Source organism: Carettochelys insculpta, chromosome 30 (genome assembly GCF_033958435.1).
Source record: "Carettochelys insculpta isolate YL-2023 chromosome 30, ASM3395843v1, whole genome shotgun sequence".
Classification (NCBI taxonomy): domain Eukaryota; kingdom Metazoa; phylum Chordata; order Testudines; family Carettochelyidae; genus Carettochelys; species Carettochelys insculpta.
In genome coordinates this window covers 3,719,662-3,857,942 of record NC_134166.1, presented here as the reverse complement: position 1 = coordinate 3,857,942, position 138,281 = coordinate 3,719,662, and the positions used below count along the sequence as shown (strand labels likewise).

Genomic DNA, 138,281 nt, shown 5'->3' with positions numbered 1-138,281 from the left:
ATTGTGTGTGGCCTTTGGGAGGACGTTTAGGTTCTGACCACGGCATGAAAGCGGGACATTTTCATTTTTGTCCAGAAAACGTTTCCCGCTGCTGCAGGGCCTTCTGGGAGTTGTAGTTTGGTTGGTGCCTGTCCCAATTTCCCACTATGCCCATGGCTCCCCAGTCAGACTACACCTCCCATGAGGCTGTTAGACTTAAATTACAGCATGGTCTTCCTTGCTGGGTGGCTCAGAGACACTTAAAGGGACAGATCTTCAAAGGGTGAGCGTCTGCACAGGGGACTTGGGCCGTGCCAATTATGGCTCTGAGTCTGGACCATCATCCCATGGGAGGTGTTTACACCCAGTTCACGTCTCATTAACAAAGCCTGTTCTTTCCTTCCACAGTGATTTCGTGGTAGAGCTCAAAGTGCTTGACAATCTTTGGTACACTTTATCCTCCCAGCACCTCCATGAGAGGCGGAAACCCCCCTGCGCACATGGGAAACTGAGGCACGGGAAATCTAAATGACCAGCCCAAAGTCACATCAGTCCACGGCACTGCAGGGAATCAAAACCAGATCTTACCACATCTCAGGCCAAGTATCGGACCATCCCTTCTCTTCAATCTGCCCCTTCTCCATCCCCATCTCTCCAAGACAGCTGGTTAAAGCTTACAGCAGATATGGCTGCATTAGCAAACAAAACTCACAAGCACACACCACTCAGCCACCTGTGTGAGGGTAAAAGCGCAAAAATCATGCTCTGGAAGTTTTTTTACAGCTTCTAAAACAGTCCCAAGTTTCAGCCAGAACTAATACAGGCAAATTTTTCAGAGAAAGCCACCAACTGTAACTGCCAGCAGGCAGTCTCAAACCTGGGACATCAGGAGCCTAGTGCACCACCAAGGAGAGCGGGAAGAAGGCCAGTCAGAGGGGTCAGTTTCCTATGAGCTCAGGTGGGAGCTGCTGCTTATTCACTGCACGGTCTTGGGCAAGTCATGGGCCTGCTCTGTGTCTCAGTTTTCATATCTGTAAAATGGGCATCAGATCCAGCTCACACCCAAAGCAAGTTAGTTAAGGTTTGGATGGAAGGCTGCGTAGGTGCAGCACAATATGAGGGCATCATCTACACAGTAAATTAATGTTTCAGGTAACGCTTTCCTCGGGTAAATCAGTCTTTACCGGACAAATGCAGAAGCCAAACTCCAGTGGTGCAGAGCATAGTAAACATAGGCCAAGGTGCTTTGCAGGCACTATTTTGTGGTCTGGGGTCACCCTAGCTCTGCTCTCCCGTTAGAACCTGGGTGACTAACAAGTCATCAGAGCACCAAATGTCACGTTAACTCTCCGCTCCCACCCCGGGACTTAAAATGCCCCCGATGCCAAAGCTTTTCCAAAGCCAATAAGCGTGGGAGAGACCAGCACTCCTGGCAGCTGCTAGGAAGAGTTACAAATCAATCAATGTGGACTTCAGCCACCAGCGATCCAGAGTGCAGTGTGCTGTCATCGGGCAAAAAGCTCATGTCTGGGAAAACTCAAGGGCCAGATCAGGACAGTTCCCACTGTAGGAACAGCCACTCTGACAATGGATTGCACCAGGACTGCAGACGCCGGTCCAGTGGGCGGCACTCTGGACCAAGACCTGGAGATTCCACGCTTGGTGCTGCTGCGCAGCGAGGAGGCGGATTTACAAAGGCTCCACACCCAAAACAGAGGGTGAATTTTCAGCTCCACCTCTGCCTCGATGCACACAAAATTTATTCCACACCTGGATGGAAAAAGTGAGAGGAAATACTGAAACTCAACACCATCAACCTTGATTAACAGCTAGGGAAACTGAGGCACAGAGTAGGTGCAACCCAAGCACAAACCAGGAAGCGCTAGGGAGAGCCACCTGCTAATTTCCAGCTCCCAGACTTCTGTTTGGGCTGTTTTTATTATTATGCCAGCACCGCCAGAAGCTGTATGTACAGCCAACGAGACACAGATCCTGCTCTGAAGAGCTTGCAAGCTGTGCAGTAAAAGGACAGGAGAGGAAACTAAGGGAGAAATGACTTGCCCAAGGTTGCCCACTAGCTCCATGGCAGAACCAAGAAAAGAACCCAGGACTCCTGCGTCCCAGTGCAGGCCCTCTCTAGACCACTCAGTGGGGCAGGCACTAAGGTACAACGTGGGCCCCTGTCCATCACAGCTGGAGCTCAGCTCCCCGCTGCAGCAGGACCTCAGCTCCCTGGCTCACAAGCGATTTGCCACCAAACGAGGTACGCCCTGGAAGCAGGCGGGAAAGGAAGAACAGGTGACCTCTCATCTACCCCTTACCCGTCGCTGGGAGAAGAGGTGCCCAAGTTGCAGGCGGGAGGGTCGGGAAACATACCTGCCCAGCAACCGTAACCACAGCCCAGGAAGCTGTTAGCCCGCAACAGACAGGAAGCAACAGGGCTTTAAATTTCAGGCAGTTTGCTGCCTCCCTGACCCTTCCCCCCAGCTGCCTGGAGCCAAGTCACTTCCCATGGATCCTCCACCCCAAAGGGCTGGCTAAAGTGGGACCTGAACTGGGCCTTCTTGTCTTGAGCCATCCCCCAAGAGATCCCAGGGGTCAAGTGGCTTTAGATGGCATCTGGCCCAAAGCCAGCACTGCCAGGCCTGCACTGGGATCTCTCCCACCAGAGCGGCACCGGTGTACAACAGATCGAGGTGGGCTGCACAGCCAAGAGACGCAGAGCAATGGATGGACTGGGACGGGTGGAGGGACCCTGCTTGACCCCACATCAGTGGAATGGCCTGAGTCTCTGTTTCATACCCGTGTACACCAGTGGGCAGAGAGAGAGAGAGAGGCCAGTGATGTTGCTCCACTGGTGCAACGCTCGTGTCAAAAAGCAGCTGGCCCTTGTGCAACTTGCACCAGTCCAAGGTATTTACCCTGGCCATTTGCACTGATGCAGCGATGTGGGCACAAAAGTCCCACTGGTCTCTTGACTCAGCAGCAGCCCAGCCCAAGAGTCCTAATGTTGTTCCTAAATGAAGCCTCTGAGTCTCCAGGTACCAGCTAGCGAGGGCCAGAAGGAGGCCAGACACAAAGACTGGAGGATACCATGGGAGTCACGTGATGGGGAGGCGCTGACTACTTCTGGAACAGTTAGGAGCCAAGGAGCAGGGACCACAGGCTGAGGACCCATTCAGTGAAGTACCAGATACGCTATTAACGGTAGCCGATGTGGGTGCGGTGCAGCCTAGTGGGTAGAGCACTGGCTCAACCAGACCTAAGTTTTATTCCCAGTTCCAGAACAGATATGCTGGGTGAAAAGATGCAAGTCAACTCTCCTGGTGCCTCAGTTTCCCTAGGTACACAAGCTCATTTAGCAAAACACCAGTGACTGCCTTTGTAAAACCCTCCGAGATCCATGAAGGACAAGCACAGCAGGGGAGTAAAGTGTTACTCTGAAAAGAAAAACGCGGAGGTGCACATCGCAGAGAGCTGAAGGGACCTTGGGAGGTTGTTGACCCCAGTTCCCTGCCCTCTTGGCAGGGCCAAGCACCATCACAAACAGATGTTTTTTTTAAATCTACTTGCCTTGGACCCCTAATGGGCCTCCTCAAGGATTGAGCTCACAGCCCTGGGTTTAACAGGTCAATGCTCAAACCACTGAGCTTCCCCACCGCCCGTAGAATCCTCACGCTCCCTCCAAACCCTTGGCTGCTAATCTGGCCTTGGGCCCCTCATAGTTTTATTCCTTCCATCTTCCTTGGGAGGCAGGGAGAGACAGCCCCAATTTACACAGGGGGAAACTGAGGCACAGAGCAATCCAGGCCCCGATTTTCTCAGTGTTACAAACTTAACGCACCAAAGAGCTGAAGTCTCGACGGCCTAAAACCCTCTGAAATGAGACTCAGGTTCTTCAGTGAGTTCAGTCTGCAACGCTGAGTGCAGAGGCAAACTGACTGACCCACGGCCCCGCAGGGAAGCCACAGCACTAGCAGGACTCACACCCAGGACAGCCATCTACCCCCCGACTGCCAGGGGTACCTCTGCGACTCTTGCTAGCACCGCACCCAGGTCTCCGCCGCTTCACCGCACGTCTCCATCTCTCGCTAGCTGTGGTGCCCAGGAAGGGCGCAGGAGCAGGTCCTGCCCCAGGAGGCAAAGAGCCCGCCATAGGAGGTTCTTCCAAACTTTCACAAGGAAGAGGTGGCCAGGCCAAACCCTATAGGACCCCATATGCCCAGTTGTGACGCCCGGAGCAGGAAGCTGGGCCCAGCCCCATGGGATGAGAACCACAACTGCAGGTGCCTCGGTGCACATAAAATTTATTCCGCCCCTTGGAAGCTGAGTGGGGTGGTACTGAGCTGTACCTGTCCCCTACCCTGTCTCCTCCACGGCTTCCCACTCCTCCCCTGCTCTGAGTGAAGAGCCACAGCCGTGGGCGTGGGGCTCGAGCCCGCACTGGCTGCCCAGCGGGGCAGGGGGTGATTCTAGCCGCCCAGACAGGCTGAATGCAGAACGCTCTGTCGCACGGACACGCGTGGGCCAGGGAGACGTGACTCAAGGCTGGTGACTAATTGAGCTTGCCTCTGTGAGCGGCAACAGCAGATGACAGACAAGGTTCCCTGCCACAGCTTTGCCCAGGCCATTTGCTCCCACTCCCCGGCCTCCTACTGCCCCAGGCCCCACCTCCCCACAGGCAATCTCAACTTGCAACCCGCCCCCGGCTACCCTAGCTCTGTCAGCATCCCCTCAAAGCCTGATTTGCAGCCCCCCTGCAGTGGCCCCACTCATTTTTTCCAACCACAGGCAGAATAAATTTTACATGCACCAAGGCCTGTGCAGATGTGTACCACCAACAGAAAGGGGCTGCCCAGTATGGGTGGCTGCATGTGCTCTGCCAATCATCTGGGTGGCCGCCCAAGCAGGCAGCGTACAGAGAACAGTGGGCCTCTGCTATTCCCACTCCTGGGCCCCCACACCTGCAACTTTTACTGCACCTCCTGGGCTTCCCCTGGCTCACAACCTGTGCTGGGAGGCTTAAAGTCTGCAAGGGCTTTGGGATCCTTGGAGGAAAGGCCCAGCACTAGCTGCAAAGCAGCCAGTCTCTGCTTTTCGACACTAGAAGCCCCCGTTGCTTCTGCTGCCCAAGCAGGAAGGTGCCAGGTAGCAGCAAGCAATGGCCTGGCCCCAGCCAACCAGCAGCCCCAACATGGCGGAAACGGGTTGGACTTGGTTTCCTAGCCTGATCTGGTAGGACAAAGGTCAGGCCTGCCCTTCCACACAGTTGTCACGCCCTAGGTTGTGCTAGCAAACGACAAGATCACGGGGCTTAATCTTGAAGAGTTTGTGTTGCATGAGCCGCCTGCTTCCCCCCCCCCGCTCCCCCGACGCCTCCGCCAGGAAATCTGAACGGGAGTGGGAGCGTGCAAAGGTATTCCCACATCTGAGGCCCACTCCGGAACAGCAGTGACGCAGCAAGGAGAGAGCAACGATGAGTCAGAGGCAGGGCAGGCAATGTCCCAATTTCAAACACACCCGCCCACTGAGGACACTGCTAGCCCCAGGAGAACTGCTGGACGTGGCCACCTTGGGCCCCCTTCTTGTGCTTGCACCGTTCCAGCTGCGTAAAGGAGAATGAGTGAACGTGCCAAGCATCTGATGGGCCCCTCCACCGGAGTCCAACCTGCATAATTCATGCCACAGGGCACCCATGGGTAAAAGGGACTGCAGTTATTTTTGCAAGTGGGTAAATTGAGGCAGCAAGGGGTGGAGTTACTTTCCCACCCTGCCCTTTTCTCAAGTGGCCCTTCGAGGCATGGCACAGACACAGAGCCAGAGACCGTCCCTGCTCCAAAAAGCTCACTCTGAACAGAAGAGACAGACAGAGGGACAAGAGAGGTCCTTGAGGGCCATGGCAGAGCCAGGCACAGCACACAGGACTCTCACCACTAGCCCATCCAGCCTCTCCCAAAATAAGAGTCAGCAGCAGAGATGGGGCTGACTCTTGCCTTCCCTCTCCCCCAGCTCCAACCACTGGACAACACAACTTTCCTGTTCACCTTGAATCCCACTCGCCCAGTGCACAAGTCAAGAGGAATCTGACTCCATTGGGCTTAAGATCAGAGCCCTACTGCCTTCAGCTGGCGGGGTGGTGGTCTTTCATCCTCCACCCAGAAACATGAGAAGCCATGTGCTTCAATCCCCCACCCCACAGCCAGTAGTGTTTCCTGTAAGATGAGCACCTATGCAGACATCCAGGTGAGATTAAGGTGCCACGCAGCTGATTAGCAAAGCACCCACAGCTGGCACATGTTTTCCGATTGGTGGTGCACACCCGCACATGCCTTGGTGCACATAAAATTTATTCCACCCAAGAATGGAAAAAATTGAGAACGATGCCTCCAAATATTATCCCCCTTCTATAGCAGGGCCCAGTCCTTCAGGGCCTGGCCTCCTTTTTCAGCTATTTACTCCAGCACCACTCGAGTGTGAGTCATTGTTGTCCAGAACCAGGAGCTCCTGTGTGCATGAGATGTGATTCCTGGGGGGAACCAGGGCCTGCGAGATTAGAAGAGACACTTTCAAGAGGGTCTAAATGACTCCCAGCCCCGGGATCCCAGATGGGGAGTTGCCAAGTGCCCTCAGCTCCCTGCAGGATCAGCTGGAGATGCACCAGGCTTGGCTGCCGCTGACTGAATGCTCTGGGCATGTGGGACTGTAACTGACGCCCACTGAACGGCCCCACCATGGCTCAAAGGAGCCAAGGTGCAAAGGAGAGTCAGGCCCCTGGGGTTTCGTGTTTACAGTTTAATCAGCAGGAAGGTCAGGCAGTGACCCAGAAGCCAAGCGCAGGAACAGATCGGGAGAGCCAGCAATAGCCAGGGCTCCTTTATCTTTTCTGGGAGATTGCTCCCTCTGCGTTGGTCGCTTTCTCCCTGCCGGGCCAGGGACTTTCTCCGGCTCACTTTCGGCTCCCTGCTGCAGCTCCTTCGGGGTGGGGGAAGAGACCTAGAGCATTCTGCCAGACCTGGAAGAGGGGCCTGGGGCCCCAGAACACAGGAGCTGAACCATGGGCACCCTGGGGTGTCTCTTCCACGACTTCTCGTTGGAGCACAGGCACTGCTTCTCCCCACCCCTGCTCTGTGCATCAGTTTCCCCACCTGTAATATGGGGGCTCACTTCCCTCATAGGGCACACAGTGAAAACTCAGAGTGTTGCTTCAGCAGCATGACAGGCTTGCAGTGTTTGCCACCTGTTCAGCTAGAGCGTTGTGGACAGGCCATGCGACCTAATGGCTAGAGCACTGGGGGCCTCAGGAAACCTGGCCTCCCTGTGGGGCAACCCCGGGCAAGTCCCCTCTTGTCCTCAAGTTTCCCTTCCCATTCTTGGCCTGTCTTGGCTCTTTATACTGTAAACTGTTTAAGGCGGGGGCCATCTCTTACTGTATGTTCACACAGCACTGTGCGGTATAGGGTCTTGGTCTGTGACTTGGCCTCCCAGTGCTGCCACAACACGAATCATCCACCGCTGCCCTCTGCTGGATGGAATCTGAGCAGTGCACGGGTGCGTCATACACCCTAGACTGCCCCCTGCTAGTGGGGGATTCTCCTCGGAACAGGAAATGGAGAATTCCGTCTGGGTTCTCTCCAGGCAGCGCCAAGAGGCCACAGCATGTAATGTAACGCGAGACTCAGACGTGGTCCCGGCCTTGGTATCGTCACATTCTTAGTGCAGGCCAAAGCCCTGACTGCCGGCACCCTGGCTTTTGAGAGAGACTGGCTCCCCCAGCAGGGGATGCCAGGGGTGAGTCACAGCAGCAGCCCCTGCTCTGACACCACGGCCCCAGGCACTTCCCTGGACAACAGGGCCACACAGAAGGGACTGAGCCAAGGAGCAGGACAGGGGCTGATGCAGGGCCACAAAGCTCCTTCTCAGCTGCACAGCTGCCTATTACGTGCCACACAGGCGTTCAGGGCTGCAGCAGGGAGAGACGCCCCTCTACCGCCCAGCCCTGACCTGCCCCAGCCTTGGAGCTGCAGTTGTGGGGAGCACCTCCAGCCAGGTGCTGCTATAGGGAGAGAGAGCTGGGGGGAGGCCTCTCTCCCCACCATAGCCCTGGGGTAGCCTGCACCCCAAACCCCTATACCCCATCAACGTTGAGTCCCCAGCTGGAACCCTCACCTCCTCTGGCCCCCAATCTTCTGCCCCAGCCCTGACCCCCCAACTACAGCCCTCCACCCCGACCCCCAATCTTCCGCCCCAGCCCTGACACCCCCCCCCCAACTACAGCCCTCCACCCCGACCCCCAATCTTCCGCCCCAGCCCTGACCCCGCAACTACAGCCCTCCACCCCGACCCCCAACCTTCTGCCCTGGCCCTGACTCCCCCCAGCTACAGCCCTCAAACCCTGACCCCCAATCTTCTGCCCCAGCTCACCCCAGAGCCTGCGCCCCAGCTGGAACCCACACCCCTGCTCCGGAGCCCCGAGTCCCCTGCAGACTCCGACTCAGAACACAAGGCAGTCTGGAAGCCACAGGCGAGCGAGAGCCCCGGCCTGATGGACGTGAGGGATTGAGACAACCCACTTACGGCTGCCAGGCCCTGGGGGAGCCACAGCCGGCTGGGGCCTTTGGGAGGGTGCACTTGATGGGCCGGGTGCACAGCAAGGAGCTGCCCCCACTGCCTGTTCTCCCAGGGCCATCTCAGAGAGGCTGGGGCAGCTGACGCCACCTGGCTTCTTGACGGGGCATCCGGTGGCTGTCTGCGGGCCAGCGTGAGCCCTGCCGGGGACACCTCTGCCAGGCATGTGGCGCTGGAGGGAACCTCACAATCCCGCTGGACATGGTACTAATGATGCAGTAGGACCTCCGGGTCCCTGAGTCAGGGCTAACCTCCCCCTCAGACACAGTGCTAGGGGCCTGGTGCTGGAGCGAGCCATGCACGTGAGATCAGGGCAGCGTTCCCCGGCCGCCGAGTGCTTGGGCAGCCACCGAGTAGAGAGTCAGGTGCTGCCTGGCTAGTGAGCAGAGCGCCCACAGCTGGCAGCCTGTTTCTATGGCTGGTGCACATCCGCACACACCTCGATGCATGGAACAAAATTTATTCCACCCAAGCGCTCTGCTTCTGGGGAGCGCTGGTGGCAGAGTTCAGAGAGTTCCGCACCAGCCGGGGGGTTTCCCACTGCAGGGTGCAATGCTCAGTGGGGGGCATTTCAACTCCTGAGGCTGCCAGAACGGCCCTGACCTCACTGAGGATCAGGCCTCCCCTGAGACACATGGTACCAGACCAATTCCAGGTCGATCCAAACCTAAGCGAGCCCCATGAAACCTGGCTCGTAGGCTGCTAACTCAGAGCTTTGCAGCCAGCAGTGCCACAGCGAGTCTCGACTTTGTCCAGACAGGGCCCACGCCCCAGCAGCACACCCGCCTTGCTAGAAAACTCTCCCGCCTGTCTCAGAGGAAGGCGGCTCGGGCCGCCTTGCCCAGGACGGCAGGGCTGCGACAGGCCGCAAAGCCTCCCCCACGGTCCAAGCAGCAGTGAGCCGGTTCTTTAACTGACTGTTCTGGGGAGCCACATGAATAAAGGGGAGCAGCACCTGGAGCAGAGATGCAGAAACCCACCCACGCACCATCCACCACCACCCCCAGCCTTGGGGTGTCTATCTGGCATGAAACCTTGGGACTTGCCCCTCTAGCCCAGTCAGGGCTCCCTGCCTCCAGGCAGGCCAGGACAGAGGGAGAAAGGCTGGGCTGGCGCTACAGCCATTTGTCCTTGGGCAACTCACCTAATGCGAACAGATGGGGAAACTGAGGCTAGCAGGGGCAGCAAGAGGAGAATATCCAGGTGGCTGTAGAGGGGTGGGGGGAGCAGAGGTAGCCCGAACACACAGCTATGTGGGGTGAGCTGGGTGTCACAGAGGACCATAGGGTCTGTGTGAGTCCAGAAGCCACAATAATGAACCCTCTTTAAGGTCCTTTTGCTGCTCCTGAGGACGCAGCATCTCCCTCTCCAGGGCAGCGGCCTCAGGACAGCCCCTGGGATCCCAGCTGGCAGGCCGGGCTCCGCATTGCTCTGGAAAGATCGGAGCAGAAGAGAACCTGGCGGCCTCGCTGCCAGGAGACAGCAGGGGCCTGAATGCCAATCTGGAGGGTGTATCCCTTTAAGACACTCAGCACTGGTTGCCTGCCTCCCAGAACAAATGGCATGGGGCCCACAGAGAGTAGCTCCTTAAAGCGGCAGCAACGCTCGCTGGCTGCAGCCCCCAGACCCACCACGTCTGTCTCTCGTTTACAGAAGCAGGGAGCACCCAAACAGCTGAAGGGCCCAATCCTGCAAGGTGCCAAAGATCCACACCCCACATGCAGTCTGAGCACCGAGGTTGCCTGTTAGCTGTCTATGCATGCTGCATGGGGGTCAAGATTCTGCAAGGTGCTGAGCACCTTGAGCAGTACTGAGTCCTCTCCACCCCGCTTTGCTTCGGTTTCCCAGAGGATCGGGAGCGAACCTGCAGCACCTCCACAGCAGGGTTTGTAAATAAATGATGTGGCTGTAATTAAGAAGGGACTTGGATCCCCAGGCTGCCAAGGAGACGTCCCTAAGGTCGGAGCAACAGGAGCTGCTCTGCACAGATCCCTGTACCTGCGCCGAGAAGCCTCCACAGACATCAGGGCCCCATTGTACCAGGGGCTGCCCAGATGGTGGGAAACATAATCCCTGCTCCCAAGAGCTGCAATTCTGAACAGCCATGATCAAGGGCTTGGTATTGAGAGGAAAAGTGGCCATGGGCTTGATGGGCTGTGCTATGTAAACCCGGATTCTCTTCCCACCCTACCACCGGCCGCCTGGAAGAGCATCCCATTCTGTGTGTCTGTTTCCCTTCCGACTTCTTGTTTACATTTAAAAATATGAACTCTTTAAGACAGAAATGGTCTCTGATCACATGGACGTACAGCCCCTAGCACCATCTCGGTCTCATGTGGGCTCTCTAGGTCCTACTCTAAGAGGTGTGATTATTAGGACGGAGAATAGAAGCAGGGAGGGATGGAGCGACTGGGCCCAGCGGACCTGGGAACTGAGCTGCGATCGCCTGAGACCCAGCCTGGCCCCTCAGCCACAAGGCCAACCTTCCCCTCCAGCACCGAGGGCCCAAAGATTATTGCCTGGGTTAGGTTTGCCCAGATTCTTTTTCTCTTTGGCAGTGGTGGCGATGGTGGTCAAAGCCGCCTGAGTCTCATCATGGGACCTAGGAGTTTCTACCCACTGGGGATCCTCGTAAGTCTCAGCCTAAAACTATGGAGACAGTTAACGATGAAGGTTGGTTATTAGTGTTAATTACAGCAGACCTTGGGGAGCAGCAATCCTGCCACTCTCGGTGCTGTACAGTCTGCAAGACATCTCCTCTTCTGGAAGAGCTAACGACCTAAACGAGCTAGGATCTTAACAAGGCTGGCTTTCAAGCCATCCCCTCTGGTCACACCTCCCTCCTCGCTATGCCTATTTTTAATTTATCGATTGAGTCTCTCTTTAGATTCTGCTCCCACCTGATTTATTCCCAGGGTGTTTTGCATAAATGCACCGGAACACAACACATTAAGAAAAACCCCTGAAGTTCCAACAAATCGGCCCATTCTTTTGGAGCAAACCCTGACCTGTTTCCTCCCCTCAAGAAGGGGATTTTTGGTGGCAGGAAGGCCAGGAGTATCTGTCCTCTCAGGCTGAAATCTGCAAACATTTCCTGCCCTGACTAACGGTTGCTCACTGGCTGGGGAGTCACAGGATGAGGCCCTGAGCTGCAGGATTTTCGCTCCTGACAGCGGTACATAATACCATGAGTAAATCTACTGGGCCCAATTCCCCACTGCCCTGCACCTTGTGTTGTTGACACCGAGGCAGACAGAGAAGGATGCAGCTGTTCTGATCTAGGAGCATTAAAGGTCACTACATTCTGCACCGGCACAAACAACTGCACAAAACGCAGGGAACAGAGGAACCTGTCCTGGGTTCCCTGTAAACTGAGCACTTAGGCAGCTGACGAAGGGAGATTCAGGTGCTGCCCAGCTGGCTAGCAGAGAGCCCACAGCCGGCAGTGTGTTTCCATGGGTGGTGCACATCCGCACAACTCATTGTGCATAAAATTTACTCCACCCTTGGATGGAAAAACAACATCAGCAGGGACACAGATCCAGCCCCTCACCTTCATGTGGCTGTGAAGAGGCAAACATGCCTCCAGCCTCAGAAAAACAACAGGCCAGGAGCTCTTCGGGGCAGGCAACGTCTTGCGCCGTGTGGCTGTGCAGCACCCAACACAATGGGGCCATGACCGGGGCTCTCGCAGCTCCTGACCTACAAACAATTAGTAATAATAATAAAGTGGTTCTTTGTGTGCGCTGAGCTGATCACATGCCCACTAAGAAATCTGTCTCTGTTCCTCTCCGCCCCCACCCCCCACACACACTTTTTATAATTCGATCTCCAGGGAGCTCTGCTCCCTGCAGAATTCCCATTGGAAACCTGCATGGGGTAAGCGAAGAGGAGACCCAGGGCAGGGGTGATCTGCACCCTCTCCCTTCCCCCAATGCCAGACAGCCAAAACTCCATCTGGGAATTAACACACCGTCCCTTCGGGAATTCCCCGAGAAATGCAGGAGCAACTCTGTCTGGCAACCCCTTTAGCCAGGCTCGGAAAAATGTCACAGTCAAGCGGCAAAATCTCCACGTTCCCCTGCAGCCGGAGATGAAAAGCACCCAAATAAGCCTGGCCCACGCAGCCCCCTTCCAATAACCCCCACCCCCACGCGGGAAACAGGGCCCTGAAAACGATCAGCCTCGCAGGCTAACTTGTTGGCTCCTCCTCAGAAAGCTGCTTTCAAACCCATTTGCCAGGCGGGAGCCAATTTCTAATCCCCCTGCCCCTCCCCCCACCGCCTGTGAAACCCAACAGGAGTAATTCCACAAAAGCCAGGAGGAAGGAAGAGAGATGGGGAGGGGAAGGGGGGCAGGGAGGTGCCAGACTCCAGAGGTTCTGAACCACCTGGACAGCTTTCCACCCCACAGCTCTTCTTGGGAGTGATTTTATTCCATTTGGAACCGCTTTCGGTTTCAGCCTGTCCCGCCTGCACCGAGGAGGAAGAGGGCAGGAGGGGGAGGGAAATCCTCCAAGGAAATTTTAAACTGCATCATCAACCGCTTAAAAATAACCAGCAACGTATTCTGGAACAAGAGTCTGGCTTCCCCACCCTCCCTTGAGCCGCCAGATTCCAGGCAAACTCGGTTCCCGAAAGACCTGGAGCTGGCTGCTGGTGGAAGGGCATGGGATAGGCTCTTGCAGTCACACAGAATCAGGCCCCAAGCAGCACAAATAAAAGCAGCCAGGGAAACCACACACCCAGGTCAATATCAGTGTGATGGTGGCAGCCCGGGTGCAGGCCCCGATTCTGCCGAGTGCTCACAGGCACCTCAGCCTGCACACAGGCACAATCTTACTCCTGGTTTTACTATCCAATGACGATATTATGGCAGGGCCTAAACACCCAGATCAGGACTTTGACGGCCCCAGCCTCGGCAGAACTCTCCCCCGTAACGCTCTGAACACTTACACCGATTTTTAAATGGCAGCTGTTCACACACATGCCAATCACCCCATCTGGTTCTAGATCAAACAAGAGCAGCACTTCTACCAACTGCAACAGAATCAAGTTCTCCATACGGACACGGGCAGGCCCCAATCCTGAAACAGCAGGTATGCCAGGAGTCCAGAGGCCCAGTTCTGCCTGCTGTGACCAGGGCAATCACTTACAAACCCTGCTTTACGATATCCAGCTGCTTGGACATGGCCAGTAATCTCCAATCAGGCACATTATGAAATGAAGCACATTTAAGTTAAGCAGCACAAACTGAGAGCAAAAATAAAGTATAACCAGTGTGTGCCACTTCTCTGGCTAGGCTCTGCTGGGATTTGCATACTACCATGGTTACGTGCAAGTACCAACACACACACACACACACGCACACACACTCTGCACTAGAGGGCCTGCACTGATTCATTGCTTAGTTCACTGGTGTAATTCCAAACTGTACCAGCACATCGTGACTGCATTACAGGGGTTTGTGCAGTTCTACTGGACTACCATCCCCCAGCCCAGCAGAGCACTGGACCCCAGACATGCTTGGAAATTACACCCAGGACTTGTGCTACCCTCGAGCAACACTCAGTCCTACGCACACCTAGAATAGGGGCCCCCATCCTGAGAAGTTCAAACTCCTGAGCTTGTGGGCCTAGGATCCAGGTGAGTGAACAGAGTTTCACTGTAACAGAAGCACAAAACTAAACCAGGTCAAAGTAAGGAGGACACATCCGATCTGAAGTTCATGTTTGGTTCCAGTTTGAGTTTTTTTACACCATTAGTTTGAACCAATGAGGAAAACACACGTCCACGTTTGTGTTAGAACCTGTGTCGTCTGCAGGCCTGGTCTGACAAGCAGGCAATGTACCAACACACATGCTCCCAGAATTACACCCGCATTTCCTAGGCTGAGCCAACAGCTTTGCAGAGAAACTTTCTGCAAGTTAGCCAGGCATTTGCTGTTCGCTAACGTGCAAAATTAAAATTTCAATCAATCACCCAACCAAGGAACCTCAAAAGGGCCAGATCTTAAGCTGGTGTTACACAATGGGGCTACTTTACGCCAGCTGAGGATTTGGCCCACAGGCATCAGGGGTGCTAAATGAAACTACTGCACCTTCAAATGAAACTTACAAGACAAACAAGCAACACCCTTAAAGCTCTGACAAAGATTACAAAACCATTGTACCAATCTACAGCACAATATTTTAAGAAACAGCTCTATCTGTTGCACTGAAGACCAAACAGAACAATAACATTGGTATCCCCTCCTCCACCACAACAGGGACAGTCCTGTAGCACTTCAACAAAATAATTTATTAGGTGATGAGCTTTCGCGGGACAGACCCAATTTTCCAGATCTGAAGAAGTGGGTTTTGCCCACAAAAGCTCATCACCTAATAAATATTTTGTTAGTGTTTAAAATGCTACAAGACTGCCCCCCACCTTTTTTTTTTTTGTGAAAATACAAACTAACAGGGCTTTTCTCTGTTACTGTCTCCAAGGAGATTAGGAAAAAAGAAAAGGCAAGAGACCCTCCTAGCACAAAACTTTGAATACAGTTTTACTTTTCAAACAATTTTCACCAATTTCATTAGCCAGCAGCAGATCAAATTGTATTTATTTTAAAATTGCAGCAGCTTCCAGCACTTCTGGAATAGAAAAGCATTACAACAGGAACTACTGATAAAGATAAAGTCATATAAAACAATCAAAACCACGCTGCATATATTTATGATCTATTTTAACTCACGCACATACATACACACACGTGGGAGAGCTAATTTCTGTTCTCAGAGATGTGCCTTCCCATTATGAAAACAGGCAGGACCATGAAAACACGTGGGACACGTATCAGATTTTTGTTTAAACTTTATTTTTAAATATTTCCCTGTTTTCTTTATATGTCTGAGTTGGAATTTTGTTTCAGAGCAATATATTGTCTAGCGTGAAAAGGCACAGAACAACATACATTAAAATAAACAGATTAATACAGTTAGTAATCAACTTTGCTTCCTACATAGTTATTATACGACCTAATTTCAATTTCTGTGTTCACATAGATAACCGAGTGCCCACTGAATTTCTTTTTTCCCTCTCAATATAATGTAGCTGACCTGATTTCACACAGGCCACACAAACACACCTCTCACGTGGAAGCTGAAATTAGACCATCTGAAATATGGCTGAAAGGAGAGATTAAGAAACTGCCCAGCCCGAAAGGCGATATCACACTCTGTCGTGCACAGCCAGAAACTGAGGGTGAAACAGATAATCCTGGGGGTTATAATCCCTGTGCAGCAGCATCCATTTCTAATCTGTAGGCGCCCAGGCCACGTTCTGGCCCAGACCTAGAGGGTTCCAGGTAATCTCTGTTCTCCAGGGCAGGCCTCTGAAAGACTCGTGACTCCATTTCATTTCAGACCTGGGGAGGTTTCTCATTTAATCTCCCGCCTCCCCGCTCTAGACTCCCAGTGTATAATCCCACGCACGGACTGCCGCGCTGAGCCCCACTCCAGATCTGGGGGCTTTATCCCAACCCTCATGTGGCTGGCTGGGTGGGGGGAGCTCCGCACCACACACATCGGCCCAATGTGCGCCGTGCCAGCCGGGGGGGGCCTTGCGCGCGCGCACACCCCCCTTCCCCGTGCAACGTGCAAAAGCCCGCGTTATGCAACTGAGAATCCCACTGGAGGGGGGGGCAGTGTGGCTCGCCCCCCACACCCCTGATCCCCCCCCCCGCCGGCTCCTTACCCTGGCAGGCCAGTGGGGGTAACCCTTCATCTTGGCGAACACCAGGTCCCCGCATTTGTACTCCTTCTGCCGGTTGGACCGGGACATCTTGGCCTTGAGCGCCAGGGCTGCTGGCGGGTGGGGGCTCCGGCGAGGGGGGGGCGGGTGAAGTTTGGAGGCAAAGCCCAGCGATGCAGCCAGCCGCTCTCCCCCACCCCTCGGGAGAGCAGGCGGCCTGGGGGCGGGGGGGAGCCCGCAACGGCGCAGCGCCCCGGGCTAGCAGCAGGATGGCTCCCGGCAGACGGCTCGGTGCCCCATGCAGTTGTTTGTGTTTGAAATTCAATTGCTCCCTCCCTTCCCCAACACGCCCCCCCCGCCGGGTGGATGCGATCGGAGCTCGTTTGCTGATGCCTTGGCCCAGGTTCCCCCCTCCCACCCCACCCCTACCGTGGGGGGCGGGGAGGGAGGAGGGTTGGGAAGCGGGGAGGGGCGGGGGGTGCAAGGTGCAGGCCAGCCTGGGAGCGCGGAGCGAACCGATGCCAGGCTGGGGTGGAGGGCGCCGCGTGCAAACGCCGCCCGGGCGGCGACCCCGGCTGCCCTCGTGCCGTGGGGTGGCAAAGGCAGAAGTGCTACAATGTGTCCGGCGGCTCCCGGGGCGGACGCAGCTGGCGACAGTTGTTGCAAGTCACCAGCTAACAGGTTGCAAAGGGGACGAGGGAGCCCTGGAAAGACCAGCCAAATCACGCGCTAGGTGATGGGCCTGCGTGGGACAGACCCACCCCCCCAATACGTGATTTGCTTAGTCTTTAAAGTGCCCCAGAACTGCCGTTGTGTTTTGCGAGAATACAGGCGGCCACGGCGATTTCTCTGGCTCTGTTCGGGTTGCGAAGGGAACCAGCAGGCCGGGGGGGGCACCCGAGCGCCTCGCGCAGGTATCAGGGCAGGAGCTGTCCTGGGAAAACCCCACTCACTGCGTCTAATGGAAGTGGCGTGGGAAGAAAACAGGATCCGGGATTTATACAGCAAGGGGCATGGGCGGGGGGTGTCTCTCTTTGCTGTATAAACCCTGCACTCTACTTCTTCTGCTCCATTCGTCCTGTGCAGAGGGTTTTGCCCACGAAAGGTCCTGACCCAATATATCTGTGGGTCTCTGAGGTGCCACAGGACTGCTTGTTATCTATGAAGCTACAGGCTAACGGGCCCCCTGCGCAGTGGCCGCATTGGTGTGTTTCAGCAAAAACAACCAGGAGGCCAGTGGCACCTGCAAGTAGGGGTGTGCAAACTTTTTACATCCAGACCCACTTTTCATCCCTGCAATTAGCAGGGCCTCCATCCTCAACCTGTCTAATGTCATCCAAAGCAACAGGAATAGCGGTTATGTGCATGTGGAAAAATACCCTTTTGGTGCATGTACAGAGATAAGTCTGTAGAATACAAAAGTGCAGAATGGGCATGGGAATGGGCCTACATAAAAACAGTAACCGCTTTGCATGTTTGTAATTGACTGGATGAGCCTGCGACCAACTAACATCATGCTGTGCCCCCATTGCAAAAATTCACACACACACCCAGGGGTTTGTCCCCCCCCCTTAGAATCATAGAATTACAGAGCTGGAAGAGACCTCAAGAGGTCATCGAATCCACCCCCTGCCCCAAGCAGGATCAACCCCAACTAAGTCATCCCAGCCAGGACTTTGTCAAGCTGGGACTAAAGACCTCGAGGGAAGGAGATTCCACCACCTCTCGGTAACTCATTCCAGTGCTTCACCACCCTCCTGGGGAAGTAGTTTTTCCTAATATCCAACCTACACCTCCCGCACTGTAACTTGAGACCATTGCTCCTTGTCCTGCCATCTGCCACCACTGAGAACAGTTTCTCTCCATCCTCTTTAGAGCCCCCCTTCAGGAAGTCGAGGCTGCTATTAAATCACCCTTCAGTCTTCTCTTCTGCAAACTAAATAAGACCAAATCCCTCAGCCCCTCCTCATAGGTCATGTGCTCCAGCCCCTTTTGATTGCCCTCTGCTGAACCTGCACCACCTGCACCCCCGCAAATGTGGTGTTTAGAATCTTGTGATTGTTCAGCACAGTTGGGTCCAAATCTAATGTGGGGGGTGGGTTATATACAGGGGCTACTCACAAGCATGTGAGGTCACATTTGTGAGCAAACTTTAGCAGTGCGGCCACCACAGTTGGGAAGGAGCCAAGAAGGTTTTAGTTAGTGTCCCCCAGGCTTGGGACCTTATAGAGCTGTTAATGTGTGATTCATATGCTCCCGCTCCCACACTTTCCCCCAACACTAGAATTAAAAGTAGTCAACTTAAATCAGGACTGAACCTGATGAAGGTCTGAATAGCGGGGATTTCCACTCCTGTACTCCCCCAGCCATTTAATAACCGTCCAGACAAAAGAGCAGGGCCTGGGTTGAACGGGGAGAGCTTCTGGCAGCTAAGGGCTCATTCTTGCAGGGAACTGAGGCCCAGACTCTCAAAGATAATGGCACAGCTAAATGCCCATTCATTTCAACAGGAGACCTTTGGTATGGCCGTTCTTACAAGATAGGCACCTACCTGCTTCTGAAGATCATGTCCTGCTGGCTTTTACCCTGATCCAGCAAAGTATTTAAGCACATAAACAACCCCATAGACTGCAGCAAGACTCTCAGGGGCTTAATTTTATGTAGGTGCTGAAGTGCATTTGCTTGGTCAGGACTAAAGAAGCGTTCCCCATAAGCTGAGCGCTTGGGCAGCCACCCAGGAGTGATTTAGGTGCCGCCCTGCTGATTAGCAGAGTGCCCACAGCTGCCCAACAGGGGCCAACATGTGTTTGTATTGGTGGTGGGCACCTGCACATGCCTCAGTGCACAAAACAAAATTTAGTTCCCCAATGGATGGAAAAAAAATTGGAGGGAACTCTGGACTAGAGAGCCAGGCCCTTGTGCAGGAAATCCTGTGTGTTGTGTGCGTGTTTGTAAATACGGACTGCAATTATTTTAAATGTGAAGGAGTTTGAATTACTCACACAATGAGTGTGCAGAACAGAGGTTAATGAAATATCTGAGTGGAAACAGTGATGGGTAAAATAATTTTTATACTAAAAATTTATATGGAAATAAAAGTTTTCTGGAAATTACCTTCTGGGATCTTGTTGTAATGTTGTAAGTGAAAACCAGTATTCCAAAATATTCACACCCTCCCCTTCCTGTTGCTAGTGGCCAAAGGCATGTTGGGAAATGTAGTCCCTTAACTGCTCCAGGGTCCGCTGTCTTGGCATGGAGCTGGTTAAGGAACTATAGCTCCCAGAATGCCTTGGTTTCCCCCATCATGCTGTGCAAGCTCCCACCTGCACCACACAGCACAGAGGAAGGGAGAGAAACTGAACATGGTGGTGTGGGGTGGTGTTTGCACCTTTTGCATTCCCCCACCTACGGGCCTAAGAGTGTTCAGTATCTTGCCAGATCAGGGTCTTAATCAGCTGGGAATTATGATTATTGTTATTATTATTATTATTTATACTGACGACTAAGTAGTAGTGGCTAGAGGCCTATACTGCCAGCAGGTCCCCATCATTCTACAGAGTATTCCACAGCACGTCTTTGTCACTGATTATGACACAGAGACAGTCCCAGCTCCAGAAAGCTTCCAGTCTCAAGAGACAAGACAAAGGGTGAGGAGAAGGAAATCCTATTCTCCCCATTAGCGGGTGTAAAATACAGACTGAATTAGAAAACAAGGTTTCTATATTATTAGCCTACATGCACCATCGTTACTTTTAGCCCTTGTGGAGGCAACGACAACCTCTGAAGCAAGAGCCAGATGCAAACCAAATCAGGGACATCTACCTGAAACACTAACTCAGTGAGGTCTCAACAGTCCCATTCATGTAAATGGGCTGATCGTGCTGAAGCTTCACCAGGACAATTGTAATGCTAACACCGCCAGGGTGACGTGTGAGGGTTCACAGGGGGTCATATGTATCCTCCAGTGTCTTCCCACGCTCACCATCAGCACCACACCACTTCTGGTGAGTGTGGGGGTGGTCCTCTCCCAGCCCCACAGTGGTGCAGCATAGGCATAGGCGGAGCATGGGGGAGGGGCAGGATGGGGTGGAGCAGAGGCCCATGGCTGGTGCCCCCCTCAAACTCCCTTCACCAGACACGACTGAACATTGCTAACGCTCTTAGTGCCGGAAGCGAGGGATGAGGGCAACCCTTTTGTCTCACTGGAGAATACCCATTCTCCGCTCCTTCAGAGTTTCCCATATCATCCATGTTTAGAACCACCTGCTTCCTGAGTCACCAGCTCAGCCCCAAAGCCTGGCTGCCTCTTCCTGTCTGGTGACTGTAACTGGCAGCCCAGCGCTCCTCTTTCAAGTTCATGCTGCATTTCTTTCACCTCCTGATTGGACAGAAAACAGAAGGGACTGTCTTTTGCCCTGGGCGCCATCAGGCTTCTATTGCTGATTTGCCTGGCATTGCTCAGGCCCCTAACTCAATTAGGGCTTTTTGGTTTTTGGAAAATAAAAGGAAAACGTACACGCTTTAACGAAATGATTGTGTTTTCAAAAATGTAGTGTTATTTTATGAAGATCTCTTTTATGTTGGCTTCTTTCAAAAGGGGATTGTTAAAATTTTTCTGTTTAATTTTTTTTAGTAGTTTTTTTAAATGGAAATCCATCAAGTGGATTTTATTTCTTCATCTGCGCAAACTCTTCTCATCTGCTAGGTTTTAACCAAAACATTGCTGGAGTTAATTTAGTTTTAGAATAACATTGTCTTCTAGTTTTCAGACCTTGAGCATCGATTGAGCAGGGCAAACACAGAGCACTACTCTGAAGTGTTCCGGTTTCTCTCTTTTCTGTAAGGTTTATTGAGAAGCAATCCTATTTGGGGGTCACCCTCTTTCTGGCTCATCTGGGCCCAGAGGCTTTCTCTAAGAGCTGTGGTGCCAGGCCCTCTCTCTTCCACTCCCTCCTGAGAAGCAATACTACTCACTGTGAGTGAGACTGTGCTCATTAGCCTTCTGGCTATGTACAATGTCTAAATCAATAGGGCCAGAATCCTGCCTGAGCCCAACCCTTAGGAGTCCCAGCTAAGTTCAGGATTGCATCATGCTAAACCAAGTGTGAGCACACAGGGAGAGACAGCGTTTACCCCGAAGCCCTTTGCAGCAAAGGCAGGCAAAGGAAAAGAGGGAAAACAGGCACGGAGTGGGAACGGCTTTGCTCAAGGTCGAACAGCAGATCTGCAGCTGTGACGGGAATGCCACCCAGGTCTCTGACTTTGTCTAGACCCCTAACCACATCATATACCATAATGAATTATAATGCTCTAATCAGCCAAATGTGCAGAGAGCAAAATCACGCCACTCCACTATTCAAAGTTAACACGCATATAAAAGCAGCCACATCACACACCTAGTAACCAAAGTCCCTTCCGTCAGATTACCGCTCAGTCAGTGGAAAGCATTACTGCTCTGCATTGCCTCATAGGGATGTGGCCTTGTGAACATCCCAGAGAAACTTCCACAGTAATAACCAGGCCACGAAGATTTTTGTTTTCATTGCTGTGCATGGATGATGATGGCCTCCGGCACTGAAACAGCTCTTGCCCGGAAATGATTTGGATTCAGTGTTATAATGACAGTGCAAATGTGCTGCGCTAGAAACATTTTTGCAGGAAAGGGTGTTTAAGGAACTACCCCTGGTGATAACACAGCAGAGAAGAAGGAAACCTACAGCGCATGGTATCCAATGGGTATGTGAAAGGGAGTTGTGGAGCAGTGTCCACTGTAAGCTGAGAGCTTGGCGGCCAGCTAGGGGAGATTCAAAAGCCCCCAGATGATTAGCAGGGCCGTGATGGTGCCTACAGCTGAGAGTGAGAGTGAGAGTGAGAGTGAGAGTGAGAGTGAGAGTGAGAGTGAGAGTGAGTCCATTGGTAGTGCACATGCTATAGAGCACATAACAACATTTATTCTGCACATGGATATCAAAAAATAGAGTGAACACTACTCTGGAGATCTCTTCTAAAAGGTACCACCCGTTAGAGTCTTTGGAAGCTTAGGATATATTTTTGAGATGGGTGTCAAAGGAGATGGGAGCGAAGTCCTACCTCCAACTTCTTTCATCACACAAAACTTCCATTGAGTGCAGTGGAAGGTTTGCCTGAGAAGTGTCTGGAGGATGGACCCTGACCTGAGCTTCTATGGTTGTATGTTTCAGTAGAAGTGGTTCTCATTAGCTTGTGAAAAGAGAGAGCAAGCACAGGATTTAAACATTTTTCTGATGTGATAGAAAATCACTTTTATATGTACCACAGTGTACAAAAGCTTCCAGGATCAATACCCTATTGTGCCAGGAGATGTACAGACATGTAGTGAGAGAGAGAGAGAGAGAGAATCCTACTCTGATGACTTTTCTATTGAAATAGACTGGGCAGAGGATGAGTTAATATTCTTGTTCTACAATCAGGGAACTGAGAAGCACTTACAAGAGAAATGACTCTGTGAGGCCACACCATGAGTCTGCAACAGTAGCAAGAACTGAATCCTGTTCTCCCAAGTACCAAACCGCTACTTTAACCACAAGGTCAGTCCTCCTTGAGCGTGCTCCAACCTGACCAAGAAAGTGAAACTGACTGAAAACAAGAGTGAAACCAACCAGTGTCATTTCACTGTGCCTGTTTATCAAAAATGGTGAGGACTTCTTAATAAAGATCATAACCAGTGGGACATACATTTGCAGTTTAATCTTCTGGAGCTTCTGTAACCTGAGGTCTTCGTGACACTGGAGAGAAAAAATCTATTAGTCTATAAGGTGTCACAGGACTTCTCATTGTTTTTTGTGGGGGAACATTGTTTTTTAACACAGCAAGGAATAGCCAATTCTTCAGGCTAATGACTAGGAGTTGGGGACAGATTATTCAATGCTCAACCCTTCCAAAGTAGTAAAATTAAGACACCGGCATCACAAAATGTCCGTTGCTCATTTCACTTGGTTTGGCTTTAAATGTTTATGTTAATAGTTCACAGCAATTGGGCTTCAAGAGGCTTTGGATCGGGCCCCACATTTTCAAAGAACGAGTCTTCATTTTGCTGTCCTGTGTCACAAGAAGCAACTTGCCCAAGCAGCGAATCAGTGGAAAAAAATGGAACTGGAACCAAGTCCTTTCCAATCAGAATACACATACAGCTCTTCGCTAAGCATGACGAGAAGTGGGGCTTTTGGTGCTAGTCATTTTGCAGCTAACCCAAATTCTACTTTTTCTGCTCCTAAGCCCAGGCACAGATGGATTTGGCTAGGTGATTTGCCCTTGGCAGTGTTTTCCTATAAATGCAGTGCAATAATACAGCAAAACAGCATGTGCAATAAAAAGGAACTGCAGGGAATGTGGAATCTAGTACGCGGTGCAAATCTAGTATGCAGTGTGTAAGGTAAATAAGTATTTCAGTTAGGAAGCCTGTACAGAGACAGGCCTATTTACAGTGTGACTGTTTTATGTGCGGCTGGGATTCTGCTGCATTCCGTTTAACAGCTGTCAAAAGTCAAAAACTGTCAAACCAATCAAATGGCTAAGTGCGAATAGCTTAACATGTATCATGGGAAACAGGGCACAACACAGAAATTGGTGGCTTTTACAACCAAGGGAATGACAGAACAGTTCCAGAGAGCACTAAGGTGGACCGTGAGACTGGGAGGCAGCCTAAGAGCCATGACAACTTTCACCTCTCTGGGGTCAGCAAGTGATGCTGAGTGGAAAGTACCCTGTGCTCTCTCCACCCCAGAATCCAGAGCATTACACTGGGGCAAGCAGCGATCCTGCGAGCAGAACACGCTGCTATGGAACCTCTCCCCCTTGGTGACCTACAGCTCTACTACCGTATTGGGACACGGGAGTCAGCTCTAAATAAAAGGCGAGGCCACGCTTTCCTGAGCACATGGCAATTAACTACGACTCCCAGCATGCACTACAGCGCCCCCTGCTGTTAGGGACAGAGCAACATCTCTTTTGGTATTGTGGGAATTGTAGTCCCTCTGCCCTAAGGCACTCTGGGTCCTGAGTTGGCGATCAACTAACACTCCTGGCACGCAGTGCGTTCCGTCCCTCTCTCGTAGCCAATGAAGATTTCGCTCTGGTGCATTGTGGGCATCGTAGTCCACCGACCACTGTGCACTACGGGAATTGTAGTCCTCTCTCTGGGAATGCCGCCTCCCTAGCTGGCCTTTGGGCAATGATAGCAAACGGTGCGGGAGCAGGAATATGATTTGCCATACATCATGGGAGCTACAGTCCTTTAAGAAAGCTGCTAATCTCTTCGGTTCAGATGTACTCTGGGAGCGCCTGTGTGAGATGCCGGGCAGAGTGGCCAAATCCCAGAATGCCTCGCTTCCTCGCTCTGCGCACATCAAGGGCCGTTTGCCGCGGTGCGCTCTGGGATCGGTAGTTTTCCTAGTCTGAAGGACCCGTTTACAGCCGGTAGCCCGCCCTGCCTTCTGGGAAATGTAGTCTTCATTGTAAGGCGGGGCTGGGAGGGAGGCGGAGGGTTATCATAACTACCGGCTGACGCGGTGCACGCTGGGAATCGTCCTCCCGCCCTTGGGACTCCACTTCCCGAGGTGCAGCGCGGCGGGACCCAAGGCGGCGAGCCCGTGGGGCTTCGGCCGCGGTGCCTTGTGGGAGTTGTAGTTTTGTTGGGCTGAGGGGGGGTTCTCGCGGCGGCCATTAGCTGAGCGCGCGCTGGGCTGAGCGGCCGGGTAGGAGCTTTCGCCTGCCCTTTCCCCTCGGGGGTGGAGCCGCCATGGTGGCTTAGCCCCGCTTCCCTCCCGCGCAGCGACGGTAACCGCGGGCGCGGCCTAGCCGAGCGGGTGCATCCCCGGGCTTGCGTAGCGGCTGCCGCCGCCGCCCAGGGCCGCCCTCCGGCCGGGCGGGGCCATGTCCCTGGTGGCCTACGGCAGCAGCGAGGAGGAGAGCGATGCGGAGGAGGCCGCTGGCGAGGAAGAGGAGGCCCCCTTGGCCCAGCCCCCCCCGGCGCGGGGGCTCTTCGCCGCCTTGCCCCCTCCCAAGCCCCCGCTGCTGCCCCCCCACCAGCTCCTGGGCCCCGGCTTCCCCCTGCTGCCCCCGCCCCCCGGGGGGCCGCCCCCGCCCTTCTTGCTGGGGCCCCCGCCCGGCGTCCGGGCCTTCGGCGCTCCCCCTCCGGGCATGAGCTCTGCCCTGGCCATGGGCCTGCCCGAGCCAGCCGCCGCGGGGAGCCTGGGCGGGGAGCAGCCCAGGCTGGGGGGGCTTCCCCTGCCCCCGCCCAGGGAGCCCTCGGGGCTGAATCTTCCCCCTCCTGCCGTGGCCTCCGCCGCTCCCCCCGGGGCTGGGGCGGGCTCCAGCCTCCCCAAGGCAAAGAAGAGGATGGAGCCGGTGAGGATCGCCGCCCCCGAGCTGCACCAGGGGGATGTGAGTATGAGACACAGCCCTGGGCGGTGTTCCTGCTCCTTATTTCCACCTACGTGCAGAATAAATTTTGTTATGTGCACCACCCCGTAGACATGCACAACCTAGGGGTGGGTGCCCTGCCAGTCAGCTGGGTGACGGTTGCATTTCCCTCAGCAGTCGCACAAGCCTCAGTTTACAGGGAACACTAGTTTTGGGGATCCCCTGGCACTCCACCCTCAGCAGGGGGTCCCCCATTCTGTAATGGAATGGGGGATCCCTGGTGTGGGGTAACTGCTTTTGCCAGCAGTGAGGAGCATGTCCCTGCAACATTCCTTTCATGGGAATAGTCCTATATTCCTGTGAAAAGTTCTGACCCCAAGCATCTGAGCACAATAAGGTTTCTCAGCAAAGTTGACAGAGACATGTCAGCTTCCCAAGGGAGATGCATTCTAGCTGGCAACTCTAATCCTAAAGTGCTTTGCAGAATTAAGTTGGAGTAGAAGCCTTATTTACAATCATAGTACATTGAAACTGGATTATCCAAAGCCTTGTTTATTAGAAAGGTGAACTAATTAATGAGTGAAAGCCTGGCTGTCCTCATGTTAGGATAGCCAAAATAATTTATATTTTGCTCTCCCAAATATTGCATCAAAACGAACCTTGATTTATGTTAAAGTAATCTGAAGGTTTTGGGTACTCCCTGGAACATTTTTAGCTAATAGTTTATGTGTATCTTGCCTTTATGTTTTCATAGTGCCTCTGATCCCACTGGGTCACAAAGCACTGTGAAAATTGCAGCTGGCTTTGACACCTACAATAGGAAGGCGTGGAAAATAGTCTTGGTTTGTAATCACTCCTACAGAAATCCTCATTTTTAGAGTATGCTGAGCTGATGGGACCTTTGTTTCTCTTTTGAGAGACCTTTTGCAAAATTGGTCCTTTTATTGTTAAGGGCTAGGGAGGGATATGCTCAGTGTTGGTGGGGTTCTAGGACATATGTCAAAGCTAGTAGTTGGGTGAGAATTACTCTCATCTGGAGATATGTTTGTTCAACAATGCCTTCTGTTTTGAAAGAGGCTGTGGTGTTTTTAGTGGAAGTATTTCAGTATAAATCCTACAGGGTGTATAACAGTGTTTTCCAAACTTAAAACATCCACGTACCCCTTTCAGGACTTCGGCCTTATCGGTGTACCCCCTCTCAGTGCAATACCAGTGTTTATCTCCTGATTTTTAGTAATTTATTTTTTGCCATGTACCCCTTGCAGTCCTTTCAAGTATGACCCAGGTATGCATATCACACTTTGGGAAACACTGTATGTCAGTAAAATGCAACCTCTTCTTGAGTGGAAAGTGTCAGCTTTTTAACAGTGCCTGGCAATCCTGTCTTAGAAGACTAAGAAAGGAAGTGGGCAAATATCCTAATCCAGTGGGTGTTGTAGCACAAGTTTAGGGAGGCAATTTGAAGATGGAATTTGGCTAAATGGCTGTAGTCAAGTAGTCAAGACTTTGTTTTAGGTCTTTGTGGAAGATGACAAATGTATTCTCTGGTACACAGTCTCCCTATTCTTTCTCAAGATATTACCCATTTTATATTGCCTTTTTTAGGTGCAAAGAATAATCAGCAAAGTCTTACAGAGTCCCCAGGCTGCCTGTTCAGAGACAGGCAGCTGCAGGAGGCAGACACTATGAATTTATAAATAGTCAGGGATGTAATTGGTCAGAGAGCATCTTAGCCTTGGGAGAACAGGAATTGTGTCAATGTCAGTTCCCCTTTCACCTTGCTAGGCATCTCCAGGGATGGCAGAGAGGATACTGAAGAATGCATGCTGTTCTCCATAATTCCAGCAATTCAGGGCCCTGGTTTCTCTATGAAGTGACCTAGCATAATTAATACCAGAGTCAAAGGTCTGTTAAAGTGCCCAACCATAGGAGATGTGGCCGAGAATATCTTGTTGCTGTGAAGTTGGACCTGTTTCTAGTAAACTTAAATTTAGTGAAAGCATAGATAGACAAGAGAGGAATGTTCGTTCATTCATTCCACTTCATTTTGTTTTATGTGCAGACTATCCCTGTTAGGGTGATGGACGGGGTGTGGAGAGTGTTAGTGGCTTTGCCTTAAGCATGCTTCACTTTGTCTCTCTCTAATACCATGTCCCATAATCTTCTTTCTTATTTCTATCTCTTTTGCTGGCTTTGGTGATGATGTACATCTGTTGGGCAATATTATGTAATGATAGATCTTGTTAGCAAGCTAATTACTATTGTTCTGTGCTCTTACATCCTCTGTTTGCCCATTCCCTTCTTCATAGCAACTGCCTGAGAAACAGACATTTCACAATAAAGCAGATGCCAGCCTACTGGAGTGAAGTTAATTCTTATTGGCAGCTATTATGAGATGATTTGTGTCTCTTTGTGTATTGATCCTTTCTTACTCCATGTAGCAAAATCCAGACTTTGAACAGTTATGTGGCACAAATTGTTAGTGGCTATCTTATTGATGAGCAATGGTCAGTAAAAAGAAATGTATGAAAGTGGAGCCATTCTTAGTGCTTTGCTTCTCCATAACCCTAGAATGAAACCTCTCTTCTACTATGACAGTTATCCTGCTTGTCCTTCTGACCCCTCCAAAATTCTTTTCTTTCACCTTGAACATTACCAGGACATTCTAACTGTCTCTGCTTAACACATCAGAATTTACATGATGAGTTTTAACTCGAGTCTCCTTTACCTAGCTTCATCTTTATGTAGTAAACTTGGCCATGTCTTCCTTAATCTGTCATTCTCATGGAAGAATATAGACTGTATAAATCTTTGGGGCCTGAGTCTCTTGAACACTAAGGCCCTTTAACATGGCAGAACATGGAAAAGGGCCTTACATTTAAGAAAATCAGTCTCCAGCTCTAAATTCTAATGGGTTTTGAGTGTCCAGAACTTCTAAGCATCTTTTAAAAAGTTTCCATGCGAAAGTACCAGATCCACACTGAATTGGTATTTATTTTCAAGTTTAATACTGATCACCATAATTTCAACAAATATATTATGTTATGCATTAACAAGGACAATTTCTCCACCTTTGATATTTGCAGTGACCACAGGCATCCCTCTTAATTTAATAGACCCTTGCAGAGGCTTTTTTTCTTCTCCCCCCCCTGCATCTAGCTGATTCATCTATTTTTTTTCATTGTTTTTTCTCTTTTAATTCTTTTTCTCTATTATCAGTATTCTCCAGATCTGAAGTGGGCATATCCCACAAAAGCTCATCACCTAAGAAATAATATTTTTAGTCTTTAAGGTGATACAGGACTGCTTTTTGGTTTTATGAAGATCCACAGTGGTAAGAGTTTCTTTCCTCTACGTTGTCTACACACAAGCGGAGGGCTGTCAGCTTTGGGGTGGGTGTTCTTTGAGATTTCAGAACAGAGCCTGACTTATAAAGGACTCAAACTGAGTTTTGCCCCAGTGTTTTGTTTGACTGACACACACACACACACACACACACACTCTCTCTCTCTCTCTCTCTCTCTCTCTCTCTCTCTTTCAAATGCTGGAGCTGTTGTCTGCTTATCACTGGTGAGCAGCTAAAAGTGTGTAAAGTGTGCCTCTCATTTCTTCCCCCCACACACCTGTTTTGTAACAGTATTAAAGTGATAGCCTTGATATTTTAAATCCAACTTAATTTTAATTCAATGGATCTCTTGGGCTACATAGTATACAGATATGCTTGATCTTAAGACAAATCATTGTTCAGTTGCATCAGAATTGCTCTTATGAGATTTGAATTACTAACACCAATGTTCTTGTCTATATAACTAAACTGTGCATGTTCCTGTTGAGGCTGCACTAGTTATAACCATCGTTAAACATAGCAGCAAGTAGCACAGTCTTGCTTCCCTTGTGTACAGTTTGTTTCTCATGATAGTAACCAGGGCTGGTCTCTAACAAGGAAGTGCTTGACCTGATCGCCCCACATCAGCAGGACTGTAGGCAAAAGAACTTCAAGCTCCCACTGCCTTTTCAGCAGCTAGGATCCTTGCCAATGGAAAAAAGCTGGCTCTGCTGCCAATGTGATTCCTTTGATAATGAGTACATTCATCCCTTTTTATTTTTTCATTGTCACTGGTGCTGCCTAAATTGATGATTTTTTTTTTCTCAGTCAGATTCAGAGGAAGATGAACCAACAAAGAAGAAGAATTCTCTTCAGGTAGTAACTTACAATTGTAATTCTCAAATTTATGCTTCCTGTGGAATCTGCTTGATCAAAAAGTTTGAGCTTATAGCCGGGGCCTTCAGTCAGGCTCCTATCAGGACCAAAGGGGAACTGATGTACTGTAACAAACAGCCGGAGTTCCTAGAGGAGACTGTTTTTGTTGCATCTCAGATGCATATGGTATGTTCAGTCTGTGCGACAGCTGGTTAGGTTGGTACTAAAATTTTATCTGTCACTTTAATCAAGCTGCCAGAGGTTAGATGACATGGTAAATTTATTTCATGTGAAACTGAATCTCTAGTGGCAAACAAAAAATTGACAGTCAAGTCACTTGGATCGCTGAACCTGCTATCAAAGCCAAATTACAAAGTAATCAGACACTTGGTTATCAAAATGCAACAGACTTCAAAGGACTGTACTTGAGAAAAACAATTTTAAGCCCAGCCCTGCTGCTTTTGAGATCAAGAGGCTTTGCATTGACTTCAGAACGGATGGCCTTTTGGTTAAGGCACCAGAATGGAGCTTAGGAAATGTATGTTCAGTTCCCTGGGGACTTAGTTCTCTGTGCTGCAACTGGTTGCAGTGGCGGCAGTCAGATTTTTCAGTTCAAGGACCCCAAGGGTAGCCCTGCACCCATTTCTTTATTACTTAGCTAAATCATGCACAGACAAGCTCTTTACTCCAGTGTTTTCAAACTGCTAGCCAGCCAACCCCATCTCCAGAGATCGATGATAGCTTGTAATAGATGGAATAGTGTTAAAAAGAGCAGTATACCTGCAGCTGGATTGCAGTTCAGATAAACAGCAGAATTGAAGGTAACAATGTATTGCTTCCTGTCCTATATGTGTCTAAAGATTGTTCAGGAGCGAGTGGCTGATCTATTTAGAAAACTCCTGTCATGACAAGCAGTATGGTAGAAAATGGGACTTGGACTCAGGAGACTTGAGTTCTGTTTCTCACTCTGCTACTCACTTGCTGGGTGACTTTGGACAAGTGATGTCACTGCTCTGTACCTCTGTTTTCCTTCTGTAAAATGGGGATAATGATACTGCTAGCCCTTGTAAAGTACTTTGAGATCTAATCATGAAAAGAACTATATGAGACCTAAGTGTGACTTATTATTCTCCCTCAGTAGATACTGAGGCTAGTCTTTAATATTTGTAAGAAAAGTGAAAACAGTATAAGTGTCGTTTGGACTGAATTAGATCTACAGTACAGGAGATGTACCAAATTAAAGCATTAAGGTACAGTTCTGCATGCTCAAAAGCATGTGATTGTAGGGACAACCTTTAGTGTTTTTTCCTCCCCCCCCACCAAGTAGTCTGGGTTCACATTGCTTCCAGGTGTGAACTTGAGGAGGAAATTAATTATGATTTATATTATGATAGCTCTGCCAGGCACCAGCCTTGGACCAGGACCTCATTGTGTTATGCATTTCCCAAACACCTCAGCCATTCTGCAGACCTGAGCACCTACGCACTATTTCTGCTTAGATTGTTATGAACGGCCTGCCGGGTGGAGACTAGGCTGTGTGATGTGGAGTGCTGGCACAAACGCATAGCTCCTCAATCTTTCCCTTCCTTGCAACCAGCTTGTATATATGGCAATTGTATTGGACCCTAAACTGAAGGGCCTAAGGTACAAGTGATCAGACACCTTTTTTTTTTTTTAAAGGTTTCTTTAGGGTCATGCTTCGAACATTTTAGACCCCTGCCCCTGAGTGCGATACGTCCATTTAAAAACATCCCCCTCCATTCCTCTATTTTTGGAAAAGGAAGCATCTGGCAATGTTTTTCCTCCCCATTTTAGAAGAGAGAGTCTCAGTTCAAAGCGCCAGCATTCTGCAAACCCTCTTACAATTCTGTCTGGTCTTTCAGATTTTCCTGTCACTAATTCAGAGCAGAATATAGCCTCCTTTGTATCTCAGGCCAATGTCATCTTCAGTCCCTGCAATGCATGCTGAGTAGTGGGGTTGCCCACTGGCAAGGTTAGATAGAAGTGAAAGCGGGGGAGATAATTGGGCACCAGGTTAGGAAAATAAACACACTCATTTATTTTTTTTCTCTCCCATTTTTCTGAACCATCTTTTCTGAATAAAACTCACCAGGGACTCGGCGAGGGCTCTGGCTTGTCTGCTTTGCTTCCCCAACCCAAAAACTTAACTGTGAAAGAGACAAATCGGTTGCTTTTGCCCCATGCTTTCTCAAGGAAAGCAGCAGAAAATGCCGCTGAGTCAAAGCCAGCTAAGGCGCCAGCTAAGGCTCCAACTTCCTCCTCCAAGCCAAAATCTCTGTCCAAGCCAGCAGTGGCCACAACTCCTTCACCATCTGCCATCAAGGCAGCTGCCAAGAGTGCTGCCCTACAGGTAACCAAGCAGATAACCCAGGAAGAGGACGAGAGTGACGAGGAAGTGGAGCCAGAGAACTTCTTTTCTTTGTCTGACAAGAGTGAGCCCAACATGGTCAGTGCAGAGACGTATATGTATTCTGGCACCATGGTGACAGAGGATCTGCCGCCTGGGACAGAGCCGGAGCCTGAATTCCAGGATGCTGCTGCTAACGCCCCTCTGGAGTTCAAGACAGCTGCAGGTTCGAGCACTCTTCAGCACAGCTGGGCACCCAAGCCTGGGGAAGACTATGGCAACCAGTCATATAACCAGTTCCCTGGCTACAGTGATGCCAGTGCTACAGGGGCATACTATCAGGTGAGAACCAATGTTGCCAGTGTGTGAAACACAATGGGATGGGTTCTAAAGCAGCCTTTGAACTGGTGCTTGGAATTACATGCCAGAGTGAGTTGTAGCACTCGGAGATCAGTGGGGCAGGAACTGTCACTGACTCAACCCACCAGATCCAGCGTGATGTGGGCCCTGTGTAGGGAGGTCGTGAGGTGTGACTGCAGGATAAATGTCTACCTTACTTTTGAAAGGCACCCACAGAATTGCGCCCGCCATTTCTGGGTGCAAAACTGGGGACTGTTTCACAGCCATAACCAAAACTGGGACCAGGGTCTGAAACAGGATTGGTTCTCACTGATGCAACAGAAAGGTTGTGCTGTGGAAGTAGCAGCTGAGCGTATGTATATCTTAGAGGTAAATACAGGGTATGCATCCTGTTTGCTGCTTCATAATGTCTGCATGTGAGCTAGACAGTTCTGCAAGGGTTGTTAGGTTATTTTTTAACATTAGGACAGGGAACCAGGAAACGTACAACACATGCAGCTCAAACTGCAAGGGCAGCTTTGGCAGGTTGAATGTTGTTCCCACAAATGGAATCTGGCTGGAGGATTCTCAGAGTTAACATCTCTGCTCTTGCAGAGCATCCCCAGCGTGCTTTGGTGAAGCTAACAAAGAGTTGGGCTAATGAGTCATCTGGAGGTCTAGTAAAACCAACATCTCTTAATGCTGTTCTAGGATAGAGTTTTGATGTGCTTGCAGACGATAGTAAGCTGCTTACAATTGTTACATCCATAGCGAACCGTGCGAGCTTCAGAAAGAGCTCCAAAGCTGGGTGCCTGGGCAACAGAACCGACAGATGAAATTCACTGTTGATCAATGCGAAGGCATGTATATTAGAAAACATAATGCCAGTTGTACATCAGTCTAAATTAGCTGATGCCACTCGAGTGATCTTGGAGTCGCTGTGGATATTTCTCTGAAAACGTCCACTCAGTGTGCAGCAGCAGTCAAAACAGCAGACAGTGTTGGGAATCACTAAGAAAGGGATACATAATAAAATAGAAAATATCTTATTGCTTCTTTATAAAGCCATGGTGCACCAGCATCTTGAATACTGTGTGCAGGTGTGGCCACCTCATCACAAAAAAGAAATAAGGGATTGTTAAAGGAATCAGAAAGGGGAAACTAAATGATATGGAGTGTGGAATGGTGGCCAAATGAGGAGAGGTTAATGAGACTGGGACTTTTCATCGTGGAAGAGACACGACTAAGGGGGAATATAATAGAGGTCTATAAAATCATAACTGGTGTGGAGAAAGTAAATAAGGAAAAGTTATTTACTCCTTCCCATAACACAAGAGCTAGAGATCACCACATTAAATTACTAGGTTTAAAACAAACAAAATAAAGTATTTATTCACACAATGAGCAGTCAGCCTGTTGAGCTTCCTCCCAGAGGATGTTGTGAAAACCAAGACTATAAGTGGTTTCAATAAAAAACTAGATACAATCACAGAAGATAGGTCTATCAAAAGCAATTATCCAGGTTGGGCAGGGATAATGTTACTATCCATCTTTCAGGGCTGGGAATGGGTGATGGAATGGATCACTTAAAAGTTACCTGTTCTTTTCACTCCTCTGAGACACCTGGCATGGGCCTCTATCGGAAGACAGGATACTGGGCTAGGTGGACCTTTGATCTGATCCACTGTAGTTGTTATTGTGTTCTAATGTTCCTCCCACTAAGTCAGTAGGTACTGAAATGGTAGCCCTGCCTCTAGAGCTTTCTGAGTCTGCCTTGGTGGCCTCACGTGCAAGCATTAACCACTCATTAATCTACTTTCCACTTGAAGCCAAATAGTGGAGAAAAAGTGGTACTATGCTGTCTGTGTCCTGAAGTTCAGGAGCCCCCGAAACATTCACTGAGCCGTTTTGAGTGCAGGAGGAAGTCAGTGCATTTGTTTATCCTGAAAGTAGGCAAAGATACAGTGAACAGAACATTAGAGCATTGAGACGGGGACACTTTAAGTGTGGTTGTGAAGATACAGCGCTGAGGCTGCAGCAAAGCAGAATTGATTGCAGTCTGAGTTCGTAATAGTCACCATGTACACATTTGGAAAATGCTGCTCTGTCCTGTGGTGCAGCCAAAATAACGCTGAGCTCATCTGAGTGTGGAAAGGGGCTTTAGGCAGGAAGCATCCCCCTGGGGGGCGGGGGGGGGATCAGTTCTGTTGGGTTTAGGACAAGTCATGTTCACAACTCATCATGTTCATCAAGTGCATCAATAGACTGATACACCTGCAAGGTCGGTAATATCCTTGAAGGCAGCCTTCTGAAGGTACCTCATCCTAAGGACATGTGATGTTGGATCCAGGGCTGTCTATGGTCAGTTTTGTTCCAGGAGTTGTTTAATATCTTCAGAGGACAAACCTATTTTCCCCTTGATTACAGGATTACTACACCAGTGGCTATTACCCAGAGATGGATCCAGCCCTAGGACCACCACAGGAGATGGGCACCGACTCGTCCTTCATGGATGATGAAGCGGTTGGCGTTTATTATCTATCGTACCACAGAGTTCACATTTAGGTGTTACAAGAGTACAGAATCTGCTCGGCATCTGAAAACATTGGCTTGCTCTCAAGCCTGGTGCCTCACAACTTGCCATGCTGTGTCTGGCTGTTCTTTCAAAGTCTAGTGTCCTGTTGTGGGCAGTTGTTGATACCTGTTGCTACCCACTTCCACTCCCTTAGAGCACACGCAGTCAGTTTGGTAATATTCGTATCTCACAAGATAGGGAAGAATTCATGCAATTGAACAATAACATTTGTTTTTAATGGTGTGAAGTGCTTTAAAGATACAAAAACAAAGCAGTCCCTCACCTATCTGGATAAGCAACACAGCCAAGTAAGAAGAGATCAGAAGCTGAATTGACGTTGACTGATCTCGCGCCAGTCCCCTGAAATAAATAAGTTTCCCATGCTAAGAAGGAAACTAACTCTAGGTTGTAGGTCAATGGAGTTCTGCTTACTTTGGAACTACAGTGATTTATGGTGAAGTCAGTGAAGCTGCACTAGTATGTATCAGCTGAGAATTTGGCCTTATTGCCTGTTCATAAGAATGACCAACATGAGTCATACCTGTGGTCCATCTAGCCAAGATCACATCCCTTCAGCAGTGGCTTAAGGACACCAGAACACGGGATTGCATCCCTGACCATCTTGGTTCATAACCATTGATGGGCTTGTACTCCATGAACGTTTCTAAGTCTTGTATTCGGTTCCTGGAAGCATGTTTGGCAAAGGCCGTGGCCCTGACCACTAGGTATGTCGCTAGGTTTCCCTGCCTTTTAAACTCCCTTACTAGTTCTCGTTATGAGGTCACTGACTGCAAGATAGGTAGCTCCGAAGCATTTTTTGCACACATCTCCCCTCCTGCCACCTTCCAGTGATCTCCAGATGACATGTTTTGCTTTATTAGCTATTCCAGCAGAAGACAATTTCGGTAAGTCCAGCGTAGTTTTTGCTCATGATGTAGCAAGCAGTTGATGTCATACACAACATGGTGTGCTGTGCACAAGTGCTTGCTGTATCACACTGCAAAGCAGTGCAAAAACTGCAACTAAAATACTTAATGCGCATCCCAAGGACTCAGCAGCTTCAGCTCAAAATCCTCTGAAACATCACAGGTTGCTGTCACTGTCCAGAAACTTCAAGCAAAGCTGGCATCTGGAATCAGGCGATGCTGCAGAAAGCATTGGCTTTTGTGTGCAAGTCCCTTCCAGCCACCTCAGCTCATTTCATATGCCACCATTTTGGAGACCTGTTGTACAAGGTGGATTTGTAGTGACTGAACATTTTGGTGCTTCCTTAACTCTTGGAAAGGAGAGCATGGGAGCCAGAACTGCTCAGTTGTATTCTTGGCTTTGCCAGTGATTTAGGGCAGAGGTTTTCACTGATATTCCTGGTAATTTTTTATGTGAATGTGCAGAATGACTTTTATTATGTGCATCAGTATGGTGGGGATGTACCTCTGTATTATTGCACATAACAAAAGTTATTCTGCACATAGACAAAATGTGGAGCGGTTGGGATGTAGGCAAGGGCTCATGGCTGGGGCATAGGGTTGGAGGTTTGAGGGCTCTGGATGAAGGCACAGGCTATGCAGTTGAGATAAGGATGAGGTGCTTGGGGTGCCAGCTGTCCTAGGGAGTCACAACTTCCCCCACCCCTCTATCACAGCAGTGGTTTGGGGCCAGGTGAGAGGTGCCTCACCACTGCTGCAACAGCTCCAGTGGGCATGCCCAGGAGAGGGATGCCTGTCCCCAGCTGGAGCAGGTCTGCCTAAACTAGGTGGGGGCCAGGGAGTGGGCACGCATCCCCTGGCTGGAGCAGCTCCATGCAGGGTCAGCAAGCTCCACTGGCCATGGCAGCTCTGTCTTGGGAACAGTGGTGAGAGGCGCTTCTGCCTGCTGACCATGGCAGCTTCAGCATGGACAGACACATCTCTCCCGCTGCACCCCAAGCCTCTGTGTGGGGCCTTATAGGCTGTGCATGGGATCTGTTAGGCAGCTATGTGGCCTTGTATTTGTGTAGCTAAGGGGGAGCTTAGGTCGTCTTTTGCTTCTGTCTTTCCATCTCCAAAATGTATTTCCATACTTCATGGGTTGGGTGGGAGGAAGTGAGTTTGTAGGGCTCATTGTTGGTAAAGTGCTGTGAAGTCTGCTGATCTGTGGAAGAGAAGAGTTACACTAGAGGAGAACTTTTTGTCTGGGAAGGTGAGCATGCCGGTGGCCCATCACTGCAGGTGATAAGCTTCATCGGTCCAAGCTCCACTCATCTTTGCTTGGTCTGGTGTATCAAGGCCCCATGAGAGGAGAGTAATCCTCTTCTGACTATTGTTTTAATTCCCCTCACAGTTCAAGCGTCTCCAAGGCAAGCGGAACCGCGGGCGGGAAGAGATCAACTTTGTGGAGATCAAAGGAGATGATCAGCTGAGTGGAGCACAGCAGTGGATGACCAAATCCTTAACAGAGGAGAAGACCATGAAATCTTTCAGCAAGGTAAGGGCAGACTGTATTGCCTAGTGGGCAGAGTGCTGGAGTGGGATGCAGGAGACCTCTCTGCAGATTCCAGCTCTGCCCCAGCAGTTCCCAGCTTATGTCCCAATTCCCCATCTGTAAAATGGGCATGTTGAGGATAAATGCAATTAATGATTGTGAGCTGCACAGGTGTGGTCAGACCACTATGTTGGTAACAAGGGAATGACAAGTCTCTGGTGCTGTTCAGCTGTGTCTTCAGAGCCACGGGGAACTTGTTTCCACATCTCTGAATCCCGTTGGTGTGACCAGTAGTGCAATGCTGTGTCCGTTTCTCAGGCTCACGCTTTAAAAGGAATGTTGAAAAATGGGGAGGGTGCAGAGAAGAGCTACAAACGTGATTTGAGGCCTGGAGAGAATGTGCCCTAAAAGCGAGAGACTTCAGTTTGTCAGAAAGGCCATCAATTTATCACTGTAATCATCACCTCTTGTAGAGTAGCATTTCTCAAACCGGAGTCTGTGGATCGGTGGGAGTCCCCGAGCCCCACTGAGAAACTCCTCCTCCTTCAACTCCTTCCCCTCGCTCCCAGCATCTCCTCCAGTGAGGAGTGGGGACCTTGGCTACAGCAACATCTCTGCGGCCCTTGGAGCATCTTGAGAACTTAACCACAATTAGCTCACTGCTCCGATTGCGTTGTTGTTGTTCAGGGAAGGGACTGTGCCCTGATTTTTATGACACTGGAATCCACAGTGATGCAGGGAGTTTGAAAACCTGTGTAGAATAGAATGGATTTGTACACCATTAAGCACAGCATGACCAGCATTCTGATTAGTGCCTCTGAGCACTCCCCTAATAGAAATAAGGAACAAATTTATTAATTGCTCCATTTGACCGACCACTAAAATGGTGAATCACAAAATTAAAACTTGCCATGTAACAGTCACAAAGAAGGCAGTGTGCCTTGAGGGTTAGAGCAAGACATTGGGGGTTGGGAGTCGGGTTCTGTTCCTACATTGGCTTTGACTCGCTGTGACCTTATAACCCACTTCACCTGTCTGTTTCCATTTCCTTGTCTGTAAAATGGGTATGACACCCATTTTCTTTCTTTGCTGTGAGGCTTAATCAGTGTTCATGACATTCAAGGACATACAGGAAGATGCTGTGTGAGTGCAAAGTAATTAAGTACAATACAGCTGCTCAGCATCTTGAAACAGGCCCTCAGCCGCAGTGTACAAGCAGTGAAGACTGACACAGATCCTGTTGAGGCAGCTCCTAGTATAGTTCACAGATTTCAAGGCCAAAAGGGATCATTGTGTCTGACCTCCTGTGTGGTTACAGGCCAGAGAGCTGCTGCACCAGAATACCCTTTCAGCTTGAGGATATATTTTAAAAGTGTTTAAAAAAAATGCCAGTGTTGGAGAATCTCCCTCAGCCCTTCTCAAGAGCTTTAAAGCAAACCAAACACTTCTGGCTTCTGCTGCATCGTATGCATCCAGCTTCCTATGCATGTGACATCATCCCTTGCTGATTTCACTAGCTGGGAGGTGGTATCTTTCCAGCACTGATCGTCATTTTGAATTTGTTTTGCCTCTAGAAAAAAGGGGAGCAGCCCACCGGACAGCAGAGAAGAAAACACCAGATCACATACTTGATCCACCAGGTCAGCTGCCTACCATGGATGAGTAAACAGCCCTTGACAGTGTGCTGCCATTTAGAAGCAGGAAGTATCAGTGAAAATGAGCTGGTGGAGTCCATTTTTTGGGCAGTTATGAGAGAGAGATCCCCAGTGTGTCCTACGTTGGGCAATCTGTGCATGATGGATTCCCACTGAAACCTGCATTGGTTTTGGGAATGGGAGTGGAGGACTGCAACAAGCTGCACAGAGCAGAGGCCATGGCTGCTTTTGTTCCTCGCAGAACTGAGCCCCCTGTTTGTGCATCAGTAATTTCTGCCCTTGGGATGAATCTGTTTGTGGTGTGTACTGAGACCTACCCCCCCGCAAGCCCTGAGCATCCCTTGTTTCCCTCTTAACTCTTGCGTACCATGCATCAACCAGAACAGGTTATTAGAGGGTGATGTAACCACTTCTGTTCTGCTTGTTTCCTTCCTTCCCAGCTAGGTTGTATGTGCTGCCTCTGTTGTATGTGATGACCAGCATATGTAGGGCTGGTCTTCAGAAGAGAGGAGCTCTAGGAGACAATGGCAGAGCCCCCTGGGAGAGGGCAGTGTGTTGGTACCATGGGTGTTTGGAATAGCTGGTGGCTCTGATACTTGTTTGAAGCCCTGTTGCACCATGAGTGAAAGTTCAACAGTGGAGCTTTGGCACCGGCCTAGTGAGGCATGCCTGTGACTTAGGGAAGTGGAATGACAGCAGTAGGTGGGAAGGGCTCATGCAAACAGTTTACAGCCTGGCCCTCTCTTTGGCAGGCTTGGCGGTACGTGCCTTAAGGCTGGCTGCTGCAACTTCTCTTGATTGCCAGTACTTGATTAGGTGTCCCAGTGAGCTGCACAATTGTAACAAGCATCTCTGGCTCTACCGGAAGGTGAGGGTCCTGACACAATACCTGGAAAGGTATTTCTGGTAGATTTGCCCTCTCCTCCACCCTCACAACTGAGACAAGAATGCTGAAGCCAGAAGGGGCTGGCCGCTAGATGGCAGATGGTCTACTCTTCCTGTTTCCTCTCTGTGGGGAGGAGAGAGTCAGGGCGGTTGCCTTCCTCAGCAGAGTGTTTTCTCTTAGGCACACTGCCTCAGAGTGTAGAGCTTAAAGAGGTGGCATGTCCTAGGTTTGTGTTTGGAGGTCAGGTGACATGAGGCCCCTGGATTAGCCACCGGCTGTTAGTCAGCTGAAAGGAGCATTGACTAGTGGTTGGAATGGGGGCCTGAGAGTCTGCAGTCTGTTCCTGGCTCTGCACTGTGTGGGTTTGAGGAACATTAACCCTCTGGGGCCCAGTCCCCTCACTGTGCAGAGGGGTGGAGTACATATGCCACAGGCTTTTGAGGCTGGATAGGAGTACGTGAACCTCTTGGGAAGTCTCCGGAGTGAGACCTCTAAAGACTGATTTGCTGCAGGAAATGGTTCTGTAGGTGGTGCCCTGTCCGCAGAATCCACACTGAGCCAGTGTCCCAGTGTGAGTTTAAGGATGCTGCACTGCTGTGCATAGGACTCGAAGCAGAGGGCCTAGCTGCTTGTGGTCGCTAAACATCCCTTGGCACATCTCATGTGACTAGGGAGTCCTAGCATTGGTCCAGATTGGTTGCTCTCCATCCCCTTCACCCCGAGCTTCAGCTGGATACCAGATTATACTATTCATCTTTTAAGTTAGGTAATATAGCAGCTAAGGCTGCCCCCCCCCCCCCCCAAAGAAAATGGGATTACATGTCTGGGTGCAGTGAGGCCTAGACAGCCCTTACCTATTAACTCAGGTCTCTATAAGGATATTTATATTACACGAGTAGTTTTCAGCCTGTGGTCTGCATACCTCTGGGGGTCCGAAGACTGTTTAAGCTTTTCTAAAACATCCCACACCTCCAGTTGCAAATTTTAGCAATCTGCAAATGGGAAAAAAAAGATTGAAAACCCTTAACCATGGTACTAGCGAATTAACTGAAGTGATCTCAGCATCTCATTGTGAAGGGACAGAGAAAGGCAAAGGACTAAAATCACAGCTGTTCATTGTTTTTAGTAATTTCTTCTCCACTTCCTTTTCTGCAGGCGAAGGAGCGAGAGCTGGAACTGAAAAACACATGGTCCGAAAATAAACTCAGCCGACGTCAGACCCAAGCCAAATATGGATTTTAGCCCTGTCCTGTTCTGTGGGCCTTAGCCCAGGTGATTGACCATGTCAGACTGCTCCTGGCCTACTGGGAACTGAGGAGGCCCCTGGATCTACCTGTGTGGGTGGGAGGATACAGCACTCCCTGTCTGTGAAGAGAAGGGTTAAATGCTAACTGTTTCTGAAACCCACGCCGTAACTTTTTAAAATGATAATATGGAAGGTTCAAATCAAGTCTGGTTCGTTCAGCTGGGGACCCCGGCACCGGACAGCCACTGGCTTGTCCAATGAGGATGTGACCGGTGCAAGGTTTTGAGCTCTCATCCTCTAGGTGTACAGACTACCAATTTTTTTTCTTTACAGTAGTGTCTGGAACCTTAGGTAGAGTCTCAATAAATTTCCAACTCCACCATTACTCCCTTCCTTGGACCTAGTGTGTGTTGAGTGTAATTTCCTTTCTGAAAGGCAGTTAAGAGTTCAAGGGCAAACTTTCTGTCTTACTATTTGAAAATCCCGTTTGGGCTAGCTCAGTTTGTACTTGTGCGGACACACAGGTTTGAAGTGTGTCTGGTGATTTTGTTTTCCTTTCCATGCCCTGCTGTAAACTTTGAGTCACCTTTAAGAGAAACTTTTGTTTTCAAGGTGGATGTTGGCTAACAAGATGTTAGCCAGGTTTGTTGCAGTTTGAAAACAGCACACAGACAACCCCAATCTCTGGACTTCACGGCTGATATTCTGGTTTCCTCTGCCTGCACAAAAAGCTATTTTAAGCTCTGGGATGTACCTGAATGGGGAATGTGTGGCTGTGTATTCCCAATCAGATTCAAATACTAGTCGAATCCACGTGTTTTCGGAGTGAGCAGGTGCCCTGCAGCTCACAATGAACTGAATTCACAAAGGGAGATAGCAGTATTTCCTGTAATCCAAACCTAAGCAAAACCTACCTACACCCTATCTGCTTTTTAAAATGTCATCTTATCCATGTCAGTCTTAGTTCCTGCTGATGCATCAACTCTAGTTTAAATGTTAAGTCCACCCACGTGGCTGGAAAAGGGAAGCCATATCTAGACTTAAATTAGTTCCACAGAACACTTAAACATGAGGTTTTTTCCCCTTTCACTCGTGTTGGTGAGCTCTTCAGAGGCAGAGCTGGGCATCTGTCCAAATACATCTGGACCATCCCTTCTGGCCTTGCTTAGTAGTTCATTGTTTGCTGCCCAATTCTTATTATGCTGAAGCAAGGAGTCAATCCAGTTCTTTAAGTTACGTTCCTGACATCAAAGGTTTTATTTGCTGTAACTTTACTAAAGCAGTTGACTACTGCAATTCCATTGAGGAAAACACCAAAGGGCAACTTGCTCCCTTGGACTCTGTTCCAAAAAAAGGGGGGGGTACCTGGCAAATGAAATCTGGGTATTTTAAAAAAACAATTTACAGGTTAGTTCCCTGGATGTTTTAGTACTTTGCAAAGCCCCTTTTGAGTGTTCCAATGACCAGAATAACGTTACTGTTGAGTAATTTATTCACATCTTATCTGTATAGTGAAGTCTTCTGACAAGAGATTTGATAAAGGAATAAAACTTTTAAAGGAACCAAACCTCCCCTCTGGCTGCATCTCCAGGGGACGGGGATTGCTCACATGCTCTTGTCACTTTCAGGAATTGGATTGACACAGGAGTGATTAGATCTTTCCAGTGTTGGTATGCTGAACCCACAGTGCCTGCCTACTGCCCATGAAGGCCCTGTTGTACCATGCTGGCATCACAGTGGAGTTTTGTAATGGGGACAGCTGTAATGTACAACCAATTTAAGGTCCCTTTCATCTGCCAGAAGAGGGTCTTGTCTGCACATCCATATCGCATCTTAGTGACAGGTGTAGCGCTGTTGATGGGAGAATTGCTCCTTTTGAGGTAGTATCTTCTACAGCAGGCGCTCGGTCAGTATAACCATGACACTCAGGTGCAGATTTCCCACATGCTGCGGTAACGCCATTGCACCAAAGTAATTCTGATGTAGACCCTGAATAGAAACACCTGAAAGGTGGTTCACAGCTCAGGGGAGATCCACTGTTGACTGGTGAATTCTTGCCCTGAGGAGTGGGAGTGAAATACAGTCCATCAGTTACAGATCAAGCAGACAAGAGTTCATAGACTTAACATGGAGGCCTGTCTGTCGTCTGAGTGGGATTTCAGTGCTGCCCAGTGGCATGAGAGTTGATTTTGTCCCATTGACTTCTGTTTACTCCTCTTATTTAAAAAACAAGATTCATCCTTATCCAAACAGCTGTACCCCTGCAAGGCAGTGGACATCTGTCACTCCTTGGAGAGTTGGTAGTTCCAAGACATGAAGCAGTTTCTAGGACTGTGCCCAGTGACACCAAGAAGCAGACACACACCCCCGGGGCGGCTGGAGGGGAGGAGATGATGTCATGGGTCCAGAAAAGATGCGAGTCTTGGGCACCAAGTAACCTCTGATGGAGAGCAGGATGGATGGAGAAACCTGGCCATGAGCTGTGAGGACACGGGGAGCTGATTTCAGTGGCAGTTTGGGCCCTCAGGCAGGGTGCTGGCTAGTTTAACGAAAACTGGTTTCTGTTTGTAGCTGTGCAGCTGCTGCTTGGGTGACCTTGGTCACATCCCTGCTCTGTGCTTGGGTTTTTTACTGATGTTGAACTGTATCGTCCTTTCCATGGTAGGCCCCTTCCTGAATTTCCACCCTGCTTGGAAGAAGGGGAGAGCATGAGATCCCTGAATGCATGGAGCAGGCTGCTCTGTGCACAAACACAAGCGGGGAAGACAGAACAGTGTCCTTATATCAGCAGCAATTCTGTGTCCTGGGGAACAGCTGACTGGGAAGAGACTATCTCCCACAGCTCTCAAGCCCTGGGCAGCGGGTGTCCTTTTTCCTCTTCCCAGTTCGGATGGCGGAGAGGGTGATGGCACGAGAGCTGGGGGAGATGGGGCAGGCAGCTAGTGGAGGGATGTTGTGACACCAGCATGTGACTTCCTACTCTTCAGGAGACAGAAAAAGGTTACTTAGGCCTGTGAGAAAATCTGACAACTTCTGAAGAGGTTAACACCCTCCACTCCCCCCCGCAGGTCCTTGTCCTGTTTGTCTTTTCACTCTCGTGGGGCTGGGGGCGGCTGGCTATTTTCCCTCTGCTTGTGTTAATTTTCTGCTACTGTTTTATGGATAAATTGACTAGCTAATGGGCCACACCTGTGTCTTTTCAGGGCTGTAGTGTTTTTACCTCAATGAATATAAAGAGGCAGTTTCATGGGCCTGGTTCTCAGTAAGTCAGGCCTGGAGATGCTGCCTTGGCTTTGGAGCAGGAGGAAATGGTTCACTGAGGATACCCTATTGCTCTGTGTGGTGTGGAGCAGGTGAAAGGCCTTGCTGTCATCCCCTGGGGTAGGAGGTGAATTGGGGACATGGCTGGAGAACCATAGAGGACCCTGGGAAGCAGAGTCAGCATAGGCTCGAGGGGGCCTAGAACAGCACCGGTCTTGGGGGAGTGCAAAGGTAGCTGAAAATGTAGCTGAATCTCAGTAACTACGATACTGGTAATGCTGTAATCCCGCCCCCAGGCTCTTAACACCCACTTTTCCTGAGAGGGAAAATGAGGCACAGAGCAGCTCCTCTGTGCTTGCTGAGTAGGCATGTGGCAGGACTCCCACACTGCCTCCCTGTTCGCTTCGCCTGTGGGTTAAAATTTTAACTTGCCCCCGAAGGGATTCTCATCAGTTTAGTTTACAAGTGTTTTTTCTTTTTTAAAATTAAACAACCTCCCCCACCCCGCAAAAAAAGGCTACTACAAGAAATGCCGTTCTCCTATTTTCCTTGGAGACTAATTAAATCCCTAATGATGCATGAAGGTAGGCGTTCTCCTGCTGCCTCTCAAACTTCCACAGGAGCACCTCTCCTACCTACCTAGAAGTTAACGCTTCTCTGAGGCGTGCCGGCTAAGACGGTCTCCAGGAATGAGCTCATAAATGTTTTCTAGACCTTCCTGTCCCCTGCCGGTGGCTGGTCTGGTCATGGTGGCTGTCTTTCTGCCGTAAACCGGGTCATCAAACTCCAGTGAGGGCTGGGAGGAAGGAGGACAGGGGTCATGTGAAAGGGATGGAGAATTGCAATGGGCCATTTCTATTCATACTGTGGTGCTGGGGAGAGAGATGGGTTGGGGTGCCCTGGGATCAGTAACTCCTGATGCACCCAGGCTCTGTGTATCATCCCCCACTAACATGCCTCAGCTGTGACTTCAATGGCGGTGTGGACCACTGGGCAGGGCACTGGCTTAGACTCAGGAAAACTGGTGTCTGTTCCTAGCTCTGCCACTGCTCCACTGGGTGACTTTGTTCACATCCCTCCTCTGTGCTTGTTTTTCCTCCCACCAGTTGTCTTTCCTGCATGAAAACAGAGACAGGCTTTTGCTGTGCAGCTGTAGCACCCAGCGCTATGGGGCCCTGAGCTCCGTGGAGGCCTCTTGGCACTACCCTAGGACCCCAAAATTATGGAAGGGTCAGGAGAAATCTGTCTCCTTGAGCCATTCAGGCTGTGGTCCCTCCACTAGCTGGGGAGGAGGGAATAGCATTGGTGGGTTGTTTGGAAGAGACCACCACCCACTAGGGCCTGGACTGAACCAAACTCACGGCACATGCCTACCCCCCAACAACCAGCTGGATTTGAACCAGTGGCCGTCAGACTCAACTGGTCGTGCCCCCTTGTGGCCATTTAAATGCTGCTCCTCACTTGTCCTGCTGGGTGGCACCCACCTGCAATGATGGGCCAGACAGCCTCCCCTGGTCCTCTTCTATGGTGGAGGCTGCAGGCAGCTGGTTCCTCCTGAACCCCTGAGCTGATCTGCTCCGGAGGAGCCTGCGGTGTCTTGGCAAAGGCTCAGCTGGAGGTCTGGCTGAGCTGCATGGCAGGGTGGGTGCTGTGTCCTGAAGTGCTCTGGATACGTCACAGGGCCGGGCCTGGCGTCCCAGCTCCACTTCTGCGTAGACGTTCTCAGGGCCAGGGTGGGCCTGTGAGCCCCGCCCCATGGCGTAGTAGGGGATGGGCTCATCAGGTTCATAGTAGATGCGGCGTTCAGGGGGCGAGAAGCCTTCGCAGGGCTCAGCGTAGGTGTGGAACCGCATGAGATGCTGGTACTTGGCCTCTGTGGGCTGGGCCGGTGGGGGCTGTGCACCAGGAACAGGTGCTTTGCTGACATGGGCATAGGGATCTGCAGAAATCACTGGCTCCTGTGCGGGGCTGCTGGGCCTCTGAGTGGAGCCAGCCTTGGGATGGAGCTGGGGGACAAAACAGGGAACATAAGGGAGGAATGAAAGGTTACCAGCTTTCGTCTAGTCAGTCCCTCCTTCTTCCCCTTGTCTGTGCCCATGTTTACCTCCCTGAAAGGGCATCCTTTGGTCCTTTGCTCTGCAGCCAGCAGGCAGGGATGGATCTGCTCACCAGGCATCCAGTGCTGTCTGAGGACCAAGCTGTATGGTTGGCTGCCTTCTGCCAGGGCAATGTTTGCTGGCTCGGGTGGGGTCGCAGTTGCTGCTTCAGCTGTAGCTGGGATCTCATCACTTGCTGGGCTTTTGTTATTCTGCAGCAAAGAGAAAAACTTTTGGCTTGAAAAGAGACAGTAGACAGCCCAGCCCGGTGGTTAGAACCGTCTTTTAGGTGTTTGTACAGTGCCTAGCACAGCATGCTCTGATCCCATGACTGGGACATCTAAGTGCTCTGGCAATAAAATAACAAACAGCAACAGAATACAGAGGCAGGGTGTCAGGACTCCTGGGTTCTCTTCCCGGTATGCTTAGGGTACAGGGCATAGTGGTGACAACGGAGCACAGGGTATCAGGGCTACAGGCTTCCATAGTTACTGTGCCACTCACTGACTGCGTCCCCCGGGCCTATCTGCCTTTCAGTTTCCTTGGAGTAGAGAAATACTCCAAAGCACTGGGGACAGTCCTTTGGTGCTGCACCTCTTGGGGAGTTTGTAGGGGACACAATTCATTCTGGTGCGAATTACTGTAATATCTGTGCTGCCTCAGTTTGCACAAACCTAGAGCAGTGCTGCTTGGCCTGGAGAATCACATCAGTAGTACAGGGCTTATGACACACAGTGGAGCAGTTCTGTTCCCCTCCAGGCAGTGGTGACTCCAGCCAGCCAACATGTTCTCATGCTATTCTTATATTGGCAGTTGCAACATTCCAGCAGGCCAGGCACTCTGGGCGAGACACTTTCTTACCCTGGGGCATGCTGCAGTCAGGAATTCATAGTATGGGGTGACAGGGGCAGTGGTGTAATGCTGGAGCAGGCCCTGGAGTTCGGTGTGGGCGCTGTCCTCTCCAAGGATCACGTAGCGCTCATCTGCCAACTGGTCTAGGATGAAGTGCCGGCAGCGATCTCGGCCCCTGGCACACCGGAGAGAATCAGCCCAGGGTGAGTGTCTGTGCGTGTGTGTCTGTGAAATTCCAACCCCACACTGCAGTCAGCAGGAGTTGCCCTACTTCCGTCTAGTGGGTCTGACTCAGCCACACCCAGGTCTTCAAGGAACCAGGGAGGCCGGGTGGATTGGAAGAGGGGCTCCCACAATCATGTCACCCAGAGCAGTGCAGTATGCCTCCTTGTCACCCCCAGGCAGCTGGGCTGCGTAACAACAATGATCCCCAACTCTGAGAGACTGGCAGCTCTCCCCTTCCCCCCGCCAGTGGTGTGACACTCAGTAATCAGCATCGGTTAACAGAGCGCCCAGAGCTGGCAGCCTGTGTTTCTACTGGTGGTGCACATCCACACATGCCTTGGTGCGTAGAATAAAATTAATTCTGCCCAGGCATGGAAAAAATTAGAGGGCTCATTGGAGGCCTGGTGGAACACAGAAGGCAGAGGCAGCGAGTGGGGCTGAGGCACCCAGGTGAGTTCACCTGCAGGCCTGGGAAGGCTTAGGAGCAGGGGCAGCCAGGTGACCTCACCTGTAGGACAGGACGAATCCAACTGTGCTTTCACTGAAGCGAATCAGAAAGGAGCCCAGCGGCTTCTGTTGCAGCAACTGCTCCGTGTCCCTGAGCGGGAAGGACAAACAGTGTCAGAAATCACCAGGGGTGAAGACAAGCCGAAAGGCAGCTGCACCTGGGTGAAGGGGACTGGGAGGTGCTGTTACCAAGTCAGGGACCATCCCTCAGCTTCCCCTCCACTTGCAAAGGGACAGTCTAGACATGGGGAGTCCCGCAGACTCGTAGTGAGTGGGGGTCACATCCAATTTGTTCGTAGAGGCGCTGGGGAAAGAACCCAGGAGTCCGGGCTCCCTTGCCTGCCCAGCTGACACTCCCTTAATGGAGGCTGGCATTGGAAATCCTTTCCTTAGCCCTCGGGGTGCAGCTGAGAAGAGCCCCGGAGTCCTGGGGACACTGGTCTGCAGCCCACGCCAGGCAGCCACGTATCTCCCCCTTCCGGCTCTAGCGCACCAGCCAGGCACCCCCTCACCTCCTGCTGACGAACCCGTGGAACCAGGGGGGCAGCTCCCCCTGCTGGCGGATCCGGCTCGCCTGCGTGCGCTGGAACCACGCCCAGGTCCGCGCGTGCAGCACCGATGGGGCCTCGGGAGGGTCCAGGCCAGGTCCCAGCCGCGCCCACACCTCTGCTCCCTGTGCAGGGTCCCCGAGCACAGACCAGCTCAGCTTGGCGCTGGCAGGCGGCCACAAGCTGGGAGCGACCTAAGGGAGGGGAGCAACAGAGGCCTGGGTGAGGGGGAGGCGAAAGGACAGGGAAGCGTCCTTTGCTGGGGTGCACAGGCCTGGCTCCTGCTGATGGGAGCCCAGGTCCTGCTTAGTGCCACGCTGGGTGAGCAATGACTGTGGGGGGAGCCCCCGTCCGACCCCCCACCACACAGCGCCCCCTAGTGCCATGCTGGGGGAGCAATGACTGTGGGGAGAGCCCCCGTCCGACCCCCCCACCACACAGCGCCCCCTAGTGCCATGCTGGGGGAGCAATGACTGTGGGGAGAGCCCATGTCTGACCCCCCCACCACACAGCGCCCCCTAGTGCCACGCTGGGTGAGCAATGACTGTGGGGAGAGCCCCCTGCCTGACCCCCACCACACAGCGCCCCCTACTGCCACGCTGGAGTATTGGGGCCAGCGGTGGCTGTGAGGGGGGTGGTCAAGACCCCCGACAGAATGGTGGAAGTGGAAAGCAGAGCACAGAGCCCTGAACGTGTGTCTGATGTGGGCAGGAGAATGCCCCCCCCCCGGCCCCTGCTTTCCAGCGGTGCCAGGGGGTTTCTCTGTGTGACACTGGGCAAGGCAGGGCCGGCACCAGGGAGCTTGTCTCAGCCTTCGCCGCCCACAAGCTCAAGTAGCTGCTGCTGCCAGAGACCCCGAGAGGCACCTCCGGGTTCTGTCCTTTTAGGACCATAGGCCCCATCTCCCTGATAAGGGAGCCGAGCGAGCAGGCGCCAGGGCCGGGCAAGCGTCCCGGGCTGATTAAAAATAACCCCTCTCCAGGACCCAGCTCTGCAGGGTGAAGCACCAGGCGCTGGCCCAGCAAGTGGGGTGTGTGCCTCAGCAGCGTTCTGCTAAGGCAGCTGTGCGGGCTCAGCCCCTCTGTTGGCATTGGGGTTGGGGAGCCAGGGAACACCCCCTTGCAGGGCTGGGGAATGACTGGGGCTGGGCACAACCCAGCGGCTTTCATCAGCTGGAAAGTGGCTCCTGAATCCTGGGGTCTGCGAGTGTGGCTGGCAGCTTCCCCATGTGCCCCCTGCCTCGCCAGGCCCACTCCATGCTGCCTGCCCCACCTACTGAGCCTGTGTGCCCGGGGGTATGTGCCCATACCCTCGTGGGCAGACAGATCGTGAAGGGTGGCCAGGCACATGGACAGGTGGGTGCAGTAGGCACTTCAGGGCTGCTGGGCATATAGCTGGAGGAAGACCATAGGGTTGTCAGGTGGGTAGCGCAGGCTGGATGGAGTGAGAGGTGCTAGCGAGAGGAGAGATGGATAGCTAGAGGGCAGGCACAGAAGGAGGGAGATATCCTACAGAGTGGACAGACAGATGGAAACTGCAGGTGGGTGTATGGAGAGAGGCAGGTGGGTGCTGTCGGGCAAGGGGTGGCTGGATACACAGGTGGACGGAGGAGTGGGCTGAAGAATGTACCGGCTGCATTACCCCCTCATCAGCTGTGAAATCCGTTAGCCTTTGTTCTGTTATTTCACCCACCCAAGCAGGCAGACAGACAGAGCATCCTCCTACAACCCACAATTCTTTCATTCTGCATCTGTCAGCAGGGTTGTCTCTAATTTTTTTCCATCCATGTGAGGAATAAAATTTGTTACATGCACTGAGGCCTGTGCAAATGTGCACCACCAATAGAAGTGCAGGGTGCTGGCTGTGGCTGCTCTGCCAATCAACTGAGCAGCATTTGAATCACCCCTGAGTGGCTGCCCATGTGCTCAGCTTACAGAGAACACTGCCCATGGGAACCCCACCCCCACCTGCAAAGCCGCCCTGCACAGACTGGAGCAGCAGGAAAATGGCCAGTTCTACACTCCTGGGCTCCTGATTCCTACCCTGGTGCAGGTGCCTTGGTCCCTCTGAGAACAAGGGGGCTGATCTTCCTCCTGGGCCCCTGCTGATGCCATCCTGATCCCGGCGCCGTCCAGCTGAGCTGGCTTGGCTGCTTCAGCTTGGCCAAGACTGTCCGGTTTAAACGTGCTGAAGAGGAGAGGTCCCTGGTTGTCCCAAACATCGGCTCCTGAGGATGCAAACAAGCAGATTTAGTCCTCTAGAAGGGACCCCCCGACCCTGGGTCAGGAGCCTTCCCACCCGCCCCCACCCCCCACAGCACTCTCACAGCCTCATGAGCCTTTTCCCACAGCTCTCACCCCCCCTGCCCAGGTCTCTTTCCAGACAGGCCCTTGCCCAGCTGCTCCGAGCCACCTGGCAGGAGCGCAGTGGGTGGGGAAGTGAAGGCAGCACCAGCCTGCAGTGTACAGCTGTGTATTTCACTGCTCTGGTTCCCCTGGACCCTGCCAGCTATAACAATAGTCACCGGTAGGGAAACTGAGTTATGGAGATGGGCTGTGCCTTCTCCAAGGTCACCCCTAGCCATCTAGAACTAGGATTAAAACCCCAGTCTCCTGAGTGGCAGACCAATGCTCTACCCAGTAGGTCACGCTGCCTCCCCACTCACAGGGCCTGCATCTCAAGGAGTGTTGGGTGCTGAATGCTGATCCTCCCGCCTGGGAGGAAATCCTGGCCCACTGAGGACAATGGAAACCTTTCCCCTGCCTTCCTCGCATCAGAGTTTCATCCTCGGGGGGGGCAAGCTTTAGAGAGCACCCTCTGAGCTGGAGGGTGTCCTGAAGACAGATTGGCCGGGGGCCAGCCCTGTCCATTAGCCGTGCCTCAGCCCATCTAGATGCTGATGCTAGTGGCAGAAAGCCCAGTAGCTGGGGCTGACTGGACCCTCTTTGTTGGGCTCCTACAGGGTGGGGTTAGTGGCTGGCTGAGGACAATCACTAACCTGAGCGCTTGCCTGGCAGGAAAGGAGACGGATGTGGAGTTTGTTTGAGGCTTTGATTGGCCTAAATCAAAAGGACGCTGAGACTCCAGCAGAGGCTGAACTTGTCACCTGCTGACTCCAACCCCCAGCTGGGGCAGGCTGGGGAACCTGTGGCGAGGTGCAATGCACCTGAGATGGGACATCTTGCGCCCCTCCTTAAAGCTTCCTTGTGCTGGATTCTCCTTTTACCTGCCAGAGCTTGCCCTTCATTGCCAGTGTCAGGATACTGGGGGCTATTCACCAAGCCCCAGCTCCTGGAGTCCTGTGATGATACTTCCAGCTCTCTCTCTCTCTCTTTCTTATCATACATTTCTAGCATGGGGAGGGGTATTTTTTCTGCTCTAACTGGAAAGGCCGAGAAACTAGAAGGCAAATAAAAAGTGCCCAGATGGTCGTTCATTTAGAAGAACAAAATCTCGGGACTCAACTCAAATCTCATGATTTTCTGGGCTCTGACTCATGACATTTGAGCTCTTGTAGTTAGCACACCCGCATCCTGCCTTGGAGCTGGCTTTCTGTGATGCCGTGGGGAAGGGGAGTGAATCCCTAGGGTGCAGATGGGTTCCAAATGTGGACGCTTTGCTCTGGAGGGCAGGAGGAACATTGTGCGTTTCTGCCGTTGCAACAGGGTGCACAAAACATGCAGCTGATTTGCTGAATTTTCGCTGAGGATGCAATAAGAGGGATGCTGTGCTGTGCTGTGCCTGCAGCTAAAGCCACAACTCAGCTCAGCCGCTCCCAGTGCCCTTGTTCTCAATGTGGGCACACCAAGGTCTTCCAGGGGGTATATGACCTCACCTACATATTTGCCTAGTTCTACAACTGGCTACACTAAAAAAACACTAATAAAGTCAATACAATCGGAAAGTTCATTCAGACAATGACTTGCTTCTCCTGCTTTGTATGTCTTATGCTGAAATGTAAGTCCTGTGCAATATTGCTGTTCCAACTGATGTAATGCTAATAAGATGGTAGAAAGACAGCAGGTTTTCAGTAACAGTCCGCTCTGCAAAGAGCTGGGGAGGAGGGGAAATTGACCCACCCTGATTCCCAGCTGGGGTGAGGTTGATCTATTTCCCATGGCAGAAGCTTTGCAAAGTGGCAGAGGGAGGGAAACTAATGACCCTCTTGCTAGGACTAAAGCAGAACCTCCTGCTTGAGCCCCCAGCTGGTGCTGGGTGGTCATTTCCCCACCCTGCAAAGGGGTGAGGGAGAGGAAACTGCAAACCTCCCTGGTAAGACCGTAACCGCAGTAAACAGGAGTCAACATGACATTTTTGAGCAATCAGTTCAGCCAGAAAAAGTGGGGGCACCGTGGCACTGTCTGTCTTGTTGAAGTGTGCTTGCTGTGCTGCTGAAAGGGTTGGGAACCACTGCGATGTAGACAAGTATCGGAGGGGGAGCCGAGTTACTCTGCGTCTTCAAACACAACAAGAAGCCCTGTGGCTCCTTATAGACTAACAGGTATTTGGGAGCCTCAGCTTTTGTGGGCAAAGACCTGCTTCATCAGAGGCATGATCTGCAGACGGCGTGCAGAGCACAGCCTGTCGCTGCACGCCAGATTCTTTCTCTTACAAGCTGCAGTTGTGAGCTGCTTTTTAACTTTGCCAAACTCCCACTTCTGGGCTGAAGTTTCCCAGGCTAAGTGTCTGCCCTGGGCTGAATTTATGGTGAAAGCTTCAGCTGCAAGTGTTCAGCTGTTTCTGTGAAAGAGGCAAGGGGGAAACGTGCCATTCTCACCATGCAGAAAAAACACTTCCTACCCCTGTATGGGATTGCGCTATCAAAGACTGCAGCGTACATTAGGCCCTTTGTGCTCTGAAGTCAGTTTGCACAGGAAGCCTTAATTGGGCACTAAACTTTTCAGGGTTGTTTGCATATTTTTGCAACCTTAACGTGCTCTGAATGGTTTGTAAGGTAATCTCAACCTCTCCCTAGGCTGGTTCACTCTCACAAGGTGTAGTTCTAGTGCCATGGGGGCCTTAGTCCTGCACGGAGGCCACTGTAGTAGCACAGGAAATGAAATTATTTTGTTGTGTTGCAAACCACCTGATCCAATAATAGCTGAGCTCTCAGGAGCATCGAACAGGGATTAATTAAACCAGGGAGTCATTTAAACTGGCTGTTGCCTCCTATCATAGCACCTGGGAGACAGGGGGAGCAGTGACCGTAGTGTGCCTCTGAGTCCTTTGAATGACAGCCCAGCTCCTGGTGCAGCAATGGTGCTGCAAGTTTCCTGTTGTTTGTGCCCCCAAGGACACCTGGGTGTGGTGGTAAGTTATAAGGGCCTGTAGCACATGGGCTCCAGGAATGGGCTCAGCCCAAGGGCCCAGCTGTACCGAAGCTTGGGGCTGGTTCTCTCCCCCAGTCCCACCTGCTGCCTCAGCGTGTCTTTGCTGGTGCATCTCCCAGGCTAGCTTGCCACCCCCAGGTGAGCTTTGCTGCCTGCATCCCTTCCTGTACCCTGATGCTCTGCCCTAGCCCCCAAACTTCCTCCCCCCAAGAGCCTGCAACTCAGAGCCCCTTCTGCAGCCAAACTTTCTCCCAGAGCCGGAGCCCTCACCCCTCCTGCACCCAAACTCCCTCACAGAGGCTGTACCCTGTCCCCTGCCCAGAGCCTGCACCCAATACCCAAACTGCTTCCAGAACCTGCACTCCTTCCCCACCCAAACTCCCTCCTGGAGCATTAGGCAGGTGGGCGAATTTGGCCCCATTCTGGACACCACTAAAAATCCAACAACCCTGCCACCCCCACACCTGGTAATTGCTTTGGAGCTCTGCTCTGAGGCAGGGTTGCAACCCCTGGGTTCCGGTTCCAGGATCGGGGCCTCCGCTCGTGCAAAAGAAAGTTGTCTCTCTGCAGAGCGAGCTAACTGCCTTTCCTGGTTGCAGCAGCACCCTGGGTCTCGCGGTACCAGAGAGCTGAGGTGGGGAGGATGCAGCTCCTAGTGGGCCAAAGTCTGTTGGCACAAGAGACAAACTTTCGAGCTACGCAGAACTGCGTCAGGTCTTGGGAGTTCGGAAGCGTCTCCGTCACCAGCCAGATTTGTTCCCATAAAAGAGATTCTCTCCCAGAGGCCTCTCTTGTTTCTCCCTTCCCCACCCGCTTTTCATTTAACATAGACTCATCAAACACTAGACCTGGAAGGGACCTTGAGAGGTCATCCAGTCCAGTCCCCTGCACTCAGGGCAGGACCAGGCACCGTCTAGACCACCCCGGTAGATATTCCTCCAACCTGTTCTTAAATATCTCCAGAGATGGAGATTCCACAACCTCCCCAGGCAATTTATTCCACTGTTTGACCACCCTGATGGGAATTTTTTCCTTAATGCTCAGTCTAAACCTCCCTTGCTGCAGTTTAAGCCCATTGCTTCTTGTCCTGTCCTCAGAGGCCAAGGAGAGCAAATTTACTCCCTCCCCCTTGTAACACCCTTTTAGGTACTTAAAAGCTGCCGTCATGTCCCCTCCCAGCCTTCTCTTTTCCAGACTAAACAAACCCAGTTCCTTTAATCCTCTCTCACAGGTCAGGTTTTCTCGACATTTAGTTATTCTAATTGCTCTTCTCTGGACCTTCTCCAATTTCTCCACATCTTTCCTAAAATGGGGGGCCCAGAACTGGATGCAATACTGAGGCCTACTGAGCGCGGAATAGAGCGGAAGAATGACTCACAACACTCCTGGTCATGCAACCCAGAACCACGGTTTTTGTTTTGTTTTGGTTTTTTTTGGCAGATGTCTGACTCATGCTCGGCATGTGGTGCACTATGACCCCATATCACCAGTTCCCAACCTTTTCGTTAGTGCAGATGCCTCACAAACCGTTCATGGACGCTTATCAAAGCCAATAATTTCTATGATCATGTTAACTTCTCTTTTTTTTTTTCCTCCACAGACCCCCCGCAATACCCTTGTGGTCCCCCAGGGTCTGTGGGGCCCGGGATGGAAACCACTGCCCTAGATCCCTTTCTGCAGTTCTCCATTGTGTAGGTGTGAAACTGATTGTTCCTCCCAGACACCTCGCAGCCAATGTGTGACCCAGCCCTGTTCAGCCTGAGTGTGGAGTGCGGGCTGCTGCCCATTCTGCTGAGGTACCGTCAGACATCTGCTTTGCAATGGGGCAAACAGCCAGCCCAGGGGCAGGAGGCTGTGTCGCTGACTTTGCAAAGGTCACTGCTCAGGCAGAGCCGCGTTCAAGGGATAGCTTGAGGGTGGGCACCACCAGCCCATTTGCGGTTCTAGATCAGCTGCTGGGAGAGCAGCTGTCGCCCTACAGAGGCTGGTGTGGGACGAGTGGTGTGGGTCTCAGTGGGACCCCTGCTGGCTGGTGCCTGCATTCCCTCCCAGCTGGGCAATCTCTGGAAAGAAGCCCAGGGCGCCATGGGGCAGGGGCAGAGCTCCTAGCTTGGCTGGCAAGAGAGGGCCCTGGTTTCCACTACCGAAGGGACATGCCTGCCACTGAACAGCTGCAGGAATCGTGCATTGCATTGCCTCAATGCTTAGCCAGCGTTTGCTCATCTGTAGCATGTTCCCCTCGGGCCGCTGCCCCGCTCCTGCCTGGAGGACTCAGTTCTCCAGGGCTCCTGCCTTGTCTCTCTTCACTGGACCCCCGCCCCCCCGCAAAGGGACAAATGTGATGCTCTGAAGAACAGCTGAGATTGTTCCTGTGCCCTGTCCCACCCCCTCTGGCTCCTACCTGTCCTAGGCCCCTCCTTGGCCTGGAAGTCCATGCCCGAGGTGGCCCCCGTGGGGAGCCGAGGTCCCAGGACCCGGCAGCAATGTCGGCTGGAGGCAGGGGACTTTGCGAGTTCCCCTCACGCTTGCTCTGCATGCAAAGGGGCAGGAAGCAGCTACCGAAGCTACAAGACACGGGTCGTGTGTGGCTGAGCAAAGGAGCGACGCTTACGTCATGGAAAAGCAAAGCGCAGCGACAGAGAGTTCAGGGGCAGGCTGAGGGCTGGAGACAGAAGGGTGGGGTAACCACAGGGCCAGGCTGGAGCAGGTCTGTGACACAAGGAGGGGATGTGGGAGCAGCCCTGGACTGGGCTTAGTCGTGGTGCAGAGGGAAAATGTCAGTGAGTTAGTTAAATGGCCCTGATTCTGGTTGGGAGTAAAGCCCCTCTGTGCAGCCTGGGGTGCTGCAAGCCAGCAGCTGCTGGGGCTGCTTAGAGGGCCTCTGTGTCCACCAGCCTGGTCCCTCAACTCTGGGTTTGAGTCCCTGCCCAGCCCTCGCCTCCCTGGGTGGCTTTAGACACATCACTAGAACTCAGCCCTCCACTGAATAACGGAGAATGAGTTCCTGAGTGCTTGGGTGAATGCCCTGGCACGCCCCCAGCCGGCTGCCTGTGGTCCTATAGACGGTGCACATCTGCACATAAAAAATGTATCCTGCCCTCGGATGGGAAAAATCCGAGGGAACCACGAGGAGAAGGGTACCCTCTGCAGGGGCCGTGGGGGCGCTGTGCTGCCGGGAATGGGGTGAGGACTCAGCAGGGGCTGCTCTCCTCTCAGGTGGTACGACAGCTCCCACAGTGTTGTGGGGGCTGCAGCGGCAAGCCAGGGGAGTGAGGCAGAGGCCAGGGGATTCTATTGTCATTTCCAGCACCTGCCCCAGAGTTCCCAAGGGACAGGGTGGCTGGTGATCCCCACAGGAGGCCTGGCCGTTAACCAGTTAAAGTTAGCCCAAGGCTTTGGAAACTTACATAAAAAGCCAGTTCTTATTTAAGCACCCAGGCAACAGACGGGCTAAGGATTCCTAGATCCCCAGGCTAGCAGGGACACTGTCATCCTCTAGGGCCCCTCCTGCATAAGCCAGGCAAAGACTCCTGGGTTTTTTTCCCAGCTTCTGCAGAGGAGATCTTGGGTGAGGGCAGGGTTAGGGCTTTTCACCCAGTTTAGTTTACATTGAAGAGAGCATCTTCCCTTCTCTGTGTCTGATACCTCCTCTGCCCACGACAAAATGGGCAAAATATTTAACCTCCTCGACAATGTTCCCTCTAACTTTTTTCCATCCTCATGCAGAATAAATTTTATTAACCACACCAATGCATGTGCCAATGTGCACCACCCATAGACACACACGCTGCTGGCTGCGGATACGCTGCCAATCAGCTGGGCAGCACCTGAATCTCTCCTGGGCTGCTGCCCAAGTGCTCAGCTTACAGGGAACACTGCCCCCCTCACAAGCCAACCCAAGTGTTTCACTACTATCCTGCCTGAGAAAAGTCTCCAGCCACACCAGGCGGGGGGATTGGCCCCCTGGAGCGAGTGAGGCGGCTCATTACCCTTTGACAGTGACTCCCGTATGCAGGAAGCTTTGTTTGAACAGCTCATGGTTGGCAGGAAAAGGGGGTTGAGTAGTGAGGTGCCGAGAGGCAGAAAAAGGGCAAACTTCTGAAATTTACTTATAAGGACAAATGTTGGGCACTGCAAGGCGCTGGCCGCCCTTCTCCCTGCAGCCTGGGTAGTCCCTCTCTGTAGCAAGCTTCACCACAGAGCCATGGGATATAATAATTATTATTACAGCAGCTGCTAAAGGCTGAGATCAGGGCCTTGCGTCTGAACTGTAATTTTCAGGCCTGCGGTGATAAAGGCACATCCAGTATAGTTGTTTAAGCAGTGCAGAACTGGCAGCTGCAAACAGATCACCTGTCCGGTGGCTCCAGCCATGAACAGACTCTCCCACGGCCTCCATCAGATGTATCGTTCATGACAATAGTGCCCAGAGGCCTGGGTTCCACTCTGGGGCTCTGTGCCTCAGTTTCCCCTCTGTAAAATGGGGGTTATGCTATTGACTTTCCTTTGTGAAGGCCAGTAAGTTCTGTAGGCCTGGGCAGCCAGGTTGCTTATCTGGGATAACTCTTACTTAATCTCTTTCTCGTTGTTTTTTTTCCCCCTCTCGCTGATTTTCTGCAGTGACCCAGCCCAGTGTTTCAGGGCTGCTCAGCACAGAATGCTTCATTAAATCCGTCTAGTTCCTTCGGGGGAAGCCCTGTGTGGATTACTTTGAGAGTCAACCATGAGAAAGTTTTCCTGTTCCACCAGCGTAACCGCTCAGGCACACGCTGTGTGCCGAGTAGTCTTGTTTGTTTGGTTTAAACATCTTCTCAAGCAATGTAAACTAAACTGGGGGAAAAGCCCTAACCCTGCTCTGACTGTTATCATCTGTAGCACTCCCTGGGCTTTGCAAAGGGTCTCTGGTGTTATCTCCATTGTGCAGGTGGGGCAAATGAAACATGGGGAAGCCAAGTGACTTGTCCAAGGTTATCCAGCAGAGGCAAGAATGGAACTCCACTCACCTGAGTTTTGGGCCAGTGACCACTAGGCAGCACTGTCTTCCTCGGCTGGATAGCTGTAACCCAGAATAAGGATGGCTTATGCTAATATTACTTTCAGTTTAAATTCTCTGCAGGTTTCCTTGGTTCAATTATCCCAGGTGGGTAAGGCTGGGAGCTCCGTCTTTTCATCAGTGGACAGCACCAACCCCTTCAGGGATGATCCTACAAAGGCAGAAAGGAATCATTGTGGTCTGGCTCTTTTGGGGGAATCCTTGTAATTCCACCCCCCTTAAACATCTGGGGGTGCAGTTCCCCCCCCATTCTTACTCCCACCTAGCTGACCCTCTACTGTTCAAGCTCTCCCCCTTTTCTTTCGCCCCATACCTTAGCAGTCTCCCAGCCTACCCATTTCCCCTCTGGGCAATTTGGTGAGACTATTTTTGTCTGTCAAATAGGTTTCCTGTTTGCAATCCCCCAGCTTTGAGCCACAGAGCAAAGGCAGAGAAAGGGGAAGAGACTTCTTCTAACAACTGATTTCACCCCGCTCTCTGAGCAGAGCAATGGCTAGGCAGAAAGGCAGAGACCATGGGGTTCTTCTGAGAATGGCGCCGTGGTCAAATACCTTTGGATTTGCTCTGGAGAAATGCAATCACTGGGCATTGCTGGTTCGCGTGAGCTGGAGAAAGCTAGTTTCTGCTTGATGTAAGCCATGATTTTCCAAGGGGGAGGCCTATCTCTGAGAACTTGTAAGAAGGATCATATTTTTAACAGGCTTCCTCAGAACCTTGCTCCCTGAAGGATTTAGGGAGACCATTTCCTTTTCTTTTCTTTTTTCATCCCATGAAAATGCAAGAAAATCCAGGGAATCTGAATCACTCTCTTTGGAGCCAGCTTTGCTGAATCTGGAGGTAGTAGTTAAATGCAGAGGAGGAGGAGGAATGGAACAGAAGGGATTGGTCAATATCAGAGGAAACTGACCAGAATTCCACCCCCCAACCGGCCCCTTAACAAGGAGAGGTGTCATAGAGCCCAGCAATTTCCTAGCTATCTGCTCTCCCTGGAAAACTAGGCAGAGCTGCTTTGTTACAGAGCAGTGAGACAAGACCGCTTGTCCAGGAGAATTCTGGTGTGACTGTCCATATTGCTTCTGCGTGCCGTGGGATTTCTGGAAAGGGAGCTGTGACCAGCATCCAGGAGGCTTTTTCCAAAGGAACGCCAGAGCAGGATTTGGAGCTGAGAATTTGGTGAGTAAGGCTGGGCGCAGCACAGAGTTTTCTTATTTAGCTGATGCAAACAGGTGGTGGTTTTTGTAACCAGCAGGTTCCCAGCAGTGAAGTCAGTGACGTGATGTTGCTTTACACAAGCCGGGGAGTTGGCCTTGGGTGGTTTTGCTGCAGTGGGGAAGATTGCGGGGGGATGTTCTGGACAGCCAGTGACTTTTTATTTTAAGGGGCGTAGTAAGGAAGGATGACAACCCTGTTGGGATCCTTTGAATCCAGGTTTCAGAAAAGTCATCAAATTTGAATCAGAGAAATACAAGGCTGAAGAGACCCAAGGGCTTCCCCTTTGCCCCATGCCGAGACAGGCAGATACACCATTCCAGGAACAACTTGCCCTCACTGCAGAATAAAAGCAAAGGATGTTTTTTTTCTTGCCTGCATGGAGCAGAATCTATCAAAGCTGTTGTTTGTTCCCCCTGTGAGCTGTGCTCCCAGCTTTTTGCTAGAGAGACAGGGCAAGAGAGGAATATCTGGATCTAAGATTTGACTCATCGATTGCTCCTTAGCTCCTTTATTTTTTATCTGCCCACCCCAGCCCCAAATTGGGTATTTTAAAAGCAAGATTCTATATTTGGAAATTTGCATGGAGAACTGGCTGGCTTGCTTTCCTCTTTATTGAATGCTGGGAATAATATTTATTTTGTGCATCTGTTTAGTGGAGGTTGAAGCTAATTCTGTAAACAACTGCTGTGGGCAAGAGCAGGGAGACAAGGTTTATTTTTGCTTCAGCAACTGTGGAGGGGGGAGCGGGGAGGAAAAAGATTCTTATCCATGGGAGCTGATAGGCACCCGCCCCTGGGAACCCAGGCAAATGCTTCAGGAAACTCCCGAGCTGCTGCATTGACCGGTTGAGTCTGTCTGGAGCAGAACTCCTTTGGTTGTCAACACTGTTGTTATATTCACAGTTCCTGGGCTTGACTGTGATGTGGAGTTTGCACAGCTGGGCCCAGGGTGTTGTGGTTTTAAGCCTGTTTGAAGCCATGTAGAAGTGGATGCCTGTGTAAGTTACCGACTTTTCTCTTGGAGGTTGCTGTTGTAATCATGCTCCCAGGACATGTTAATGGCCATCAGGCAGGGAAGGGAGTAGGGGTCTGGTGGTTGGAGTGGAAGGAGGCTGGGAGCTAGGACTCCTGAGTTTTATCACCCTTTGGGAGGGAGGCGGGAGTCTACCCTAGTGGTTAGAGTGGGGGGTGGGTGGGTGGGAGCAATTCCTAGTGGTTAGAACAGGGGGCTGGGAGCCAGGATTCCAGGGTTCTATCTATTTGCCCCCACCCACTGCTAGGGGACAGAGGTGGGTGCTTCAGCTTAGTGGTTAGCACAGCAGGCTAGGAGCTATGACTCTTGGGTTCTAGTCCCCGCCTGCTCGGGTTGGGGTTAAGGGGTTGGAATTAGAACTGCTGGGTTCTATCCTCCCCAGGGAGGGAGTTTAACATAACAGTGAGAGCAGCGGGTTGGGAGCCAGGAGGCCCCTGTTGTCCAGCTCCAGAATCTGCCAGTGGGGGGTTTAGGGATACCCAGAGCATGGGGCTGCATCCCTGCCCAGCTTTGCTGATGGGGAAACTCACACAGCAGTTTCCCTACCCTTGAAATGGGGACAGTGGTGCTCTGCTAGCTCTGAGATGCAATTCATTCTCTGCTCCTGAGCAGGCTGAAGGTGGTGGGAGGAATAAGGATAGATATTTATCATGAAAGCCAGTAGAGCTGTACCAGATTTGGTGAGCTGGTTTCAGGGGGAGCAGTGGGTGGAACCCCTTTCACTATAGGTTCAGACATCCCTCTCCTGCCTCAGAAACAAGCCTGTTGAAATGAAAGGTGCTGAAGTTCACATTCAGGAGATGCATGTTTTCTTTCTGCCTTGGTATGTTGCCAACCCCCTGATGGCTGTGGTATTGGATCCACCCTAAACACTAACCTGCTGGACTCCTGCTCCCTCTAATCTTTTCCATCCATGTGCAGAACAGATTTTGTTCTGTGCACCAAGGCCTGTGGGGATGTGCACCCCCATTAGAAACAAAAATCCTAGTTGTGAGCACTCTGCTGATGAGCTGGTGCCAGGTGAATCTCTCTGGAGTGGCCGCACATGCCTCCAGCTTACAGGGTTCACGGCGGTGAACCCCCACTCTGAGTGACTTGCTCAGGGTGAAACAAAGCCAGGCATCCAAGCCAGATCCCCTGACTCCCAATCCAGCTCCTCTCCCTCCCTGAGCTGAGAAGATAACACAGGAATCTGCCAGCCCCTTGTGCTAACCACTGGGCAACACTCCCCTCCCACAGCTGAGTTTAAGGATGAGGCTGCCTGTGTTCTGATCTGTTGCCCTAATCATGTTGTCTCCCTTCTGGGCAGGACACCAGTGCCAGTCCAGGCCAGTCAGGAAACTGGACAGAGCCACACGTCCTGTATCAGCCGCGTGTGATAAGAGGTCCCAGCCAGCTTTCTGGGGAAGTCAGATACCCCAGTATTATTTATTTCCCTTTTGCCCTGATGGAAGGATCAGGCCTTTGCCAAGATCGTCCGATCAGAGTTTCATTTTACTAGTGCACAAACAATGTTTGGAATTTTGCAGCTGCAACATATTTTCAAGATGGTAAATATAACTGAGGGCCAACTCCACACCCCCTTCATTATCGGATTTTCCATTGTCTCCAGGTTTAAAGGGACAGCTCTGAAAACTCTGGGCATTTGGGAAGGGGTTTTTCTGGCGGGGATGTGCTGTGTGGCTTCCTTGTGCAACGGCAGTAAAAAGCAATTTCTTTGTTTCTAGCGAGGGCTGGTATTTCCCTGGCAGGGGAGTGAGGCAGAAAGGGAGTGGGTGGATTTGGAGGGGGGTGTCTTCTTGCTGGATTGCAATGGTTTGAGGGAGGGGTTGGGGGTCTAGTGGTTAGAGCAGGAGGCTGGGAACAAGGACTCTTGGGTTCTGTTCTCCACCCCCTCACGCCAGAAGGCAGGGGGATGGGAGCTTTGCCTAGTGGGTAGGCTGGTAGCCAGGAGTCCTGGGTTCTATTTCCTCGCATCCCTGGGGAGGGGGGCAAGGTCCAGGGGTTATTCTATTCCCCCCAGGGAGGGAAGAGGGGCCTAGTGGTTGCAGTGGAGGGAGGTTTGGAGCAGGAAGGGAGTTCATCCTAGCAGTTAGCACAATGGGCTGGGAACCAGGGCTCCTGGGTTCTATTTTGGCACTGGGAGAGGAGGAGGTTCAAGGGTCCCATGGTTAAAGATGGGAGTCAGGACTCTTGGGTTCTATCCCAGCTCTGGGAGGGGAGTGTGGATCCAACCAGGTGGTTGCCACTTAAGTCATTGGTCCCAATCCACAACTAGGACAAGTAACGCAGCTTCTGCAGCCCTGACTCGGGTTTGCACTGCCCCTCTCTAGCAGAGCAAAGGGGCCTGGGAGGGCATTGCTGTAATTCACGCTGCTGGCTGAGCCATGGACCTCCGTAGATGAGAATTGGGCCCTTTGATGTCAATTGCACAATGCTGATTTGCACCCATGGACGATCTGGGCCATGGTGCCCTTTTCGCTTGAGCTAAAACGAGCCGTTAGTCCTGCCAGCCCTGCAGGCCCCGTCCGGAGGAAAGGCCAGGCTGCAGTCTTGGCATTGAGTGGCTCAGTGCTGCCCCACAAGGGTCGCTTGCTACCCAGGATGTCGTGGCTTCTGCTCAGCTCTGTGCCTGGGGAATTCTGCTGGCAACCTGCCGGGTGCCATCTTTTCCTGTTGGGGGAAGATCCCACCCTTGCCAAGCACTGACCTGCCTTGAACTTGCTGTCAACCGCGCGCTTTGTGTGTGCTGGGCAGGGCATGGGTGTTAAGAAGTGTGGCCTAGGAGCTAGAGCAACTGGTTGAGCCCTCTAGGGGCCTCTGACACACGGCAGTTCAGGGGTACAGCAGGAGCAGAACCCAGGAATCACCTGCTCTACCCACTAGCCCACACTGCCTCATGCAGACAAGAGCCAGGCCTGGGAGAATGGCAGGGGATACACTTAAACGAAAATCTCTATTTTCCTTTTGGATATGAAATTTTTCCTCTTTTCCTTCAGAGCTTGGAATGGCTCTGGGGGTGGGAGGAAGGATTTTCATGGGAATTTTTGTTTTTGTTTTTGTGTTTTTTTGCTGAAAAATGCAGATGTTGGCCAGCTGACCATTTGGATCAAATATGGCAAACAGAAATATGGAAATGGGTTTGCTCTGTGTCAGGCGTTTTGAAAACCATTGAACCTGTTTTGAAAGCTCCTCTAAACCAGTGTTTCTCAACCTTTTTTTTTTTTATAACAGAGAGAAAGCCGTGCTAGTCTATATACTATCAAAACAAAAAAGCAGTCTAGCAGCACTTTAAAGACTAACAAAATAATTTTAGGTGAGCTTTCATGGGACAGACCCACTTCTTCAGACCATAGCCAGACCAGAACAGACTCAATATTTAAGGCACAGAGAACCAAACATAGTAATCAAGGTTGACAAATCAGAAAAAAAAATGATCAAGGAGAGCAAATCAGAGAGTAGAGGGGCGGGAGGGGGAAGGGGAAATCAAGAATTAGATGAAGCCAAGTATGCAAAAGAGCCCCTATAATGACCCAGAAAATTCACATCCCCGTTCAACCATGTGTTAATGTGTTGAATCTGAATATAAAAGAGAGTTCAGCAGCTTCTTTCCAAAGCAGTGTGAAAATTCCTCTTCAGTAAGACGCAAACTCTTAAGTCATTAACAATGGTCCACTCCATTAAAATGTCGTCTGACCAGTTTGCCGATTTGTGGCTCAGGAGTGTTTTTGTCTGTTTTGTGCCCATTAACTCTTTGTCTAAGAGAGTTTGAAGTCTGTCCAATACACAAAGCATCTGGGCATTGTTGGCACATGATGGCATATATGATGTTAGTTGAGGAACATGAGAATGTGCCTGTGATTCTGTGACTAACCTGGTCGGGTCTAGTGATGGTATCTCCAGAATAGATATCAAAACAAAAAAGCGGTAAAGTAGCACTTCAAAGACTAACAAAATAATTTTAGGTGAGTTTTCGTGGGACAGACCCACTTCTTCAGACCACAGCCAGACCAGAACAGACTCAATATTTAAGGCACAGAGAACCAAACATAGTAATCAAGGTTGACAAATCAGAAAAAAAATTATCAAGGTGAGCAAATAGTCACAGAATCACGGGCACATTCTCATATTCCTCAACTAACATCATATATGCCATCATGTGCCAACAATGCCCAGATGCTTTGTGTATTGGACAGACTTCAAACTCTTTTAGACAAAGAGTTAATGGGCACAAAACAGACATAAAAATACTCCTGAGCCACAAATCGGCAAACTGGTCAGACGACATTTTAATGGAGTGGGCCATTCTGTTAATGACTTAAGAGTTTGCATCTTACTGAAGAGGAATTTTCACACTACTTTGGAAAGAGAGGCTGCTGAACTCTCTTTTATATTCAAATTTGACACATTAACACACGGTTTGAACCGGGATGCGAATCTTGTGGGTCATTATAGGGGCTCTTTTGTATACTCGGCTTCATCTAATTCTTGACTTCCCCTTCCCCCCACAGCCCCTCTACTCTCTGATTTGTCAACCTTGATTACTGTTTTTCGTTCTCTGTGCCTTAAATATCGAGTCTGTTCTGCTATGGCTATGGTCTGAAGAAGTGGGTCTGTCCCACGAAAGCTCACCTAATAAATTATTTTGTTAGTCTTTAAAGTGCTACTTGACTGCTTTTTTGTTTTGATAGTATATAGACTAGCACGGCTTTCTCTCTGTTACAGAATAGATATGTGGACAAATCTGGCAGCCACAGTCTATTCTGCAGGAACAGGAGTCCTGGGACTTCTCCTTGCAACAAAGCCTGCTGCCTAACATGAGAAAAGCTGCAGGGGTGGGGAGATGGAAGATCGGCGAATCGAGTGCTTTGTTATCATGAGGTCCCATAGGAACTTACTGTTGGTTCTTTCTTGACTTGTTTCCCTGAGCCTCAAAAAAGTCCTCTAGAACTAGGGGTGAGCAAACATTTTCTGTTGGGCCCCCCGGTTCATCCCTGCAAATAGCAGGGCCCCCAACCTGTCTAATGTCGTCCAAACCGATGGAAATTTTGATAAGCTCATGTGGGGAAAAATACCCTTTCGGCTCGTGCAAGAAAATAAGTCTGTAGCATGTCAAAATGTTACTAATCGGTAAATACATGTGAATACATGGACATAAAACCAGGACCAGAATTCACCATTTGTAATGAGATGAGGGAGCCTGAGACCCAGCAGCTGACGATAACATTTCACACCCCTCAAGGGGGCCTGCCCCCAACTTTGCTCACCCCTGCCTTAGATGGAAGGGGTGTTGCTCGTTGCAGAATGCTGCAGTCTGGAGGAGTAACCCGCTGCACATCTGGGTCACTAGTGGGTGTACGCCCTAGCAGGTATTACAGGCAGTGGGGAAACCTGAGCTGCTGCGTTAGGGTTACTCTGAGTTGCCCTAATCTAACCTCTCTCTGGCCTTGCTCGTGTGTAAGGTTGTGTGTGTGAGGCTGGGGCAGAGGGAACCAGGCCGGGGAAGGTGAAGCAGGAACCGATTACTAGAGAATACGGAAGTCGTGGCCGTCACCTCCAGAACCTCAGAAGGGGAAGCCAGCACGGAGGCCCAGGCAGGGGAGCAGTTATGGTGTGGAGGGAGCGAGTGCTGCACCCCCTGGGTTTCCTGGACGTGGCCCTGGCCTCTGAGTGAAGGCCCTAAATCTGTGCCCAAATCATCAATGCCTCACATGGACCTCAGCCTAAACACCACATTCTCCTCCCTGCCATCACGCCCCCTGTGAGCTGAGCGCTTGGGTGGCTGCACAGGTGAGATGCAGGTGCCATCCAGCTGATTAGCAGAGCGCCCACAGCCAGTAGCCTGTGTTTCTGTGGGTGGTGCACATGTAAGCATTTATTGGTGCATGTAACAAAATTTATTCTGGCCTTGGATGGAAAAAAAATAGAGGGAAAGATGGTCCTGTCCTCCTAAATTCAGCTCTCCCTGCAGGACCTTTTCTGTCCCTGATTCTGGTTCCTTCTCTCTTCCTCAGCCCCTTGTCCCTATCCAGGGTCTGTGAAGAAGCTGCACCTCCCACCCCTAACAGGGCCCCAGCAGCTTCGGATAAGATTCTGGTCTGTGCAGCACTCCTGGCTCCTGGCCACCCCTCAGCTAGGTGGGGCCCTCCCACTGCTAGGGGCTGGCAGGCAGCAGGCCAGACCACTGGCCCATGGATCCCAAAGCCCCTGGGTTTGTCCCCGGGCACTGTGAGGGTGGTGGCAGAGATGAGGGTTGGGAGTCAGGATCATGTTTTGTAGAGGGAGCAGGTTGGGGGTCCAGGAAGGTTTTTCAGGATCCCCTTCCCTTCCCTTTCCCTGGTCCCACAGTCAAACAGCTGGGCCACAACCCAGCACCGTGAGTCCCTGCCCTGCGGGGACCAGCACCTGGCAAGGCCAGGGCATCAGAGAGACCCCAAGCCACGCTCCTAGTTTAAATAACTCCCCCACCCTGACCAGCTCCTTCCCCAAGCTCTTAGGGCTGGGCCCTGGGGCTTCTCTCCACTCAGTCCCCGAGGCCTAGTCAGTTTCAAGAGTTGGGGGTAATTCACCTGCCTCTCCCACAGTGGTCCTTTCGTGCTGTCTGCCTTAAACTGAGACCCTCTCTTCCTCGTCCCCGGAGCGAAGGGAGTAGTGAGGCTGGGGCAGCTGGGGCAGGATCTCTGCTGTCACCAGCTCTGCGTGGGATGTAGACGCAGAGGATGGGGGAGTGGGCTTTGTAGCTTGGGAGGGAGGGGAGAAATCTTAAGCGCTCCTCCTGCTCCTGCAGTCCAGCCTGAACCCCTCACCTCCTGCTCCAAATTAACCCTAACTTCACTCTCTCCCCAGCCCCCACCTGCAAACCCCATCCCTCCAACCAGAAACCACCCCCACAGCTTTCCTCGAACCTCTTCCGTGTACAGCCTAACTCCAACTCCCCAAGTAACCTCAGTCAAGTCAGTTCATTGTGTCATGTCTCAGTTTCCCCACCAATACAATGAGGGGGAGGAGGATTGTGGTTTGTTAGCTGTGTTGCCCTAGCAGCTGTGAGCCTTAAGCACAGCCCTGGACAACACTCCCGCCTTCTCTCCGTGCTGCACAAACAAAGAACAGACCAGCGGCTTGTAGTCAGAGCCTGGCTGTGCTTGGAACTGGGGGGTGGGGAGGATCTAAGTCCTTTCCATTTCTGCCCCTATGGGAGAGGCAGTGCAGCCTATATTGGCATCCCCACACCCCGTGGCCCTCCAGAGAGCTGGAGAGATGCTGGGCCTGGCCTGGTCTGATTTCAGCTTTCCCACCTATGCTCTATCAGGCTAGCCCAGAAGTCTGTCCATCTGTACAGCCCCCAACACAGCTGAGCTACAACGGTGAGGGGTGAAGGGGGGAGCTCAGGGGCTGAAATCTCTCCAGCCTCAGTGCTTCCCTCCAGGGGCAGCCAGGCCTGGGCAGAGCAGATGCCTCATTTGCCATTTTTTAAAAAATCCTGGATTAAAAGCCAGGGGCCAGTTGTTCTCCCAGGGGCGGGCTGGCCCCATCCCCTCACACATGGGCACAGGCTGAGCCCCGGGGGTGGGGATAAGCTCCCCTAGGAGTGTGGGGCTCCCCTCCAGCAGGCCTGGGGGCTGCCCTGGTGCAGAGAGGTCTGGCCAGCCAGCGGCCTCCCCCTACCCCGCTGTTGCAGGCTTTTTACGCCCCAAACGGGGAGTTAAATTCCTCAGAGGATCCCTCGCTGCGGCTCCACCTCCCTGCTTGGGACACGCCCCCGCCCCGGTGCTAGGTGAGCTGCACCCTGGGCTGCAGGTGTGCTAGGAGCCGGGGCGGGAGGGGCAGCCCCCTCCGGGCGCGCGGTTCGACGCCTGGCTCCGTGGGGCGCACTTTCTCCAGGATCCCTGCCCGGCCATGGCAGGACCTTAAGGGACCGGTGAGTGGGGCCCCTGCGCAGCAGCCAGGCTGGGGCGAGCGGAGCCGGCTGGGTCCCCCCGCCGGGCCCAGGGCTGCCGGGCAGCGGGACGGGGTGGCACGGGGCCAGGAGGGCGAGCTGAGAGCCCCTTCCCGGGGGGGCGGCCCCCCCCCCGTGTGTGCGCGAGCCCTCTGGGGGGCTGTCGCGGGTGTGTGTGTGTGTGTGTGTGTGTGTGTGTGTGTGTGCGCGTGCGCGCGCGCGCTTGCACCGGCAGGAGTCCGCTGTTGTGTGTCCCTGTGAGATGTTTGCAGCGTTGTGGGTGCGACGCGGAAGGGGAGTGTTTGTGTCTATAGGATTTGCCGCCGTGGGTGCAAAGTGCGGGGGGGTGGGGTTGTATGTAATCTATGGTGGTGTGTGTGTGTGCGCGTGTGAGAGAGAGAGATCTTTGCAAGGTTGTGTATTTGCTACACAAATGTGTGGTTTGTGCCTATAGGGTTTGCCTGAGTGGGTGCACGCTGGGAAGGGGGTTGTAAATAACTCGCAGTGTTGTGTGTGAGAATCTTGCAGCGTTGTGCATCTGTTGCACGTGTGTGTGTGTGTGTGTGCGTGTGTGCGCGCGCGCAAAGTAGGAAGCGGGTTGCATGTGCGATCTTTGCAGCCTGGCGCACCTGAGGCAGAAGAGGTGTGTGTTGTGTCTCTAGGATTTGCCGGGGTGGGTGTGCGTTGGGAGGCGGGTCGCATGTCCTCCCCTGTATTGTGTTTGCTGGGAAAGGGGTGTGTTGTGTCTAGAGGGTTTGCAGTGGGGCCAGGTGTGTACTCGCAGCATTAGGGGTATGCCGGGGAAGGGCTGTGTGTTATGTGTGTAGGTACCGCGGGGTTGTTGGGTGTAGTCTGTGTCTCCTCTTTGCAGCAGGTGGTGGGTGTGTTACACACGTGTGTTGTCGGCTCTGGGGGAGGGGAGCAGAAGGTTCCCTAACTGGCTCACTGCTACAGCCAAGACCCTGCTACCCCCCTTCCCACCCCTCCCCCGGCTCCACTCTGCAGGTCCTGGTGCTGGGGTCTTCCCAGGAAGCACCATCTGGGGCCATCCTACTGCTACCCCCAGTGCTTGGTCCCAGGGCGTTGCACGTGGGGGCAGGAAGTGCAGGGCTGAGTGGGGTGGCTCTGGAGAATAGGGGGATCTCCCCCGCCCTTGGAGCTGGGGTGTAATTGAGCCTAGTTTAATCCAGATTGTTGGTTGAGGCATCTCCCTGGTGCAAGGAGAGAGCAGGGCTTGGGGCAGCACTAAGGGGAGGAAGGTTTGCCTACTGGTTAGTGTGGCAGCCTGGTGTTTTGGCACTGAGGGACAGGCAGTTCCTACTTCTGCCATTGACTCCCCATGTGACCCTGGGCAAGTCACTTAGTCACTCTGTCCCTTGGTTTCTGCATCTATCTCATGGGGCTAGCCATGCCGCCTTGCTTTGCCCCGGCTCTGAGGAGAGAGACACAGTACCATATGCTAAAGAGTGTGAGGAAGTTGGATATTGTTGTGGGGAGCAGTGTTCCCTGTAAGCTGAGCCCTCGCATGGCTGCCCAGGGGAGATTAACCGAGCATGCACAGCCGCACACAATGGGCAGCATGTGTTCCTATTGGTGGTGCTCATCCATACATGGCTTGGTGCAGATGATAAAGTTTATTCTGCACATGGATGGCAAAACTAGAGGGAACCCTGCTGGGGAGGCAGAGAGAAGTCAGTGTGGGGATGAGTGGAGGCCTATAGCCAACTGAGAAATAAGTGTAGTTTTCCCAAGGAAGAAGTAGATGAAAACAGAAATTCTTTTGTCACCTACAGTCTTTAATTCGAATGGTGTCTTTGTGGGGTTCTTTGCCAAAAAATGGAGAAACTGTTTTTTTAACAACTAAAATTTCAGCCCAGAAGCCAGCCCTTTTCCTGGGTTTGTCCAGAAAGGGTTTATTTTTTTCCATCACATCCCCCCACCCCGAGTGTAATCACAAATGGATGTTGTTCCTTGTTTGGGCCCCCTCCTGCTCCAACCAAAAAAAAAAGTTTACAAACCCCAAATGGCTTTCATCGCGGGGGGAAGGTTCCAATAACAAACTCCAACCGGTGCGCAAATCGGCATCTCCCTCTCCAGTATCCCTGATTCTGGTGGCTGTCTCCATGTGGGTTTGGAGCTCTGGGGTCTGTGAAGGGAGAACCCTTGGATGTTCTGCTAACGGGTCTGCATCAGGCGCATGTGTCACTCTGCAGCTGCCTTGAGATTCGGCAGTGTGCTGGGTTGTGAGGATAGAGATTTCTTCCTGACCTCACCTGCCAGCTTATGCCCTGGAGATCTGAATTGCTGATGTCTGGTGGTTCTTTTCAATATGAAACAAAACTCTGCAGGGACGTCCCTTTATAATTCCTCTTGCAGTGATCCAGAACGCTGGCCTCTTGCCTTCCTCTCTGCAGGCACAGTGAAAAGTGGAGGGTCTGTCTGTGCCCAGGTGTGCAAAAGAGCTGGGGGAATGAGTTTTGTTTTGCTGTGTAGATCTTGCTGTGTCTTGTGAATTGCGCTAAGGCCTTGGGCTCCTCCCGGTGCCATACAGAGACCTCTATTTTGTGTTGCAAGGTCAGTCTTTGTTCCAAGTCTTCTGGCACTGCTGGGCTACTAATACAGACAGAGGAACAATGAGATGAAGCCCTGGTTACTCAACTGCTTGCTACCTGGTGACATCTTCACTGTGTGACTGCCCTGACCCACTAATGATCATAGAATTTTCCTACAGCCCCTAGTGCCGTTGTCCAGCTCAGGTACTTCTTAACATTTAGAAGGTGAAGACAAGAGCAAAGGACTGAAATTGGCATCTCATGGGTTATGCACTGGGCTGGACTCAGGAGGCCTGGGTTTTACTCCAATTCTGCCAGTGAGTGGCCCTGGGCCAGCCCTGTGCCTCAGTTTCCCCATCTGTAACTTGTGGCCAATGACATCGCTGTGAGATCCGCTGATGAGCGGTGCTGAGGAAGAGTTGGGTGTAACAATGATTGTCCTTTTACCAGGTTCCCATAAAGCTTGTGGACAGTCCTCCATTTAATAAACCTGACCCCACTCAGGGTCGGGTTTATTAAAGACAGATGCTCCAAGGCATAAGCTGGCAGGTGAGGTCAGGAAGAAATCTTTACTCTCACAACCCAGGGAGGAAGCAGGGTTATGCCTATTAAGCAGGGGCTGCAGAGCAGCTGACCATGCTGCCTTCAGGGGGGTGCTTGTCCTGGGTATCGCCGAGTCTGAGCTGAGGAAGCTGGAGTCGCACAGCGGAGAAGCTGCTTGACTGCGGGCACAGGGTGACATCTTTGTTCTTGCAATTGTCCTGCCTCTGAATGTTGTCATCCAAGAACTGTAAAGCTAAGCAGGTGTTGGCTTGGTCAGTCCTTGAAGGGGAGACTGCTGTGATGGCATATGTGGATTCTCCTCTTTGAATCAGTGCTAAAGGGTTCAGTGCTGTGGGGCGGGGGGGTGTCCCCTCTGAGCTGCTTGTGAACTTTCTGCCCTCTACAGGGTGGTGTCTGAACTGTTCAGTGGTGTGTCATAAACACTATAAAGTTAGTGGGGATTCTCCTTTTGTCCAAGTTCTGTCCCTAACATTCCCAGGCTGGTCAGCAGCCTGGTAATGACAACAGTGGGTGGAATCGCATATATAGCTAATGCAGGGGATTGTTCCCACTGATTTATGGTGGGATCTTTTGTCCCTTATGCTGCCCATGAGGCCAACGGATTTCCTGAAGTATATTTATGAAGTGAATGCTGCTGTCGTTGACGCTGATAAGGCCTGAAATTTTCAGACTCGGAAGAAGAATGAGTATCTAACCTCTCCCAAGGCTTGGCGTGTTTTCATTTCACACTGCATGGGCAGCACTGGTCAATTTCACTTCCTATCTAGTCATTTTCACTTTCTGGATTGGCCAGCACTAGCCACAAAGTGCTCCTCTCTCAGGGTTATACAGTTTTGCTCTCAGGTGGTTTTTGTTTTTTTCCATTGGAGGCAGTGGCGGGAGGGTGCTGCGGCAGGAGACCCTTGTGCAACAGATATCGAATTTGGACCCCGATCCTCCAGCAGAGCCCTGGGAGGAGCACGGCCGAATCAGCGTGCAAATTTCAGAGCAATTAGAACAGGGGTGAGAACTTTTTATGTTGGGGCCCCATTTTCAACCATGCAATTAGCAGTTCCTCCCTCGTGTTATGTAATCCAAACCCAGGGACATCTTGATTATCTTCATATGTGGGGGGGGGGAACCCCTTTCAGAACATGTAAGCAAAGGAGTCTGTAGAATGTAAAAACCTAATTAATCAGTATCTAAATATGAACACACCCACATAAAAACAGCCACAGATTTCAACATTTTAAAGGGGATGGATGAGCCAGAGGCCCAGCAGAGGACTGTGCTATGCCCCCCCCTTACAAAATTTCACAGCCCCCCCACTTTGCACACCCCTGTTTTTTAAAAAAGGGGCAATTAAACAGGAGGCGGTTCTCAGCCTTCCCTACAGCAGAGGTCTGGAGGCTTCTGGCTTTGTGTGTCAGGGTGCTTTTGCGTGTCCAGTTCCAAGTTTGGATGGGAGGCCTGGGGCACAATTAACATCCTGTGCTAACCAATTTTTACAGCTAGACTAAGGCTTGGACGGGAGCTGCCCTTCTTTGTACTGGTTTAACCCCAGTTAGTGTCAGTGGAGCTAATCCTGATTTATCCTAGTATACGAAAGGGGAAGTGCAGATCCAAGGGCCTGGCATTGCTAAACAAGCAGCTGAACTGCTGCAGTGGGCAGATAACACTTGGGTCTGTGTAGTGGCTTTGTTTGAAGAGGTCTCCAAAGCACCAGGCCACCCTTCCTCTTCAGGTGAGGGGGAAACGAGGCACAGAGATGGGAAGTGACCTATGTGAGCTCAGTGTCATTGGTGGTGAGAGAACCAGCTCTCCTGAGCAGTGTTCCCTCTGCTTTTTCCTTCCACATGCAGAATAATTTTTGTTATGTGCATCTAAGCATGTGCAGTTGTGCACCACCCGTGGAAACGCTGGCTGCTGGCTGTGGGTGCTGTGCTCATTCTCTGGGTGACATCTGCCTCTCTCCTGGGCAGCTGCCCAAGGGCTCAGCTTACAGGGAATGCTGCTCCTGCATTGCAGCCCATTGCCCACCCTGCTGGACCATGGCACATGTTAAAGCCGTAAGGGATGCTGACAAAGGCCTGGTCCCCACTAGAAAGTTCAGCAGCCTTAATGATTAGTGAAAACTCCACTCCCCCAGGGTGCAGTTAAGCTGCCCGGGCCCAGCCCCAGGCATAGATAAGAAATCCATCCCCCCACATTCTGAGATGGTGAATTGTCGACACTGAAGCAAGAACCATTGCTGGCGGGGTCGGTAGCATCGAGACTAAAGCTCTGCAATGTTTCACATGTAAACAAGCTGCAGCTACCTGTCTGAATCTGTAGCCACTAGCCTGCGCTGCCTCCCTTGGCGCTGGATGAAGGGGCTGGCACCCTACAGTTTGCTCTGTGGTATTTTGTTCTTCCCATCACCAATTTTCCCTCTAATTTTTTTCACCCATGTGCAGAATAAATTTTTGATGCCCACCAAGGCATGCACCAATGTGCACCACCCATAGAAACACAAGCTGCCAGCTGGGGGTGCTCAGCTAATCAGCTGGGTGGCATTTGAATCTCTCATGGGCGGCCGCCCAAGAGCTCAGCTTACAGGGAACACTGCCCATCACCGGAGAGAAGAATCAGGAGTTGCTGGGTCTCGCTGTGTTTCCCTGGCACCTGATCGGAGCATGGAAAACACCAATGCTGATGATGTGTTTTGAAACTCAGGAGTTAAGGAAACCATCGGACTGTGTTACTGAGGGCTGGGTGTGGCTCCTGGGGGGCTTGTCTGTGCGACTGTTGCTGACACCCTGAATTTATGGGCCTCTCCTCAGCGTGCAAACCCCATTAACATCAGTGAGTTTAGCATTACAACCCCCCTGCAGGGCAGAGCTCCCTCCCACTATAAAGATGCCAGAACTGGGGCTTCCTTCCCCTATGGCAGCCCTTTGCCGGACCCTGAAGTTGTGACTTGTCCCATGGGAATTAGTAAAAAGGGCCTTAATGCCACTGTGACTCAGCCCCCTCTGGGCAGCCTCTCCCCATCTCCTCTGATAAGCCCCACTGGAAGATCCAAGGGGGAGCTCTCCCCTCCCACCCCTGGGATTTTAATTCCTTCCCCCCCACTGACTATAACCCCATAAATCCCTCTGCAGCTCAGCAGTGACCTGGCAGAATAATCTCCCTTGTAATCGCCCTCCTAGGTCTCCCCTGGCTTTGCTTTCTGGCGGTCTTGTGTGCGCCGTCTCGTCTCTGCATCCGATTTCCTTTCCACACAAGCATTCTGTGGCCCAGGGGCTGGGGAGGAGCCCCTGACCCCCTGGATTGGTCTTGAAGGGCACAGGTGAAATGAGTTTCTGTGGCCTCTGCTGGAGACATGGACCCCGATTGTTCGGTGGTCTGTGTCGTGGCTGGGATAGCAGCGGGCTGCGGCTTGGGATTGAGGGGTGTCTGCAGATGTATGTGGGTTTGTGGGTTGGGGTTAACAACATCAGAGGAGTTGGGGGCAGGAGCTCAGGGTCAGATGTGTTGCGGGGGGGGAAGGGCTGACGAGTGAGGGGCATCCACCCCCCCACCCAATTCTGCTTGTCTCTGGCAGGTGACGGCCACCCTCAGCCCTGCCCCACAAGACCTTGCCTCATCCTGGGCACCATGTTTCTTCCCAGCTAACCTGCATTCCATTTTTGTCTCTGCAGCTGATGGCCAAGGATGGCGGGGCTGGGCGCCCCACCGACACCATCAAGGTGAGAGCTGACCCTGGTGCTTGGGGGCTGAAATCTGCTCTCTCCTTGGGTCGTTGAGGGGTTGGGGGTTCTGGCTTGGGCGCATGATGCTTCACAACCCCCTTCTGGCTGCTCTGGCTGAGCTTTCTCACCCTCTGGTTCTCCCCTCCCATGCACAGCCCTGTGCCAGAAACCGTTCAGTCCTGCAGAGTTCTGGGACCCAGTAATCTCCTGTGGAACTGGCTACCACAGGGTGATTTAGCATTTTTTAGAAAAAGTTTTGTCTTAAACACATCAGCAGCTTTTATGTGGCTGCCATTACTGCAGCAAATCACCTCACAACCAGGGACACGGGCATTCTTGTGGCAGGGCAACTGTACCTGGTGTCTAGGTGGGGAAACTGAGGCACAGCAGCTAAGTGACTTTGCCAATTGCATGCACAGAATCTGTGGCAGAGTAAGTTGTTGAACCAGGTCTCCTGAGCCCCTGCTTTGTTGCCTATCTGCTGGCCCAGCTTCTGTCGGCCTCCTTTCACTTCCATTAGCTTTTCCTCCATCCCTGCCATCTCTCTGTGGGCTGGCTTGGTGGCTCTAACAGGTAGGTCAGGGAAGCTGCTAAGGGGCAGGGTCTGGTGAACAGGGCTGCGCTGTGCTATGCATGGGTATTAACAGTGCATGGCTTCGTATCTGGCTGAGAGATGGGTGGTCTGGTGCCAGGAACCTCAGCAAGGGAGAAGGCAGCTGGTAGCAAAAGGTACTTTTAATATGCAGAGCAAGTGGCTGGAAACTGACCCGAAGTGGAAGTAAGGGGCAAGTTTCTTTCTGCAGGGAGGAGTCCCCGTTACGGCTCTTCAGGGATGTAGCAGATTCCCCAGCTGGTGGAGGCTGCAGGCCCTGACTGAGCAGTTGGGCCCAGGTCCCAGCTTTTCAGCAATGCCGGGCCCTGCTCTCCAGCCTGCGTGGTGGAGTCGTGTTGAGCCCAGAGGAGAATGCATAGCAGAGAGCTGGCTCGGAAGGTCTTTCCCGGTCCTGTCGCCAGTTCGATTCCTCCCCAGGCTTTGAAGCTTTTGCCAGCTGATGGCAGCCACATGGCCAGGCTGCTCTTCTCTGTTCACGTGCTCCTGCTTGTTGCATGGAACGCTAACTGACTCCTGCTTGGCAGCCTCCACAGACAGGGCAAAGAGTTGAAAGAGCTATGAAACCTGAGGTTCCTTACAGAGCGAGAGGGAGGCAACATTCTTCTCATGCCTTTGTGCAGCGTTGCTGGGTACAGCTGAGTGATTGCCATGCCTCGCTCATGGCCTGGTGGCATTTTGGTGCCAAGGGGATGATCCCAGGGCTGCATTGCAGTGGGCTGTTTTTTCATGACTCACCCCAGAGCTGGCCGCATTTCGGTGTCAGGTGACTGATTCCTGTGCAGCATTGTTGTGTGCTGTTCAACTGCTATACCTTACCCCAGAAGTAGCTGCATTGCTACCACCCCATATATTGGTTACTGTGAAGACTCAGTGCTTGTCAGTAGAGACCGTAGTGCTGTCTTGAGGTGGGGGCATCGCGGTGTGGTACCAGACGGTGCTTTCCATTGTCACTGAGGAATCGGCATAGCTCCTCAGCGTGCTGGGGCTGGTGCGCTGGTTCGACGGAAGAAGCCATGTGACTGCAGGATGCGGGCAGGGCCGATGCATGACAGACAAAGCCTTGCAGCATAAGATGGCACGAGGGCCTATCCCTGGAGTCTGCTCTACGGGGATCCCAGCTGGGCTCCTCTCCCCAGCTCTGTTCTCCCCCATGCACGATGGGTGGTGAAGTGAACCTGGCGTGTTACTGTAGCAACGCAGGTTGGGAAACACCTGCTGTTCCTCAGTGTACCTTAAAGGTGCAGGGTTGAGTTAATCTTACTGATGGAGGCTTAGTCTTCTCCCATCCAGGGCCTCCTAAAGAGCTCCAGATACCTTCGCTCAATTTCAGCCATGAGCCCTGCTGCTTCCGGTACCCCCATGCCCTGTAGGGAACTGGGATGGGGGAGTAGGGCAGTGACTTGCCCAGTGGTATGCAGGGAGTCAGTACCAGAGGCAAGAAGAGAACCCAGGAGCAATGTTCCCTCTAACCTTTCCTGTCCACCTGCAGGATAAATTGTGGTTGGTGCCCTGAGGCTTTTGCGACTGTGCACCACCCCTAGAAACACCAAACCTGGCTACAGGCACTTTTTTAAAGCAGCTGAGCGGCGTCTGAATCTCTCCTGTGCAGCCAGAGTAGCGCCCAGCTTCCAGGCAACATGGCCCAGGAGTCCTGGCTGCCAGCCTGCGAGGCCTTAAACCTGCAGTGCCTCCAGGGGTGGTAAAAGGCGCTATTGGGTGTGGACACGGCATTTCGGAACGAGTGTTGCTTATTCCAGGGCTGCCCCATAGTGTAGATGCGTTATTCTGGGACAGTTTATTGTGGAGTAATAACTCCGGAGTAACTTGCCTGTGCAGACGCCCTCAGGGTGCCCGTCTGTAACCGTGCATGGCTGGCTCCGTGGGGACTGCGCTGGGGTCCTTCTGCCGCCAGCACTGGGGTCTCTCCCCGCTGAGCTGAAGCAGGGGCTCCTCCTGCCCTGAGTGAGCAGCTGCTGCCTCGGTCGCACCCCCCACAACCCTGCAGCACCCTGGTCCTGCCATGCTCAGCATCCTCTCTGCTGCAGGCTGCCCGCCCGGAGGACGATGAGGTCTTTCTGACGGAGTCACCCAGGAGTCCCAGCGCCACGGCTACCTTCCAAGCTGGCAGCGTAGAGGAGCTGTACGAGCTCCTGGAGAAGCTGGGCAGGTGAGGTGCCGTGGGAAGGGCAGGTGGGGCCCAGCTCGGGCAGTTCAGTCTGTCTCCTGTGGGTGTGTCTGTCCCTCATGGGGCCAGAGGATGCTCAGCGCTGAGTGTCCCTCCCCCCCTGCCCAGCTCCCAGCACGTCCACCACAGCAGGGAACTCCTCTTCACCCCTGCCTGGCCCCAGACCTGCCCCCCCTCACTTTTTCTCACCACCCCCCAGCTCTGGCTTTGGAGTTTGGGTCGTTCTTGCCTGGGCTCCCCCGCAGCCCAGACAGCTCAAAGGCCAGGGGGTGTTACAGGTTTAGTCGATTGGAGCCAGCATCAGGGTTTGGCTAAGGTGTTTTCCCTAACCACTAGGCTTTCCTTCCCTCCCACGGCTGCAGGGAGAACCCAGGAGTTCTGGGTCCTCTCCACCAACTGGGAATAGAACCCAGGAGTCCGGGATTCATCTCCCCCCACCAAACAGAACCCAGGAATCCTGGCTCCTCCCCCAGCCCCTTCCCCGACTGGGAATAGAACCCAGGCATCTGACTGTGTCATCCCCACCCCCCCAGAATAGAACCCAAGAGTCCTGGATCTCATCTCTTCCCCTTGCCTCCAAATAGAACCCAGGGGTCCTGGCTCCTCCTCCCCACGCTTCCCTTCCTTCCCTGTGAACTTGGACTCCAGCACGCTGCCTCCAAAGCTGGGGGTGGGGGTGGGAATCCTAGGAGGTCTGACTCCCCTTGCCATTAAGCACTCTCCCTTCCCTAGCTGGGGCCACAACCCAGGCGTCCTGCCACCCTCTTCCTCCTGGAGATGAGTTGAGAGCTGGCGTCTGGGTGGCGTCAGTGCGCGGCAGGCTCCGGCGCACGCCTTGGCAGCCGAGCCTCGCGGGAGGGGAACGTAGGGTTGCCATGAGGCCAGGCCGGCTGGGCGTTACAGAGTGCATTGTGCAGGCTGGGCTGTGTGCACACCCATGCTTGGGAGTGCCGGGGCTTTCCAGATGCTGAACACATGAGGCCTTCCAGGGGCCTCACGCCACGGAGCCGGATCCTCCCTCCCTGGGCCTGGCTGGATGGAGGTCAGCCAGTGGCCCCACCTGGTCCCGCTGTCCAGCCAGGCTGCACTAAATCAAGGCTCAGACACGCTTCCTCCCCTTGGGAAGGTCCTTTAATGGTCAAGGAAACGGTCCGGAGAACAGGACTGCTGGTGGCCCCGTTGTTCATTGGCTGCTGCTTCTGAGACAGTGGGGTGTAGGGGTTAGAGTAGGGCTGGGTGCCAGGATGCCTGGGTTCTATGCCTGGCCTTGTGGAGGGCAGTGGGGTGAAGAGGGTGCAGGGGAAGGGGTGCTGCTTATTGGTTCTGATGCCCGCTGCCCAGCCCCCGGCCCCGGCTGCCTCTCCACCTTGTCCCTGCAGTGGGCACTTCGGGGTGGTGAAGCGCTGCCGGAAGCGCAGCTCAGGAACGTTTTACGCCGCCAAGTTCGTGAAGATGCGTAAGTGCAAGGGCAGCCGGTGGGGGCAGGACCGCGAGCAGGTGGAGCGGGAGGTCAGCATCCTGCAGCAGCTGGAGCACCCCAACATCCTGCGCCTGCACGACCTCTTCGCCAGCAAGGCCGAGATGGTGCTGATCCTGGAGCTGTGAGTGAGTGGGCTGGCGGGGGGAGCGGGCAGGGCGCGTGGGCTCCTCCCTGCCCCTCTGTAATCCCACTCTGTGTCCAGAGTGTGCCATGTCCCCTGCCTGCTGGCGGACCATCTCCATTGCACCCGGGGGAAGCTGAGGCACAGCAATTGGCAGTACTCGCACTGTGCTCCTGCAGTGATTCAGTGACAAAATCTTGTGGGGAGGGAACCAGGAGTCCTGACCCCCAGACAATTCCCGTCCAGGTGCGGAATAAACGTTTTGTGTGCGCCAAGGCTGGTGTGACTGTGCACCACCAGCAGAAATGCAGAACTGAGACGTGAGCACTGTGCTGCTCAGCTGGGCGGTGACTGAATTTTTCCTGAGTGGTTGCACAAATGCACAGCTCGGTGGGAACACTGATGCCCAGTCGCCTCTGCTCTAACTATTGTGCATCACTCCCTTCCCCACCAGGCTGGGGATAGAGCCCAGGAGTCCTGGCTGCCAGTCCCCACTCCAACCATTAGCCTCCACTGGTGACCTGGCTTGGCACAGATGCTTCGTCCCTGGCTGTGTCATACCGAGGCCAGGGCTGTGTCAGCTTTGCTGTGGACAGTCAGGGGTCTGGGATGTGCGGCAAAGCCCCAGGTAGTGTGAGAGGCTGTACCTGGCCCTCCGAGCAGCACCTCTGCTCTTCTGGGGTGATGGGTGTGTGGCCCTGAGCTCTTTGGGACGGGCAGCGGAGGGTTTGAATTACTCAGCCCTTGATGGTGCCATTCCAGGGGCAGCAGCACAGATTTGACTTAGGTCAAACGGACTTGGCTTTTTGAGCTCGTCTTCCTGATTGTTTTTTCCCATCCAGGCAAATCTGGTCTAGACCCTGCAGCTAATGGGCCTGATTCTCCCTTTGAGCTAGAGAGCCAGGGTAAACACCCCCACCCTGCCCCGCCCCGCCCCTTGGAGCTGCACAATGCATCCAGGACCCTACGGGATCCATGTCTGTGCATCCATATGCTTGTTTTCACCTGCCTCCTGGAGGTTTGCAATCACCGTCTCTTTGGATGTCTCCCCCTGGCTAGAAGGTGTCTATGCTATGTCTGTGCAAGGGTCGCTTCCCACCCCCTACTGAAATGCAGCCCCCTAGGCTGCATCTGTTTCACAGCAGCATGGAGCAAGGAGTACTTGCCCTGGTCTGAAATGCAGCCACCTCTGAGGAGGAACAGGGCGGCTGTCATGGACAGGACCTGCAGAGAGGAATTAGAGCCGTGTGGGCCTGTACAAGTCTGTAAACCAGGACTCCTGGGTTCTCTTCCCAGCACTGCCCTGTCCTTCACTGACACCCCAGGTCAAATTGCTCCCCTCTTGGTGCCTCAGTTTCCCCCTGCAGGATGTGGCACTTGTCTCACCTGGGCCAGGGCTTTAAGATCCTGTGAGGCCAGAGCGCTTGAGGAGGGTGTTCAAACCACACCTGCTCTAGCGTGAGCTTGCTGCCGTCCCTGCTTTCTGGCCACTCCCTGGGCCCTGCCGTAAGAGGGAGCAGGATCAGACCCTTCTCTGCCCTCACCCGCTCTTCCCCTCTGCTCTCAGGATACGTGGTGGGGAGCTCTTTGACTTCATCGCCGAGAAGGAGATGCTGACAGAGGCGGAGGCCATCGAGTTCCTGCAGCAGATCCTGCAAGGCGTCGCCTACATGCATGGGCAGCACATTGCCCATTTTGACCTCAAGGTGCCCAGCTCCCTCCCCGCCTCCTGGCCAGGAGCCCAGAACAGGCCCTGCCAATGACCCTTTCACCATGAATTCTCCATCTCTCCTACCCTGCATGCAGGAGGGGATTGGAGATGGGCAGGAGGGAGGCAAACATCCTTTGTAGCTAGGCAAGACCATGCCTGGTTCCCAGTGGAACGTAGAGCAGCCCCAGGGCTGCTCTAACTCATGCTTTCTGCTCTCTGTGTAACAGAGAATATTCATAATGCAGCTTGCTCTAGCCACACCTCTGATCCAGCCCTATTCTGGGGGCTGAGCAGCTACAGAGCTCAGTACACCAGCTCCACCCCAGCCAGGAAAGCCCCCGTGCACGAGCTGTCAGTGGGTTGCTTCCACAAGGTCCCTTTATGCCCAGGCCCGTGGTGCAAGGCCCGTGGCGTTTTCCATGTCCAGAGTGGTCTGTGAGGAGCTGGGCATGTGAGTTGGCCCCATTGCAGGCTCTGATCTTTCGGGCTGCCTGTCCTATCTTCTCTCTCTCCTCCCCACTCCCCCCTCTCACCGAACTCGTTGCAATGACACCTGCTGCTCGTGGTAACTCTGCAGGCTCAGTGCAGTTCCTTGCACCATCAGTCCCCCTCCACTGGAAAGCCGCTGCAGAATTTCGGCCTCCCCTCTGCTCCGGGGCAGTGAGATGGGGCCAGGGCAGGAGCTCAGATGCAACCTGGAGGGTGGAGAGTGCAACCTAGATCTCGCCCTTCCGTGCTGCTCAGAGACGTTGGGCTTGGATTTCAGCCTCGCCTGGTGGGAGTCTGGGAGAGAACTCGCCTAGGGAACCCTCTGGCCTTGTGTGTTCCACCTGGATCCCTGCTGGCTCCTCCGTCAATCACACACCTGCTGCATGATTGTTCTAGTCTTTGCTGCCGCCACAACCCAGCATGGGGCCTGCAGGGCGAACCAGCCCCTTTGCACCAATGCCCCTTGTATCTATTTGCACCAGTGCAAAGTGCTGCCTGCCCCCGGTCTGATCACACTCCCATACTTGCTTTGCCCGGGTGCCCATGACGAGTGGGGCAATGGAGAGCTGGGCTCAGGGTGTTGTCTGCTCCTCCCTGGCAGCCGGAGAATATCATGCTGCTGGCGAAAGATGTTCCCAATCCAAGAATCAAGATAATTGATTTTGGTCTGGCCCAGAAGCTGGAAGATGGAGTGATCTTCAGAAGCCTTTGTGGGACTCCGCAGTACATAGGTAAACGACTGAGTGCTACTGGTCACCTGGTGGCAAGGCTGGCTGGGAGCCTGTGGGACTCATTGGCATAATAGTCTCTGGGTGTTAACCTGGGGAACTCTATGCCACAGGACATTATTGACTCATAGGCTACATCTACACTAGCCCGAATCTTTGAAACGGCCATGCTTTCCGATGAGCAGACAGGAATAAGGGGATTTCGAAGTTCCCAGGGTCCTTTCAAAAAGGATCCCTGTCTGGATGAGCCGTGTGGCAGTGAAAAGCAGCAATTTTGAAGAGCCGTGGCATGCTAACGAGGCGCTCAATATGCATTTCAGCGCCTCATTAGTAATCTTCAAAACGGCCATTTGAATGGCCATTTTGAAGATCTGGGCAAGTGTAGACACTGCTATAAGGTGAAGTAAGATTCCTGAAAGTCTTAGGCAGGGATATGAAGAATTATCTTCTGTGGTTCTGCAGCACCTTTCAGTAGAATGCCCTCTAATTTGTCCATCCATGAGTGGAATAAATTTTGTTATGCACCAAGGCCTGTGTGGAGGTGCACCACCCATAGGAATGCACGCTGCCAGCTGTGGGTGCCCAGCTACTCAGCTGCGCGGCACAGCTTGCAGGCAACACTGTTCTTCATCCCAAAAGCATACGGGATTGCAGGGGATTTCAGAGATGGAGCCGCCTGTGGCGTTGAACACAGCAGCTACTTTGAGCAACACACTGACCCTTTAGAACGGGAGGTGGAGGAGAAGCTTATTTCCTGCTAGCCTGCAGTGGGGGTTGATGGGGCAGAATGTAGGAACTAGAGTTTAAGGGATGGGGGATCTTAACAGCTTTTCCCAAAGAACCAGGGGATCTGAATGACCTTCCATGGTTAGGAGCTTTGGTTCCTGGCCCAGCTGAGAACAGAGCCCAGTGTCCTCTAGCACACTGAGAAGCAGGATTTTAGAGCTGGAAAGATTTAGCCAGCTGGGGGTGTGCAGGTTGACTCTGGATGTATACAGGGAGGTCCTTCCTGCTTTGAGTCGCTGGACATTTCATGTCCGGTAGGGGGCGTAAGGAGTCTGGCAGCAGGTGCAAAGTGACAATTGTGTGTGTCTTTCCCCCCCCTTCTCCTAGCTCCTGAAGTGATTAACTATGAGTCCCTGAGCTCGGCGTCAGACATGTGGTAAGTGCAGGAGCCTGTGCTCCTCAGTGTTGTGGCTTAGGGCTGTGACGTGAGCTGGCGTCGGCTCGGCTGACTTGTCAGAATCCCCCGGCCTGGGTCCCAGGGCGCGGTGCCCAGGGCACGGTCTTGGTTTGAAACGCACGTGTTGCTGGGACGTGGTTCCCGGCCACTTGCATCCAGCTGAAGAGCGGATAACCAGATTGGCCAGGGAGCGTTTTAAGGAGCTGAGCTGCTCAGAACAGCGATGGAGAAGCCGCTGGCGTGGAAATGCCACTTGTCTGCCTGGTTGTCATCCTATTGCAGCTCGTTTATCCCCCGGTTTCAAAAGAGTTTCTGTCATCCAGTCCAGGAGCATCTGGGCCGTGCAGCTGGGACACCTGCATGTCAGTTGTACACCAGACATGGGGGAAGCAAGCGCTGGGTTAACGCACCATCAAGTGCAAATTGCTGGCTCAGGAGTGGCAGATGGAACAGCAGGATTTGCAATCAGGATTGGGAGTGACAGGGAATTTACCCCACCCTGGTGTTTATTGACTGGGGTCCCTCACTCATTTCTGCCAGTGTAGGCTGATCACTGTCGCTCAGGCTGGCTAACCTAGCAGGCGTCTTTGTCTGTTTCAGGAGCATCGGCGTTATTACCTACATCTTGTAAGTACCCGACATCTTGGGCATCAATTCCTGTCTGCACCTCCCAACTTCAGTCCCTGCATTGGGTTCCCCTCCCTCCTCCAAGCGCGTCACCGAAGAAGATCAGTGGCAGAATGGGGAAACTGAGGCACAGAGCGAGGTCACAGCTTCCCCATGGTCTCGTAGCAGGGCCAGGAAGATAACCAGGCTTCCGGAGAGCCAGGCCTGCACCCTAACCACTGGACTGCTGCCTGCCTGCCTGCAGGGGCCAGCTCCGATTGCAGGCGCGTGCCCCTTCTCTGAGTGATAGGACTGGGCTCGTGCTCGGCTCTTGGCTACTTCTGCCTGGGGGGTTGTACGTAGGATAATGGGGCCTGATTCTCATTTACACTGTGGCCCTTTTACACCACGCTGCCCTTGAAGGGACAGTACCTGTGCCCTCCACCTTTCAAACTGATTTGTGCTGTTGGGGTGAGGCCGAGGAAAGGCAGGCCCCTTGCTTACGAGCACCGTTGGGACAGAGAGCACATCTGCCTTGGTGTGTGCAGCACCTAGCATTCAGGGGGTCCCGATCTGGCCAGGGCTGACCCTGACCCCTGGCTGGATGAGCCTGGGTGAAAGGGCGGCCCTCAGCTGCCTGCTGGGGAGAGAACGCAGCAGTGGAGGGTGGATTGTGGGGCTTGGGGTGGGGGGTTGCTACCAGCTGAGGATCAGGCTGGCTGTATATTCCCCTTGCCTGGGTGGTGTGGGAGCCCATGACCTCTGGACAAGGTGGCCAGGCTCCCAGCGGGTGGGTGGACGTCGGGCCCCAGCGCTGTCGCAGGGGCCACGAGGCACTGAGGCCCGTTTGGACTCACCAGGCTCCCGACGGGCCCTTGTCTTGTGCAGGCTGAGTGGCATGTCCCCCTTCCAGGGTGAGACGGATGCCGAGACCCTCTCCAATGTTGTGGCCTGCAGCTACGAGTTCGAGGAGAAGTACTTCAGCGAGACCACCAGCATGGCCAAGGACTTCATCCGGCAGCTGCTGGTGAAGGAGCCGGGGTAACGCCAGCCCCTGCCACAGCCCCCTGGACAGCAGGACCCTAGGCCTGGCCCCTGTCTTTGAGTGGCAGAGGGTTCCCTCGGCAGAGCCGCTCAGAGAGCAGCAGTCCCCCTGCTACAACAGGCGGTGTGGGGAGAAGCCGGCATAAGGCGCCAGGCAGAGGGTTCGGGCAGGACACGAGGGGCCACATCCTGCCTCTAAGGATCTAGGCCAGGTGTGATCCCAGCTGCAGGGGAGGTTCTCTTGAGCCAACCTCCCCCAGTGATCCCAGCTGGCACGAGGTGCAGGCTGGCCTGTGATGGGGGCCGCCCTGCATGGCACAGGCCAGCCGGACCCCTGCCTTTAGCCTGCGGGGGGCGGCGCTGTGGGGTTAGTGCTGGGGGCGGGAGGAGCAGCCCGTTGGGCGGTGACTGTGTTGGCACCAGAGAAGGACCATCCCATGAGCAGGGGCATTGTGCAACTCCATGGGGGTGATTGACGCCGAGGCACGGGCTGGGCTGGGCTGGGCTCAGCAAGGCAGGGGGCGCGCGGCCAGAAAGCACCGTCGGGGAAAGGGCTGGGGGAAATGAGGGGGCAAGTGTCTTTCTTCTCTGGCGGGAAAGCAGCAGACGCTCCTGTTCTCCCCCCCACGCGCGCTGCAGGAGACGCATGACCGCAGCCAAGTGCCTCGTCCACCCGTGGATCAAGGTGAGGGGGCCAGGAGGCGGAACCAGTGGTGCGTGGGGCGGGGGGCGGTTCCCCAGGCTAGCGAGGAGGCTGCTCCTGGGAGCTGCCTTCTTCCCCCGGGGGCCAGGCCTGGCGTGAAGCCAGAGACGGGGGGCAGGGGCAGAAGAGGACAAGGGCCATGGAGTGAGAGAGGAACACTTACTGGCAGGGCAGCCAGCAGCCGGGGCTCTTTCCTGCACCATCCAGAGCCTGATTTTTCCCCTCCGGAAACAGGCCCCTATTGATGGATAATGACCTCAAAGGCCAGCTGGGAGGGGCTGACCTCCACCGCTCCTCCCAGCCCCCTTCAGCTGCCAAGAGACCCCCAGGGATGTGGGGAACCCCAGGCCTGGCTCTTTAAAGAGCGGGGAGCCCTGTGCTTACCTGTGCTGGGTGTTTTGTGGGGCGGGGGGATTCTGGGCCTAAGGGTGCTGGGGCTGCCTGTGGCTTGGGGTGGCAGGCTGGAGGCCTGAAGGGCAGTGACAGCTCACGCCTTCCCCCTGCAGCCCCTGAGCCGAAAGCAGGCCACCAACCGCAGCCGCTCCTCCATCAACATGAAGAACTTCCGCAAGTTCAACGCCCGCAGGAAATGGAAGGTGAATCTGGGACGGCTGCTCCGGCACATCCCCAGGGCTGTAGGGGGGGCGCTCCCGTCACAGGCGGGGCCGGGCGCGGCGTGGGGGGGTGTGGGGCGCGCTCCCGTCACGGGCGGGGCCGGGCACGGCGTGGGGTGTGTGTGCGGGGCCGGGCATGGTGTGGCGGGGGTGTGGGACGTGCTCCCGTCACGGGCGGGTCCGGGCGCGGCGTGGGGGGGTGGGGGCAGGGCTCAGTAGGGGGTGCTCTCCCCTCAGTCACTGCTGGACCCCGTGTGCAGCCAAGCCCTCGGGGGCGCTTGCCTCTCGCAGTCCTTGGTGTAGCTCTAGGTGGTGCCAAGCTACCCTCACTTAGGCACGTCCCAGAGTGGGAGACGGTTCGTTAGTCCAGGGCCCTCTTTCAGACGTGGGTCTTCCTCATAAAAGCTGCTGGCTGATTTCATCTGGGTGCCTCTTTGCTCCCTGGCCTATCCTTTGCCTCAGCTACTGAGCTGCTCCCCAGAGGTGGCCACATTTTAGTGGGGTGGGAGAAACCCTTGGAGATGCAGGAAGCCGCCTAACAATGGGCTCAGTAACTGGGGGCTCCTTGGTGGGGGGGGGGTGGCTCGTAATTTGTGGTTATGGAGGGCTCAAAAAGGCCTTGACCTCAAAATTCCCTGTTGTGGGTTTCTCTCCAGCTCTCCTATAACATGGTGTCGGCCTGCAACCGGCTCTGCCACCTGAAGCTCTTGTGTGGCCAGAGGAAAGAGGATGAGAAGCTGGTGAGGTCTTGTCGATCGGCTGATGCAGGCGGCACTGGGGGGAGAGCGCGGGTGATCCGCCACTGCGGGGTTGTGCACCTGCTGGGGGTCCGGGGCAGGGATGGGGCTCTGGGGTTACAGGTGGGGTTGGATGCTGGGGGGAGTGGCTGAGGTAGCGTTAATTATCGAGGTACCAAATTGGTGCCTCCTTCCTGGAGCTCCTGGGCGAGCTGCCAGCCCGCTGACTGGTTCCTTAGGTACCGACACCCTTGGGGCCCACCCTTTTGCTGCTTCTGGGGGCCTGGCAGTGGTGCAGGCCTGCGTGGGATCTGCCTGGGGGCAGCCAAGATAGGGCTGGGGCACGTGGCTGGGTGTGTTTTGCAGGGGGGCCATCTGTGTGCAAGCAAGGGGAGGGGTGTACACGCACATGCTCACAGCCTGTGTGCACGGGGGTCTCTGCACATGCACAAGGGCTGGGGGGGTGCACCTGGCCATGCGTACACGTGCACGGGTCTGGTGCGTTTCCTCCTACCCCGCTCCCTGACCCACCCTGCCCCCTTTTGCAGCGCGACTGTGAGAGCGACCAGGAGGAGGAGACCAGCCATCCGGTGATGCTGCTGCGCCGGCAGAGGAGCAGCTGCTCCTGAGACCCCCCCGGACCCCACTCACGGACTCCAATGTGCGCGACGGGCCCCCACCCTCTACAGCCGTGGGGGAGGGGCCAGGGGGCCCCCCGCCCGGCTGAGCAGGGGCCAGGGGCCCACAGGAAGGAGCAGAGCCCCTGGTCAGGAGCTGGAAACGGCTCCTGCCTCTCCCTGCCCCCCCACCAGCCCCTCTCTGCGCTGCCACCTGCAGAAGGGGAGTCGGCCGCGACCAGAGCTGGTGGTGGGGGCCATTTGGAACCAGACAAAGCTGGGGCGACGGCAGCAGCACCCCAGCCACTACCCCACCCCCCAGCTGGGGAGCTGTGGGTGACGAGATCCTGCTATTAACCCTTTCATTGCCCCTCTGTCGGTCAGAGCCCCCCCTCCCCCATGGCTTTGGGCTTTACAGGGAGCATTTCATGCCCCCTCTTCCGCTTTCCAAGAGGAGCCCCTCCCCCATGGCGCTGTTCTGACTGACACTTGGGGGGGTTAATGGGAACCCCCCCACACCCACTTGGAGACGGAACGCTCCAGCACTCACGGGGTTAATCCAGCTGATTCCCCCTCCCTCCCCCCTCCCTGCACTTGCCCCAGTGTGTCAGGGGGTCAGTTTTTCCCTGCTATTCCCTGCTCCATGTCTGGGCCCCCCCAGCACTCGGGAAGGCCAGTACCCTGGGCAGGGCTGCTCCGGCCTGCACTGACCTGCCATGTGCCTTTGTCCCCGCTGCAGCTGTCGAGGGGCAGCCAGAGAGCCAGGCCGCGTCCCCTTCCCAGCACCCCCCGTTGTTTGCATGTTGGCCTAGGGAGGGGGGCAGCCCCCAGGCCCTGCTCCTTCCCCACCTGCCTGATTCTTTCCAAAGAAATAAACTTGGATCCCCCTGGCCCCTGCGGTTGCCTTAAGGGGGGTGGGGTCGGGACCCCCAGGCGAACCAGCCTGGCCCGACCAGCTGCCACGCACCCCCGCTGCGCCGCGAATCAGCCAGGCAGTGCTAACCGTGGCCCCTTGGTGGTGCTCAAACCCAGCTCATGGTGCTTGGTGGCTCTGGCTCACACTTGCAGGCAGGTGGCTGACTGGGCTCAGCGCGGGGATGGGTGGGACGCAGCTGGCCTGGCAGGCTGGCAAGCTAATGGCCTGCCTGTCTGTGAAAGGGTAGGGAGGACTAGTGGTCAGACAGCACCTGTGCAGGATGGGGCCCTTAAAGGAACAGAACAGGTGCTGCCTGGTCACTGTTGCCGGCCCACCCTGAAGCCAGGTACAGCCAGTCCTGTCCGGTCAAGGTCCAAATCTCTTGGTCAGAATCCAGCCGCTGGAGCCTCCTTTTCCCCACCGCAGCGATGAGAGGGAGGAAGAGAGGAAGCCGCCAGGATATGGCCCCTGGGCTGCCTGTAAACCCCCCCCTTAAAGGGACAGTCCCCCCATTCGCCAGTTGAAAAGGCGGCACCTTCTGGGGAGCAGCGAACAGGGCATGGGAGCAATGCACCCTCTGGGGCTGCCCTCGCGGGAGCCTCTGCACCCGATGCCGGGATGCGGGCAGGTGATGCGCAGCTGCTGGTGAAGGTAACAGCTGCCCTTGCCAATCCCTGTTCAGACCAGCCGCTCCCTGGAGCGCTGAGGTTTCTGCCTGTCCATGCGGCGCCCGAGACAGCAGCGCGGCTCGTGTCCGCGTGTTGCTGCACAAAGGGGATGGGGGCTTAGGGCATGTGAGTGCAGAGGGGTTTTAAATCCCCCTTTCTTCCTCACCGGCGGCAAATCCGCAGCCTCCTGGGTGCAGGACGGGTGCTCCCTGGCCGGAGATCAGCCTAAGCACAGCTGGAAAAGGGAGCAGGTGCCAAAAGTTCATTCCACGACACCAAGGACTCGGCAAAGCACCGATGCTGCCGTTGACCTCAGCGTACTGCTCTCCGGGAGAACAGCCGGCCCGGGCGCTGGAGCTTTCTCCCTGGAGAAGCAGCTGAGCGGCGCAAGGGTGGTGTGTTTCCTTAAGCCGCAAGCCAGTGTCCCTGTTTGTGCAGCTCTGTGCGCCAACCTGCTGCCAGGTATTTACAGCCTGGGGGCCATGTGCCCTGGCAGCAGAGCTCTTGCGTGGCTGCTCGGGAGAGGTTCAGGTGCCGTCTAGCTGATTAGCAGAACGCCGCAGCCACCCACAGCCGGCAGCCTGGGTTGCTGTGAGTGGGGCACGTACAATTTTATTCCGCCCCCATGGGAAAGGTTAGAGGGATCACGGCCCCGGGGTAAAAGTTCCTTTAACAAAGGAGGGGTCAGAGCTGAGTCGAAGGGCCCTGGCTTGCTCCCTGCCCGGTGAGTTCTCCACCCCCAGCCTGCACCTAAGGGAGGCTACAGGAACCTGAGTTACTCCAGTGTGGCTGCATCAGATGGGCTGGGGCGCAGGGTTCCCGCTAATCTTTTCCATCCGGGGCAAAATAAATTTTGTTACTTGCACCAAGGCAGGAGTGGATGTGCACCACCCCTAGAACCACAGGCTGCTGGCTGCGGGCACTCTGCCATTCAGCTGGGCAGCACCTGAACCTCTCCTGGGCGGCTGCCCAAGCACAGCTGACAAGGAACCCTGCTGGGTGAAGTCTTTGTGCCCCGTTGCTCGCCCATGGTGCACAGGCCACTGTGGAAGTGACCTGGCCGGCCAGCTCTGCCACCCCCCTACCCTTCCGCCAGCCTGGGAACGGCTTGTGGGGGGCTGGCCCCCCCCCACCATCTCACTGCGCTGCCACGGTGACCCCAGAAAGAAGGAGGTGGGAGTATGTGCTGACTTGCAAAGGGCCTGTGGCCTCCCGCTCCTTGCCTAGAGGAGGCAGGAAGAAGTCGTTGCTCCTGATCTGCCGGCTGCCCTTCCCAGCCCGGTGGGCAGAGGTGGGTAGCTGCAGCAAGTTGGCAGGGGTAGGAGACAGGCTGCCTGGGTCAAGTTCCTGCTCGTGGGTCCTGTTGTGCCAAGCCAGTTGCGTGGGCTGTTAGCCCAAGACTTCCTGCGGGTCCCTCCTTAGCCCAGGGCCGGCGGGAGAATGGGAATGCCCTGGAAAAAGTTTGAAATGAGGCAGGAAAAACCCTCCCCTGGGGCTGGAAGTTTTCCCCAGCTTTGAGAGGGAGAGCGCGTCCCCAGTCTCTGCAATCATGCCCATCCTCTGGGCGCTGCTGCATGACGAAGGGTTCCCCCCATGTCCCCCAGACTCATGACCTGAATTCTTCCCCTGCTGGCATAGTCGTGTTATAGCAGGGGAAACTGAGGCACAGCACCTGGCCGTGGTGGCAGAGTTGCTCGGTGGCGGAGGCGGAGGCCCTCCTCGCAGTCGGCTGGAGTGCTGACGGCTCTTTATTGCCTGGGTGAACTCACTGGCTCCTTATTTCCCAAACAACCTCCCAGCCCCACCTGGGTTCAGTTGTCAGGCTAAATATTTAGAATGTAGCAATTGAAAACAAAAGTGAACGGGAGCCCAGCCCCGGCCCCCTCTCCTGCTCCGGCCCCGCGTGGGACTGCTCTGGCCCTGCCCCGCCGCCTGGAGCGTCACCTGGCATCTGGCTGCTCTCTGGGAGGGTGGGAGGCGGCTCCACCCATGCCCAGGTGCCCAGGTGTGTGGCTCAGTGCGTGCTCAGAGCGCAGCTGGCTGGAGGCTGGACACCCTCGAGTGCGCGAGCTGGGGCTGGTTTCCTTGCAGCCTGGAGGAAGGTGGCTGGAGGCCAGTTGCAGTGAAGGCCCAGGATCGGCGTCTCGATTCCCTGGGAATGAAGGGGGAGGCGCTGGGGTCCTGGTCTTCCCAGGCTCCAGAGCCCACGTGGCACCGGCTGCCTGCCCCCTAAGAGGCATTGGCTGAGGTGGGAGGGGGGGTTGCCTTCTGCCTGGCTTTGGAGAGTGGCCAGGGGATTTCCTGCTTGTGGACCATGGGGGCGAAGGAGGAGAAGGCAGCGCTCAGGGTAGCTCTGCTGGTGCTCAGCCTCCTGCCGCACGTGCCTGCGCTGGCCACACCTGGAAGTAAGTTCCCCCACCTGGCCTCGAAAGGCAGCTCCTGGGGTGCTGACCTGGGGTCGGGGTGGGGGGCCAGGCCGGTCTCGGCCCCGGGTCTGGAGGGCAGCTGACCCAGAGGCGATGGGTGAGGCTGGGACTGCAGGGGCAGCGGGGGCTCATGAATGAGGCTGGCGGGAGAGAGATGCTGACTTCTGTTGCTGGCTCTGCACCTCTCCTGCCCCGTGAGCAGTCTCAGCACTAGGGCCGGGCTTGGTATACCTCTGGCCTGTCTCGCACACTGCCTCGGGCTAGGGGCTTCAGCGAGAGCGTGACCGGCACAGGGCAAGTAGCCGGCGGGGTCAGCTGGTCCCAGCTTTGGGCTGTTGGAGGTTTAGGGACACCCAGAGCCTGGGGCTTTGTCCTTGCCCAGCCTGGCTAATCGCCGTTCTTGGGCCTATCCTTGATGAGCACAGTGAGGTCCTTTGGGGCCTGCAATATCCCCAGCAGGGAGTTCCACAAGTTGTGTGTTGGGTGAAGGAGAACGTCGCTGTCTTTTAAACCCTCTGCCTAGTGACCCTTAGGTTTTGTGTTGGGGGAAGGGGTGGCTCCGTGCCTGTTTCCCCCCGTCACTGGGGCCTTCTGAGGTCAAAGGCTTGCCTGGAGGCGGGATGGGGATGTGCCCATGCGTCTGTGCAGCTCCGAGCACAAAGGGTGGCTGATTCTAGGTGTTACTGGCATATAAAGAGCAAAATAACAATGGGGCCAGAGAGCGCACGGGCAGGGGTGTTCAGTGTCCAGCTCCGCTAGTGACTCCCTGTGTGACCTTGGTTCAGTCACTTTGTTTCCCCATCAGTGTCAAGTGGGGAATACAAGCCTGCGTTTGCTGGTCTCTGCTGTGATTGTGAGCTTTCCAGGGCAGGGACTGTCTCTAACGGTTGGGTCTGTGCAGCTCCCAGCACAAAGGTTGGCTGGAGTGATTGGGATGTGGGATCCCCGGCTCAAAAGATGCATGAGCAGCTACTGCCTAAGCGAACGGGATCCCTGCTGCCCCCAACTCCTCAGGGACTATGTCTGGCGCAGCCTTGCCTGGGTGTGATTGGCATTGTCCCATAACTCTCTGTACCTTCCTTTCAAGCAGCTCGGGCTGGGCAAGGTAGGAGGCTGGATACCAGGGTAGATGGTCTGAAATAATCTGGTCATTTCAAGGGCCTCTTGTTGCTAAACCTGCTGGACTTTTCCCATCAATGAATGCCACGCCCTCCTTTTCTCAGTGTAAGGATGGAGAGGGTACTGGTAAAATTGTCCCTGAGAAATGCAGTAATCCCCAAGCTCTGGAGCCAAACAGAACAAATGGGGTTTTGGGGCAGGGTGGGCAGTAGCTGCTTACTTGGTTCCTTCATGGGCTTTTGACTGGTGAGGAGAAGTTGATCCTGGGGGTGGGGAAAGCAGGAGTTCGGGCAATAAATAATTCAGGTTGGCTGGGAGGAGAGAGATGGGAAAGTGGAAAATTGTAGCAAAGGGTGGTGGGTCAGAGAGGGGAGGGGAGGGATTAAAATTCCATCAGAGCAGCAGTGATCACAGGCAATAGTTTAACCCCTGCTAGAGCCAGAGGCAATGAACTGGCTGGTGAAGTGAGATTGGGCACAGACAGTCTCAAAGTGTCCCATGGAGGGTGAGCGGGGGGAGCAAGGTGGCAGGGTGGTGACTTCTGGGCATAGGGACCTGAAAGTGTTGACAACACAATCTGGGAAAGGGAATCGGAACCCCTGGCTTCTCTTGCCGGCTTTGCTGGGCTCTGCCATCCCTGCCCAGTGCCACAGTTTACCCATTTGTCTAATGCAGACTAATGGTGCTAGTGGGGAATGATACAGACCCATCTCGCAGCTGGCAGAGAGTGAACTAATCATGGGTGTGTGAGAAGCCCTTTGGGAGCCTCAGGCTCATGTGTGGAGCAGACTAAGTGGGATTAAAAAGGACGAGAGCACGAGCCCAGAGAGGATGCAGCAGCAGAGGTTTGCCAGGGGCCGGGTCAGAGCAGGGCCCTAGGAATTTCAGGGTTGCTGGGGGCCGGGGAGCTGTGCACTGAGTACCAGAGTGTGGCTTATGTGGTTGGGGATTTTTATAACCTACCTGTTGATTGGGAGCCGGCCGGCCTGCCTGCCAGGCCAGCACCTGGGTAGAGAGCACCGCCGGTGTGCCCAGTGGGAAGATGCCAGCACCCCGCCTGGGGGAATGTCCCTTCCCCTGTGTATTTTCCCAGCTTCAGCCCCATGGGAAATCCCACCTTCCCCCCCAGCATCTGCACCACTGTAAGAGCAGCCAAGGGTCCATCTAGCCCAGGATCCTGTCTGCTGACAGCGGCCAATGCCAGGTGCCCCAGAGAGAATGAACAGAACTGGGAACCCCCAAGTGATTCATCCCCTCATGTGGAAGTTCATTATAATTTCTGTCCCTGCAGCCCTAGCTGAGATCAGAGCCCATTATGCTAGGGGCTGAATGTTCTCACTGTAAGAGACAGTCCTCACTCTGGAATCTGTCCTCTCTAAATAACCCAGATGGCTGAAGGTAGACTGAGACTAAGAACCTTCAGATTCCCCAGATAACAATTTAACTGCATTTTTTGCAGCCGGCTTTGCTAACTCTGTCCACGGTTGTAGCATAACAGGCAATTTTACTGACTAGATGTACAGGGACTTACAAGCAGGGTTCCCGCTAATGTTTTCCATCCTGGGCAGAATAAATTTTATGTGCATCAAGGCATGTGTGAATGTGCACCACCCATAGACACACTGCTGCCTGTGGGTACTCTGCTAATCAGCTGGGCAGCACCTGAATCTCTCTGGGTGGCTGCGCAAAAGCTCAGCTTCCAGGGAACGCTGCTTAGGAGCAGAGCAAGAAATTGACATAGATCTCTTCAGCCAGCATTTTAACAGTTATATCACCTGCACTCTTTAGGGCCAAGCCGCAATCTTTCCACTAGCGTGCTGGTTCAGGTTCTGGTTCTAATTACCTTGAGGAGGTTCACAGCAATACAGGGAGGTGAGCATGGTGAGCTTGCAATGTTTCTGGGTCCGTCTCCTAATGCGATTCTCCAGAGGCCTGGGTTGGTCAGGCGTTCCAGGAACAGAAATCAAATCTGTGGCAGCGCTGCAGCCACCTGGCCCTCATTTACAGTGTACAAAGTGTGCAGCCTTTGGGAAAATCACCCTCTGCCTCCCACGTGTTGTGGGGGTTTGTAGGCTGGGACTCAAAGGCCCTGAGCCTCCTTTATTTACAAAGAGAGAAACCAAGTAGCCCTGGCATCTCCTTCCAAAGCTGCGCAGGGCACTGCAGGGGAACGGGAAGAAAAGTGTTAATTAAAATAATAAAGAAAACAGAGTCAAAACACACTTGGCTGGCTGGCTGGCCAGCAGGGCTGGGCGGTGGGGGAACTCCACTGTCTCACATGTTCTGGCAGAGGGCAACAGGGAAATTTACCACAGGGATCACAGAGCTGTCCCTGAAAAGCATATTTGTTCTAAACAGAGCTGGGCGGTGGTCAAACGACTGGCTGTGTCTGACAAGTGCCCCCAGCGAAGCCAGCTGACGTCGGCTGGCGCTGTGCCCAAAAGCCAAGGCAGAAATAGCCCAGCACTGCAAAATGGGGCAAAGGTGACAGGAAATGTGAGCACCGGCTGCTGCGCTCCATTGCTTCCCACGTCGGTTTGGCGTTTGCCCCCCGTGCAAGCTCACTGCACTAACGCTACCGGGCCAGGGCAGCGTATGGGGTCAGTGCCTCTGCTGGGACAGAAAGCCAAGGCTGCACTGTGGCACTGCTGGTTTCCGCCAGTGGAGGAAGAGGCCTGGAAGGTTTTTGCGCAGGTGTAAATGCTATTCCAATCTACAAGGCAGGGGAGAAACCAAACACCCCCTGGGAGCTGATGGAGTATGGACAGCGCCGGAAATAAAGCCCTTCTTAAGTTGCTGCAAGGTTCCCAATTCCCTGAGCCACCCCCTGCCCTCGAACAACTCCCTGGCAAAGCTGCGGTCACTGCTACTTCCACCTGCGAGAGTTCTGCTGGCAGGTGGCATGTTTAGAGTTGCAACTCAGTTCACTGTGTTTGATTTTTGGTGTTTACTGTAAATTTTGCACTGGGAAACAGGCAGCTCTAAAACGTGTTCTCTTGGTCACAGCTGGGCATCAGGTTTCATGCGTATGGTGTAATGGGGAGCAGTCCTGGGTTGCGAGGCCAGAACAGGGCTCACCGAGTGTGCCCAACGTTCCCGCTAATTTTTTTGCCTCAATGGGCGGAATAAATGTTATGTGCCCCGAGGCATGTGCAGAAGTGCACCAACAATAGGAACAGATGCTGCTGCCTCTGGGCAGCTGTGGGTGCTCTGCCAATCAGCTGGGTGGCACCCAGTGTTCCCTCTATTTTTCCCATCCGTGGGCGGAATAAATTTTATGTGCGCTAAGGCATGGGTGGATGTGCACCACCAATAGAAACACAGGCTGATGGCTGTGGGTGCTCTGCTAATCAGCCGGGAAGCACTTTATTCTCTCCTGGGCAGCCGCTCAAGCACTCCACTTACAGGGAACTCTGTGTGACCTTGTGCAGAACAGCGGAGGGACCAGCTGGCCATGGGACTACATAGCCCATCATTCCGTGCTTTCTCCTGGCCTCTCTCCCAGGATGATGCTACCGCCCCGTGGCGTGGCACATTGCATGCTGGGAGTCATAGTCTCCATGTCCTGCATGTGGTCTGCCAAGCTGGGGACCCACTGGGAGGCTCCGTGCCAAGGGGCAGAACAGGGAGCCATGGGGCGTGTAGTGTACAGTTCCCAGCCTGCTGGCCTCTCCTATCAGGCCCTTGGTGAATTTCCTGGCTAGCACGCATGGGGCCCTGCAGGGCTGGACATTGGCCTGTTCTGAGCACCAGAGGGTTTCTTCCAAAAAAGGAACATTTTGGGGAGACTCCAATATTGAGGTTGAGAGGGGCTTTGGGGACCCCCAGTTCCAGTCCTAAAGGCAGGGCCAGTCCTCACTAGCAACTGGGCTGAGTCCTTTATCCGCAGGTCACTTACCAGGCTGGTGTCCCCAGGCATCTCAGCCAGGGCAGACTTATGACACGCGAACTGGTGACCTCTGCTAGTGACACCTAGTGCTCTCGGTCCTCTTGTCCCCTCCGAGCAGGCAGGGCTGTGGTGCTGAAGGCTTTGTTGAACGACTAAGTGGATCACCATAAGGCCAGGACATGGAGAAGTTGTCTGGAGTAGGTGGGGTGGGCCAGTTTTCTGGTGGGCGCTATGTGGGAAGAAACGCACTTCTGGTTTGCTGGGGTTTGCTGCACTTAGCATCTTATGAAACCTTTTCCATGTACATACGTCTTATACACTTCCCTTAAAGCGTTAGCCTGACCTCTATAGATTTAAAACATTTGGTTACGCATAATGGAAATGATTCCACTCTAAATAAATGAGTTGCATTGCACAGTTTGCAGACCAGCAAAACCTGTTCCTTAAAAAATCCAGCCAGGTTTCAATCTGATTCGCTTTTATCCATGTTTTGCATAAAAGGGCTGGGCTGGCTTAATACTGCTGTGGGGGGCCAGGTTTACAATTAATTTCAACATGATTTTTTTTTTAACGGACTTGGTTTTTTTTTAATGTCACAAGCACAAAGCAAGCTATGGAATCAGGTGTACAGAGTGCTACAAAAGGACATTGAGATGGCCATCCTGTTGCGCTAGGTGCTGTACATAGCAAGGGACAGCCCCAGAGTCTAAGAAGACAAGCCTGGTTCATGCAGGGGGAGTTGTGGTAGAACTGGGAGTTGAATTGAGGCTTGTATGATGTTCCACTCAGGGCTTTAACCCTAAGATAATTTTTCTTCCGATGATTGCACGGGAAATGTGTATATAAAGTCACAGGGCAATGAATCAGAAATGCCTGTGTCGGACAGAAAGTACAGTACATGTTCTCTGGGTGTGGGGTGTTGAGAATATTCTGCGTTTGTGCGTGTTGTGGTGTCACACAAACATAGGTAGCAACACTGGGCTGGAAGAGGCGAGTTAATGAGAATAACCTCTCGAGAGGTTACCTAACCCCCCTGGTAAACACCAGCCTCCGAAGAGAGATTAGAAGTGCTTGGGGATGAGAAAGTCAGATACCAGGGAGAGACGACGGTTGCTACCAGCCAGATGAAAGAGCTTCCCACCCGCAAGGCTGGAGCAGTGCACAAGCTAAGGGACGAGCAGTGCAGGTTGTCTGGGTGCTGGACCTGGGGGATTGCTGCACCCTGAGGCTTGAAATAGTTTCCAGCAGGATTTACAGTTTGGTTCAATGGTTCTTAGCACCATTGTTTTCTGCAAGCTGTGTGATCAGGCGGCTGCCCAGCAGAGTGAAATGTTGCCCAGCTGATTAGCAGGATGCCCACAGCCAGCAGCAGGTATTTCTGTAGGTGGTGCACACTGACATGTTGTGGTGCATAGAACCAAATTTATTCCACACAAGGCTGGAAAAAATTAGAGGGAACATTGCGCAGCATCCTGACTATATTTGTTGTTCCAGTGTCCCTGCAGATCAGGTGCTTTCTATGGGTACAACCAATTGCAGTGTTTCCATCACATATTTTTCCTGATTAAAAACATCTCAGATTTTTTTAGTGGGGGGGACAAAATTGACATTGTTTCCCCTGGAAAATGTCGTTTTTTTCACTGCAAGTTTTTGATTCTTCCCACAGGACATTTTGAAACACAATCAAAGGAAAATGTTTATTCGGTTTAGAGTCAAGCAGCTTCGTCTGTTTCTAAAGCTGGACGAGAAGGCCCTTGATTTTAATATGATTCCAATTTTGATTGGGATCAACTTCAAGTGGAACAGTTTTGTTTCAAACTTTCCCAAGAGGGGAAAATCATTTTCATTCCAAAATTTTCCTGTGGGCAGGGACAGGGGAGGTGAAAGAACCTCAACCCCTTTTCCCACTCTGATCCCATCTGGTGCTTTGGTTCTGCACATTGCATGGCTATTGGCCAACCACCTCCAACCTTCAGGTGGCTTTGGATTGAGGCCTTTGCTTCAACCTATGACAGTAATATTGCCACATTGCTTTTTATCACTAGATCTCACAGCATTTTACAATGGAGGTCAGTAGCATTGTCTCCATTTGACATGGGAGGAAACTGAGGCAGGGGGTGGGACTTGTCTAAGACCACTCAGCATCAGAGCTGGGAGTAGAATCCATGTTTCCAGTGACCTAGCTGAGGACTCTAACCACTGATCCACACTATCTTATATGTTATCACCCTGTTGTACAACCATATGTTGTGATCTTTTGTGCCCTTGAAGGTTGGTGTGTGTGGGGTGTGTGTGTGTGGCAGGGGGAAATAACGTTATTTAGGTGTGCCAAGAGCAAGCTTTAAGGGGGGGGTGGAGTTTGGTCTGATGGTTAGCGCACTGGCTTGGGGACCAGGACAGTTGAGTACCGGCCCTTCTCCTGCCACAGGCTGCCTGGTACCCTAGGCTCCAGGGCTGCTTTTTTGTTTTGTGAAGATACAGACTAACATGGACCGTCTGTTGACTATTTGCCACACCCCCACCTCTAATTATCTATCTACAGATACTTCTCTCTTTATCTGTCTTTGTCTCTGTCTGTCTATCCATGTATCTAGACACCTGTCTAACCAGCTTTCTGATTGCATCTACATTCAGTTATTCACCCAGTCTGACAAGATTGGTTTTTAAACTGGGGCCAGTTCCTCGCACACCCTGGAGTATGGCAGAGCTGAGAGAAAAACCGAGTTTTCCTCCTGTGGGAAATCTGCGGATTTTGACAGGTTTTCTTTTTCAGGCTGAATCAGGACAAAAAGTTGAACTAGCAAAACCTTGGAGAAAATGGAGTTCTGTCCATTCGGAAATATCTAAGGGCTTCGGACACCTTTAATTGCTTCGGATGCAATGCTTCATGGGAACTGTAGTTCTGTGTCCTTCATGCCTTTAGGTTCCCGTATTGGTGCTGCCTTCTAGTTGCACTACATCTCCCATGACCTTCTTCAGTCACAGCTGGAAACTGTGGTGTCTCATGGGAGCTGCAGTTCCACCAGGGAGCAGCTTCCCTTAGGGAGAATGGATGCAGGAGGGACATAGAACTACACCTCCCATGCTGCACTGCAGCAGCCCAGCTGGCGGTGGTAACTCTCTTTGATTCAACTTGCAGAGAAACTCCCTTTGCAAAGATTCCAATGGAAAATTCAGCTGAAATTGACTTTTTCCCCGCACAGAAAATTCAACAAACCCCATTTTCCAGTGGAGGTATGCATTTTGTTCCCAATTTTCCAGCCCACTGGGTCTTTCTCAAGTACTCGTCTGCTCCTTAGCACCACAGTCTCTGAGTACTTACAAATGTTCATGTATTTTGTTGCAATGCTGCTATCCCCAACGGGCCTTGTCAAAAGTATTTAGATGCCTAAATCCCATTGGCTATAAGCAGAGTTAGGCAGCGACATTCCTTTGAGGAGCTGGCGTTAAGTGAGTGGGGAACCAAAGGCAGGTGCCCAAAAAGCTACTGTAAGGCTGTACCCACTAGGCCACCCTTCCCAGCTGTGGAGTGCTCATGCTTTGCGTTTCTCCGTTCCAGTCTGCGGCAGCATGGACATCCGCAATGACGTCTCCCAGCTGCAGAAGCTGGAGAACTGCACCGTCATCGAGGGCAACCTGCAGATCCTCCTCATGTTCACCACCACCGCCGAAGACTTCCACGGCCTCAGCTTCCCCCGCCTGGTCATGATCACGGAGTACCTCCTCCTCTTCCGGGTCTACGGGCTGGAGAGCCTGCGTGACCTCTTCCCCAACCTCTCTGTTATTCGAGGCACCAGCCTCTTCTTCAACTATGCCCTGGTCATCTTCGAGATGCCCCACCTCAGGGACATCGGCCTGCACAGCCTGACCGACATCCTGCGGGGCTCGGTGCGCATCGAGCGCAACCAGGAGCTCTGCCATATCTCCACCATCGACTGGGGGCTGCTCCTGAGCGACTCAGTGGAGAACAACTACATCGTGGGCAACAAGCTGGTGGAGGAGTGTGCTGACGTGTGCCCGGGCATCCTGGATGTGGAGAAACCCTGCGTCCAGACCAGCGTCAACAGGCAATTGGAGTACCGTTGCTGGACATCCAGCTACTGCCAAAAAGGTGGGTGTCTACTCTCTTGCTTAGAAGCTTGGCAGGGTTGGTAAGCTAAACAGTCTTACTTTGGGATGGGGGCTTGGATGGGAGATGCAACAGGGAGTGGGAGTGAGGACATGGTAGGGATATGCTTCTTTGGGTGACGTTCAAGATCGAGCTGGGATGTTCACCTTTCTGACCAAGCTCCGGAAGAACATCTGAAATTCTGCTTTCTGCAAGAGGGGTAAAATCAAGTTCTTGCCAACTTGTTTGGCACTTTTCCCAACAAAAGGGAACGTTCCCCAGAGCGTCATGAAAGCCCACGTCCTTCCACTGCTTCTGCAGTTTCAAGAGGGGTTGTGAGTTGCTCACTATCCGAAGTGGTGGTGCAGCCCTGGAACAGCTGCCACATCCCACCCCAGAGGTGGTTGCATTCCAGTGTGGGCCTGGAAGTTCGGTGTGTTTCAAAGTAGTCCTGGCAAAAAGGGGCTTTCAGGCGGAGTGTGATTGCAGAAGTTGATAACACGATGGGGCAAGGCGTTACATGAATGCTGTTAGCACAGCTTAGGCAGCAAACTCTTCAGGGGCAGGAAGTCTCAGAGGGCAGCTGTGTTATTCTGTAACTTTAAAAACGATGAGCAGTCCTGCGGTACTTTAGAGACTAACAGATTGATTAGGTCATGAGCGTGCTCATGACCTAATCAATCTGTTAGTCTCTAAGGTACCGCAGGACTGCTCATTGTTTTCTTCAGGGGCAGGACAGTCAGACTGACTCTCCTTTTCATTGATGCCCCTGTCAGAGGGGCCCAGATTTCAAACTTAGAAGAACCCACTGTGATCATGCAATCCAATCTCCTTTCTAAAAGTGCTCAGAGAGTGGCCCCAAACTGTTGTCTAATGCTGGGGTTCACAACCTACGGTCTGCAGACCCCCGGCTATTGCAGGGGGTCCATGAAAAAATAAAATATAAATAAAAATGATCATAGAAAATAAGTTTTAAATACATGGCAGGATTACAATCGATTATCATTTTTAAGTCAAATATCTTCCAATCATGTTATTAATTGCTGTCTGACAAATCTGCATGGTGGTTTCCTTTTTCATTGAGTGACATCTACATGGTGACAAGTATCAGAGAGGTCGCCGTGTTAGTCTGTAGCTTCGAGAACAAGAAGTCTTGTGGCACCTTATAGACTAACAGATATTTTGGAGCATGAGCTTTCATGGGCAGAGACCCGCTTCATCAGATGCATCTGATGAAGCAGGTCTTTGCCCATGAAAGTTTATGCTCCAAAATATCTGTTAGTCTATAAGATGCCACAAGACTTCTTGTTGTTCTCGAATCTACATGGTGGCTAGAATTTGCTTTGATGGGGTCCATGAATGGCTTGGGGGGCCGTTGGGGGGCCACACTAGTGAAAAGGTGGAGAAACACTGGCCTGGTGCACAACATTTGGAAAAACAGACCATCGTGATTTAACACTGGCCTGTGATGGTGAAGTCTCCTCACCCTGTGGTCAACATTGCTCTGGCATTGACATGGGAGCTGTGTAACATAGACGCAGGTCCCAGGTCTTCAGATCATTTTGTCCTGCGCCTCACGTAACGGGTTCCTGGTTCTGTTTGGGGTCTCTGGGCATTAGCTTAATCGCAACGTTAATTAAGTAGTTCAACATATGAACGCAACATGATTACAGAATCATTGTAATAAATGCTAAAATACGGGACATAAAGGAGTGCTCCAACATAGACAGATCTAGGGTGAACTCTGTCTCTGGAGCAGCACTTCTCAAACTGGGCGTTGGGACCCCATGTTAATGGCATTAGATTTTCTGAGGGCCCAAGCCCCACTGCCTGGGGCTGAAGATGAAACTTGTGGTCTTCAGTCATATGTTTTGGGGCTCAGGTTACCAGCCCCCATCCCCATCTTCTGCCTGGCTCTGAAGACCCTGGGCTCCTCCAGGGTAGTTGGGCTGGGACTTTGGGCCCTTGGCTTGGGGTGGTGGGGCTCAGGCAGGTTCAGCCTCTGTCTCCACCTCCCAGGTCATCTAGACATTTTTGTTGTCAGAAGAAGGTCATTGCACAAAGAAGTTTGAGACCCCCTGCTCTTGTGATGCCACTGGCAGGTCAGCTATGGATGCTACCGGGGTCAGGATTTCACTCATCGTATAGGAGAGAAACTGAGCTTGTCCACACCTAGCAGTTGTGGGTTTTAACTACGCTGGTGTTGTTAAAAGAGTACAAACACCCCACGGGCCATGTCTGGACTATAGGCTTAGTGCCCTTGGGGTTGACTCTGTGTAAGCTAAGCCTGGGGGTTTCAGTTGGTATAAGAATGTGGCCTTCCCGTGTAGCCTTGGGTATGGAGAACAACACACTCATATGTCTTCAAAGCTGCATTTCACACAGGTGGATTTTCAGCAGAACTACATCTCTGGAGGGTTTTCACACCCCTGACGGACATTGCTGTGCTGGTGTAAGCTGGAATTGTATAATGAAAGCAGAAGAAAAGGAGGTGGGTTCAGAAGTTAAAATAGGAAAGGAACAAGTTAAAAAATACTTAGAGAAGTTAGATGTCTTCAGCTCACCAGGGCCTGATGAGATGCATCCTAGAAAACTCCAGGAGCTAACTGAGGAGGTATCTGAGCCATTAGTTGTCATCTTTGAAAAGTCTTGGAAGACAGGAAACATTCCTGAAGCCTGGAGCAGGGCAAATACAGTGCCCATCTATAAAAAGGGAAATAAGGACAACCCAGGAAACTACAGACCAATCAGCTAAACTTCTGTGCTTGGAAAGATAATGGAGCAAATAATTAAGGAGTCCATCTGTAAAGATCTGAAAGATAATAAGGTGATAAGTAATAGTCAGCATGAATTTGTACAGAACAAATCATGTTAAATCAACCTGCCAGCTTTCCTTGTTGCAGGGAGGGATAGCTCAGTGGTTTGTGCTTTAGCCTGTTAAACCCAGGTTTGTGAGTTTAATCCTGAAGGAGGCTGTTTAGGGGTCTGGGGAAAATAGGTTTAAAAAAAAATGTCAGGTATGGTGCTTGGTCCTACCACAAGGGCAGGGGCCTGGACTTGATGACCTCCCCAGGTCCCTTCCAGGGATGAGATGTGTATCTCCATGTACTATTTTATTTTTTTTAACAGGTCTTGTGAACAAGGGAGAACTGGTAGATGCGGTATACCTAGACTTTAGTAAAGCGCTAGAAGCAGTCTGGCAATGACCTTCTCATCAATAAACTAGGGAAATACAATGTAGAGAGGGTTACGTAAGGTAGGTGCATAACTTGTTGGATAACTGATTTTAGAGTAGTTATCAATGGTTCTCAGTCATGGAAGAGCATAAGTAATTCTGCGGGTATTGATTTTAGGACTGGTTCTGTTCATTATCTTTGTCAATGATTTAGATAATGGCATAGAGTGTACACTTATAAAATTTGCACATGATATCAAGCTGGGTGGTGGTGGTTGCTTTGGAGGATAGGGTTATAATTCAAAATGATCTGGACAAGCTGAAGAAATGGTCTGAAGTAAATACTGTAGGATGAACTTCAATAAAGACAAATGCAAAGTACTCCACTTTCAGAGGTACAGTCAGTTTCACGCATCCAAAACAGGAAGTGACTATCTAGGAAATTGATTTCCATGACCAGCACCTGAGGAAGTGAGTCTGTGCTCACGGAAGCTCATACCCGAAACTTTTCTGTTAGTCTATAAGGTGCCACAGGACCCTTCGTTGCTGTTACAGATCCAGACTAACATGGCTACCCCTCCGATACTATCTAGGAAGGAGCACTGCAGAAAGGGATCTAGGGGTCATGGCGGCTAAGTATGAATCAACAGTGCGACACAGTTGCAAAAAAAAAAAAAAAGGCAAGAGAGGAAAAGTAATCCTTCCTTTCCATTCTGTACTGATAAGGCCTCAGTTACAGTATTCCACTATTCTGTCCAGTTCTGGGCGCCACATTTCAGGAAGGATGTGAAGAAATTGGAGAAGTTCCTGAGAAGAGCAACGAAAGTAATTGAAAGTCTAGAAAACAGGCTCTATGAAGGAAGATCGAAAGACTTGGGTTTATTTAGTCTAGAAAAGAGAAGACTAATAAGGGACATAACAGCTTTCAAGTATCTAAAATTTGTTACAAGGAAGAGGGAGAAAATTTTTCTCCTTAGCATCTCATGATAGAACCAGAAGAATCATAGAATCCTAGGGCTGGGAGGGATCTCAGGAGGTCATCTAGTCCAGCCCTCTGCTTGAAGCAGGATCAGCCCCAACTCTGTCAAAGTGAAATGGGCTTAAAATGCAGCAAGGGAGGTTTAAGTTGGACATTAGGAAGTTTTTCCTAACTGTTAGGGTGGTCAAACACTGGAAAAAACTGCCTGGGGAGGATGTGGAATCTCCATCACTGGAGATATTTAAGAGCAGGTTAGACAGACATCTACCAGGGATGGTCGAGATGGTGCTTGGTCCTGCCATGAGGGCAGGGGCCTGGATTTGATGAGCTCTCAAGGTTGCTTCCAGTTCTAGTATTTAATGAGTCTACCTGTAGTGTGGATTATCTGGATAGGAAGGTGTGATGGAGTTTGGGGGTCCCCCAAGCTCTGCACCCTGTCCGCAGGCAGGAGAGTCTCTCACTCAGCAGGAAAACAGCAGGTTTATTAGCCGACAGGACACAGCATCGTACAGAGGAGTTAGTGCAGCAGGCAGAGACAGCCAGTCCAATCCATGTTGGGGAGAGGAGGCCCCGAGGGGCCCCCAGAGCTGGGGCCTGGCCCCCTCCTTTGTCTCTCTCTCCCAGCCCCAGATTAACTGCTTTCAACTCCCAGTTCCAATTCAAACCCCTCAGGCTCCACCTCCTCCTTTGTCTCCAGTACAAAGGTGTTACCTGGTCGTCAGGGTTACCCTCAGCAGGAGCCCCACACCCTCTGTGAGCCACTCACATACACACAGGTATCCCCCACTCCATCACAGAAGGTGCTTATATGCAGTTGCTAGCCCTTCCTTTTGAGGACGGGAAACAAGCTGTGCTAGGCACTCATATCCTGGTATAACTGTGCTCGTTCTAATGGTTGTGCTGGTGTAACTCTGTCAGTAAAAGAAAATCTCCTGCATTCTTGACACAGGCATACTGGGGCAAAATTTACACATAGGGCAGGCCTAAAACAAATAGTGCAGCGCAGCCTCAAGATTTTATTTGCAAGAATTCAGGAGAGCCATTGAGTAGCAGATATAGACTGTGCCCAACATCGCAGGAGTGGTCAGTGCTATTAAAAGGCTCCAGCTCTAAAACTGGGCAAAGGAAATGCTGGAGAAAGCGTTATTGGCCTCTGGAACTGACTGTTACTAGACCTGATCAGGGCTGAGCACTCAGCCGGATTCAGACAAGGGAATGGATACTTGTAATCATAGACGTTTTTGTGGTTACACGAGAGAGGATAAAAATGCACAAGGGATGTCATGAGAGCCAACTGCAAGCTGAGCAGGTCAAGAAGAAAATTCACACCTGAACAGGTTGTACCTTTGTTGTCTCTTAGGTGGCTTCTTGGACCTTCAGGTGTCTGGCCCTGCCCTCAGTGAAAGACAGGCTCCTTGATTAGATGGACCCTAGTTTTAAAATCTAGGAATTGCTAGATCATGGCAATCATCTAGTTTGACTTCTTTGTGCCAGGAGCCACAACCCTGTCCTGCATGAATGAGTGTCTTTACTCTCCTTGTACCCACCACACCTTCGTATGCCCTGTTGATGTGACACATTGTAGAGGACATCTATTTTTGGAAAACAGTCTGTTTATTTAGATTTCACTGGCACTATTAGTGATCTCCTTCCGTTGTGTGTCGTTGGCTGGGGCCTGTGAAATACCTTGGCCAACTTAGCTGCTGGGGCAGGATCAGGGACAATGGATGAAAAATAGTCACTGCAAAACCCAGGGGAAAGTGCTTGCCAAGGTTTGGTGGCAGCTCACAAAAGGGCCTGGCTCAGAAACAGTTAAAAGCATTAACTTTGAGTCTCAAAAAAGATTTTGTTTTTAGATCAAGGGGCAAAACCAGTGGCAAGAAGGAACAAAAGTAAAGTCTCTCGGGGAGGGCACAGTGTGTCTTGTGATAACAAACTGCAGCTGCTGCAAGAACAGATTAGCTGCTGATTAGAAATTATAAAGGGATGATACATAGGAAATAAAATAATTGTAATTTCATGGCTGCACTGTACACTCAAAACACCTATTTCCAGGTGATCTAATCACCCTGCCATCCACCTTGCTCACAGCCCACCTCTCCTCTCTCTGGCCCCTTCCATTTGAATGAACCTTATGACCTGGGCTGGGCCTAGAGGTGAGATTTTTTTCCATTTGTCACTTCTAAGCTGCCATCCGTCCTCCACTGCACTGTTAGACTAGACAGACGCTCACGTCACAGAGGCTTCGAACAAACCAAAATTTGCATCCAGGATTTTGGGTTTTAACCTATTATAAAAGGGTGCGTGTGGAGGGGAGGGGAACAGGGACCTACTGAGAAAACGTGGATCCAGGTTGCATTTTGGATCCAGGTTCCGAGACTGAACTCCCGTCAACGTTCTGGTTGGGGTCAGTGTTCCCTCTATTTTTTTCTGTCCATGGGCGGAATAAATTGTATGCGCAGCCAGGCATGTGTGGCTGTGCACTACTGGTAGAAATGCAGGCTGCCCACTGAGGGTGCTCTGCTAATCAGCTGGGTGGCAGCTCAATCCCTCCTGGGCAGCAACCCAAGTGCTGCTCTTACGGGGAAAGCTGCTCAGGGTTTGGGTGACAGGATGATTGGGGTTTTCCTCTGGAGCCTACGGGAGTGGAAAGTCAGTGGGCATTAGATAAATCTCTAACGGGGTGATCTAGATGGTGCCTGGTCCTGCCATGAGGGCAGGGGACTGGACTTGATGACCTCTTGAGGTCCCTCCCAGTCCTAGTATGTTATGATTAGAGACCTATGGGGGTGAGATGCCTACGAAAAACATCCCGGCCTGTAAGGAGCTCTCAGGGCCGGTCTAACCAGCTGGCGTGAGTCAGGCAGAGCAGGGAAGGTGTTCACCGCAGCCTGCCTACCCTGGAGGTCTCTGCACCAATGCATTTAGAGGGGTGCATATTGCTACACTGGTTCCAGCCTCCCTTGGGATCCCCTTTCCTGGTGGGGTCCGTGCTGCTGTCGCACGTACTGTTTGGAACCCAGGACCCAGTCCCGGCCCCGTCCTGTGCCCACCCTGCAGGTGGCTGCTGCACGTGTCCCCGCACAGCCGGGCGCCGCTGGCCGGGTGCGCCGTGGAGAGTAATAGGATCTGCTCTGTGGCAGCCGGGCGAGGAGGGCAGCTCCCAGCAGCTGTGTTTTCCCAGCGGTGGGGTAAATACGGGACCCGCCCGAGCTCGTTTGCTGTAAACAGGAGGCCTGGTAATGAAATATTCACTGTAAACACAGATCCTTATCGGCGCCGCCTCGCGGGGACGGTGCTGCGCCTCTGTAAACTCCGCAACCTCGCCAGGGAGCTGCGGTTCTCAGCACGCAGCGGGGATGGCCGGGCCACCTCGGAGCGATCTGTCCGTCTGTCCGCCTGTCCTTCCCTTCCGCCCACGCCCTTCCCGCCCGCCAGCCCCCGCACCCCACCGCCCCCGTCCTTCCCCATGCGAGCCCCTTCATCCAGCCGACCCCAAACACGCCCGTCCGTCCACTCCTCTCGCTCCCTCCCATCCGTCTGTTCCATGTGCACTTCTTCATCCTCCTCCCTCCATCCTCCACCCACCCCTATGCACAGTCCTCCCTCCAGCCCCATACACGCTCCTCCGTCCGTCTGTCTGTCCATCCACCCATCCCTATGCACAATTCTCCCTCCAGCCCCATACACGCCTCTCCGTCCGTCCGTCCATCCACCCATCCCTATGCACAGTTCTCCCTCCAGCCCCATACACACCCCTCCATCCGTCTGTCCATCCACCCATCCCTATGCACAGTTCTCCCTCCAGCCCCATACACACCCCTCCATCCGTCTGTCCATCCACCCATCCCTATGCACAATCCTCCCTCCAGCCCCATACACACCCCTCCGTCCGTCTGTCTGTCTGCCCATCCACCCATCCCTATGCACAGTCCTCCCTCCAGCCCCATACACGCTCCTCCGTCCGTCTGTCTGTCCATCCACCCATCCCTATGCACAATCCTCCCTCCAGCCCCATACACACCCCTCCGTCCGTCTGTCTGTCCATCCATCCGTCTGTCCAGCACAATCCTCCCTCCAGCCCCATACACGCCCCTCCGTCTGTTTGTCTGTCCATCCACCCATCCCTATGCACAATCCTCCTTCCATCCCCATACACACCCGTCCGTCCGTCCATTTATCTGTCCATCTGTCCATCCATCCATCCACCCATCTATCTACACACTCCTCCCTCCCTCCAACCCCATACACACCCATCTATCCACCCAACCCTACACACACCCCTCCGTCCATCTACCTGCCACTCACCATCTGCCCATCCCCGTACACACCCACCCTTCGGTCCCCACACACCCCTCTCCCATCCCATCACTTAGGTACCTGCTGCTTTAAGAATACCCACAGGCCCCCGCAGCCGTCCTCCCTTGTCCCTGGGCTGTTTGAGGAGCACAAGTGTAACAGTAAGATGGTGCGCCAGGCATGACCAGCCTGTTTGCCAGATGGGGGAGACTGAGGCAGGGAGAAGGCAAAATGACGTGCCCAGGAAGTGCTCCATGGGAGAGCGGAGACTGGACCCCAGACCCCACCTGGCACTAGCCCAAGAGCTCTGTGCTCCTGCGGGGTTTGAACCCACATGCAACCCGCAGTGCCAGCTAATCAGCCCCCTGAGGCTGTGCAGCTAGGGGAGCAAGTGCATATACCTGTCCAGAGCAGCAGGTTGTCCCTCTGTCTCTTTCCCCTTTCCCAGCCTTCCACCTCCACCATGTCTGGCACCAGCCGACTTGCAGGGCCACCCGGCCGTGGCCTTTCCGACAGGCTAACATCCCTTCTTTCTCTAGATCCAAATTTCCCCTTTGTCCTATTTCAACCCCACTGGTGCTTTTCCGGCCTGGATTTCAGCCGACTCGCTGGGCCTTCCGAGATGCTGAGTAATCATGTAAACGAGGGGTGGGGAAGTTGGCAGAAGTGCTACGCCTGGAACTGGACCATTAGAGCTCATGCAGCACCTTGCATGATAGCCAAAGGCAGAGGGCTGATGGGCTCTTTGCCTCAGTTTCCCTATGTGGCTCACCAAGGGAGTCGGTGGCAGTATTAGGGAGAGAAACCCACAGTCCTGGCTAGGGTGAGTGGAAAATTTTCCTCAAAGCTTTTTCAGTGAAAAATGGGGCTTTCAACTGCACTATTTTTTGCAGTCATGAAAAGAGTTTTGCTTCCGGTGGAAAATCTTAATTTTTCATTGAAAAACTGACTGCCCGAACCCGACACATTGGTGGGAAGTGGAAATAGTCTGGCCAGGAATGAAACACTTTGGCTGAAAAGCTAAAATATTTTGCTGCTTTGGCCCCTCATGGGAGTTGTTTGAGCACCTCATGCCCGGAGTCCTTGCTAAGGGCTGGGTTCCCTAGTCGGACTTCACCTCCCATGATGCTCTGCAGGCAAATCACTACCATGATGCACTGTCTTGCCTCCTCCAAAGGGAGCATCATGGGAGATGTAGTCTGACCTGGAAGCCTGGCGTAGAGAGGGGCGTGGGAGCTTTTGCCAGATGTTCTTAGGGGGCAGCCAAATCCCCACAAACTGAATAGTGTAGGGGACCCAGTGGAAAGGATCCGGGGGCAGGGACGAGGGCTGAACTGAGACGTGCCATGTCTCCACCCTACTCTGTGGTTCTGCCCCTTTGAGTGGTGAGGCGTTTTCCCAGCGGGCCGGAGAACCTCTTGTCTTCCTCCGCGGGGCCCCACACTCCTGTCCCCAGCAGCAAGGGGAGAATGGGGAGCAGGCCTGCTGCACTCCTCCTCTCCTGCCTCCCAGGGAGCCCCCCCGAGTTGATGCTCTGGAGAGAGGCCTGGCAGAGCTCTGCCGCTCTCAGAGCAGGGGGTTCAGGCTCTCGGCACACTCAGGCAGGCACCGCTGTGCTGGTGACGCTTGAGGCCCATTGTCCAGCATCCTTGGACGCACGAGGGCTAGAGACCTGCTGCCCATGGAGGCTGAGGTTATGATGTGATCCCAGAGCTCCAGGGGCTGGGCAGAGCCAGAGCCAGAGCCAGAGCCAAGGCAGTGCCCTGGCCCTGGGAGGGGCGAGGTGGTGGTGAATGGGCCCGTCTCCAGTCGAGCTCTCTGTCTCCTGCCCTCAGTGTGCCCCTGTGGAGAGGGGATCGCGTGCACCGCCAGTGGGGAGTGCTGTCACCCGGAGTGCCTGGGAGGCTGCAGCCGGCCGTGGGACAGCAGGACCTGCGTGGCCTGCCGCCACTTCTACTTCAACGGGCACTGCCTGCCCACCTGCCCGGCCCGGACCTACCGGTACGAGAGCTGGCGCTGCGTGACGGCTGAGTACTGCGCCAGCCTGCGCAAGGTGTCCGACAACCCCGGCGAGGCCTCTGAGTTCGTCATCCACAACGAGGGGTGCCTGTCTGAGTGCCCCTCGGGGTACACCCACAATGACAGCAGGTGAGTGGCTCTCCCTAGGGCTGAGGCCAGGCCACGTCCCCCTGCCTCAACCTGCCTGTGTAGTGTCCCCCCACCCCTGCAGTGACACCAGTGCAGTGTTCCCCCAATCCTGCCTGCCCCCTGCACTGACCCCCACATGCCCCTGCCTGTGCAGTGACCCCCTCACATCCCGCCTGCCTGCCCCCCGCAGTACCCCCTAGCTCTGCGGTGCCCCCGAATCCCTCCTGTCCCCACCAGCGATGCCCCCACATGGAATGGCCCGGCTCGGGGGGGTGCTTCGGGCACTGGGGTGCTCATACATTCGTGCTGCCTCACTCCCCCTTCCCAGCATCTTCTGCCACAAATGTGAAGGGCTGTGCCCCAAAGAGTGCAAGGTGGGGACCAAGACCATCGACTCAATCCGTGTGGCGCAGGAGCTGGCTGGCTGCACCTACGTCGAGGGCAACCTGATCGTTAACATCCGCAGGGGCTGTGAGTGCTGGACCCCCCACAACCTCACTGCCAGACAGGCCAGCCGCCACCCACGTACCAACCCGCCCTCCCGCCTCCCTCCTTCCCTCACCCCGTGTTAGCACATGGCCCTGAGGAGCACCAGCCAGGCTTCTCAGTCTATCCCACCGTTGGGTATCCGACCTGCTGCGTCTCCATCTGTGGCTGGAGGCCTGGCCCAGGGGTGACTGCGAGACCTGTTCTCTGCAAGGCCCCTTTAGAGCCAACTGACCACCATCAGCTGCCACCCGTGGGTGTTGGGTGACATGAGTTTGTTGGGTCTCAGCCCCCTTTCCAGCACAGCCCATTGGGAAATGCCCCTGTGTCTGCTGACCGGCGGCCTCCGCAGAGAGACCAAGGAGCGGGTGCTGGGTTGGTGGCAGACAGGTAGCACAAGTGAGGAGCCCCCTGCTCTATGCATTGACCCTGCTCCCTCCTTTGCAGTCATATGAATGGCCCAGCATGGCAATGGGGTGGCATTAGCTGGTGTATGAACTGCTCACCCTGGCCTAGCCCCAAGTGCCAGCTGATGTCAGGGCTTCTGATGCACCCCACTGGGCATAGGTGTCTGTGATAGGTGTAGTGGGATCCCAGGGACAGCCAGGACTGTGGGACCACGGTGCCCCCTTCTCTCTCCAGCCTGTGTGGTCCCTCACAATGCTTTGCTAGTGAGAAGCGGCAAAGCCCTCCAGGAGCTACCACCACTCAGGACAACTGCGTGCCGTACTCCACACCCAACCAGATTGCATGCATGGTCCCCGAGCCACTCATGAATTCCAAAGAGAGAGGCACCAGCAAAATCCCCCTCTCCCTTCCCATCCAGACAACCTGGTCTCCGAGCTGCAGAGCAGCCTGGGGCTCATTGAGACCATCACGGGCTTCCTGAAGATCAAGCACTCCTTCGCCCTCGTCTCCTTGTCCTTCTTCAAGAACCTCAAGCTCATCCGGGGAGACTCCATGGTGGATGGGTGAGAAACCTGGGGAGACGGTGTCTGTCACCAGGGGTAGCAGCTGCTCCCATCTTGACCCCATCAGCCGCTTCCCTCCTTCTCAGCTGTTAGCACATGGTGCAGAGATTTGGATTCTCTGGCTGGCTGGGCCGCCAGTGTCTCCCACATCTGGTGGCCTCTGTGATACCACTGGCACCAGTCCTGCTGTCTCTCCAGCCATGGGGTAGGGGCCCCTTTGTCATGCGTGGCAGAGGGCAGGACCCTGCAGAGCCTGGCCCAGGGCACTAGATCCCATGCTTGGAGGACGTGGCTTGCATCTCATATAGCCTGGAGAGGGGAGAGAGACTGTGTGTCCGCGTGCACAGGTGAGAAATCTCGGCACGTACGTGTGTGGCTCTGTGTTGTATGCCCATGTGCTTCCCGGCAAGGAGACCTCCACATGTGCACACCCACAGCTGCATCAACGTGTGTGTGTGTGTGTGTGTGTGAGAGAGACTCCAGCCGCCTCTCCTTTCACCCTCAGGAATTACACTCTTTATGTCCTGGACAACCAGAATCTGCAGCAGCTCTGGGACTGGACCCACCACACCCTGTCTGTCCCCATGGGGAAGATGTACTTTGCCTTCAACCCCAAGCTCTGCCTGTCCGAGATCTACCGCATGGAGGAGGTGACGGGCACCAAGGGCCGGCAGAACAAGGCTGAGATAAACCCCCGCACCAATGGGGACAGAGCCTCCTGTGAGTGCCAGGCGCCCGGCTGGGGCCTCCTAACACCTCACAGACCCGGGAGCGGGGACGTCCATCTGCGGCCACTGGGGTGGGTGCTGAGAACCCCATGCTGCTGTCTGGGGGCCAATAAGCCACTAAGCACTGTGGGGTGGGCTTGGAGAAGAGCCCCCCTCGCTCCCTCAGCAAGCCCTTTTGGGCTGATGGGGTGGAAGCCCCAGTTGGAGCCAGAGGAGCACACCCACGGGTGACATGAGTTGGGTGGGTCTCAGTGACCCCAGAGAGACTCAGGATAGCTGCTCTCAGCCCTGAGCAATGGCCCCTCTATTTTTTTAACTCCTGTGTGTAGAATAAATTTTGTTATTTGCACTAAGGCACATGCAGATGTGCACCACCCATAGAAACACAGGCTGCCGGCTGTGGGGACTCTGCACATCAGCTGGGCGGTACCTGACTCTCTCCTGGGCAGTTGCCCAAGCACTCAGCTTGCAGCAAACATGCTTTGAGCACCGTGCTACCACCCAGCCTTAGCCCCGTCCACACCATCTGTGGGTCAGCTGCCCCACACTGCCAGCCTCTAGCAGCACCAGCCCTCTGAAGGTCCCCACTCCTCTGGGCGCCCCCTTGGTCCCTCAGGAGTGCCCAGCCCCGAACCGCTGCATGTTCCCAGACCGTGCACCCCGTCTTCCCTGCTACGCCTCCCACCACCGCTCCGCGTAACACTGAGCCATGTTTCTGGCACAGACATTTCCCAGTGAATCGTGAGCCTGAGGGGAGCCAGTCGCAGGGCTGGAAATGAAATCGCAACATGCCCAGTCTTCATGTACAAGACACGGCCTTGCCCAGCAGCGGTTAGCTCTCACCCAGGCTTTCCAGCTACACCCAGCCAGGCTTGGCCGCTGTCCATTTTGCACGAAGCAGATGCCCTCGTTGGCGTGGTTCCCAGCTGAAGGGTGCAGGGCGTGTCTCTGTGCCCATGGGCGCAGGCCAAAACTCCATCAGCTTCGCTCACTGGGCACCATCCAGCTGGCTGGTTCATTCCTCCCTGTACATTCCCTGCTCTAGCGGCTGGCTCAGGCTGTGCTTAGGCGCCCAACTCGCAGATGGTGTCCAGCCCCAGTCAGCTGGAGAAGCATCCTCTGGTGGTCGCCCTCGTGGGACCGGCGCCCGGTCGCAGGCCCTACAAAGGCGATCTCAGGTCGTCTTGCTGGGGCCGTGGTGACCAGCATGACATAGGGGTTCAGTACCAGGGGGCAATGGGGCCCTTTGGCAGCCCCATCCCTGCTGGCCCCTGGGTCCAGGCTGGGTCCCCAGGCTTGGGCTGTGTGTGTGTGGTCGCTGGAGGGGCAGGTCCTGTTCGAGGGGCTGTCGCAGGCAGGGGAAGCCTTTCCCGTCACAGCTGTGGGCTCTGGAGCAAACCTGCCTCGGGGCTGCAATCTCCCCGGTTGGGGCAGCGCAGAACCGTTTAGAAACCCTCCCCCTGCTTCATACCCCAGAGCCCTCCTGGGCGCTCCCCTGACTCTATGCCACAGTCCCCTCCCCCCGGAGCTCTCCCCTCAGACCTGCTCCCCACAGCTCCCAATGGAGCTCTCCCCTCAGACCTGCTCCCCACAGCTCCCAATGGAGCTCTCCCCTCAGACCTGCTCCCCACAGCTCCTCCCGGAGGTCTCCCCTCAGACCTGCTCCCCACAGCTCCCAATGGAGCTCTCCCCTCAGACCTGCTCCCCACAGCTCCCTCCAGAGCTCTCCCCTTGGACCTGCTCCCCACAGCTCCCTCCGGAGCTCTCCCCTCAGACCTGTTCCCCACAGCTCCCCCCGGAGGTCTCCCCTCAGACCTGCTCCCCACAGCTCCCTCCAGATCTCTCCCCTCGGATCTGCTCCCCACAGCTCCCACTGGAGCTCTCCCCTCAGACCTGCTCCCCACAGCTCCCCCCAGAGCTCTCCCCTCAGACCTGCTCCCCACAGCTCCCTCCGGAGCTCTCCCCTCGGACCTGCTCCCCACAGCTCCCTCCAGAGCTCTCCCCTCAGACCTGCTCCCCACAGCTCCTCCCGGAGGTCTCCCCTCAGACCTGCTCCCCACAGCTCCCAATGGAGCTCTCCCCTCAGACCTGCTCCCCACAGCTCCCTCCAGAGCTCTCCCCTCAGACCTGTTCCCCACAGCTCCCCCCGGAGGTCTCCCCTCAGACCTGCTCCCCACAGCTCCCAATGGAGCTCTCCCCTCAGACCTGCTCCCCACAGCTCCCTCCAGATCTCTCCCCTCGGATCTGCTCCCCACAGCTCCCACTGGAGCTCTCCCCTCAGACCTGCTCCCCACAGCTCCCAATGGAGCTCTCCCCTCAGACCTGCTCCCCACAGCTCCCTCCGGAGCTCTCCCCTCGGACCTGCTCCCCACAGCTCCCTCCGGAGCTCTGCCCTCGGACCTGCTCCCCACAGCTCCCAATGGAGCTCTCCCCTCAGACCTGCTCCCCACAGCTCCCTCCGGAGCTCTCCCCTCGGACCTGCTCCCCACAGCTCCCAATGGAGCTCTCCCCTCAGACCTGCTCCCCACAGCTCCCAATGGAGCTCTCCCCTCAGACCTGCTCCCCACAGCTCCCTCCAGAGCTCTCCCCTCAGACCTGTTCCCCACAGCTCCCCCCAGAGCTCTCCCCACAGAGCTGCTCCCCACAGCCCCCCCAAATTCCCCCCAGCCCTCCCAGACCTCTCCCCTCAGGACTGTTCCCCACAGCGCCCCCAATGCCTCTCAGGTCTTGCACCTCACAGCCCCCTCAGGCCCCACCTACCAGCCTCCCAAGCTCCCCAGGGCCTCTGTTCCACGCCGCCCCTCACGCTGGCTGCTTCCATTGCAGGCAAGACCCAGACTCTGCGCTTCGTCTCCAACATCACTGAGTCCGACCGCATCTTCCTGAAGTGGGAGCGCTACCGGCCCCCCGAGTACCGCGACCTGCTCAGCTTCATCGTCTACTACAAGGAATCGTAAGCGCCCCCCTTCCCGCCCAGCTCCTAGCTGTGCTGTGCCCACGTCGCCACCTCCCCTGGCTGGACCCCATGCACGTAACAGCCTACTACTGCCGCCAGCGAGTGGCGTGACTCCCTCAGCCTGAGCACTGCAGCGTGGGTGGTTCCGCTCCTGCTCTTCTGTGGCATCCCACACGGTTTCGGGGTGGACAGGGACAATGGCTGCTCACGTGGGCTACGCTGCTGGCCTTCCAGCTGTGCAAACGGGAGCCTTGCTGGGAAATGTGGCTGTGCTTTGGGTTAGTTCAGCCGACGGGGGACAGTGTTCCCGTTTGGGTCAGTCTATTCCATCTCCTTCCCAGCTTCTTCCTGCATAGCACTGCGGGGCTGTTAAATAGCTGCTGTGTTCCACCCCAGAGGTGGCTGCATTTCAGCGGCAGAGGAAGTAATTCCCAGGGGCCCACAATAGCCTACAGCCTAAGGAGACCTACCTCCACTCCGCCCATCCAGCCAGCCACACCCTGCGCCCCTTGGTGCTCCGGGAATGTCCCTAATCATTGGAAAACTCAGTGGGTGGGAGGGAGGGAGAGGGCTGGGTTTGCAGAGGCCTCTGCACTGAGCCATGGGGGTGGCCTATCTTCGGAGCCAGGCCCTTTCAGAACGTGACCGAGTACGTGGGGCAGGATGCCTGCGGCACCAACAGCTGGAACGTGATGGATGTGGAGCTGCCGCTGAACAACGACCAGGAGCCGGGAGTGGCCCTGCTGAATCTCAAGCCCTGGACCCAGTACGCCATCTTCGTCCGTGCCATCACCTTGACCACAGCAGAGGAGGGGCGCAACTACGGGGCGCAGAGCGAGGTGGTGTACATCCGCACCATGCCGGCAGGTAAGCGGGTGGCCACTGGGCGTGAAGGTGTGAATGGGGGAACCCTGCAGGGGGCTGACACTTATGCTGGTGACACTCGGTGCTGGTGCGCCAGGAGGATAATAGCCTACTGCTGCTACCTCTTAACAGAGCTGCTCCTTTATCTTCCCTGGGAGAGGCCTGTGCTTTGGTGCTGACGATCCCAGATATGATTCCACCCTGAATAGCTACTCAAAGTACTTTACCAACACGACTGCCGCCGCCTGGCAGGAGGCGTCTTTCTGAAGGCTCTGCCCTGGTGAGGGTCTGAGCAGGCGGCTCTCCCAGAGGTGGGGGTTCTCCAGTGAGCCCTGCCAGGCAGGATCCAGCCCCCTCAGTGCAGCCAGCTCCAGGACTGACAAGGGGACCCAGAGGGCGGATGTGTGGTATCAGACACAGGGGCGATGCGGGGGTGGGAGCAGGAGCAGGAGGCCTCCAGGCCTGGCTCTCGGGGGCTTAACGTTGCTGTCTCGGCCACGCCGGTGTCCAGCCCCCACGGTGCCCCGGGACGTCATCTCCATGTCCAACTCCTCCTCCCACATCATCGTGCGCTGGAAGCCGCCCAGCCAGCGCAATGGGAACATCACCTACTACCTGGTGCTGTGGCAGCAGCTGGCTGAGGATGTGGACCTGTACATGAACGACTATTGCCACAAAGGTGAGGCCTTGGGGTGGGGCCAACGAGAGGGAGGAGGCGGGGCAGCGACGGGGCTGTGCTTCTGCCGGGCTCAGAGCTTGGTCTTGGGGCTTCACTGGAAACTCTGAGTCTCCCCATGGCTCAGCCCTGCTCCCAGGAGGCCAGAGAATCCTAGAACTGGAAGGAACTGGGAGAGGTCATTGAGTCCAGTCCCCTGTGCTTATGGCAGGACCAGGCACCATCGAGACCATCCCCAGCTGGGGTTCTCTAGCTTGCTCTTAAATATCTCCAGGGATGGATGTCCCACAGCCTCCCTAGGCAATTTACTCCAGTGCTTCACCACCCCGACAGGAAGATTTTTCCTGATGTCCAACTTAAACCTCCCTCTTCCTGGCTGCAGTTCAAGCCCATTGCTTCTCATCCTGCCCTCAGGGGTTAAGGAGAAAAAATTATCTCCCTCCTCCTTGTTAACGACTGTTTAGGGACTTGAAAACTATTGTTATGTCTCCTGTCAGTCTTGGCTTTGCTACACAAACCCATTTCTTTCACTCTTCCCTTCATAGGTCGTGTTTTCTCCATCTTTTTTTCTTTTCTTTTCGCTCTTCTCTGGACCTTCTCCCATTTTTCCACAGCTGTCCAGAAATGCAGTGCCCAGAACCGGACGCAATACTCCGGCTGAGGCCTAATCAGTACAGAGTAGAGCAAAAGAACGAGTCCTTGTGTCTTGCTTGCGACACTCCTGTTAGTGCATCCCAGAACGATGTTTGCTTTTCCTGTAACAGCATCACACCGTTGACTCATATTTAGCTTGTTGTCTGCTCTGAGCCCAGATCCCTTTCTGCAGAACTCCTTCCTAGACAGCCACTTCCCATTTTGTGCATGTGAAACTGATTATCCCTCCCGCAGGGGAATACTTTGCATTTTGTCCTCATTGAATTTCATCCTGTTTCTCTCAGTTTGCCCAGGAGACTGAATTCTAATCCTGTCTTCCCAAACACTGGCTGCCCCTCCCAGCTTGGTATCACTCGCAAACTTTATCAGGGTCCTTTGTATGTCACTGTCTAAATGGTTGGTGAAGATACTGAAGGCATTGGGCCTATCCACAGAGGGGATGGCAGGATCGGGACCCAGGTGGAGGAAGGGTGGGTGAGTTTCAGGAACCTCCCCGTTTATCTCTGAGAGCAAAGGCGAGGGGATGGGGATGGAGTCAAAGCTTTGCTCAGGGGAACCTATTTCCCCCTGTTGCTTCCCAGTGGGTTCCACGGGCCAGAGCCGACAGCCTGCCATGCCCCCGGGCCGGGAAGGTGTCTGAGGGGAGGGGTCTCCCGGCCCTGCTCCTGGCCCCACTCTCTCTCTGCCTTCACTCCCAGGCCTCAAGCTGCCCACCAGCAGCGCAGACACCCGCTTCAACGTGGATGACAGCGGGGGCCCTGAGGTGGAGCCCGACTGGGACGACCGATGCTGCCCATGCCAGCGGGACGGCGGGCAGCTGCAGATGGAGGGCGAGGCTGTCTCCTTCCAGAAGAAGTTTGAAAACTTCCTGCACAATTCCATCATCATCCCCAGGTACAAGAGTGGGGCTGAGCTGGGGGGGCAGGTTACAGGGGGTGGAGTTAGCTGGGGTGGAAAGGGCCGGCCTAGCTGGATGAGAGGGAATTTACTCTCTGCAGACTCCGCATTGCCACATCCCCGCAGGCAGGGCTCAGCCAGAGGTGGGGGGATTCACCTTTGTAGGCTCTCAGCTCCATCGTTATCATCTCCACATGCTTTGGGTGTCAGGGTTGGCCATGTTTCAGGAACCAGGGGCATTGGTGAACCCTAGCAGCAGCTCCATCACCATCCCCAGGGCCCGGGGGCAGGTGGCTTATTTAGAGGGGTGGAGATTCTCATCTAACCTTTCCTGGAAAGACAAGGGTGGGAGGGGAAACGTGGGCTGGTGTTTAGAGCAGGGGGCTTGCAGGAACTTCCCCTGCCTTTGGAGGCAGAGTGGTGTCTGGTGGTTCCAGAACACAGGACTCCTGGGTTCCCTCCCTAGCTCTGGAGCAGAGGTGATGGGAGCCAGGACTCCTGGGTTCCTTCCCTAGCTCTGGAGCAGAGGTGATGGGAGCCAGGACTCCTGGGTTCTCTCTCTAGCTCTGGAGCAGAGGTGATGGGAGCCAGGACTCCTGGGTTCTATCCATGCTGTAGCTCTGGCATGAACTTGCATTGTGAGCAGACGGCCAGTCTGCCGCTCCGTGCCTCAGTTTCCTGTATGTGCGATGTGAAGGGTGATGGACAGGAGGGGGTGCATGGGGAGGAGGATTAGTTAATGTTTGCAAAGGGCTTGCTGATCCCTGTGCTGACCCTGGCCTCAAGATGGGGTTTGCAGCAGAATCTCAGGTAAGCAACTTGTTTGTTCCAAGTAATTTTGCTCCACTCTTGACTGTTGGGCCAGCAGAGAGAATCAGTTTGCCAGTGGGTTCTTGCTGCCGTGGGCCCTGGGGTTCAGCTCTGTCTGCATCACTTTGCTAACTGCTGCTCTGCCCTCTTATTTGTGTCCTCCCAGACCCCCTTGGAAGGTGACGTCTGTCAAAAAGAGCCTTCGGAGGTAAGCGAAGCTTCAGATACCACTGACGTGCACAAGGTAGGGTTACGAGAGGCCAGGAGTCTCTCAGCCCCCCCCCGCTTTAACCACTAGAGCCAGCTCCCCATCTACAGCAGGGAAGAGAACCCAGGAGTCCTGACTCCCAGCACCCCCCTTTAACCACTAGACCCTACTCCCCATGTCTCCCCTGCAGGTCTCCAAAGAGGCGCAGGGACATCTTGGCAGTGACCAGCTTTGGCCACCCCCTCCCCAACACCTCCTCTGTGGAGCCCCCAGGGAACCTGTCACCCCTGAACCGCACAGGGGCTGCCCCCAAAGCCCAGACAGATTTCCGGATCTTTGAGGACAAGGTGGTGCGGGACCGGACGGTCATCTCTCATCTGCGCCACTTCACCGAGTACCGCATCGACATCCACGCCTGCAACCACGCCGCCCACACCGTGGGCTGCAGCGCAGCTACCTTCGTCTTCGCCCGGACTATGCCTGAGTGTACGTACCGGCCTGGGCAGGCACAGGGGGTTGTGGAACAACACCGAGGAACCATCCACTTTGGGCTTGCAGAGGCTCAGGCAGTGCAAGGCCCGGCCCACGCCCCGTTCTGCAGGCCTGCTTGAGATCTGGGCTTTCAGGACACCACAAGTGCAATGAGTTTCCTGGTCTCAGCCTAGAACCGCTGGGGATCACCATTGGGAGCCACCAGCCTGAGTTCAGGCATGGCTCTGAGGTGGGGTAGCAGGAGGCTGCAGGTTGGGTTGAAGGGGCCCTGTTAGAACTATGGGGCTAGGATTAGTCAGTGCTGCCATAGGGCAGGGAGCTGGACTTAGTACCTTCTCAAGGTCCCTTCCAGGTGAGATTTCTGTGGGGCTCTGGGGTCCCGAGCTGGGCTGGCCGGGGAGAGCTGCAGGTTGGAGGCCGGGGGGAAAGCAGCAACTTCAGCCTGAACCGCAAGCCCAGCTCCTCCGCTCCCCACCAGCCTTAGTGGGGAACTGGGAGGAGGGCTCTGGGGGCGGTGGGGGGTAGGGCTGACGGCCCCGGGGGCTGAGCTGCACTGGAGGCTGCCTGCACTTCCCCATGCTGCTCCCCACTGAGCGACAGTCTCGGCCCTTTCAGTGGAAGCAGATAACATCCCCGGGAACGTCACCTGGGAGCCAGCCGGCAAGAGCAGCGTCCGGCTGCACTGGGAGGAGCCCAAGAACCCCAACGGGCTCATCCTCAAGTATGAGATCAAGTACAGCCGGGAGAACGAGGTGACAAGAGCCGCTCCCCTGCCTCACGAGCCGCTGGGTTCCGCCCTGCCCACCCCACCTCTCATGCATGTGCCAGTCCCCACCCCAGCCTGCTGGGGCTCCCACCTACGGACGCCGTTGCTGCAGCTCTAGAGCAGTGGTTTCCCACCTTTTTGCTGGGGTGGCCCCCCAATTGCCCCTCCAAACCATTCGTGGACCCCCCTCAAAGCCAACTCTAGCTGCTGTGTGCACTTCGTTCAGTGGAAAAGGAAGCCCCAGCTTGGAGTTTTGGGCAGCTGTTCCTACCTTTACTGGGGGATTTTTCATTTAAAAATAACAATTGATTTGTGATTTGCCATTTATTTACAACTTATTTTCTGTGATCATTTTTCTTTATCTTTTGCTTTTTTCCAGGGACCCCCAGCAATGCCCTCACAGGCCCCCAAGGGTCCACACACCCCAGGGTGGGAACCACTGCTCTAGCAGCTCTGGTCCATGCAGCCGGGAGGGTCCCCAGTTTGAGCTCCCAGGCAGGCCAACACAGCAGTTGGTGCCTGGACTCGGCCCAGCCCTGGCTTGTTTCCCACCCCTTCCTGCGATAGCTGGAGCAGGCTGGGTGTCTCCAAAGCTTGGAGGACAGCATGGAGTCATGGGCTAGGCCCTCAGCGGGGGCTCAGGACACCTGGGTTCTATGCAGGCCACCTGCCCCTGCATGGTGCCTCTGCAGCCCAGCAAGGGGTCAGACTCCAGGCTTTCAGCTGCAGCCCCTCTTGGGCGGAGACCCAAATCTCCCTGCTGCCAGGGACATTTCTGGGCTGTGGAGTTTCCTGTCGAGGTAGAGGGGCCTGCTCCCGAGCTCTCCTTACAGGTGTACCCAGCCCCTGCCCTGCCCCCCAGCCCTTTCTGGGGCAAGCGTGTTTAGGAGCACAGACGTACAGGAGAACAGAAATGTTTGCCTGTTGCAGCCACGGCACCCCTCCAACCTGGTGTGGGGTGCAGGGCAGAGGGTGCTTCCAGGCTACCCGTGAGCAAGTCCCTCCCCTGGTTTGTGCTTCTCCTCTACCTCCTCCCACCTGGTTTCTTTTTAGCCTTTGAGTTCCGGGTGGGTGGCAGGCCCTGGCTTGCACAGTGTGTGTGGGCAGCGCAGCCGGGCCCTGCTCTGGGTGCTGCCGTAATCCACCTAAAACCGAGCCCTGGGCTATCCTCCGTGGAGGCCCTGAGTCCGCAGGAACATCCGAGTTTCTTTTCCTGCATGCCCCTAGGAGGTCACCACGGAGGTGTGTGTCTCTCGCCACCGCTACGCCAAGTACAGGGGCGTCCACCTCACCCTCCTGCAGCCGGGGAACTACTCCGCCAAGGTACGGGCCACCTCACTGGCTGGGAACGGCTCTTGGACTGGACTCATCAAGTTTTACATCCTTGGCCCAGGTAGGTATCTGGCACCAGCAGACAGCAGTTCCTGGCGCCAGGGCAGAACAGTCCAGGGACCTCTCCACCCCACCACGCACCAAGTCGTGCCAGTGCAGGTGTGGTCCCCTCGACACCTGGGCGGTGTTCCACATGTGGTCCCACCTGGCAGGGCCGCCAGCTGCCTAGTTGTGCAAACCTAAAGTCCCTTGCCGCACCCTGCCCCGCCCCTTCCCTGGGGCTACACCTCTGCTGGGCGAGCGAAAGGAGGAGCTCCCCTGGCTGGCAGCTATAATAGGCTGTTCTGCTTTGTGGAGACCAGCCACTGACCTCTATTAGCAACGGCAGCTTCAGCAGGCAGTTATCCTCTATATCAGCGGTTCCCAACCTTTTCCCAAGTGGGGACCCCCAATCACCCCCCCGAACTGTTCGCAGATCCCCAGTCAAAGCCAATTTTAGCCACTGTGTACACTTCATTACATGGAAAAGGAAACCACCACGTGGATTTTCAGACAGCAATTAGTAACAGCATCGGAAACCTGTTAATTTAAAACTAGTTGGTGGCAACTTCGCAATTTATCTAAAACTTATTTTCTATGATCATTTTGATTTATCTTTTATTTTTCTCATGCCCCCCCACAGTGTCCTCACTGTGGACCCCTGGCTGGGGACCACTGGTCTGTATGAACCAGACCCTGAACTTCTTTAAATTGACAGTGGCATTAGGCTGCTGTTCTTTATACGGACCAGCCATTGAACTCCATGAGCTGGCAGCTGTTGTAGGTTATTATCCTCTCTGGAGAGCAGCCACTGGTGTAGGAGAGCTCTCTGTGCCCAGCAGGATGAGGGGAGCTCTGCTGTTAGTGCCTCAGTGACCAGCCTGTTTATCCCCGCTTCCACCACACAGCAGAGGAGGAGTCGGGCGGTGTCTACGTGCTGCTGACCACCATGCCCATTGTCCTCATGGTGCTGATCGCCTGCCTGGTCGTCTTCATCTTCTTCTATAACAAGCGCAGGTAGGGACCGCCACGGGGGGAGGCTGGGACGGGGGAGCTACCGGCTCTGGGACCTGGCTGTGGAATCCCACTAGCTACCTGCCATGTCCATGTTTCTAGGCCTCGGGGAGGAGCTGTGCAAAGGTGCTGTTCCCAGAGGTGGAAAACGTACCCCAAAAGTTACCTGAGTAAAAGTGCAGCTGCTTGAAGAACAATGGAATTAAGTAAAAGTTTTTAAAAAAAAGGCCTTCTGGAAAAGTGCTTGAGTAAGGTGACAGAAGCCGCGTCTACACGTGCACCCTACTTCGAAGTAGCGGCACTAACTTCGAAATAGCGCCCGTCACGGCTACACGCGCCGGGCGCTATTTCGATGTTAACATCGACGTTAGGCGGCGAGACGTTGAAGCCGCTAACCCCGTGAGGGGATGGGAATAGCGCCCTACTTCGAAGTTGAACGTCGAAGTAGGGCACATGTAGACGATCCGCATCCCGCACCATCGAAATAGTGGGGTCCTCCATTGCAGCCATCAGCTGGGGGGTTGAGAGACGCTCTCTCTCCAGCCCGTGCGGGGCTCTATGGTCACCGTGTGCAGCAGCCCTTAGCCCAGGGCTTCTGGCTGCTGCTGCTGCAGCTGGGGATTCATGCTGCAGGCACAGGGTCTGCAACCAGTTGTCAGCTCTGTGGATCTCGTGTTGTTTAGTGCAACTGTGTCTTGGAGGGGCCCTTTAAGGGAGCGGCTTGCTGTTGAGTCCACCCTGTGACCCTGTCTGCAGCTGTTCCTGGCACCCTTATTTCGATGTGTGCTACTTTGGCATGTAGACATTCCCTCGCAGCGCCTATTTCGATGTGGTGCTGCCCAACGTCAATGTTGAACGTCGACGTTGCCAGCCCTGGAGGATGTGTAGACGTTATTCATCAAAATAGCCTATTTCGATGTCGCTACATCGAAATAAGCTACTTCGATGTAGGCTTCACGTGTAGACGTAGCTAGAGAGAGAGCTGTGGTAGCCTCTATTCGATCAGAACAAACAAGCTCTCCTGGAGCGCTTTAAAGACTAACAGAATAATTGATTAGGTGATGAGCTTTCCTGGGACAGACCCACTTCTTCAGATCTGGAAAATTCAGAATTTTCCACATCTGCAAAACAAGTGGGTCTGTCCCACGAAAGCTCATCACCTAATCGATTATTCTGTTAGTCTTTAAAGTGCTCCAGGAGAGCTTGTTTGTTTTTACGTTAGTAAAAGTACCCATGAATCACAGCTTAACTGTACTCAAGTACCCATGGATTTCCGTAGGATGGCTGCCTTTCACTTCTAGGTACCGGAGTACAATTAAGGTGTAAGGTATGTGCACTTTTACTCAAGTATCTTTCCAAAAGACAACTTGACTTTTACCTAGTTGCATTGCCTCCCAAGTGGCTCAACTTTTACTCAAGTAACTTTTTAGGGTACGTTTCCCACCCCAGCGTGAGGGGACATGTTGGGAACAGGCTGTGTCTCAGCAGTGGGACATTGCTTTGTTATTCGGGCAGCCCTGGGTCCACTCGACTGGCTCAGAATTCAGGAGGCACAAAATTCACCTCTGTTCCCTTCTCTGGCTGGGCTGGGCATCCAGCTGGGGGGCGCCCCACAAGGCCTGGGCCTCTGTTTCCAGCGTAGGGCAAGAACTTCCTGGCATTTTGCACAGCTGCCTTGCCTGCCGAGCTGTCCGCAGCAAGATGTTCCGTTCCCAAATGAAATTCATGACAGGTTTCAAACAAAGCAAATGGACTATTTCTTCACACAGCCCATCTGTGGAACTCCTCGCTGGAGGGTGCTGCGAAGGCCAAGACTATCACAGGGTTCAGAAAAGAGCTAGATGCATTCCTGGAGGAGGTCCATCAGAGGCTATTAACCTAGATGGGCAGGGAGGGTGTCCTTAGCCTCTGTCAGGAGCTGGGAATAGGTGACAGGGGAGGGATCACTTGAAAACTCCATTCTGTTCGTTCCCTCTGGGGCACCCGGCGTTGGTCACTGTCGCAAGAGAGGACACTGGGTTAGCTGGACCTTTAGTCTGAGCCAGCATGGCTGTTCCCATGGAACACAGAGATACCATACAGGAACCCACCCTCTGCCCCACCCTTTACTCCTCTGCCCAAGTTTAGGACTGGGTGTATTTAGAGTCCAGGCTCCTGGTGTTTGGAAACCTGTCCAGGAATAGGGTATAATGTGCCAGAAGCTGCCAGAACCCAGCCAGACCAGCCATGGAACTAGTAACTCAGTCTAGTGTGCTGTGCATATTCCCTGGGTAACAGCCGCTCTTGACAGATGAGGTCAAATTTGCTTAAAAGCCTCTGGAGGGGGTGGGGGGAATGATGGGATTTGGGGGTGGGGTGGCTGCAGTCAGAGGCCCCAGAATTCAAGGAGCTCCTTTGCCATCGTCGGCTTTCACCCCCCGATTTCCCCTTCCGCCCTCCGCCAAGGTGACCGGTGCTGATTCCCAACTTCGTGGGTCTGTCCCACGAAAGCTCACCTAATAAACCATTTTGCTAGTCTTCAAAGTGCTACTTGACTGCTTTTTGTTCCGAATCTTTCGTGCGCCTGGAGCCTGGGCGTACGTGACAGTGGGTCTCAGATCCCAGCTCAGATAGGGCGCCGCCTCCCTCGGTTTGATCTGCTTGCCCCAGTCAGAACAGGTGAACACCAGCTGCTGAGCCTTAGCTCGCCTCGGTTTGCAGAAAATACCCATCCCGCGGTCCCGGGAGCCCTCAGCTCCCCAGACCGAGCTGGCACACCCCCTGCTGTGGCTGGTAGGAGTCGACAGCAGCTTGGCTTGGCTAGACCCAGCTGCTCTGGGCTTGGGCTGTGAACCAGAGGTATCTCTGGGTGCGAATGGGAGAGCTGAAATCCAGGTGTGTGTTGAGAGACCTGGATCTCCATGCAGCTCGCAGGCGCCAGATCCCTTCTGTCTTTGGGCCTGATTCTTGTCTCCACAAAGGCCCCGTTGTACGTTCCCATTTAAAAGGGGTGTCAGATATCACTCATCCGCTTCCCGGGGCTGCGTGCTCCCAAAATGGGGTGTGCCGGGGCCCTGGTAGAATAGGAATCTGCCGGGCAGTTTGGCAGGATTTGCATTTTCCCCAGTAGCTGCAACTTCCCCTTTTGAGCTTTCAGGAGTGTTTCACAAACTGCTCCAGTGGCGGATTAACATAAAGGCGAAAGGGGGCAGTTGCCCCAGGGCTGCCAGGCATGAGGGGCTCCCAGGCTTTATCGCTCCATTTGGTTTAAACAACTCACTTCAATGGAACAAGAGCAAAATGTCACGTCATTCTGCTTTTCAGATTGTGTCATTTTATTACGTACCATGAGGAATAATAAGCATGAATAGATTTGAATATATTGGGCGGGGGAGCCTAGCGACTGCATTGTCTCAGGGCCCCACCTGTCTGCCCCGGACTGCTCCGAAGTGGAGTCCTGTTGGAACACAGGTTTGGCCCCTGCTGCAGGAGGTTCCGTGCCTCCTGGACAGGGCCAAGTTTCCTGGCCATGCCTGTGTGCGTTAAGGGTGGTGTAGTTCTGTGTGCCATTGTTCCCCGGGGTAAATGACCGTGCAAGGTGCGAGGCAATGAAAATCAGCCCCTCATGCATACCCACGGAGAACAGGCGTGCCAGAATTACGAAGCTTTCCCTTCTATGTGCGGAATATTTTTATGCACACCAGGGAGCGTGCAAATGTGCACCACCCATAGAAATGAAAACACAAGTGTGGGCGCTCTGCTAATCAGCTGGGTGGCATTTGAGTTTCTCCTGGGTGCACAGCTTGCAGGGAACACTGGGCCTGGGCTGTATCTTGAGAGTAGCAGAATTGCCAGGGGCTTGGGATGTGGAGGAGTTAGAGCAGGTCCCCATTGCGTGTGGGACGTCTCCAGGAGCTTGCTTGACTGGCAATGACTTGCTAGCCTGGCTGGATGTTGTCAGAGTGAGGCACTTATTTCTGTCCTGCTTTTCCCCACCCCCTGACATAGGAACAACGATGGATACCCGAGCGGCACGCTCTATGCCTCGGTCAATCCAGAATACTTCAGCACCTCAGACAGTACGTATGGAGCTCTCCAGACAGGGGCTGGGACAAGTTGGGCAGCTTCCAAGGAATGACGATTTCTGGTTCCAGTGTCAAGTGGCTGCTAAGTGATATCACCTCTTTAGAGGTGGGGGAAACTGAGGCACGGGGTGAGGTATGGTCATGCAGGCGGGTAGTGTCAGTGTTGCCCACTGGACTTTTGGGCCTGGCTCACTCTCTCAGTGCACGACAGGAATCGTATTGTGAAGTTCTCTAGGGCTGCCCCTCTGGCCCTCATCCTGCATCCTTGGAGTGGCTGCAAGGAGGCCGTTCCATTTTGGTGGGCACGGCGGATGGCCAGGATCTGGCTGTCTGTGAGTCAGTCCCACAGCACGTCGCCTGGCTGGGCAGTTTTGTGTGCAGGGTTCCCATGAGCACATGCACTTGGCTTTTAAACCTCCAGCCATTTGTCTCACCTCTGAGACTCCTAAAGGCCCAGTCCCATCCCCTCACCCATGAGCTTGGCCCCGCAGCCAAACGCCACGCTGTGGACCCCAGCCAGGATGGAACCAGCAGCACTCAGAGCCTGAGCTAAAGGGGCAGCTCCCTCAGCTTGTGGCAGTAGTAGACTGTGATTTTCCTTTGTGGCTCAGCCACTTGAGGGTGCCTGAAAGCACCTTGCAGTAGCATCGGTGTAATCCTGGCCTGTCTCTTCTTCGCCAGTGTACATCCCGGATGAGTGGGAAGTGTCACGGGATAAGATCACAGTGACCCGGGAGTTGGGGCAGGGGTCTTTTGGGATGGTCTACGAAGGCATCGCCCAGGGCATCGAGAAGGAGGGCGAGGAGACAAAGGTGGCCTTGAAGACTGTCAACGAGCTGGCCACCATGCGGGAGCGGATTGAATTCCTGAACGAGGCCTCAGTCATGAAGGCATTTAAGTGTCATCACGTGGTATGTGTGACTGGTGGGGAGAGGACGAGAGCAGGTCCTAGCATGGGCTGGTCGTGATAAAGTTTCCATCTCAGCTCAAGCCCGGATGCCTTTCTACTAGCTCAACCACAAGCTACAGGCTTGGGGTAGGAATCCCTGGGTGGTGTTTTCTGGCCTACACCAAGCAGCAGATCAGATGAGATTATTAGAATCGTCCCTTCTTGCTTTGGAATCTATTCATTAGAAATATTTTAGACCCTTTTCCCTGTTGTTTGCCTTTATTTTTTCTTTCATCACAATTAAGACTTTGAAATTTTTAAATGATTTTGATCAGCTCCTTGAAAAACGGGGGAATTCCCCAAAATATCGCTTCACATCTTCCCCCTTAGAATTCACATGCTCAGTGTGTTCACATGAAATTTGAAAAATTTGGACCAGCTCCCATTTTAACTGAATGCGAGAACTGATTGGTAAATATTCCCGTCTTCCTTCCTTCCTAATTCAAAAAGTCAATATCTGAAAAGTTTCCGCTGAACACAGGAAAATTTATGATTTTGAAGGTTTTTCTATAATGGAAACGTGAAAAAATCTTGTTGAACACAGACAGTTTCTTGCAGAAATTTTCTTTAAAGGGGCAAAAAGTCATTTTCTCTTGCCTATGGAATTTCAGCCCTACTCTCCCTTGTAGCCCCTCCCCGTTCACAGCGTCACTTTCTTTAGGGGCCTTTTTTTGAGCTACAGCATTTTTGCTGTGGAGCCAGACCCGATCAATGGTCCACCTCTTTGGCTGCTGTATCTGCTGATGTGTGTCAGGTCAGAGCTTTACATTTGATACCCTGACTTTTCTTCTTTGTGGAACAAACTGGTGGGCCCTCCAGTCCAGGGTAGGGGGCTGCCCCACAAGACAGGCCGATGGGCTTTCCAATCAGGTATCTAACCCTCAACACAGAGCAGTGGCCCAGGCACTATCCCAAAAGCTTCTGTATGAGAACAGACTCTTGGCCCATCTAGTTCAGTACCAGGTCTGCTGCCAAACAGGACCAGGGCTTGGCTCTGGCTGGAGGACATCCTTCATGTCTGGTTTCCCTTCGTCCTCACAGCCTCTTCTGGCTCAGTCACTCTGGCCTTTGGACTTTGGTACTGCTGTTCTAACCCAGGCCTCCTTGCTCTTGTCTCGCCTTGGCCATAGGTCCGGCTGCTCGGTGTGGTGTCCCAGGGCCAGCCCGCCCTGGTCATCATGGAGCTGATGACCCGAGGGGACTTGAAGAGTTACCTCCGCTCTCTCAGACCAGATGCGGAGGTAGGTGGCTCACTGGGGCAAGGTCTCATGCTAATTTGCTCCCCAGTGCTTGGAACTCAGGAGTCGGCCAGGGCAGGAGGAGATGGGACCCAAACTCTGGCTGACACCCAGTCTCGTTGGAAGGCTGGTGGGGTGTGAATGCTAGGGCAGAGGGCTGTCCGTGAGCCCAGGGAGTCCCTATGTGTGGGGCTGACGGCCCTGGACACAGATGTTCTTCACACCCCCAGGGCCGGATCTGAAGGGGCCACATCCAGACTCTATGGCCCACTGAGTCCCTGTCATCTCACCCATCCCTATATTGTCTGTCTGTTCATCTCTCCTCCCTACTCCGTATACACTATAGCTGTCCATCCCTCCCTCCCCACACCGTCCACCTGGCCTCATACACTGTATGTCCATCCGTCTGTCTGTCCCCCTACTGTCCGTCTGTCCTCATACACTATATGTCCGTCCGTCCGTCCGTCCCCCTACTGTCCATCCATCCTCATACGCTGTATCTTTAGTCATTCTTCCCCATACTGTCTGTCCTTCTGTCCGTCCATCCATCCATCCCCATGCTGTCCATCTGTCCTCATACACTGTATCTCTAGCCATCCTTCCCAGTACTGTCCATCCATCAGTCGACCTGTCCCTACTTATTTTGTGTCTGTGTCCCTACCTGCCTCACTGCCAACCTCCATAGCGATCCCGGGGGTGTGACAATGAGCTAGGAAGGAGAGACCCCCTCACATTTGGAAACTCTCTGGGGGAGGGACCATTCCTTTGCTGTGTCTGCATGGCGCCTGGTGTGTTGGGGTCCTGGGCCAAAGCTGGCTGCTACCACTACCACAGTAGAGATAATCTACCCAATCTCGGATAGAGTTTGTCTGTGTGTCTGTCTGTCAGTTCAAGAACTCCTCCTAAATGGGATGAGCTGGGACCCCCAAATTTGGTACCCAGCTTCCTCTTACCACAGCTTACAGCAAGCTCAGGGGTTTGGTTGTGCCAGGAAAATGGGATGGACCCGGACCGGGATTGCTTCTCATAAAACCATGCAGAAAAGAGAGAATCACCAGGCAGGTGAAAGGGACAGGCTGGGGGTGTCCCCAGGATTGCCCCAGCCCTGAGCCTCCCTGTGCCCAGATGCCCTTTGATTTGGGTGAGGGGGCAGCTTCAGGGCCCCCCCAGCAACTCATATGGGAACTTTGCTGGCTGTTCCCGTTTGTCAGGGAGCCAGGGGAAGTGCAGTTTGCTGCATTCCCGAGGCTGGCTGGGGAGCGCAGTGGGCAGCCGAACCTGGACCTGCCCCAGCTGGGGACAGGCACCCCGCCCCTGGCTGTGCCTGCTAGGGCTGCAGCGGCCATGGAGAGATGCGTCTCACCTGGCCCCAAGCTGCTGCGGTGAGAGAGGGCTGGGACTGGTCTCTGTCCCTGGGGCAGCCACACACTGAGCATAAGAACAGCCAGGCTGGGTCAGACCAAAAATCCATCGAGCCCAACATCCTGTCTTCCAACAGCGGCCAACACCAGGTGCCCCAGGGGGAATGAACACAACAGGGACTTACCAAGTGCTCCCTCCCCTGTTGCCCCTTCCCAGCCTCTGACAAGCAGAGGGAAGGAACCTGGTCCCTGCCCAGCCTGGCCCACAGCCATTGACAGACGTCATCCCAGCCTTGCCCCAGAGCAAAGACTCAGCTGAAGCATGGACGTTTTCATTTTATTTTCCAAAACACAAAAGTGAGTTGAGTGAAGGACCCAGCAGTGCCGGGGAAACCTGCTTGTAAAATAACTGTTCAGTTCCCAGCTGAGCTGGGTCTCCTGAGGCTCTGAATTCAGACATGGGACCGACAGGCCCCCAGCCCTGCGGCCAGCTCCAGGGACATTGAAAGAGGGACTTGCCTATGTACCTCTTAATAGCGACGGGCCCTTCACCCCCTCCCTTTTCATGTGTCACTCAGAACAACCCTGGCCTGCCCCCGCCGTCACTCAAGGACATGATCCAGATGGCCGGGGAGATAGCCGACGGCATGGCCTACCTCAACGCCAAGAAGTTCGTGCACCGGGACCTTGCTGCCCGCAACTGCATGGTGTCGGAGGACTTCACGGTGAAGATTGGAGGTGGGTGAGGGACATCTTCTCAGGCTCCCTCTGCCCCTGCTGGCCTGGGGCTGAGCCCCTAGCAGACTCAGCCCCTCACTCTATAATCTCCTCTGCTGTGAATACTCCCAGGACAGTTTGCTGGCCCCAAAGTCTTGGAGAGTTTGGGTCAAGCCCCAGGCTGAACCCCGACACCTCTTGGAGTCGGGCCGTCCCTGAGCAGAGGTCATCTCTGCTTCAAGCCACTTGGCACCTGCCTTGTGGAGGGGCTGGGGCCCGCTCAACACTCAGAGCTTCTGAGCGCAAGGCGCTGGGCTGTCTCCCCTGTGCATAGAAGGCAGAACTGTTTCAGGTGCTCAGCACGTAGGATACAGAGCCAGGACTCCTGGGTTCTTTCCCTGGCCCGGCTGTTGAGGGGGTGAGCGATCTTGGGCAAGTCACACAATGGAGCAGGCTGCCGGGGAGTTGCTCCCCTGCCCCCTCATGCCGCAGAGGTGGAAGGTGCTGCGTAGACACCAGTGTTACTAGCAGAGAGGGAGAGAAGGTCCTGGTGAGTAACCCCTTTTCTCCCTGGCTCCTTCTGCCCTGAAAGATTTTGGCATGACCAGAGACATCTACGAGACAGATTATTACCGGAAAGGGGGCAAGGGGCTGCTTCCCGTCCGCTGGATGTCCCCAGAAGCTCTGAAGGATGGGATCTTCAACACCCAGTCTGACGTCTGGTAAGCATGGGAGGAGTCAGGGCCGTTGCAACTGACCAGCTGGTCCAGGATCCAGGTCCCAGAGGTGGGCAGTATTGGATGCATTGGAGGAAGATGGGATCCTCCCACAATGCACCTGGCTGACTAGCCATGCTGGATGGCACCTTGGAGAGGGGAAGTCTTGTCGTGATAAAGATGTGACCGACACAGGAGGGCTCTGCTTTGGAGATCTCACTTAGGGAGGGTGCGACCGGCTGGGTCAGCCCCTCCTCCATCAATGCGCTCTTGCCTCAGGGGGAGGCAGAGGGCTGACCAGACCATCCGTGTGTCCCGGCAGGTCGTTTGGGGTGGTGCTCTGGGAAATCGCCACGCTGGCCGAGCAGCCCTACCAGGGCATGTCCAATGAGCAGGTGCTGCGGTTTGTGATGGACAACGGCGTCCTGGAGAGGCCTGAGAACTGCCCAGAGAAACTGTAAGTCCCTCTGTGGATGCAGGGCTGAGCCTGGAGGGGCCTTGCCTCAGTTTCCCCTGCCCCTCCTACTCTAGGCTCTGAGCGTAAGGGCCAGGTCCAGGCACTGTTTCACGCTGCTTGGGCCTAAGGCCAGCAGCCAGTTCCTGGGAATGGTGCCCATCTCCCCTGGCCTAGACGGGGACCTGCCCAGAGGTCACGAGCTCAGACGCGGCACTGGGGGAGAGCCTGGTACTCTTGGCCTCTGCCGTCTTTTCCCCTGAACAGTACAGAGTGAGGGACTGGCCTGGCCCCACTTCCTAGGGCAGGAGTGGCCAACCAGTGAGAGACAGAGAGCCTATAGAGCTGCCTGTCTGTCCGTCCCTCCATCTGTCTAACCCCTCCCATCCCATCTATCTGTCTATCTTCTCATAGATCGATAACTCACGGCTCATTGCCCTCCCCAACCTCCAGAGCCACATGCCACCCCCAGGCCTCCCCCACTCTAACCCAATCCCTGTCCCCTCCTCCAGAGCCAGTCCCCGGATCTATCATAATCCCTCACCTGCCCCCGCCCAGAGCCAGCCACCCCCGGTTCCTCCCAACCCCCCAGCCTGGGTCTCAGCAGAGCCCCCGTTGCAGGCACGCGCCTCTCCCTCCAGGCGCTGGGGCATGTGCGCAGAGCGGTGGTGAGCAGTCTGGGTGCGTTTCATTGATCCGAGAGCCATAGGTTGGCCATGCCTTGTCCAAGCGGGACAGACGCTGCCAGCACTGACTGCTCCCCCACCAGCAGAGAGGCCAGGGACGCGTGGGAGACTCAGTTGCCCCGGGCTGGCACTCCTGCAGGGGACACGGGTAGGGCAGGGCACAGGGAGTGCTAGCCCTTCGGGTGGTACGTCTGGAGCCTGTCCCCAGCTCGAATGCAGAGTGTGGAAGGGCTGCTCCCCCCTCCGACTGACTCCCCCCACTGTCCTCTCCCCCCAGCCACGAGCTGATGAGCTGGTGCTGGCAGCAGAACCCCCGCCAGCGCCCTTGCTTCACCCAGCTGCTGGAGAGCATCAAGGACGACATGAGCCCCAGCTTCCGCCGCCTCTCCTTCTTCTACAGTGCGGAGAACAAGCGCCGGGGCTCCTGTGAGTCCCCCGACCTGGAGACGTACAACCGCCTGTGGGAGGAGCCCCCCTCTGCCCTGGCCACCCTGCGCCTCCCCCTTGCCACCAACGGTGGCCCCGGACCAGCTGGTGCCCTGCGGAAAGACCAGAGCTACGCTAGGAACTGCTGTCACTTGAACGGGTCGCCGGGCCTCTGAGAGCCGGGAAGCCCCTGCCCGCGGCTGCTTCTGGAGCATCGGTCAGCAAGAAGATCCTGTAGCAATTCTCCGTTCCACGAGCGCCGCGCGATGGGCCCTGGGCCTCCCTGCGGGTCCAGCACTGACACCCTTCCACCCTCCCCAGCGCCGGACTGGATCTGAGCCCTGGAGCCGCTGGTTTTCCTCCCTCCTGGCGGGGGAAAGGCGCCCGCTTGCCCCCTCCCAGTCCCTTCGGATGCGCTGCCGGAGCACCAGGCCTTCTGGCAGACTTGGGGAGGGGCAGCAGCAGCGTTCCCAGCAAGCTGAGCGCTGGGGCAGCTGCCCAGGAGAGCTTCAGGTGCCGCCTGCTGGGTAGCAAGCGCCCGAGCTCGGTTTGTGTGTTTCCATTGGTCTGGAGGAGATGGCGCTGGGGCCTTTGAAGTGCAGCTGGGTGCCTGGCACTGGGGAAAAGAGCACAGAGCCCCCTTGGTCAGCGATGGCCTTGAGGAGTGGGGCGGGCGAGGGGTACTGAGCGTGGACATTCCTGTCACTGGCAAGCGATTCTTCTGCGGGTCTGGGCGACGCAGAGCTGGGCTCTTCCCTGCTGCTCCTGCAGGGGCAGGAGCCTCATCTCCTGCCTTGTGCTTTGCCTCTTGCTTCTCGAACAAGTTCTCTGGAGGGCAGGGGGAGCTGGAGGCCCTGGGGGATGTGTTTTCCCCTCCCAGCCCAGGCACAGACTGACCCTTCGCTGGTTGGAGCCGCCATCGCCTCACTGAACCGCACAGCTCAGCTGCACTATGGGTTCCACCCACTGAACCCCTGACTCCTGGGGTCTCCCATGCCAGTGGGGCGCGGTGGGCAGGCTGCTGCTGGCTGCTGCTGGACTGTACCAGTGCCCCAGCCTGCGGCTCAATGCGGGGCAATGGCTGGAGGCGGGTGTCAGGCACACGCACAGCTCTTGGCGACACCAGCGTGGCCATGTGGAGGGCGTGCGGACTGGCACATGCAGGCACCGACGAAGCTGCCAGCGCCTGGGCTGTGCACATGAAGCTAGGCCTGGCTGGTGTAATTGGACACAGCTCCGCTGCCGTCGGGGCAGCCGTGGCGTTTCCCACCAGCTCCCAGGGGTGACCTGTCAATTCCTGCCTCCCTTTTTGCCGGGGGAGGAGAAGTTGCAACTTCTGGCTCCCAAGACTGCACATTCAGAGGGGCCCTCATCCTGGGGTCTCTTTCGCTAACCTGTCTTAGGGCAGTCTGCACTGCAGGGGCAGCTGGCCCCCCCAGACAGGAATCTGCACGGGCAGCAGCGTAGCATTGTCCTCTGGGCCCACAGGCCGATGGGGTCCAGCAGGTGGAAGGGCTGAGCCAGTGTTCCCTGGAAGCCGAGCGCTTGGGCAGCTGCCTGGCAAAGGTTCAAATGTCGCGCAGCTGATCAGCAGAGCGCCCAGAGCTGGCAGCGGGTGTTTCTATAGGTGGTGGACAGCTGCATGTGCCTTGGTGCACATAATAAAATTCATTCCATACATGGATGGAAAAAATTGGAGGGGGCACCATCTGGAAGCCTCCTGGGATTATTATTTATTATCTCTTATGAGTGGCACCTGGTAGTCCCAGTCACGGCCCAGGGACCCCATGGTGCTAGGTGCTGTACACACCAACAAGCAGGTCCCTCCCCACCCCACAGCTCCTGGGGGTTTTGCAAGGATGAGCCCCTAAG

General features: G+C 53.9%; 5 protein-coding genes across 15 annotated transcripts in view; 3 read left to right on the top strand and 2 right to left on the bottom strand.

The window, feature by feature from the left end:
* HDGF (heparin binding growth factor) overlaps nucleotides 1–16,678 on the bottom strand; it is a 32,499-nt gene extending 15,821 nt beyond the window's left edge. The window contains exon 1 of the mRNA XM_074980985.1: nucleotides 16,341–16,678. Coding sequence (XP_074837086.1) covers nucleotides 16,341–16,427 — 87 coding nt within the window. The 5' untranslated portion in view covers nucleotides 16,428–16,678. The remainder of the gene's footprint in view (nucleotides 1–16,340) is intronic.
* Nucleotides 16,679–25,022: 8,344 nt separating this feature from the next.
* On the top strand, nucleotides 25,023–41,865 carry PRCC (proline rich mitotic checkpoint control factor). Its single transcript, XM_074981396.1, has 7 exons — nucleotides 25,023–25,757; nucleotides 29,890–29,937; nucleotides 32,051–32,647; nucleotides 35,072–35,167; nucleotides 37,539–37,682; nucleotides 39,254–39,319; nucleotides 41,376–41,865. The coding sequence occupies exons 1-7, from the start codon at nucleotides 25,248–25,250 to the stop codon at nucleotides 41,460–41,462; spliced, it is 1,548 nt and encodes a 515-aa protein (XP_074837497.1). The 5' UTR covers nucleotides 25,023–25,247; the 3' UTR covers nucleotides 41,463–41,865.
* On the bottom strand, nucleotides 32,987–56,814 carry SH2D2A (SH2 domain containing 2A). 5 transcript variants are annotated; one of them, XM_074981395.1, is made up of 9 exons: nucleotides 56,687–56,814; nucleotides 50,998–51,182; nucleotides 48,920–49,149; nucleotides 48,409–48,498; nucleotides 47,685–47,850; nucleotides 46,832–47,035; nucleotides 46,212–46,733; nucleotides 45,367–45,523; nucleotides 32,987–33,655 (listed from the first exon to the last, which is right to left on the bottom strand). In XM_074981395.1, exons 1-8 carry the CDS (start codon nucleotides 56,718–56,720, stop codon nucleotides 45,374–45,376), a joined length of 1,581 nt encoding a protein of 526 aa, XP_074837496.1. In that variant the 5' UTR covers nucleotides 56,721–56,814; the 3' UTR covers nucleotides 32,987–33,655; nucleotides 45,367–45,373. The 5 variants fall into 5 exon arrangements, with proteins under 5 accessions (XP_074837496.1, XP_074837494.1, XP_074837493.1 ...); XM_074981393.1 differs by lacking the exon at nucleotides 32,987–33,655 and adding an exon at nucleotides 42,018–44,447; XM_074981392.1 differs by lacking the exon at nucleotides 32,987–33,655 and adding an exon at nucleotides 42,018–44,442.
* Nucleotides 56,815–60,302: 3,488 nt separating this feature from the next.
* On the top strand, nucleotides 60,303–90,069 carry LOC142003986 (death-associated protein kinase 2-like). Of its 5 annotated transcripts, none has more exons than XM_074981400.1 (13): nucleotides 60,303–60,511; nucleotides 76,297–76,344; nucleotides 79,006–79,127; nucleotides 80,525–80,746; nucleotides 82,314–82,452; nucleotides 83,548–83,677; nucleotides 84,788–84,836; nucleotides 85,458–85,484; nucleotides 86,421–86,504; nucleotides 87,147–87,192; nucleotides 87,717–87,806; nucleotides 88,481–88,564; nucleotides 89,110–90,069. In XM_074981400.1, the coding sequence occupies exons 2-13, from the start codon at nucleotides 76,300–76,302 to the stop codon at nucleotides 89,188–89,190; spliced, it is 1,119 nt and encodes a 372-aa protein (XP_074837501.1). In that variant the 5' UTR covers nucleotides 60,303–60,511; nucleotides 76,297–76,299; the 3' UTR covers nucleotides 89,191–90,069. The 5 variants fall into 5 exon arrangements, with proteins under 5 accessions (XP_074837501.1, XP_074837498.1, XP_074837499.1 ...); XM_074981397.1 differs by having other exon boundaries at nucleotides 60,307–60,511; nucleotides 86,352–86,504; XM_074981398.1 differs by lacking the exon at nucleotides 60,303–60,511 and adding an exon at nucleotides 61,386–61,547 and having other exon boundaries at nucleotides 86,352–86,504.
* Nucleotides 90,070–93,047: 2,978 nt separating this feature from the next.
* INSRR (insulin receptor related receptor) lies at nucleotides 93,048–136,586 on the top strand. Of its 3 annotated transcripts, none has more exons than XM_074980860.1 (22): nucleotides 93,048–93,167; nucleotides 101,756–102,307; nucleotides 112,593–112,905; nucleotides 113,234–113,376; nucleotides 114,218–114,362; nucleotides 114,868–115,082; nucleotides 117,917–118,043; nucleotides 118,675–118,913; nucleotides 119,422–119,589; nucleotides 120,939–121,134; nucleotides 122,114–122,155; nucleotides 122,346–122,641; nucleotides 123,263–123,399; nucleotides 124,641–124,806; nucleotides 125,693–125,801; nucleotides 129,786–129,856; nucleotides 130,544–130,773; nucleotides 131,942–132,052; nucleotides 133,989–134,148; nucleotides 134,720–134,849; nucleotides 135,166–135,300; nucleotides 136,261–136,586. In XM_074980860.1, exons 1-22 carry the CDS (start codon nucleotides 93,077–93,079, stop codon nucleotides 136,583–136,585), a joined length of 4,101 nt encoding a protein of 1,366 aa, XP_074836961.1. In that variant the 5' UTR covers nucleotides 93,048–93,076; the 3' UTR covers nucleotide 136,586. The 3 variants fall into 3 exon arrangements, with proteins under 3 accessions (XP_074836961.1, XP_074836963.1, XP_074836962.1); XM_074980861.1 differs by lacking the exon at nucleotides 93,048–93,167 and adding an exon at nucleotides 99,684–101,430; XM_074980862.1 differs by lacking the exons at nucleotides 113,234–113,376; nucleotides 114,218–114,362.
* The last annotated feature ends 1,695 nt before the right edge of the window (nucleotides 136,587–138,281 follow it).

Excerpts from the sequence above, each read along its gene's own strand:
- PRCC (XM_074981396.1), top strand. The coding sequence starts at position 25,248 with ATGTCCCTGGTGGCCTACGGCAGCAGCGAGGAGGAGAGCGATGCGGAG. Across the intron at positions 32,648-35,071 it reads CTACAGGGGCATACTATCAG|GATTACTACACCAGTGGCTA; the intron begins GTGAGAACCAAT and ends CCTTGATTACAG. Across the intron at positions 37,683-39,253 it reads CCATGAAATCTTTCAGCAAG|AAAAAAGGGGAGCAGCCCAC; the intron begins GTAAGGGCAGAC and ends TTTTGCCTCTAG.
- SH2D2A (XM_074981395.1), bottom strand. The coding sequence starts at position 56,720 with ATGGACTTCCAGGCCAAGGAGGGGCCTAGGACAG. Across the intron at positions 51,183-56,686 it reads CAAGGAGGGGCCTAGGACAG|GAGCCGATGTTTGGGACAAC; the intron begins GTAGGAGCCAGA and ends TTGCATCCTCAG. Across the intron at positions 49,150-50,997 it reads ACCAAGGCACCTGCACCAGG|GTCGCTCCCAGCTTGTGGCC; the intron begins GTAGGAATCAGG and ends CCCCTCCCTTAG.
- LOC142003986 (XM_074981397.1), top strand. The coding sequence starts at position 76,300 with ATGGCCAAGGATGGCGGGGCTGGGCGCCCCACCGACACCATCAAG. Across the intron at positions 84,837-85,457 it reads AGCTCGGCGTCAGACATGTG|GAGCATCGGCGTTATTACCT; the intron begins GTAAGTGCAGGA and ends TGTCTGTTTCAG. Across the intron at positions 85,485-86,351 it reads GGCGTTATTACCTACATCTT|GCTGAGTGGCATGTCCCCCT; the intron begins GTAAGTACCCGA and ends TGTCTTGTGCAG.
- INSRR (XM_074980860.1), top strand. The coding sequence starts at position 93,077 with ATGGGGGCGAAGGAGGAGAAGGCAGCGCTCAGGGTAGCTCTGCTGGTG. Across the intron at positions 93,168-101,755 it reads TGCGCTGGCCACACCTGGAA|TCTGCGGCAGCATGGACATC; the intron begins GTAAGTTCCCCC and ends TCTCCGTTCCAG. Across the intron at positions 121,135-122,113 it reads AATTCCATCATCATCCCCAG|ACCCCCTTGGAAGGTGACGT; the intron begins GTACAAGAGTGG and ends GTGTCCTCCCAG.